This window comes from Camarhynchus parvulus, chromosome 9, assembly GCF_901933205.1.
Source record: "Camarhynchus parvulus chromosome 9, STF_HiC, whole genome shotgun sequence".
Classification (NCBI taxonomy): domain Eukaryota; kingdom Metazoa; phylum Chordata; class Aves; order Passeriformes; family Thraupidae; genus Camarhynchus; species Camarhynchus parvulus.
Genome location: NC_044579.1, coordinates 24,860,546 through 24,965,062, shown reverse-complemented (window position 1 = coordinate 24,965,062; position 104,517 = coordinate 24,860,546). Strand labels below are relative to the sequence as shown.

At 47.1% G+C, this 104,517-nt stretch overlaps 4 protein-coding genes across 7 annotated transcripts; 2 read left to right on the top strand and 2 right to left on the bottom strand.

Annotated features, from left to right (window-relative positions):
* Positions 1-8,010: 8,010 nt before the first annotated feature.
* LOC115906851 (transcription cofactor HES-6-like) lies at positions 8,011-9,787 on the bottom strand. The gene is made up of 4 exons (XM_030954370.1): positions 9,683-9,787; positions 9,512-9,598; positions 9,356-9,437; positions 8,011-9,272 (listed from the first exon to the last, which is right to left on the bottom strand). The coding sequence occupies exons 1-4, from the start codon at positions 9,746-9,748 to the stop codon at positions 8,845-8,847; spliced, it is 663 nt and encodes a 220-aa protein (XP_030810230.1). The 5' UTR covers positions 9,749-9,787; the 3' UTR covers positions 8,011-8,844.
* A 32,998-nt stretch (positions 9,788-42,785) lies between these two features.
* On the bottom strand, positions 42,786-45,485 carry LOC115906893 (transcription cofactor HES-6-like). 2 transcript variants are annotated; one of them, XM_030954429.1, is made up of 4 exons: positions 45,095-45,485; positions 44,557-44,652; positions 44,330-44,405; positions 42,786-43,983 (listed from the first exon to the last, which is right to left on the bottom strand). In XM_030954429.1, exons 1-4 carry the CDS (start codon positions 45,152-45,154, stop codon positions 43,568-43,570), a joined length of 648 nt encoding a protein of 215 aa, XP_030810289.1. In that variant the 5' UTR covers positions 45,155-45,485; the 3' UTR covers positions 42,786-43,567. The 2 variants fall into 2 exon arrangements, with proteins under 2 accessions (XP_030810289.1, XP_030810288.1); XM_030954428.1 differs by having other exon boundaries at positions 44,330-44,408; positions 45,095-45,483.
* Positions 45,486-59,893: 14,408 nt separating this feature from the next.
* On the top strand, positions 59,894-61,831 carry LOC115907053 (spidroin-1-like). Its single transcript, XM_030954680.1, has 2 exons — positions 59,894-60,844; positions 61,763-61,831. Exons 1-2 carry the CDS (start codon positions 59,894-59,896, stop codon positions 61,829-61,831), a joined length of 1,020 nt encoding a protein of 339 aa, XP_030810540.1.
* On the top strand, positions 60,081-104,211 carry CAB39 (calcium binding protein 39). 3 transcript variants are annotated; one of them, XM_030954177.1, is made up of 9 exons: positions 60,081-60,159; positions 82,233-82,389; positions 90,360-90,524; positions 94,297-94,415; positions 96,346-96,514; positions 97,632-97,691; positions 99,783-99,848; positions 100,686-100,829; positions 101,620-102,320. In XM_030954177.1, exons 2-9 carry the CDS (start codon positions 82,276-82,278, stop codon positions 101,806-101,808), a joined length of 1,026 nt encoding a protein of 341 aa, XP_030810037.1. In that variant the 5' UTR covers positions 60,081-60,159; positions 82,233-82,275; the 3' UTR covers positions 101,809-102,320. The 3 variants fall into 3 exon arrangements, with proteins under 3 accessions (XP_030810037.1, XP_030810038.1, XP_030810039.1); XM_030954178.1 differs by lacking the exon at positions 60,081-60,159 and adding an exon at positions 60,356-60,844; XM_030954179.1 differs by lacking the exon at positions 60,081-60,159 and having other exon boundaries at positions 82,261-82,389; positions 101,620-104,211.
* Positions 104,212-104,517: the final 306 nt, after the last annotated feature.

The following is a 104,517-nucleotide window of genomic DNA, read 5'->3' as shown; positions in this document are numbered from 1 at the left end:
TGGTTTGGTTTGGTTTGGTTTGGTTTGGTTTGGTGTGGTGTGGTTTGGTGTGGTGTGGTTTGGTTTGGTGTGGTTTGGTTTGGTGTGGTGTGGTTTGGTTTGGTGTGGTTTGGTTTGGTTTGGTGTGGTTTGGTTTGGTGTGGTTTGGTTTGGTTTGGTGTGGTTTGCTTTGGTGTGGTGTGGTTTGGTGTGGTGTGGTTTGGTTTGGTGTGGTTTGCTTTGGTGTGGTGTGGTTTGGTTTGGTGTGGTTTGGTTTGGTGTGGTTTGGTTTGCTTTGGTGTGGTTTGGTTTGGTGTGGTGTGGTTTGGTTTGGTGTGGTGTGGTTTGGTTTGGTGTGGTTTGGTGTGGTGTGGTTTGGTGTGGTGTGGTTTGGTTTGGTGTGGTTTGGTGTGGTTTGGTTTGGTTTGGTGTGGTGTGGTTTGGTTTGGTGTGGTTTGGTGTGGTGTGGTTTGGTGTGGTTTGGTGTGGTGTGGTGTGGTTTGGTTTGGTGTGGTGTGGTTTGGTTTGGTGTGGTGTGGTTTGGTTTGGTGTGGTTTGGTGTGGTGTGGTTTGGTTTGCTTTGGTGTGGTGTGGTTTGGTGTGGTGTGGTTTGGTGTGGTGTGGTTTGGTGTGGTGTGGTTTGGTTTGGTGTGGTTTGGTTTGGTGTGGTGTGGTTTGGTTTGGTGTGGTTTGGTGTGGTGTGGTTTGGTGTGGTGTGGTGTGGTTTGGTGTGGTGTGGTTTGGTTTGGTGTGGTTTGGTGTGGTGTGGTTTGGTGTGGTGTGGTGTGGTTTGGTGTGGTGTGGTTTGGTGTGGTGTGGTTTGGTTTGGTGTGGTTTGGTTTGGTGTGGTGTGGTTTGGTTTGGTGTGGTGTGGTTTGGTGTGGTGTGGTTTGGTTTGGTGTGGTGTGGTTTGGTGTGGTGTGGTTTGGTTTGGTGTGGTGTGGTTTGGTTTGGTGTGGTGTGGTTTGGTGTGGTGTGGTTTGGTTTGGTGTGGTGTGGTTTGGTGTGGTGTGGTTTGGTTTGGTGTGGTTTGGTTTGGTGTGGTGTGGTTTGGTTTGGTTTGGTTTGGTTTCTCACCCCCAGGAAATGAGGGAAGCTGAAGGCAGCACACTCAGTGGGGACTCCTCACAAACTGCTGCTCCCAGCCGTGCTGGGACAAACTGGGATCCAGAGCTCAGCCCCTCCTGCCTGGGCAGGCACTGCTGGGGGCTTGAGGCCAGGAGCTGGGGCTGACACAGGTGACACAGCTGGGTGTCACAGGTGTCACAGCTGTCACAGGTCTGTGTCACAGCTGTCTCAGGTGTCTCAGGTGTCACAGCTGTGCTCAGTGCCTGTGGGTGCTGCCCTGTGGCAGTGACAGAGGGCCTGCCCGACCAAGGAATCCCCTGTTTGTGTGCCCAGGGTGTAAAGGCGCCTGGCAGGGCTGCAGTGTGCTCAGGGAGGGAGGTGGTGCCTGGGAATGCCCGTGGTGCTGCCAGCACTGCAGGAATCCCTGTCCCAGGGCAGGCAGGAGGGATGCAGCCGTTCTGCTGGGAGGGGAAACACAACAAACAAAACACCCACGGCCAAACCAGAGAATGCTGGAATACATGGAACTGTTCTCTTTCCTGATCTGCCTGTTTTGCATGACATGGATTATGTTTTTTGCATGTTTCATTTCCCATGTGGCCCATGGAGAGCCTTCCCTGGAGTGCTCACTGTTGGGGGGGGATTAACAAATCTCTTTGGGTGACCAAAGGGGACAGGGAGAGTTTGTGCATCAAACATTCACCCATCAGCACTTGCTCTTCGTGTGAGACCACAGTGGTTCATCCAGCACCCGAGTCCCATAATATTTGGATCAAAAGAGACTTGAGAATGAAAAATTTGAGGAGGCTTTTTCAGCTGAACTGGCCAGTTGGGCAGTGACACTCCTGCCTTGAGAGACACAAGTGAGCAGTGCTCCCCAAATTAATTCTGGAGTCAAATTCACACTGCCTGAATGCAGAATGGAGGGAGGAGAGTCTGGCAGCAGACTCCATCCTGGGAAACTGAGAAAATTTTGATTGTTTTGAATGTACTTACTTCAATTTTATCTGTGATACAAATTGAAGTGCAAGAAAACATTGGCTTGGACCAACAGCAGTGGCTGGCAGCAGGAGCCCTGATTTTAGGGAAGATTTGACAGTTCTGAGAGGTCAGCAGATGCTCTGGCCTCACAGTTTTGTTCTTTGTGCAAACCCAGGGCACCACAGGGAATATTCTGGGAATATTCCTGTGTCTGCTCTGGGTGCCCTGACCCCCAGGGCAGCACTGACTCTGACCCTCATCCATGGAGAAAGTTTCCCAGACCCCAAGATAGACTGGAACCCACAAAAGTGTGCAATAGATTATAGAGAGCAGTGCAGGTGTGTCACTTGGTGAGAAATTGAGGGTTTGGGATTTTTAGTGTGTTGTGGATGGAAGCAAGATGGAGGGCACAGGGTGCTGTCCTGGGTTTCTTCTTCATGCTGCTTCTTCCTTCTTCTGCATGGGTTTGGGTGGCATTTTGTAATTGGGCAGGAAAGTCTGCACTGTGGGCTCTGTGGGATCAGTTATTGGGGTAAAAGGGAAAATAATTCAGTTTCGAGCTCTTAATTGGATAGTTTAGTCTTAGGAGACCTTGTACCAAGAGATTGTTGGCCATTTTGTGCCTTCTCATGAAAAGCTGCAGAACTCACAGCAGTGAGGCTGTTTAACTGATAAGAAATAATAAACACCTGAGTGCGAACATGAAACTGCTGTCTGGAGTGCCTTCAATGCAGAGCCAGAGAAACCCACAGCTGGGACCCCCACATCCCTCACAGCCTAAATAAGAGTTCTTTAGTGCCCTTCCCTTCTTCCTTTGGCCCTTGCCTCTCTGTGCTATGAAATGATTGATTGTAGCAATTGTAAATTGGTGTGTGACTGTATAAACCCACAAAAGACATGTGGAAGTTATTGGTAAATTCTGATTTTATCACATTTCCCCCCGAGAAACCCTGAGAATACTTCTCCCTTCTTTGTACAGCTGTCTTAGGTTAGAAGCAGGGGTATTCCATCCCCATCTGTCAGAGGTGGGGCAGAAAGATTGGAAGTCTGAAGTTTTATTGGTGTGTGCGTCAGGTGTGGGTGGTACAGAGCCCAGAACACAGCCAGGCTTCCACAGGGGCCACGAGAAGCTGAAACCCCCTCAGGAGCTCGTGGGTGGGCACAAAAAGGCTCTGGGGATGCCACAAATGTCCCTTCCCTCTCTCTGGACACAAGCACATGGTTTTAGGGTGCTTTAAGCTGTGCCTCTCTGGCGATGGTTCAAACCAGGCTGCTCTGCTTTGTGCTTCAGTGGTGCAGGAGAGCTCAGCTGAGGGTGACTGAGTCTGTGCAATTCCTGTCAATGCATGTTTGAAGATGTCTTGGCTCTGAGCTTTCTCAGATACAAAGAGAACTGCTCACCTTGCTTTCTACTAATATTTTAGCCAGAGACCAATGCAAAAACTCTAAACCCACAAATTGAGTAAGAAATCCAAGGCCAGAAGGGATCAGTTAATGTAATGACTTGTATGTTGTTGTTTTACTAAGTAGTTTTTGTTTGTAACCAAAGCAACTTGTATTTGCTTCTGGAAATAGATTCTGTCCCATTTGACATTAAAAGAAAGGAAATTCATTACTTCTTCTGGTGTCTAATTTCAATCCCTTTTCTTCTCATTTCAGACACCCTGGACCTACTATCTAGGTCTTGGCACTTAAGGTTCTACTTTATTGGATTAAAAGACTTTTGAAGCCATGACTTCCTCAGCTGGTAAGTGACCTATAGAACATCTGTGTAATGCAACATAGGCAGTATAACTAATCAAATCACCCTCACTCATCATCTTGTTTAACTAAATTAACTCAAGGCCTCATGCTCTGAGGTGTATTTTCACATCTGAACGTTTTATGAACCAGCTTGGGTTTTTTTTTTTAACCTCCTTAAAATGCAGTGCAATGAATTTCACTTGCTGAAAACTATAATGAAATGCTAATGTTGTGTAGGGAGCTAAAATCTGGAAGGAGAGAGACTGTTTTTCCCCTTTGCTTTTCCTCTAGCTTAGCTCATGCAGAAGCTTGAGGGGCCTAAAGTGGACAATTTAGAGACACTATCCATTTACATAACTGTGAATTTGCTAGAGGATGTAACTTGGAGCCAGGCATCTCACGGAAAAAAAAAATCTCTTAGGAGGCAGAGGAAGGGGAGGCTTCTGGTTAAGGCAGCTGGATTAGTGTGTGAATCCCTGCTTTTTCCATATGCTGCCCTCACGACCTTGGAACCATTGTGCTCCTCTGTGGAGCAAGATGATCCCTCCTGTCCCGGATGGGAAGATAAGTGTGTGTTCTATTTGCCATCTGTCAGAGCAGGGGCAGTTCTCTGCTGTCCATTGGGCAGTTTTTTCTTTATCTCTCCCCCAGCCAATCCTCCCTCCAGGAGATCTCTGCTGTCCATGGCCACTGAGTGTCCCTGCAGGGCTGATCCAATTCCAGCATCCCATGGGAGATGCTGCGCCCAGGGGAGGAGCCAAGCATTCCTACCTGGATCCAATCTGAGCCTGGAGCAGCACAGCAGCCTTTGCCCACTGCATTGCCAGAGGAGCAGCTTTCTGCTGCCCTGCATTGCCAGAGGGAGCCCAGGCCCATCTGCAGCAGCCCTGAGCTGCAGAGGAAAAATTCCCCCCTGTGCAGGATCCCTGCTCCAGCAGCAGCACAGCTGGCACTGCAGGAGGGCTGAGCCCCCATGGGATGGGGCTGTGCCACCCCTGACACACAGGGGGACAGGGCATGGTCTGACTCTGGCAGGGTTGGTTTGTATTGCTGCATTTTTATATTATTTTTATTTTTTCCCTGATAGAAAACTGTTGTTCCTGCTCCCATACCTTTGCCTGAGAGCCCCTTAATTCCAAAATTATAATAATTCAGAAGGAGGGGGTTTACACTTTCCATTTCAGGGGAGGATCCTGCCTTCCCTAGCAGACACCTGGCTGTTCAAACCCAGACCCCTCCCAGTCCCACCCATCCTGCCTCGTGTGTATCAGGGGAGCACAGACCGTGCCTGGGCACACTGGCAGGAGATGTGCTGCTTGGCCCAGCTGTTTTCATCTCCAGACAAAAGAGCAAGGGGCTTGTCCAAAAGTTTGGCTGTGCTTCAGCAGCTGGACACAGATCTGTACAACCTGTGTGTGTGCTGCTGCTGTGAGAATGTGCAGAGCTGTGCTTGGACATGGGAGCAAAAACTGGGGAACCCTGAAACGGGGCTCCAGCAGCTGGAGCTGCCAAGAGGGGATGGCCCTTGGGGATGTGGGGCTCTTACCTGTGCAGAGTTTTACCATAATGTGGCAAGGCCCTGGGTGCCAGGACTCACCAACACTCACTCTAGCACTTCTCATAGGAATAAATCCTCCTTTTTTGTGACATTTCAATACCATTCTGCTAACAGCAGCACCCTGGATGGTAAAAAATGTAAGCTGTGTAACAGACAGGAACCAAGTGCCTGCTTAGCAGAGATCTCTGTGTGATGTCTGTGCACCCCCTAGACCTGCTGCTGAGGCCTGGGCTGGTTTTATTCTTCTGTCCCTTTAACTGGAATAGAGACTGAAACATTTATTTGGAGAGGGAGACTGCAGAGAGCTGCAGGATGCTCGCTCTGGGAGATGAAAGAAGGTGCACATTGATTGGTGTGATTTAAAAGCTTGATCTTGCCTCCTGGCCAGAGGCTCTGATAAAAGACCTGGGACACGTTGCCAAGAGGTTGGGAAGAGGTTTGAACTCCAAGTCCTCCCAGCTGACCTGGTCTAACAAGGAGCATTTTTTCCCTGTAACAGGTGTGAGTGACTGACATACAAAGAGCGGGGAAAACAAGCCCTTCTTTCCATTATTCTCCACCTGAATATCAAACCAGAGGAGTCCTGTTAGTGTGCTGCCTCTCTCTCCTGTTACAAGGCAGGGCACTGTCAGATCAGATGGTCTGTTTGTATTACTTTGGAATGGAAAACAGTAAAGGCAGTTTTTATAAAGAAGGACTTGAAAAGGCTTCCCTGGTTTTTCATCAGAGCCGTTGGAAACCTTCCTTCCCCACACTGCCCATTCCCCAGTCCCACCCCCAAAATCCTCACCTCTTCCTGCCTTTGTCAGGCAAGTGTCAGATTTGGCACCTTTGCAGTAAGGTACAGAAATGCAAATGGACAAATCCAGCAACAGCTAATCAGAGCATGTAAACTTTCTGTGAACCTAATTTGTGGATTGAAAAAAAAAAAAAAGGCCATATTGGTACCACATTTCTAAGATGCTTTTGACATTATTGAAAAGCTCCCCATAGTACTGCTCTGACCTGGCTCTTCTCAGCCAGTACAGCATCGGTGAGTGCTCAGGCTGCAATCCCTCAGCTCCTCCCAGCCCCTCCAGCTTTGGAGAGCAGCTGTCCAGGTGCCTCCCAGCCCTGCTGTCTGTCCTTCCTGCAGCACAGACCACGGGCTGTGCCCGAGAAAGCTCCCCTGGCTGCGGGCAGGGCAACAACCCGAGCAGGAACGGGGGAGGCAGCAGGTCCCTGCTTTGGCTCCCGCTCTGTGAGGGCAGTACAGGGGAGCTGAGCATTTCTGCAGGGCTGCTGGGCACGGATCACTGCTTGCAGCTGCCCCAGCCCCTGCTGAACCAAAGCTGGCACCTGTACCTTGACTCTGGGCTGTGTTTCTGCCACCAAAGTGTCAGGATTTGCACTTGCTCTCACAGGGGCAGGACAGGGAGCCCTAACAGAGTCTTCAGCCCATGGAGGTGAAGCCCAGCCAAGCTGCCTCTGGTGCTCCTGCAGCGGTGGAGAGGGGTCAGCCCTGCATGTGCCTGTGTCACTGCTGAGCCACCGAGCTCAGGCAGGGGCTGAGTGCTGCTGTCACGTTCAGAGCTGTGGCCTCAGCTCCTCCTCAAGGGCCTTTTCCCCTGAGGAACAGGAGGGGCTGAGCAGGGTGACAGCAGGTGAGCGAGGGTCTGTGTGTGAGCTGCCCTTGGAGGGACAGGCAGCTCTGAGCTCAGAGGGGAGAGGGATGTACCAAACAAGATGTGAGACCCGAGGGAAACTGATGTAAATAAACCTGGGCTGGGGCTAGAGAGGGGCAGCCTCGGTCCCAGAGCTCACTGGGTGTGTGGGGTGTTCATTTTAGTGCAAGTGCCCCAGGCTCCACTTACACTTCAAACCCCAGGCTCCCTCCCTGAAGCAGAAAGGTCACTACAGAGGCTCCCACCTCCCCTGGCTCAGGAATTGAACACAACAGCAGGACCAAACATTCTGATGGACAACTTTGAACAAGAACACACAGCCCAGGTAAAGAAAATTACAAAGGACAGGCGTTGCTAGTGCTTCAGTTTCTGTTTTTATTATTCAATGTGGTTATTAACAAAGGCACGTGTCTAGTCCCTTGGTCATTGGGTTGCTTCCTTTCTTGCTTGTTCTATGTTTGGGCACTTCCATGTATTAAGACACTTTACAATCCTTTTTTTCCTCTTTACAATGACAGCTCTCTGCAAGGTATTGTATCACAGCAAAAATATCCTGGCATCTCCCCAAAGCAGGAACCAGGACAAGAATGCTGAGGGTCCCCCTCCACACCCCCAGAAACATTGAAGAACACTTTCCAAATCTGCTGCACACTCCATTCAGTGGAGTCTTTTTTTGCTTTCCACCAACAAAAAAAAAAAAAAAAAAAAAAAAAAAAAAAAGCAAGCCACCCTCCTGTGAAGTTATGCCCCAGGACAGGATTTGCCTAGCACTTCTGAAGTTGGGGCTGTGCATGTGTGAGCAACGCCTTCAGATGGCAGATCAAGTAGAGCAGGCTTGAGACTGGCATCCAGACCAACCAGCCCCAAACTCTGCGGCCCAGGACCAACCTCAGCCAGTCTGACCTTGCTCATTCAATAAACTTAAGTGTCAACTAGAATTAAACAAAAGAAATATCTGAATTCCAATAGTTAAGTTAACAATGCTTAGTACAAGAATTAAGTGCTTAATTACTAGCATTGTTTCCATGATACAGACATGCTGGTGTGAAGAGCCAGCAAGAGGGAGCTGTATTTTTAATGTTTTTAAACGGGTTAGAAACACCACACCACACAATATATTCCACGTTGTGAATTCAAGGGTTTTTTTATTAAAGATTAAAAATAAAAAACGTTTGACACCCTAATATACATAAAGTCACAATAAACTCAAACGTGCTAAAAGCAAAATGTGCATAAAGACACTCATTTTCTAAAAGGCACCCTGCCACCAACATCTTTTAAAATGTTTGCCTAATTCCACCAGCTTTCTGTCCCTTCCCTAAAGGTGAGACTTCAGACTGCTATCAGGTATAGACACCTTCCAGGGGTCTGTGCTATCACTAGAACGCTTGAAACCGTGCATGCAGACTTAGCTCCAGCTTCTCCTGCCATTAACTATCGTCATTTAAAACGCACAAGGACTTTTTCTTAAAAGGTAGCGGCGTTTGGGCCGCTTCTAAGGGCCAAGAAGAAAGAGACAAGGTGATAAAATAACTGCCGTGTCTCCACCAGAGAGCTTTGCTACTACAAACCACTTCCCTCCTCCCCCCCCGCGTCTTCTCGTAAAAACAACCCCCAAAGTTACAAAACGCCACACACGCACAGGGATGAAATGTTCACGCGTTCGCTTTAGGCTGTCAGGGGCTGACAGCGACGGAGAGCCCGAGCCCGCAGCCACAGCGCTGCCAGCCGCGCACACAGACAGACACACGGACACTCACAGACAGACGCACGGACACTCTCACTCAGCACACGCGTGTGCGGGGCACGCTGCCCTCCCACAGGCAGCCCTGCGCTGGCCCCTCTCCGCTGTTACCAGGGTCTCCACATGGCTTTGGGCGAGCCGGGCGAGGGCAGGCCCTGCGTCTGGGACGCGTCCAGTCCGTCCGAGGGGGTCTGGCCCGGCCCGGCCTCCGCCTCGTCCGACTCGGAGCAGGAGCCGGAGCCGGGCTCCTCGCTGGGGGCGGCCAGGGCCGGGCCCGGGCGGGCTGCGGCCGGCAGGGACAGCGCCTCGCCGGCGGGCCAGGGCCCGAGGGCCGGCTCCGCCACAGCGTCCGTGATCGAGTCCGGGCAGCCGCCCTCGCTGAGGGGCATGGACTCCAGCAGGTGGTTCAGCAGCTCGGCGGCCGTGGTGGCGTCGATGCCGGGGCAGCTGGAGACGAAGGTGTGTACCTCGTGCATGCACTGGATGTAGCCGGCGGCGAAGCGCTCGCTGGCCTCCAGGAGCCGCCGCCCGCCCCCTGCGCCGCGGGGAACAGAGATGGGCGCGGGTGAGGCGCGGGCCGGGCCGGGCGCCCCCGCCGCCCCCCGGGCCCGGACTCACCGCGGCCGCGGCGCTCCAGCACGGCCCGCACCCGCCGCACCGTCCGCTCCAGCACCTCCGCGTTCTCCAGCTTCGCCTGAAACTGAGCCGGGGCGCCGCGGCCGTCAGCGCGGCCCCAGGCTCCGCCGGCCCCGCCCCGCCGCGCCGCCGCCTCACCTCGCTGTCGGCCAGCAGCAGCCGCAGCTCCCGCAGGCTCTCGTTGATGCGCGCCCGGCGCTTCTTCTCCACCAGCGGCTTCCTCGTCTGCGGGGACAACAGCGCCGTCAGCCCCCCGCCCCTCTGGGCCCGGCCCGGCCCCGCCCCGCCCGCGCTGCCCCCACCACTCACCCTCCGGTCGCCGCGGGGCCCCGCGCAGCCCTCGCCGTGCGGCGGGCGCTCCGTGCCGGGCGCCATGGCCGCGCCGCTGCCCCGCTCCCTCCCGCTCCCGCCCCGCGCCGTCCCTTTTATACCCCGCGATTTGCATGTCAAAGAGCCCATTGGCCGCGCCGCGCGGGCAGCGCCGAGCGTTGGCCGAACGGGCCAATGGCGGCCGCGCGCTTTGTCTGCGCCGGGGCGGGGCGGGCGGAGCGGCCCCGGTGCTGGGCCCGGCCCCGGAGCGGGAGCGGGAGCGGCCCCGGCCGGGCGGGAGCGGAAGGGGAAGCGGGCCGGGCCGTGCCGTGCCGTGCCGTGCCGTGCCGTGCCGTGCGTGCCCCCCGCCAGCAGCGTGCGGCTCCACGAGGCGGCGAGGCCGTCACTCAGCCCCAATGACCCCAAACCCCAGCGCCCGTTGCGGGCTCTGCGCCTCGGAACACCCGCGTGTGTGGCTGGGGTGACGGTGGAACGGAGGGCACGGCGGGGCCGGCCAGCTGCCGGCGGGGCGGCAGCACCGACCTGGGCGTGCAAGAGTCCGTCTGAGCCGTGACCGGAGGCCGTGGGGCTCAGCAGGCACGGCTGGCACGGAGCCGGTGTTGCCGTGCCCCGTGCCAGCGGATGGAGCGGCTCTCGGGCCGGGTGCGGGTCCAGCCCGGCAGGACGCGCCCGCTGTGGCAGCGGCTGTGCGGGCACCGCGGCCGCTCGGCGGGGCAGCGCAGCCCCGGGCACGGGCAGCCGGGCCCGAGAGCTCGGTGCCTCCCTGGCTCAAGGAGCCGGGCAGCTTTGTGCGGGTAACTTGATGCTGATGACAGTTGGCAGCTGCAGTTTCCCCGGCAGAGCGAGGCAAATAAAAGCGTTCGGGCTCGTCCCCGAGGAAAGCGACAGGTGTTCGCTCCCGCTCCTTTGTTTCCCTGCTTTTATTCTCCTCGCTAATGCATGTCATATTTTTGCCGCCCGAGGAAACGGGAGACGCGCTCCCCGCTCGAACCGGCGCGGAGCCGCTCGCTCGCCCCGCTCGGTGCCCGGCAGAGCTCCCCTCCTGCTGAGGCTTCCTCACGGTTCGTCTCGCCACGGAAAGCCCTTTGGCCTCGGTGGTGCTGAGGTTTTCCTTACGGAAGGTCTGGCGGGATCGGTGCGGGCGGGTCCCGAGTGGCCCCGCGGGTAGCACCGAAACAAGCTCGGGAAAGGCCGGGCTGGCTCTCGCTGTTGGCAGTCCTGCTGTTCCTTAACGCCGCTTTTCTCCTTCAAAGTGCCGTGTAAAGCTCGGTGCCTGCGCTGTGCTAATCCATGTGCCACGAGAGAGCAGCTGGGGTGGAGAGGCTCGGCGCCGCCTGCCCCAGCCATCCTGGAATGCACACGGGGAAAGGCAGCCCTGGCTGGACACCTAAGCTCAGGCCACTCTTCGCTTTGTGTCGCACTGGACAGGAGTTTTTTCCTTTTATGTTAAAGCAGCAGTGCTTGGGTTTTGTCGGAGAGGCTGTTCAGGTGGTGACAAGTTTCCCTGCACCAGGCAGGAGCAGAGTGGGATGTGCTGGGGGCTGGGTGTCTAAATCTGTCCTTCTGCCTCTGAAGCACTGAGTTCTCTGTGTGACACAATGTGGAAAGCAGCTCATTCTTTTCGATGATACTGTTAATGCTGGCCAAGCAGAAATGTTGTGGACCAGGCCAGGTACAGAACATTTTTGTATTTAAGTAGAGACACCTGTGACCATTCTGTGCCTGGTTGATGCAGACTTAGCCTACCTAAGTGGCAGGAGAAAACCACGATTGTGTGCGTACAAACTGCAGTAAAATAATGGGTGTCACAATTTTGAAGAACCATCTTCATTATGAACCCAAACTAGGCACCTGAGGTCATCAGGGGAGTATGAAAACACACAAACGCACACACACATTTGGGAAATGTGCAGTAACACACAATGTATGTAATCGCTGGTAAAATATGAACCCCAAGCCTTTGTGAGCTTGTTTTCAGAGAAAGCTCAGCTTTTCCTAGAATGAGGGTGGGGGGAGGTGGGTGAGCCCGGTTGCTGGCAGGGGTGAAACCAAACCACACAAATATTCACGTGCTCACTGCTCAGACAGGGGGGTTAACACTGCTGTAAATGGTGTGCAGTCCCCAGACCTGCAGGTGCTTGTCCCAGCTGTGTTTCAGAGCCAACTGGGTTCCAGGTGCTGCTTTGCTCCTGCAGGGAAATGAGAAGTGAAGGAGCTCCTGAATTCACCCCAGCCGAGGTTCAGATGTGTCAGGAGCTGGGTGGTGCAGCTCTGCTGGCTGCTGAGCAGCAGTGATCTCTCACAAGCCTCAGTGTGAGTTTTTGAGCAATGAGGAGCTGGAGGCACAAGGTGAGCACTTCAGGATGCACGTGAGACTTGAGCAGCAAATCTTGGCTAAGAACAGCCAGAGAGAGCTGGCCGTGGCTACAGCATCCTGCTTCTGTCCTGACTGGGCAGGTGCTGTTGGCATTGCACACATTGCTGGCTCTTGTTCTGCAGCATGTCTTGTTGTATTTTCTTTGAAAAGCTGCAGGTCAAATGAGTTGACAAATGCTGGAGCTGTTTGTGCAGGGCATTAAAAATGTATGTGCCATAAATATCAGGGCATCACTAGAGCTGCCATTCTGGAGGAGCAAGTCACTGCAGGCTATCTCCCCTAGCCCACAGGGACAATGTGACATTTTTGTGCTACTTTAAACAAGTTCCATCGCATCAGGTGAAGCGAATCATGGTAACCTCATGCATTTTAATGGATATGTCAGCTGCAATCTAGTGAAAGAAAACATTCCTTAGGTACCTTGTCCAATACCTCGGTGCTTGTCCATGCGTGGTGGTTCCTGAAGATTTCACCAAACCCATCGACTCGTCTGTATTTTATCCAGGTTAAGCCCATCCTGCTCCCTGCTGAGGGGATGTGTACAGGCACTGCTTCCTGCTGCATGGAGGGTGGGAGTTTAAGCTTTGCTAGGCCAGGGAGCTCTGTCCTGCCAGAGACAGGCTCCTACACAAGCTGTGAATGGCAGTTTAGCCAAGGAGCAGCATCGTTTTAGCAGAGATGATGGCACCTGGGCCTTGCTGCATGTGTTCTCCTGTGTGTAGAGCAGCATAACACAGCCTATAAAACAGGCTTTCGTGCTTTCTAGATGATGCATGAACACTAATGCAGCTGTGGTGACAGTGGCAAAGGCGGCTGTGGGAGGCTGTCCTGCAGCCTCAGGATGTGCTCTGTGTTTTGGAGGCCCAGGTAAGTGGCAAATCCTCATTTCTGTCCTCACACGCTTGTGTTTGAGTTGGCAGGTGCATTTGGAAGGTCTCTGGCTCCTAGAAGAGCATTCACAGAGACATAATGAAGCTCAGACCATTTTTGAGTACTCTACAGGCAAGTGTGCTGCCATGCACGCCCTTGGGCTGGAGTCAGGAGGTGACCCAGGCTCTGCGTGGATAATGCAATCAGGGCACGGGATAAAGACATGATGAGCATGCACAAGGTCCATTGGAAATGCTTGAGTAGTTTCTTTCATAAATGGTATAACATCTGTTGTCACTGGAGGCACAAGTTCCTGTCAAAAAGACACGTCATCCTTATAAATATTAATGGTGCATATGAATGGTGGTGGGTGTGAACTGTGGATGTGAGGTTAATGGGCGAGCTGCTCCTCAGGCATCAGTTGGCTGCCATCAGACTTATTTCTGCACTAACAAATACAAACTGTTTAGCTGGCAGAGCGAGCAAAAAGCTTTCTTACCCCTCCTCCTCTCCCTGGGGTCCAGTCACAAATGAAATGTGTACTGTAATTAGTCTCTTGCCTTGTCACTGATGAAGATTAGTCCTGCTCACAGAGCCGAGGAGTGAGGCTGGAGCTGCAAGAGCTGAGGCTGTAGGTGATAAATGGAGGGAATGAGGAAGGCTGTTGGGAGAAGGCTGCAGCATTCCCCATCACTGGACCCTCAGTGCCATCGATTTCTCTGCTGTTAATAGCTGATGTTTAAGAGGAAAATAGGGTTGAGTATCAGCACTGAGCTGCTCTTGGACTCCAGTCTGTTTGTTACTGCAAATTGTGTTTGCTGCCTTGAGCACTGAGTTCCTGCTGCCCTTTTCAAAAACCATAAGGCTTCTCCTATCCTTATTTATTTATCAGCAGACTTGGCAGCAGTGCTAGTGTTCATCAGCTGGGGCACAGAGGAACAGTTCATGCCAGCCAAAACACTAATGAGTAGCATTCAAAAGGGTCTTATGTCCATTCACAGAAGAGTCCCAAGACTGTTTGTTCCTGCGGGAGCTGGGGGTCCCCTTTGCCTGGGAAGATGGGCCCAGCCTTCTGTCAAAGGTACTTTGAGTGTCTGCCATTTCAGAGGTGGTGATTTCCAAATGGAAAAACGGTGAGGGGCTGTGCTGGGCAAGCAGAGAGGAGAGCAGAGCCTCTCTCCAATGGTGAGGGATGGATGGGTGCTGTGCAGGGGGCACTGCCCCAGCAAAACCCTCTGTGCCACGTTTCTTACCTTGTGCCCCTGTTGGGCTCCTACACGGAGAAGCCTGAGCTCAGAAAGCTTCAGCTCCTGCCATCTAGCTGTGGTCTCTCGTGGCAGGATCCTGTGCCCTTGGGGTTACAGAGGGCACATTGGGATTGTGGAAGGTATTTCAGGGAGGTGAGAATAATCGTCTGAAGCAAGTACAGAAGGGTTTTTTCAGTTGGATAGAAAAAACCCCAGAGTCTGCCTGTGATGCTTCAGGGAGCAGAAACATTGTGTTTCCAGGGAAGCCTCTTATATTTGATTTATCTAATATTTTTGGTAATTGAAAGTTATCTTTATCATGGGGCTGTCTTCATCACAGGCTTTGTGCTATGTTTGTAACAGGGCTGCATGTGTCACAGTCCTCCTCTGCAAGATATTTATATTAGTTCCTAAATGCCTTACAGGCATCCTCATTAAAGTACATTTGCTTCAGAGAAGGCACTGAAGCCCTTAAACACAATCCTGAGGAGGACTGAAAGCTTTTAAGGCGTGTGCCCTTCAGAGAGATTTCCTCTGACGTGCAATGTGTGCCCAGGGTAACTCCCAGCTGTACCTCTGCCTGGGACTCTCCACATTTGTTGACAGGACACAGGTTTTATTTTGATCACATCAACATGTACATAATCAGGCTCTGAACTTCGCTCCTGTGTGCTTTGTGAAATGCTCTGGAAAATGCCCCCTTTCCCTGTCCCTCAGAGGTTTGCATTCTGTAGGTGGGGAAAAGTCCTGCTCCCTCGGGGAACTCTGTGAGATCCTTTTTAGCCATGACAGAATACATTTTATGGTCAATTTTGAGAAACACTGGTCTTTTCTAAGTCAAAATATTTTAGAAGCAGAGACCAACTGAGAGTCTTGGCACCCCATTTTGTGTTTGGCACAAATGCTGTGTTTGATGCAGCTGCAGGGGATGCCTCAGACTGAACAGATGTGTTTTCTATCCATCCACACCTGGGGCATGGCCCCAGCAACAGATATGTGTGGCTCTTGTCCTAACTGTGCCACACTCCAGCTCTAAGCTGGTGTTTCTTCAAGGAGGTGACGCTGTAACCCAGGGTCCTTAAAATGGTGTGGGAAAAGGAGCCTGAGGGCTTGGTCTGCTGTGTGCTGTGGAAGAGGGTGGTTTTTAACCACTCTGAGTTTAGAGTGGATTTTAGCCTTGCTGCCTGGCACAGCTCATCTGTTTGGCACAGTGCTCACTGGATTTGTGCTCGTGCTTGAGTCCCCTAAGGCTCTGAAGAGCTCCTTGCACCATTTTGGTGAGGAGCGTGGTTAAAGGGCGCTGGCAGGCCCTGAGAGGTGGTTGTGTGAGGGAGGCTGAGCAGGCAGCTTTGAGCCAGCAGGTGAGTGCTGCCATTCTCTCCTCTCCAGATGTGCTGGTCCCTTCTGGAGGAGCTTGGCACAGTTTAAGAGGAGCTTTATGTTTTTGGATGCTTGCACTGAGAAACTGCTCTGGAGCTTGAGCACAGGGGAGCACGAACTCCACAAGGTCTCAGGAACACGATGCAGGATTGCAGCTGCCAGAGGGGAACACAATTCTCCTGGACTGCCATTCTTCTGCCTGGATCCTCATTTTTCTTCATGTCTTTTTTTAGTGGGACTCAGCAGTTTGCAGAAAAATGCCAAATGTCCTCCTGCTGTTTTCCATGTGCTGGCTTTTGGTCACGTGGGGCTGCTCAGTGCTTCCCCTCACCTTTCTGCTGTCGTGGAGGGGTGATGGAAGGGACCTTCTGAGGTGCTGTGCCTCCAAAATCTGTGAGAAATGAGGGCTGCTGCCATGGTTCTGCCAGTGTCAGCAGGCACAGGCCATTGCAGCTGTCAGAACTCAGTACATCCCTCTGGGTGTCCAGAGATGCCCAGGACCCCGCCGGGGGGCTCAGAGACCCTGGCACGGCCCAGAACACCTGGGGATTTGATTTTGACCCCTGGAGCAAGTTGCCAGCTTTGGATGAGGACATGAAAGTCACACAGGTTTGAATGGTGTAATAACAAAATGATCACAGGTGAAAATGTAGATTTTAGGATTTTTGGTATGGGGGTTATGGGGACAAGATGGAGGAATCTGGGCGTGTCCAGCCTTTCTTCTTCTTGTTCTCCATTTTCTGCAGTGATGCTGGCACTTTGGGATTGGTTTAGAGTAGAAGTGCACTGTTTAACACAGGTGATAGGTATTGGGAATTAAGTGTAAATATGTTATATGTAGTTTGTAGTATAAAAGGACAACACCACCCTGAGGGCGGTCAGAGTGCCTGTGGCTGCCCTGCTGAGCGGATCTCCGCTGGGCAGAAAGAAAATTCTATAGATAAGAATTAATAAACAACCTCAAGACCGAAAAGTGAAGAGTCCAGACTCGTTCTTCAGTTGTGTGGGCTGAAGCAGAGACACCCTGCACATCTCGGGGCAGCAATTATCAACAGCAACACGAGATGCAGCCAGCTCACCTGGCTAGTCACAAATCACTGATGCAAAAAAGCTCAGGAAAGAACAGTGGAACCCTGGAAAGTCAGGAACATCATGTAGGCTCCTATTAATGCTTTGCAGGGTGACTTAAAAGAGAAAAAATGCTAGTTCATATTAAACCATGTTATTTTTTATAGAGAATTAAAAATGCTTTATTTTGGTTTGGTTTTTTTTTTTTCTAAAGTCTGGAGAAAGGGCAGCACTATCCCTGCAGCACACCTGGTTTAATGGGGCATGTTGGGAAGGGGTTCATTTACTCCATGAGTTCAGGATCCAGTTGAACTGCACTCTGAAATGGCTAGTTTAGGGGGTGAAGCCATTTTATTGGCTTCTGGGGATTACTCAATGTTCTACAAACTCCAGTAAAAATTTCTTAGCACAGCCATAGCTTCTGTGCCCTCGTAAGTAATAGAAAAGCAAACAGCAAGTTTGCACAAACAGGGGGTTCTGAGCACAGTGGTAGGACTAGATCCACTCAAGCCCGGTGCACTTTGCTGGGACAAATCAAAACCCCAAGGATCCACAGCCTAAAACTGTGATTGGAGGGCAGGTCTGAAAAACAAGGTACAAACTGAAAATGTGGGCAGCTCTGCTGGGCTATTCTTTGCTCCCTTCCCTGCAGCCCTTTCAGAGCAGTGCTGTGTGGTCTGCAGGGCTGTGTGAGAGCTGGGCTGGCTCATCCCCAGGGCTGCCTGCATCCCCCAGCAGGCTCAGCTGGGCAGCAGGAGCTCTGGGCTGTGACCAGCAGCCTCCTGAGTGTCACAAGGGCCACGTGCTAGAGGAGGGGCAGAAGGTGGCCCTTGCTCCAGGTGAGCTGTCAAAGGCCCCTGGCCTATGGGATACACAGTGCAAACTTTGTTAGGAATATTGTGTCAGGCCCTAAAGGGAAATCACTGAAACTTAAAGACTCCTCTGGCAGCTCCTGCCCTGCTGGCCATCCCCGCTGGCACCTCCAGCTCCTCCTATCCTACTGGCCATCTCTGGCACCTCCCTGGCCTTTGCTCTTCAAGGCTTTCTGGACAGACTTCAGGAGCAGGGCAGAAATCCCCCTGTTAGTGCCACAGCTCCGTGCTGGGTGTCTGGGACCAAGCCATGGCCTCCACAACCCTGGCCCCATGGGCAGGCCAGCACCAAACCCACAGCAACCTGCTGGGAGCACAGCTCCCTTCCTTCTCTAACCTGGAATTACAGACAAGCCCGGGAGAAACAGGGCTGGTCCTTGAAGAGCTCATCTGGAGGATCAGGAAGGACCCAGCAGATGGTTTCAGCACAAGCTCTGAGTGGCTTAGGCTGGGTGGAGGCAGCCCTGAGGCCTGGCCCCAGATGTCGGTGTAAACAGCTCCTCTGGGCACTCTTGGTATGGAAAGCAAGGGCAGCACTGCAAGTCCCCACCTGCCAGGGCTTGAGATTCAGCCAGACTGGGCAGGCAGGGCTGAGCTGCCTCCTGCAGCTCTCTGGGAGCACAGAATCACAGAATCACAGAATCACAGAATCACAGAACCACAGAACCACAGAACCACAGAATAATGAGGTTGGAAGAGACCTCTAAGATCATCCAGTCCAACCTGTGCCCCAACACCTCAACCAGACTACAGCACCAAGTGCCATGTCCAGTCTTTTTTTAAACACATCCAGAGATGGTGATTCTACCACCTCCCTGGGAAGAGCATTCCAGTGCTTTATTATTCTTTCAGTGAAAAATTTCTTCCTAATATCCAGCCTATCCTTCCCTGCCCTAGCTGGAGACTGTGTCCTGTGGTTCTGTCAGAGACCAACCCCACCTGTCTGCAGCCTCCCTCAGGAAGGTGTAGAGAGCAATAAGGTCACCTCTGAGCCTTCTCCAGGCTAAACAGCCCCAGCTCCTTCAAACGTTCCTCACAGGGCTTGTGTTTGTTCCCAGCCCCTCACCAGCCTTGTTGCCTCCTCTGGACATCCTCAAGCATCTCAACCTCCTTCCCAAAGAAACTCTCTGGGCTAAATTCTCTGATAAATGTAGTCCCAAGTGCAGGTAGAAGAAGCTGTAGTGGGTTTCTCTTGGCTCTGATGGGAGTTGTGCTTAGCAGGTCCTGCAGTGCTGGAGCATGTGGTTTCCTTCAGCACCTCCCCGCAGCTATGCTGACCCAGTCATCTTTCCTAGAATCCTTCCTGTTTTCTAGGATTTTCTCTTCTAGGTAAAGCTCCTACATTATGATGAGTCTCTGGTTTTTATGCATTCATTTATTTCTTATTGCTTTTTATAGAAGAGTTACAAAGAGAGACAGTTGAGCTCTGAGAAGGAGCCCAACTCCAACCATCCACACACAGTGTGAGACAGCTAAGTCTCTTGAAAGGGAGACCTAGGAAATCCATATTAGCAAGAAGCCATCTGGAAATTGTCAGAAGAGCTTGTGTGGCTGTGTATGAAGCACTCCTAACCCCTGGAGCTGATCTGGGGCTTCAGAGAGGGCCCATCCTTCCTGGATCTGGCCCAGGGTGGGCAGTCCCAGGCTTGTGGGCAGCTCTGCTTGCACCAGCACAGGGGCTGCCTTGCTTTTGGGGTCTCTTGGCAAGCCCTGCCTGGCAGCAAGCAGGAGACTTGCTTTCAGTTTTCCCTTTTAGGCCAGACAAAGCCACCTCTTGGGGTTGTGAAAGCAAGAAGGGAAGGGGAGCTCTGGGTTAGGGGTTAAGAGAGGGGAGCTCTGGTTTCGTGTCTTGGCTACAAAGCTGCTTTTATTCTGTTTGTGTTGGGTCCCAGGAAGAGGCTTTATGATGTTTGTGTTCAGGCCCGTGTGGGGAGGGCCCCTGAATGATTTACTCCTGTGCTGTGTCAATAATGGTGTTTGCACTGAATTCGTCTGAAGGAGGAAATGATCTTGAAAGCTTCCAAATCAGAGTTTCCTGCTCCTTCTCCAGAGACAGGCACCACCTGAAGCCCCCTGAGGCCAGGTGAGCCCCATGGGGGTGTGGGGTGAGTCTCTGGGGAGGGCAGGACAAACCCCATTCATTAATTGCAGCAGCAGTCTGAGCAGGGCTGGCACCTGGAGCCAGGAGTTTTACTCTAGCAGCTCACTCCTACTCGCTGCTGTAAGCCTTTGAAAGGTCTGATTTCACCCTGAACTGCTCAGCAGGTCACTGCAGCACCTGCTGGATGGAATTCATGCACGTCAGGCTGCCTGGCACCAGGCTCTTCCCAGCCCCAGAAGTGCTGGGTGCTGCGCTGGGCAGGACTCTGGATGTGTGCAATGAATCCTGCAGGAGCATCCAGTCCTGGGAGCCCTGGGATGGGGCTGGGGAGGCGAGGAGGGCTCCAGCAGGGAGCTGCCAGCATGGTCAGGACCTGGGGAAAGGGGCTGGTCCAGTCTGGTCAGGAGGAGCAGAGGGGAATTGCTGCTGGGAGTGCAGTCACAGAGCTGCTGGAGTCTGGCTCTTCCTGCCCACCAGTGACAGCTCCAGGGGTCCCACAGTGCAGGGCAGGCATTGGGAAACCTCTCTGCACTGGGGCAGGCTGCCCAGAGAGGTCAGGGAATCTCCCTCTGTCACAGACATCTTTTTCTGAAAAATCCTTTCCTTAGGATTCTTCCTGCTGAGAAGCTGAGAGGCCTCAGGAACAAAATGTAACCAATGGCCAATCACAGCCCAGCTGGCTCAGACTCTCTGTCCAAGCCACAAGCCTTTGTTATTCATTCCTTCTTATTCTATTCTTAGCTAACCTTCTGTTGAAATCCTTTCTTCTATTCTTTTAGTATAGTTTTAATGTAATATATATCATAAAATAATCAATCAAGCCTTCTGAAACATGGAGTCAGATCCTCATCTCTTCCCTCATCCTCAGACCCCTGTGAACACTGTCACATAACCAGATCCAGATGAGGCTGTCTGCTCCACTTTCCAGGGCAGGATGATCTCCACATGGAGATTATTGGTCCAGGAAGGGGAATAGATGTGGAAAGGAGTCACTTTTGCCCCCTGACCAGGAGGTGGGTGTGAGGGGAGAGAGCTATTCTAGCAGCCTAAGGTGGCTGGAATTTTGTTTGAACCCGCTCAGGATTTTGGAATAGAAGCAAGGCAAGGTTTTCTTGCAGCAGCAGGCCTGGTGCAGTGTGTGCACAAGGCCCTGAGGCAGCAACAACACTGTCCTTAGAATTATCTAACACAAGTGGCCAGTGAAAGAGAGGAGAGATGACATGAAACTATCTTTAATATATTTTGTGATGCACTGTGAGCCTCCAGGACAAAGTCTGCTCCTGCACTTGCCACCTAGGGAACTTCTCTGGGAGTGGTGAAGCCTGATTCCCTGTGCTTTGTGCTGTCTGGCTGGATCCTCTCTCCTTTGTGCCCATCCTTTGTGGCTCTGCATGGCAGCAACAGGAACACCCCCCTTGCAGGACCTCTCACTTCAGCCCAGATGCCCATGTTGACAGAATCTACATGAGCTCCATTTCCTCATAGTTTCTTTCCTTCCTTGTTCCTTTGTTAAATTTATCTGGAGAAGCTGAACATTACTGGAGGAGGATTGACTGAGGCTCCTGGCAGGATTTTTTCCTCAGGGGAGGGGAGGGGAAGAGAGTAAAAAAGGGAGTCCAGGGAACCCAGCAGTTGATCCATGTCCTGTTATCTGCATATCTTGAACTTAATCATCACAAATATGTCATCATTGCTGAAGTCATCACTAAGTTCAGCATTTTACTGTCAGCCCAATTGTAGGAACCATCTTCGTGTCTTGGTTAAGTCTTGAAACACAGTCTCTTCTATGGGCTCTCTGCCAAGTGATGTAATTTTAGTGCTGTTGGAGTCAGGTTTTTAAAGCACACCTCAAGCAGAGTAAATACACCGTGTTCCCAGGGCCTGCCTTGCTCCTGCACACGAGTGAGATCAGCTGAGCAAGCCAAGCACGAAGATGTTGTGCAGCTGAGCCTTTCTGCACTGAGCCACCTGGCTGTCCCCTGCCTCTGCCACAGGCAGCTCATGGCACTCCAACTTTTATTACAGGAAGACCTGCAAAATGTCCACATTTCTTTCCTAAAATCCAGGTTGCCACAAGAGCTTTGTCCTGCAGTGAGCTGCACTTCTCCAGCCTGAGTGTTTTCCGAGCATGGCCTTGTCTCAGGGGTGAAGAAGAAGGGCAGCTGCCCTGCAGGGCGCTGGGGGCAGCAAGGGGGCACCCCAGGAGAGCCCCCAGGCCTCTCTGCTCAGAGCTGCTGTGGGATGGGTTTGTCTGGGCAGGCTGGCGGCTCCCCGTGCCAGCAGGGGCTGTGGCTCAGCAGGGGCTCTGCTGGCAAATGCTCTTCAGTGCTAATTAGCCCTGCTTGGCCTCCAGCCCTTGCTTGTTTGTTTGCTTGTTTGTTTTCCTTGCACTGGCTCATCTTACTGCTAAGATACAGCGAACGTGTCATGAGCTGCCTGTTTCAGGCATCATCCATGTTGTTGCTGATATAACCATCCCACAAAGAAAAGAGATACAATTCTCACCTTCCCCACTGATGCCTGTCTGCTTTCCAAATCCTTCAGGAGCTGGGTTTGTAACCCAGCTCCCTCTGATTCCCCCTCTACCTCAGACAACCAGCCTGGTGTGTGGGGCTTGCAGAGGAGCTGAGGTGCCAAAGAAACCCCCTGGTGTGTATTCCATCCTTCCATCCCTGTGTGCTGGGTGCTGTGCTCAGCAGGGATGGGTGTGTGTTCCATCCCTGTGTGCTGGGTGCTGTGCTCAGCAGGGATGGTGTGTGTTCCATCCCTGTGTGCTGTGCGCAGCAGGGATGGGTGTGTGTTCCATCCCTGGGTGCTGTGCTCAGCAGGGATGGTGTGTGTTCCATCCCTGGGTGCTGTGCTCAGCAGGGATGGGTGTGTGTTCCATCCCTGGGTGCTGTGCTCAGCAGGGATGGTGTGTGTTCCATCCCTGGGTGCTGTGCTCAGTAGGGATGGTGTGTGTTCCATCCCTGGGTGCTGGTGCTCAGCAGGAGCAGGGTGTTATGCGTGTGGCTGTTCCATCCCTGTGTGCCATGCCGGGTGCTGTGCTCAGCAGGGATGGTGTGTGTTCCATCCCTGTGTGCTGTGCTCAGCAGGGATGGTGTGTGTTCCATCCCTGGGTGCTGTGTGCTGTGCTCAGCAGGGATGGGTGTGTGTTCCATCCCTGGGTGCTGGGATGTGCTGCTCTCCTGCCTGCTGGAGCTCAGGCACCTGAGGAGCAGTGATGGGCAGAGTGTGAGTGACCTGGGTGTGGTGTTTCCTGAGGCAGTGATGCTCCACAGCTGTGCTGGCAGCAGCACAGGGCAGGGAGGTGAGGCTCAGAGGAGTGGCAGTGCCAGCTGCTGGCTGCTCCTGTGTGCTGTCCCTGCTGTGGCACTGCAGCACAATGGCCTCTTTGTCTGGCAGGCCCAGGAAGAGCTGCACTGTCAGCCCACAAGCTCAGAAACAGCATCCGTTGTTGCAGGAGATGACAAGAGGAAAAGGAAAGCAGAGGTAACCTGCACCTTCCAGAGACAGGACAAGAGCCCAGAACTACTCCTGAGCCATGTGTTTGTATTGGCCATGTCCTGCATCGTGTGGGAGCTCCTGGAGGCCACACCAAGCAGGTGAACTTTCAGAAATGTGGTGTGAATTCATTGCTACCCTGATCATCCGAGTGACCTTCTGCTTGCAAGTGTGCCAATGGTACCTGTGAAACCACATCCTCTGCCAGGGCTTCTGTGCAGCTGGATTGCTTTGTTAGAGCAGAGGGAAGGGATGGATCCTCTTCTGTCTCACAGCAGCCTTCTCTTTCACTGGGTGACCTGTCAGCTGCTGGCTGTCCTCCTGTCACTCCTTCCCCTCTGGAGAGCCACTGCATTCTCAAGGCAGCCACACCTCTGTTCATATGATGCCCCTGATAAATTCCAGTCTGGCTGGAGCAGGAGCCGTGGTCCTTAGCCAGCCCTTTGGAAGGTGTTCCAGATCCCTCCCTGGCAGCTGGCTCAGGGATATGTTCTGCATTAGCAGCCCTGGATCTGCCTGCTGGTTCTGACACTGCTGTGTCCTTGTGGAGTGCCCTGAGCAGATGCTGCACCTGGCTGGGGCTGCTCCAGGTGCATTCAGATCATATCCTGGGGAAAGCTGCTCGCTCACACATTCCACTCCTTTCAGCAGCTTTCTGTGTGCCCTGGCTCCATGGGGGCCCTCCCATTTCAGTGCCCATTGTCACAGACATCTTTCATGAAAAATCCTTTCCTTAGCATTTTTCCTCCTGAGAAGCTGAGAGGCCTCAGGAACAAAATGTAACCAATGGTTATCTGCTGCTGTGGAATGCAACAGGTGCATCTGTGATTGGTCTCATGTGGTTGTTTCTAATTAATGGCCAATCACAGTCAGCTGGCTCGGACTCTCTGTCTGAGACACAAACCTTTGTTATCATTCTTTATTTTCTATTCTTAGCTAGCCTTCTGTTGAAATCCTTTCTTCTATTCTTTTAGTATAGTTTTAATATAATATATATAATAAAATAATAAATCAAGCCTTCTGAAACATGGAGTCAGATCCTCATCTCTTCCCTCACCCTCAGACCCCTGTGAACACGGTCACACCCACTGATCAGTTTGGGCTGAGCTGCTCCACGTGCTCTCACTCCTGGCTGCCTCCAGTGCCCTGCACTCCCTGCTGCTTCCCCCAGCCCTGCTCCAGCAGAGCAGGGACACACCTGCAGCTCCTTTGGGGTGTCAGTGCAGGGGGTGTTGGCCTGGGGGGATCAGAGAGACCCAGGCCATGCAGTCTGTCTCAGGAAGGGCAGGGTCTGAGTGTCCTCCCTGTGCTCCTTGCTTCAGATGTGAGCACCTGTCCCAGCTGCCATCTCCCCACAGTGCCAAATCTGAGCTGGTGACTGACTTCTTGTGCCAGGGCCTGCCTCTGCTGCTGAAAAACCTGCAGGGATGCCTGTCCCTGAGGTCACTGCCTGATAGAGACAGAGCAGCAGGCCCAAGTCGTGCAGCCAGGCTGTGTCACTGCTCACTGATCCCCTGTTTGCTGGGGGGTGTGGGGGAGTTTTAGGCTCCCCACCCTGTTTGGGTGCTGCTCTCTGCTACACCTTACACTTCACCTTAGGGCTAGGGTTCTGTGCCTTAGGGTTAGGGTTCAGTAGTGAATAGTAGCAAGTAAGTAGTAGTAGTAGTAAGTAAGGTGATCACTTCACTGATCACCTGCTTGTTGGAGACTTTTCATGTCAGAGAGTTTTTGGCTCTCCCTCCTATTTGGGTGCTGTTCTCTGCTATACCTTACACTTCACTTTAGGGCTAGGGTTCTGTGGCTTAGGGTTAGGGTTAGGTTTTAGGGTTAGAGTTAGAGTTAGGGTTAAGTAGTAAGTAGTAGTAAGTAGTAGTACTAGTAAGTAAAGTGATCACTGATCCTCTGCTTGTTGGGGAGTTTTTGTGCAGGGGAATTTTTGCCTCTCCCTCCTATTTGGGTGCTGTTCTCAGCCCCACTGTACACTGCAGTGGTGTAGCACTGCCAGGACTGACAGACCAATGCACAGCTCTGGGCTTTACACGTGTGTGACAGCTGTGGCCAAAGAAAACTGTATTTTCTGAATCCAGCACACAGGTTATTGGGCCTGAGTAGGCCTGTTAAGTACAGGACTTTTGTTCTTTAGTTTGCAAACCCTGTGATCTGAATGCTTGTGCAGACTGGAAGAGTCAGGTGAAGAAATGACACGGGTTCCCTAAAGCCACACAGCTGACAGCTGGCAGATGTAGGAACAGCCCAGCCCTGCTGCTGCCCTGCCCACCAAAGCACACTGCTCCTGTACTGTTCCTTCCTTCATCTTCCTCCATGTTCCTCCCCTCCCTTGTCCTTTCCTCCCTCCAGCCTCCGGGCCGAGGTGGGGCAGGGATGGGCATGGAGAGTCTGGGTTGCTGAGCTCCACCTGGCAGGCAAAGCTGCACAGCTCCCCCTCCTTGCAACCAACATTCAAGGAGTTCAACAGCCAAGCCAGCTGGTAACAGCAATAAACTTGGCTGGTTTTTACTAAATTTTACCATCTCCAGATCTGGGCTAAAAATCTACCTTCTCCCCAAAGGGGACAAATGCTGCCAGTTGTCCCACCTTGTGTCTGCACCGCCCAAACCCTGGGACTCAGCAGTGACCCCAGCATGGAGCTCCACAGGGTTCCTCGTTGTGGGCTGCACATTGCACCTGAGCTGCACCACCACTGAGGCACTCTGGCCTGCCTGCTGTTCCATTCCCCACCTGGAATTCACCACACAAGTCACAGCAGCACAATAAAAGCCAACAGATGAGCTGAGTGGGACCATTTGGTGCTTTGCGGTGCTCAGGTCAGGGCTCTGCTACCAACATTGGGGTTCCAACAGCAGGGAACCCCACATCATTATGGATGCCTGATGGTTTTACCCTCCATGGAACCCCTTTGTTGAATTTTTTTCTTTCAGTTCATCCCAGTTTTTCTTGGTGAAATATGTCTGCTGAAACTGCACTGAAGGTGCACACTGAAATCAGCAGATCATCTTGGCATTTTTGTGCAGGAGTTCTGGCTTTAAATCAGCTCTTGTCCCATGGAAACCCAGGCAGTGTTGGTCATGCCTCCCAGGGGATGTATTTTATCAGTTTTACCTGGCCTGAGTCTAGTTCACTGAATTGAGCAGGGCTTTGTGTGGATGAAGTGCTGTGTGCTGTAACTTGGCAGGATGCATCTGCTCAGAGCAAACCTGGGCCATTTCTGTCTATTGCTCATTTTCTTTAAATGCACCTGTGCTGCTGGCCCCTTGATCATCAGAAACCAGGAAAGGCTCTGGTGCTTGGCAGGATTGCCTCTCACACCTGATGCAGGGTGCAAAGGAGGATGAGCATTGCTCTGTGCTTGAATCACTGTGTGTCTCCTTTCTCCATTCAAACAAATGTATATCTAATCTTCTGTAGCAGTATATTAGGGTTCAGGAAAGGATCTTTCAAAATTTCTTCTTGTTGATCTTTGCCTCTTGCTTTTCTAATATTGATTTTTTTTTTGTTTTGGCATGAAGATTAAACTTATCAGTCTCTCCTTAGCATGTATTTTAACCAATATACATCAGGTGCAGTTCAAATACTGATGTGACCTGTATGACCAAGCTGTATGAACAATTACCCTTACCTGTGCTGTGTTGGGTGGGCTCCTACTCTCATCTACAGTGATTTTTATGCTCTGGTTTTGTAACAGGTATTTCGAGCAATGGAGCAAACAGGGGAAATTCCAGTCTCTGACCTGTCTGGAATAACATCTGCATGCAAGCCCCCCAGCACCCACAGCAGCTGCTGCTCTGTGCAGGCACCAGCCAGGGCTGTGTGTGCCCACACTGCCCCAGAGCAGCTCACCTGGGCTGGAATTTGACTTTGCTCAGCCTGTCGGAGGCCTCCACTGCTCTTGCAACCAGTATTTGTTTCCTAGAGCTCATTCAAGTGTGATTTCAGAGCTTCACTAGGCTTTTGCAATAACACACTCATTTGAAGGAAAGAAGGAAGAGGTGCAGCTTTCAGAGAAGAAAGCACCTGTGGGCATCAGTGTTTAGGAATCCGTTCCAAACCCCTGTGCTGTCCTTTCCAGAGCCCAGCAATGACACTGAGTGTGTGCCCTGGCTGCCAAGAGTTTGGGGTTACCCTCCATCAGTATATTTACCCCCCAGGAGGTCTGGGGGCACACAGCAGCTGTGGAATTGTGGTGCTGCACAAACACAGGGCAGGTGCTGCTGGCCCCTCTCTCTCCTGTTTCGGGTGTCATCGCAGGAGCTGCCCCGTTTCCACCAGCTGGGACAGTCCCTGTGTTCCTGTGGGTGTTGTGTTCCCATAAATAGGGATTGATGCAGTCCACTAGAACAACACTGACAGAGTCAGAACCCAACCTGACACCCTGTGGGGTGTTGGTGGCAGTCCCATTGAAAATGTGGCTGCAGTCCTCTGAAGTATCAGGGGTGGTTCTTTTGGAGCAAGGGGAATCTGTAGAGAAGGATGTATTGTTCCTCTGAAGATCCAGTGGAGGAAGAGGCAGCTGCTGTTCCTCTGGGGAATCCAGTGGAGAAGCCGTGCTGGTGTTCCAGAATCTCAGAGTATATCTGGGTAGCAATGCTTGGCCCCTCCCTCTGGGCGGAGCATCTCCCAATGGGATGTTACAGTTCTTATCAGCCATGCAGTGACATTCAATTGCTGTTATCAGCAATGTCCCCTCCCGAGGGAGGTGTGAATGTGGTCACTCACAGAGAGAGATAAGGCAAACTGCTCACTTGACAAGGCAATCTGCCATACAGATCGTAATGGAAAACATCTTGCATTGCAATCTTCAACAGCTTCCTGTATTCAGAACCTCAGCAGGTATCTCTGATTTCTGAGGCTGGGATGTGGAGTCACTCAGAGCAGGTTGTTCCCTAGTGGAGCACATCCTGTACAGGGCAGTCTCTGTCGATGGCAGCTCATTGCTGTACCTGGTTTTCTCACAGGTGTGATGTACATGTGTTATTTTTGGCCCCTCAAAGCAGGTTTGGTGGTCACACATGCCAAAGTTACATGTGACATGAGGTGTTTCCAAGAGCCTAACATGGAGTTTCTCCTCCCCTGGCCTGCCTGTGCTGTGTCTCCTCAGAGACGCTTCACCTCCCTCTGTGCAGCTCTCTGTTCCTCTCACATGGATTTGGTACCACCCAGAAAGGTGGTACCACAGGTACCAAGGTACCAAAGTGGGTTTCACCCACTGGCTGTGTTGTTGCAGGCAGTGGGGCAATCGTGGCTCTGGCAAAGGCATTGGTTGTGCAGACTTTGGAACCAGATCAGAATCCAAAATTCCCCTTGGCGGGGGAAGGGGTGGGGTGCCAAAAGCTTTGAAAACATCTTTTCTCCCAGTGAATAGCCACTGCTGCTGGCTGCACTGAGAAAAGCTGGCAATCCCTGGGCAGAGAAGGTGAGATGTGCTCATGTCTGGGGTCAGGTTTGCAATGGAGGAAGGCACGGTGGGAGCACCAGGTGTGGTGAAATTCCTGGAGAAAATGGTCTGCAGTAATCCAAACGGGAGCTCCCGCATGCTGCAGGCATCAAAGCAGCCCCGCTTGTGCAGGTGGGAGCCTGGGCTGCTCCCACATGCCTCTGGTTTTGTTACTCATGCCTTAATCTTTTCATTCCCTTGGGGAAACTCATAAAAGTAATTGTTAAATCTGTGGCAAGGCGCTGGGAGGAGAGGGAGGCGCGGGGAGATCCCTGGCCCAGCTGCTCTGTGGGCGCTGCAGCTGCCTCAGGCTGAGCTGGCCCTTCCCAGGGGCACCGTCCCAGGGTGATGCTGTGATGCTGTATCCCCATTTGTGTGTTCTGTTCATGCTGGATATCATGTTCTGTGCCTTCAGGACTGGCTCTGAAGAGTGAAAGTTTTGTTTTGGTTTTGCTCTCAGCCACTCCCCCACGGCTGGTGGGACACACACACAGGGCAGTACAGGGTGCTGCTTTTGCTTTTTGCTTTGCTCTTGCTCTTGCTCCTGCTTTTGCTTCTGCTCATTAGTTAGTTTGGCTAAGCAGCTGGAATTTTCCCTGGACTGTTTCTCCTTTCCCTTTTTTGGCCCTACTCGAGCCTGCTCCAGACTGGGGCCTGGGAACACCGAGAGTTTGCACCTTGTGGCTGCAGCAGCTGCCCCAGCACAGGAGGGACTGAGAACAGAGCGACCACCCCCAGAGAGACTTTGTGAATTTGTCACCTTTTTCAGAGCGGTGACAGAGTGGTGTCACCTGGTATTGCTCATTCTGTGTGCTGGGGGTGCTGTGCCTGTTAAATAAACAGGTTCTGTGTGCTGGGGGTGCTGTGCCTGTTAAATGAACAGGTTCTGTGTGCTGAGGGTGCTGTGCCTGTTAAATAAACAGGTTCTTTCCACTTCTCTCCAAGGAATCCTTCCCAACCCTGTTGGAGGCAGGGGCCGTGTGGGTTTGCTTTCTGGAGGGGCCCCCTTTGGAGGTTTTCTTCCAAATTTGCCCTAAACCAGGACAGGCACTCATGCAGGGACTCACCCATCCCCTTCCCCTTTGGGCTGATCAAAACCCTCCCTGGAGAGCATGGAACTATCAGAACTCAGAGCATCCCTCTGGGTGTGGAGAGTCACCAGGACCCCTGCAATGGGGCCCAGAGACCCTGGCACACAGCCCAGAACACCTGTGGGTTTGATTGTGACCTGTGGAGCAAATTACCAGCTTTGTATGAAGACCTGAAAGCCACGGAAGTTTAAATAGTGTAATAATAAAATTATCACTAGGTGAAGGGGTAGATTTTAGGTTTTTTAGAATGGGGGTTTTGGGGACAAGATGGAGGGACTTGGGCATGTCCAGTCCTTCTTCTTCTCTGCCTCTATCTTCTGCTGTGATGTTGGCACTTTTGGATTGGTTTAGAATAGAAGTTCACTGTCTAACAGAGGTGATAGGTATTGGAAAGTGATTGTAAACATGTTATATGTAGTTTGTAGTATAAAGAGATAACACCACCCCGGGGGCAGTCAGAGTGCCTCTGTCTGTCCTGCTGAGCGGACCTCCGCTGGACAGGAGAAAAATTTTATAGATAAGATATAATAAATAACTTTAAGAACGAAAACTGAAGAACTCCGGCTCGTTCTTTGGACGCGTGGGCCGAAACAGAGACTTTTCACACATCTCGGGGCTGCAATTAACAACAAAACTCCCGAGATGGAACCAGCACCAGCCCCCAGCACCTGCAGTGTCCTCACCTGTGTGCTGCGAGTGCAGGGAGCAGCAAAGGACACCGGGGATGGGACCTTCTGGAGAGCATCTCCTGCCCTGGGAGGCTGCGGCGTCCCCTGCAAAAGGGGATTAGGGCAAATATTTTGTTGTGTGCCCCAGACAAGAGCACTGAGCACTGGGTATTTGACACCCCGGCGGGATTGCTCTCTGCAGCTAAGCCCGGCGCTTAGCATCAGGAAATCCCTCACAGCCCTGCAGCCTTTGAAGGCAAGTGTGACCCTTTGATTGGCAGCCCTAAATCTGACTGGACTTAAAATAGAACCTCAACATCAGCTCTCTGAAATCCAGCTTTCCTCAAGCTTCATTTTTTTGGCCCTGCTTAATTCTGATTTCGACGTACAGGCATTATAATTAGGCAATTTGCAAATGGAAACAGTAAAAAGAAAGCAAAATAAGGCTGTGCTATGGAGTGACAGCCCTGTGCTCACCCTGTTAACTCCTTCCCTGGCCCATCAGAGATGGGATGCTGTGTAGGGTTGGGCTCCTACTCTCATCTACAGTGATTCTAATGCTCTGGTTTTGTAACAGGTATTTCGAGCAATGGAGCAAACAGGGGAAATTCCAGTCTCTGACCTGGCTGGCAGACAGCAAACGCTCCTGCCCAGGTGTGTCCCACAGCTCGGAGGGTCTCCAGGCCAGAGGCCACTTACATCAGTCTCAGAGCGACGGTGGGTGATGCTAAGAGCTCTCTTCTGCTCTTCTGCCTCCCTTTCCAGCTGCCTACAGCATTTCTGATTGCTTACCCCAGCCAAGGAACAGTGCAATCCACATATACTGCTCCCCAGATTTGGGAGTTTTTCACCAGTAATTAAACAGTCCTTCGTGCCTGCTTTGCAGAGCACCCCAAACGAGACACCTCACACTGCCAACAGCTGCACAGCACAGGACATGGCTGACAAAGATTTGTTTCTTTGTTTCATTTAATTATTCTGCTTCACTGCAAAATCCCTTCCAGTTATCCCAGTATAAAAGCCCTGGGTAAACAAAGCTGATTTTGCTCGTCTGATGTGGATTTTGCTGTGCTGGGGGTTTTGCCAGGATAGCTGCAGCAGCAGGACTGGCCCAGGGCAGGTGGCAGGAGCTGGATGTGCATCAATTGATTGGCAGCAATGCTCTGCATCTGCTGCTCAGTCAGTGCTCAGGAACATGATGGGTGAGGGTGCTGCTGCCCGAGCCACTATCCAGTGTGCTGTGAGCAGTGCAGGCTGATCCCTGCTCGCACCAGGAATGTGGGGGCTTCCAGCACAGCGTGCCAGGGAAGTGTGTGCCTGTGCTGTGGGCCTGTGCCCACATTCCCACACCCATCACACCTTGAGGCTGGGGGTTTTTTCCTCAGGGCAGCCCAAAGTGAGATATTTCAGCACTCACAGCCTGAGCTCTGTGTAAAGCCCAGGTCCCCAGGCAGGCAGGAGCCTCAGCTGGGGCTGTGCCCTGCAGGGCTGAAAGGGCTGCTTGCAGGAAAACCTTTTGCCTGACCATTTCTGCCACCCTGACTTGCATTCAGACACTTCAGAGTCATCTGCTGGGGAGCTGCCAGTGGCCCACTGCTGCTCTTCGGCTCTGGGTCATGCACAGACACGCAGGGGAAAGAATTCCTCCCCTGGCCTCCTTATCTCCCCAGGGGGAATGCAGAGCAGCCTCCATTCAGTGCACACACACCATGCTGTCTCTAGGAACAACCTTCTGAAATTACCTTTTTGGAGCTTGGGAGAGGGGGGATGCTAAAGAGGAGCTGATGGTTTTGAGGGAGCTGGAGGAAGAGGGGAGCTTGGAAATAATTAGCATTTCTATCCTTCTTTTTCCTGAAAATGGTGGTTCTCTTGCTCTCACAACTCTGAAATATCCCTTAAAAAAAGGAGGCCCTTTCTCCACAGCAAACAAGCTGTATGATCTTGCAAAGTATTTCATCCTGCTTGTGAGTGCAGGAAGCCTGAGATGAAGTTTCCTGTCTCTGCCCTGTGTCCAAAGGGCACACCAGAGCTGAGCTGTGACCCCCTCACAACACCTGGGAATCAGAACTCCCAAAGAACCCCACAGTAGGACTCTGTTGGCAGTGTGTGCAAGCCAGCTTGCTGCTTGCCTTCTACACTTCACTTCCCTGTCTGTGGTTGTTTGTCTCTGCTCTGCTGTTGCAGTTTCACCGCTGCTTTGGGCTGGTTCTTCTGCCCTCAGTGGTGTTGACTTTATTGTGGAAAAATGTGGGGAGGTGCTGGGAGAAGCAATTATTTTGTGTACTGGCTTTAGGCCCCTCATGTTTTGCTGCCTCCTTATCTTTCTGTTTCCCAAGAAATCTTACAGATATTTCTTTCTGTGTATGTTTAAATGCATGCACACCCATATATGTGTATATCTATTTATGTACATACACATTTCTGTATATATATTATGTATATAGGAGCCTGATACCCGCTCCTATCTAACTAATTAAGGTGTCCAGGGCATCTACACTGGAGCATGGATACTTGCATGAATATACCCAGCAAAAACTAACAGTAAGGGTAGGACTAAGTCTTTTGTCCTTGGGTGTGTGTGACAGCCATCTTGACATCCTCAGTGTCATGCTTTTTATAAGCTACAAGAACATAAAATTTGGTGGGTGATTAGTTGATGATTTGTCATCATTTGTTTGGTTTTTGGGGGGTTAGTTCTGGGGTTAATTCTATGTTTGGGGGCGGTTGTGGAGTGATGATGACAGTTGGTTATTGTTTTTGATACTAGGAAATACAGAGGAAGGTTAAATGAAAGTGTATGGATGACAAATGATTTGGATAATGTAGGGATATATGTTTTAATATTTTGACAAAAAAAAAAGTCAAGATAAAAAAAATGGATGCGTAAAATGGAATTTAAACACTAGTTCCTAGTAAATGATAAAATAATTAATATGTGTAATTAAGATGATATGTGTAATTAATAAGATAAAATAATACACATGCACACATGTGGTGTGTACGGTGTATATATGGTGGGCCAAAGAAACTGCTGTTGAATTCCTGCAGTGTCCCTGAAAATGAGCGTGTATTCCCTCCCCGTATTCACTGAGAGGGGCTTTTCACCCACATCTGGAGGAATTTTACCAGGTGGCAGCACGTGGCAGTGCTAAGCACAGTGAGCAGGCACCACACAGCACTGCAGGTGTCTGGAACTCAGGTCAGCCACGGATATTTCATGGCTCTGAGGCAGCCAAGCTCCACTCCTCAGCCTTTAACCTCCCTGTGAAGGGGTGACAAGGCTGAAAAGAGCATTGTTGAAGCCATGAAAGACCTCTGGGACGAGGACATCTTGCCTTTGAGGAGGGGGTGATTGCCCACTTTGCTGTGCTGTCCGTCCCAGCTGGGGAAGGAGCTTTGGCTGGGAATGGCAGAGGCGCTGGTGCTGGAGTGGAGCTGCTCTTGCTGTAAAACACAGAGCTGCTGTCCTGGCTGGTCATTTTCTCTGATGGCAGCCACTCAAACCAGCATTTCCCCTGGGAATGGAGAGTGTTGTCCCCTGGAGCTGGCAGCAGTGGGTCTGTCTGAGGGGCAGCTGTGACCGTGTTCATAGGGGTTCTGGGATGAGGGAAGAGACGAGGATCTGACTCCATGCTTCAGAAGGCTTGATTTCTTATTTTATGATATATATTATATTAAAACTATACTAAAAGAATAGAAGAAAAGAAGAAAATAGAAGGCTAGCTAAGAATAACAAAGAAAGAATGATAAAAAAGGTTTGTGGCTTGGGCTCTGTGTCTGAGCCAGCTGGGCTGTGATTGGCCATTAATTAGAAACAACCCCATGAGACCAATCCCAGATGCACCTGTTGCATTCCACAGCAGCAGATAACCATTGTTTGCATTTTGTTCCTGAGGCCTCTCAGCTTCTCAGGAGGAAAAATCCTAAGGAAAGGATTTTTCATGAAAAGATGTCTGCGACAGGGACCCGCTCCTGGTGTTGTGCTGATGGCACCGGAGCTGTCCCTGCTCTCTGGGGGTGCTCCCTGGCCACGGGCACAGCTCTGGAGGCGGCCACAGGACCCATCCAGCTGCTGGCAGGTGGGCACTACCCAATCTCAGGGCTGTTTGCCAGTGGCCCTGCATGGAGCTGTGCCCAGGGCAGGCAGATCCCTCCTGCCCAGACCTGCCCCGTGCAGGGAGCGCTGCCCGCCCGGGCTCGGGGCAGGAGAGCTGTCTGAGGCTGGGAGAGGCCCCTCTGATGTGCCTGCCAGCAGCTGCACACAGACACAGACAGCTGGATGAAAGGTGAAAGGTGTGTAAAATCCCCCCTGAGGGCTAGGATTGAAGCTGTGAAACCCAAAGCTGATGGAAACACTTGAGGCTCCATCTGGGGTAGCTGTATTTCCCTCCAGAAGCAGTGGGAGCTGAGAGATCATAGGCTCTAACTCTACTGGTGTTTCATTTTGGAGCAGCCATGTGGTTTTGAAGCAAATTTCCTAATTGTCCTCACTCTCTGCACACTCCATGGGCTGGCAGTGCAGTTTTTTGCACACAAACTGGGTTCGTTCTGGTGGAAACCAGATCACAAGTTCTGCCTGAGCTTGCCCCAGATGTTCTCCAGCTGTGGAAGAGGGTGTGGTGGATGGAAGCAGCAGCTGGTCCTCTGGGCAGCTGGGAAGGACCTGCATGTTCAGGGGCTTGCTCCAGGAGCTTCAGCCTAGCTGGAAGTGCCGTCCTCCAGCAGCACACATGGTGGTGTAGGAGCCTCAGAACCAGCAGCTTCAGCCGAGTGATCTCCTCTATCACACACAATTCTCTGCTCTTGTAGGCACTGCCCTTGAGCTTCTGTGACCTTGAGCCCTTGGTGAGTAGTGGCCACAAGTGGGTGTTGAAGTTTAGCTGCACAGGTCATCCTGTTTGTGTCCCACCCCTGCAGCTGCAGTGTGGCCTGTGCTGAAGCGTTTGCGGGCTTTGCTCTGCCAGGGTGAGGGTCAAGTGTCCCCCCTCTGTGCTGGGGTCAGCATGGGCCATCAGGAGAGCCCTGGCTGCTGTTTTACACAGTAGGTGTTTGACAGAATGGCCAGAATCGTTTTCTTCCTCCCTTTCTTCTTGCTGAGACCTCCATCAGAACAGATGCTGGATATTCCCTGGGGTGATCTGGAAAGTGATTGCAGCCATCCTGGGACACCTTGGGAAGGTCCCTGCTGCCTTCTGCAGCTGTAAAACCCCTCTGCTGGAGAGGATCAGGGTGTGCAGGCCCTGGGCTGGCAGCTGGAGGTGTTTTGCTGCAGGGGCAGAGCAGCAGCTGCCTCGCCTGTGCTGTGCCCTGGCTGTGCTGCACTGTCAGCACTCAGAGCATCCCTCTGGGTGTGGAGAGTCACCTGCCAGGGGGCTCAGAGACCCTGGCACACAGCCCAGAACACCTGTGGGTTTGATTATGACCTGTGGAGCAAATTACCAGTTTTGTATGAAGACCTGAAAGCCACAGAAGTTTAAATAGTGTAATAATAAAATTATCACTAGGTGAAGGGGTAGATTTTGGGGTTTTTAGAATAGGGGTTTTGGGGACAAGATGGAGGGACTTGGGAATGTCCAGCCTTTCTTCTTTGTCATCTCTACCTCCATCTTCTGCTGTGATGTTGGCACTTTGGGATTGGTTTAGAGTAGAAGTTCACTGTCTAACATAGGTGATAGGTATTAGAAAGTGATTGTAAACATGTTATATGTAATTTGTAGTATAAAGAGATAACACAGGCCCGGGGGCAGGCAGAGTGCCTCTGTCTGTCCTGCTGGATGGATCTCGGCTGGACAGGAGAAAAATTTTTATAGATAAGATACAATAAACAACTCTGAGACCGAGAACAGAAGAACTCCGACTCATTCTTTGAATGTGGGGGCCGAAACAGAGACTTCTCATATGTCTAGGGGCTGCAATAAAGTGCAAGCTCCCGAGAGTGCACTGGGCTGAGCACTGGGCCAGGGAGCAGCCCCAGGAGCTCTCCCAAGCTCACCACTCCAGGCTCTGTCCCCCAGCTGCCACTGGCCTGGGCAGGGCAGCAGAAGCTCCAGGTGAGGCTCAGAGCAGGGCCAGTTCCAGGGGAACAGCTGGAACACCAAGCAGCTCTTTCCAGGCTCAGTGCCAAACCCTCCTGCTCCTCCTTGTCAAGCTGGGCATCATCCCAAGCACACTCTCCCTGCAGGAATCACTGGTGCCTGGGGTGGCCTCCAGCAGGAAGGGGCAGAGCTGCTGCTCTGATAGGGACATCCCTCCCAGCCGGTTGATAAGGGCCAGGGTGGGAAAAAACCTCTCACAAAAGCAGCAGAGGGTCACTGCTCAAAGCAAAGCATCTCCCAGCCACACACAGACCTTCCCAAGCACAGCTCGGTGCTTCCATGAGCTCTGTGTGTCCCTTTTTTCATACTGTAAGTGAATAAAGTTCTTTCCTTTATTCCTAAGCTGGAGCTTTGCTCTATTCCTGGTCACATCTCACAGCAGCCACTGGGGAGAATGTGTTTTATATATGGGGGCACTGGCATTGTGACACCATGACACCATGGCTCCTTCGTGTTTGCTGTTGGGGATAAGCAGTGCCCGGTGTGGGGGCACAGCCCTCCTGTGGGGTGAGCTCAGGGCTGGGGCTGTGCACACAGAGAGCTGGGCTGGCAGCACCAGTGCCAGCACAGGGGCAGCATGGCAGGAGAGCAGCTGGGTGCCCCGTGCCTCCTGGGAATGTGCCTTGGAGAAGGCTGGAGCAGCGGGAAGGCTGGGCCAGGCGCTGCCTGCCCTGGGGGAAAGGCTCCAAAGGAAGGTTTGTTTGCACAGAGGGACAGGGAAGAGGCCAGTGCTGGAGCTGGGGAGGCGGTGGAGCAGTGATTCATGTGGCAGCTGGCTGGGGAGGTGCTTTTCAGGTCCTGCCTCATCTCTTTAATCTGAGCAATGCCTGGCATCTTGCTGGGGTTTTTCATCCAGAGATCTCTGAGAGGAACACAGTCCTCACCCCAAGCAGGAGCTGGGAAAATTCAGGTGCAGAGGTGAGAGCCAGGACTAAAACAAGAGCAGCTGCCCCTCTCTGCTGCTGAAACTGTCCTGCCCTGCAGAACCACGGGGCTGCTGAGCAAGCCCGAGGCTGTGGTGAGGGCAGCTGTGCTGCTGAGCTCAGGGCTCTCCCTGGTGCCTTGGCTCTGTGGTGGAAAGGGCTCTCTGCTCCTTCTGTGGTTTCTGATGGGCAAGGCAGGACAAAGCCCTGGGTCCTGCAGGGGTTTTTAACAGGAGTGTTTGTGAGGGCAGTGCCAAGCCATGGCAGATGCCAGGAGCCACTGGGCTCCTCTTGCCAGAGTGTTTTGAGAGCAGTGTGTGTGGTTTGGAGAACCTGTCTGTGCAGGTGCTGCTTTCCTTGTGTTCAGTGACCAGGCTGTTCTTCTATCACACCTATCAAAATAACATCTCAGCACTTCTGAGGAGTGCATGAGGTGATGTGATTGCTATCCCGGGTGGATTGCTTGTTCTCACAGCCTCTCCAGTGGGGAGAGCACATATTTTAAAGTGCTTGGCTTTGTACTTTAATGCCCACGTGGGCTAAGGAGGGCAGGGCAGGGCACAGAGAGGTTTGAGGTTGTGTGGCTGCTCCTGAGTGGTTTCTTCCCACAGTGCAGCAGGGCCCAGGAAAGTCCCAGCTCCTGCACAGGGACACTCTGCCCTTGTTTTGGGGCTGCTCTGTCCCAAGGAGCTCCCCTGCCTCACATTTGCTCTTCTCAATGCGTGGAAGAGAAGGAGCCCGAGCAGTGAAGGTGGTGCAGACATGGGCAGGTGCTTCTGGGGCTGCCAATCAGCCCCTTCCAGGTTATCCCAGCTGGAGTGAGAAATTGTCCTTCAGCACACTGCTGCTGCTGTGATGGAGGAGGAGGAGGCTGGGCAGGGGGAGAGGCAGAGAGGAGGGGGTTGGAAGAACTCCTGGTAAAGGAAGGGCCAACCTGGCAGTGCTTTCTCTCACCCCTGCAAGTCATTCCCTGCTGAGCAGCTTCCCAAGAGCCACCAAAGCTTCTGTGCTGCCATTTTCCCTTGCCTCCTTGGGAAGGGACCCTGGAGAGGAGGCATCATCCCTGTTCCTCCTCAGTGGCATTCTGCAGAGCAGGATGGACATTCCTTCAGCCTTGAAGAAGAGCCCTTTGAGCTGCTTCCTGAGGACCCAATCTCTTTGTGGCAGCAGACGTGGGATTGACTGAAGCAGTCCATTTGCTGGGCGGTGTTAGCTGTGGAAAACTTGATGGAAATGTTCTCATGCACTCTTCAATCCCAAATATGTGGTAGGATTTGTGCAATCTATGCTGCCTAATGCAGGAGCCAGAGGGGAGCCTCAGAGCAAAGTGTCCCCAGGCTCTGGTGGGGCTGTGGTGATGCCTCCAGCCACGTTCTCACCAGGATTTGACTTGGAGGTTAAATATCTCAGCAGTGCAGAACAGATCCAGGGCTGGCTTCAGCTCCTGCTGCATTATTCATGAGTATGGGGAAGCTCTGAAAAATGTGACAGACTTTGGGTTAGATCCTGAACACAGCATTGCTTCTCATGAGATGAAATGTGAGCACGTCCCTGTAAGACAGGGGTGCACAGGCTGGAAGCTGTGGGATAGTGGCATGAATAAAGGGAAGGTGAAGTCTGTGCTCTTTGTTTTCACTTTCCCCCCAAGGAATCACTTCTGCCAGCGACCTGCAAGCACTCCCAGCCGTGGCAGCATGGTTCAGAGCAGTTTGAAAACATTTGAGTTGCTTTTGCACGGGGTTTTGCAGGTTTTGTTGGGGGTGCAGAGGATCAGGAGCCCCTGCAGGCCCTCTGGAGAGGCCACACTGGCAGCACAGGCTCCTGTTTGCCCAAGTGAGTGCTCAGCAAAGAGATCAGTGAGGATACAGCTCACGCTCCCTTTTCCTGCCCTGTGCTCAGCCCGCTCAGGCAGTGATGTGCAGGGGCTCAGCACCACTCCCACATCTCTAAAGCATCGTGGCCTTGTCACTGAGGGTGGCTGTGGGACCTCAGGCTGGGAGGAGGAGCGAGGGAGAAGGCAGGGATGCTCAGAGGCCCCAGGGGTTGTGTGTGTCCCAGAGAAGACAGCATGGCAGGGCCCCAGTTTCTCTTACATACTGAGGAAGCTCTGCTCTTTCTTAGTGGGAAAGGGTTTGCTCCTGTTTCTGAGAAATACGTGAGAGTTTTCCTCTTGGTTTGCACGAGAGCAGGTCTGGGAGTGAAGTTTCCATAGAGGGAACTGTTGTGCATGTGGGTGTTCTGTCCAGCTGGGCTTATGTTGCTATAAAAATCAGTAATTGCTTTGTACTGAAGGCATGTGAGGGTCCTGAGGCTCATGTCCAGCCTTCCCCACATCCCTGTGTATACAGCAACTGATCTCTGCTGTTTGATTCTCCATTCACACACACATGCCTGGAACAGAATTAGGCAGGGGACAAAGCCCAGCCCTGCTGCTGTCCCAGCCCTGCCTGTGCTGGGGAGCTGTGCTGCACCCAAACAGGTCTGTCTGGCCATGCCTGAGCCCAAGAATCTGGTCTGGGAGCTGGTGCTGGCTGTTTTCAGCCTGCACATGAGGTGTCTGTGCCTTGGGAATGCAGTCCCTGTGACCGTGTTCACAGGGGTTCTTGCATGAGGGAAGAGACGAGGATCTGACTCCATGCTTCAGAAGGCTTGATTTGTTATTTTATGATATATACTACATTAAAACTATACTAAAAGAATAGAAGAAAAGGTTCCATCAGAAGGCTAGCTAAGAATAGAATAGGAAGGAATGATAACAAAGCCTTGTGGCTCGGATTCTCTGTCGGAGCCAGCTGACTGTGATTGGCCATTAATTAGAAACAACCACATGAGCCCAATCACAGATGCACCTGTTGCATTCCACAGCAGCAGATAACCATTGGTTACATTTTGTTCCTGAGGCCTCTCAGCTTCTCAGGAGGAAAAATCCTAAGGAAAGGATTTTTCATGAAAGATGTCTGTGACAGGGACCCAGCTGGGAATGGGAGCAGCCTGGGAGGTGCTGGGGATCCATCCCTGGGCTGTGCCCTGGCAGTGCAGGGTCACAGCCACTGCTGCCTGCTGCAGATGTGACAGCAGCATCTGCCTGGGCTCTGCTGCTGTGTGCAGAGCCTGTGTGAGTGAGGGGCAGCTTCCACCAGCAGCTGCCAAGGACAGAATTCACAGAATTCACAGAATGACCAGGTTGGAAGGGACCCTCAAGATCATCGAGTCCAGCCCAGCCCCAACAGCTCAACTAAACCCTGGCACCCAGTGCCACATCCAGGCTTTGTTAAACACACCCAGGGATGGGGACTCCACCACCTCCCTGGCCAGAACATTCCAGAACTTTATCACTCTTTCTGTGAAAATCTTTTCCCTGCTATCCACCCTGTATTTCCCTTGGCACAGCTTGAGGCTGTGTGCTCTGGTTGTGTCAGTGCTGCTGGAGACAGAGCCCAGCCCCAGCTGAGCACAGGCACCTTTCAGGAGCTGTGCAGAGTGATGGGGGCAGCCCTGAGTCTCCTTTTCTCCAGGCTGAGCACCCCCAGCTCCCTCAGGGGTTCCTCTCAGGGTTTGTGTTCCCAGCCCTTTGGTGCTCTCCACTCTGCACTGGCCAGCAGGAGCTGCTCCCTTCCTTCTCCTGGGGACAAGGTGGGAGCAGCTGGCAATGCATTTTGGGGTTGTCAGTGGAGAGGTGCTCGTAATGAAGAGCAAAGTATTATTGCTCTTGTACAGTCCTGGCTTTGGTGAAAGCAGATGGGTTTGAGGTAAATATGGAGTTCCTTTGTCCAGCATAATTAGAAGCTGAAATTTGTGTGTTTGAAGTGCTGTGAGTAATCCTCTGCTTTCTTTCTGAGGAAACATCTTTTTTTTGTTGTTACTGAACACTGGTGTCTTGCAATGGATTCCTGCAGTACTGGTTGGATAGAGGACAAGGAGATCATAAAGAGTCACCCTTGGTTTGACACAAAGGCAATGAAAAATGAGTGCCTTGTACTAAAAGTGTTGCTGGAGATTGTTGGCCAAGTATTGCAGTCTCACTTTCCTATTTTTAAAACTCTCTCACCAGCTGTGATGTGACCCTTCCCTCCACAGCCACGACAGAAAAAAAGAGCCCTTACTGATCAGAAACAGGAAATAATAAAACTCACTAACCACAAAGTATTTTCAAAGACACAAAATAAACAAGCAGAGATAGTGGGAAATAGATATTTCCTGCTGATCTCCTTTCAGCACAGTAACCATAGCTAATAATTATAGTCCCTGGGGATTTACAGCTTTTAGAGGAATGTATGTTTTTAAGATGATGCTGTCAAACTGCAGTAAAATATTTTCATCAGAGTCTGTCCCAGCATAGCAAGAAGGTGACCAGGAGATGCATTGGTGACACCTTCTAGAAGTACAGGAGCACTTCAGGCTGACCTGGGGCAGGGAGCTGCTCTCCTTGCTGGTCACACTGGTGTGCATGGAGGTTCCCCTGCTGGGTTCATGGCATGGGCTTTTCTCTGAACTCCCCCTGTATCTGTGACAGTAAGCTGGGAGGATCTTTAATGCCTTTTCTCTGCCAGGATTCTGCAGTTTTCTTTGCCTGGTTTGTTTCTCTACCCATGAGTACTCTGTGTGCTTTGCTGCCGTGCTTTGCTTGGGCTGGCCCCACCTCCTACTCTCCTCTGGACCTTTGCAGTGGGATCAGGATGAGGATGATGATGATGATTTGTATTTTTCACATTAGTGATCACTCCAAAGGGCCCCAGCAGGAAAGGGGGAATCTTCATTTTCAGGCAGAGGGTGGAAGCTGAGGTTGATGTTTGTGCAATTCTGGATCTGTGCAATTCTGTGGCTTTACCTGACGTCTCACCTGCCTTGCCTCCTTGCAGCCAGGTGTAGGCCAGTTGTTTCTCCTGCCACTGTTCCTCATGGCCTTCGGGAGGGCTGGATAAAAGGGAAAGCTTCCCAGGAAAAGATGCTAAACCCGGAGGTGCCAGCTTTTCACTCCTTCAGCACCTCATCCCATAGATCTCGCTGCATAATGAGCCCCTGAACTGCGGGGCCGTTCATTAGTATGCTCCGTGTTTGTTTAAGAGCTCCCTGCTCTTTTATTTCTGCTGTGAGCAGCTTCTAACTGCCTTTGAGATGAAAAACGGGCAGCAAATGTTGCCAGCAAGTGAGTAGATTTGTCCCAATCTCCTCTGTCCAGTTTGCGGGGAATTTCACCTTCTGCTCTCTAGATGATCTTTGTGACTCAGTTATCAGTAAAAGCTAAAGCATCGATCCAGCCTGATAAAGCCAGCTCCCTATTTCCTTCATATAAAGCGTCCCTGTGATGCAGGCAGGGCTGCCTGTGTGTGTGGTGAACGCTGCTTTCCTACACAGAGTCAGGGGCAGCCCCCAAACCAGCCCTTCCAACTGCATGCAGGAAAAACTGTTGGTGAAAGAAGCAAAGCCAAGCAGATGCTCAAACACTCTTTATTCAGAGCACACAGGACAAGGCCGGGAGAAATGTCAGTCGTTATCTTCAAAAGGTTTATTTAGAACTTTTAGTTATGGAAACAAAAAGAAAATCCCTAACTATAACTATATGTAACATATATATATATATATATATATATATATACACATATGTACTCACAAGCTGTAGAGCAATGTCAGGCTGGGAACAGCAAAGCCTGAGTGAGCAACCCACAGAGCATTTCTAAACAGCCTAAAAAGTCCAGACCAAGTCTCTCCCTTTTTCGCTTTTTTTTTTTTCTCCTAATAATTGCAGCATTTTTACAGGACTCAACACTGGAATCTCCTACACTGCACAGGGATGATATTAAAAATACAAAGCAGAAGAGGCCTGTTGCTTACCCTTTTATCCAACAAAGGGATCTCAATGGCTTATGTGAGATCTGAAGGTAAATTTGATTCCAGAGAGGTTTGTTGCTTATTGGCTTGTATTTTTATTAATAGAAAGTTAATTATTTTAGAATGTAAGACAAGAAAACTATATCATTATTATACACTAAAGAGCACGAGAGGATTCTAGACAATAATTTAGATGTATTAAATAAATAAGAAATAATAGCAGCCTTCTACAATGCAGGCTACACATAGGTTTACTTCGGTTTGAAGTACCCAGGTCTTTAGTACACCTACAGGAACAGATTTGCTCCACAAGTGTTTTAAAGAAACATATCTATAAGATACATACGTGAGAGCGTCTAAGGTTAGGACAAAAACGGAAAGCACACTTTACCACGGTCTCCACATATCTAACGACCCCATTCTGGGGCTGTTATGGGAAAAATTTGGCTGCAGAACCTGTCTGGGAGGAGGTGCAGCATCAAGCTGGTTGCAAAGCGGCAGCGAGGGCAGCTGGAGGGGATTTTTGGCAGCTTGCTTGTTCTCCGCAGGGCAGAGGCGCTCCTGTGCCGGGTTTGTGCCCCGGGCGCTGCCCTTGGGGCTCGGGGCACTTTTGTGTGTCGGGAGCGGCTGCTGAGCCGGGCTGCCCGAGCGGGGCAGGGATTTGAGCAGGTGGTTCAGCAGCCGCGCCCCCAGGCTCTTGTCCATCCACTCGCAGGTGAGCAGCAGGTTGTGCACCTCGTGCATGCACTGGATGTAGCCGGTGCTGTACCTCTGCTGCGCCTCCAGCCCCACCTTGGAGTCGGCTGTGCGGGACAGACACAAAGGGTGAGCGGGGCAGGGCCACCGGGCGGTGTCTGAAGCACCTCTGCGCTTTAGAGATGCTTTGTTTGCGGGGAAAAGGTGAGCGGGGGCTGAGCCCTGTGCCCTGCTCCGAGGCAAAACTGCACCAAAAAGCAGAAATCGGCTCTGGAAGGGAAAAACGCCTTCCGTGGATTCAGCAGTGCCCGGCTCCATCTCCCCATCTAGTGGAGGAAGCCAAAGCCCGGCAGCAGCCTGGGCCTGGCGGTCTGAAAGGGGCTTGTGCCAAGGGATCAGCCCCGCTGGCATCGGGTAAGGCACCAGGCACAGAGAAAGGGACCCGGCACTCACCCAGCATCTTGCTGCTCTGGATGTTCTGGAGGTGCTTCACTGTCATTTCCAGGATGTCTGCTTTTTCCAGTTTAGACTGCTGATAGGGAAAGAACGCAGCAGTTAGAGGCAAAGAAGGGTTTGCACCATGCCCAGTTTCTCTAAAGATGAAGCATTTCCCTTCTTCTCCCCACAACCCAATTTCCCACCAGCAGAAGGACAAAAAGCAGCACAAAATGAGCACTTACATCCAGGTGAAATGCACCCACAACAGTCTCCTTCAGCTGGTCTAAGCAGTTATTAATCCTTTCCCTTCGCTTCCGCTCAATGAGGGGTTTCCTTAACTGGCAAAGAAAAGGAGCAGGAAAGATCACAGTTGATATTTTCATTTCCTCTCCCTGCTGCGGTCCAGCAATGCCAGAGATCCCTTCCCTGTGTGAAGCCAGCGCAGGGTGACACTGCTCAGCAGGGACAAGGTGTGGATGGAGCGTGTGCCCATCCCTGAGGTGGCATCACCTCTCCCTTCTCCCACTTCCAATCGTTTCAAACACAGAAACTCACTTCACCCGATCCAAACAGAGAGGAGGCATAGGAAGGAAGCAGAAAAACACCCACATGAGTTAAAATCAGAGAAAACATCTTTCTAAGAGGAGAAAAAGCGTTTGTGACGGTAGAAGCTGTTATCAGTAAAAGCTAAAGCATCGATCTAAATCTAAAGCGCTTCCTGTGCCCTGGAAGCAGTGGCTGGCACCCCTCATTCACATGGCCAGCTCAGGGGACACTCACCTTCCTCTCCTCCTTGGTGCTGGCCACCTTGTGCGTGCCCGTGGTGGCCGTGGCCGTCATCCTGGGGCAGGCAGGTTCGTAGGACGGGATGGGATGGGATGGGTGGGATGGGATGGGATGGGATGGGATGGGATGGGATGGGATGGGAAGGAGGCGCTCGGGCAGTGGCTCGCTCCCCTTCCAGATGGGCTCTTTGCTGCTCCGCTGCTCCTCGGCTGTATTTATAACCCCGAATTAGCATCTGAAAGGCAACTTTCCTTGGCGGGACTTCTTTTCCCACACGAGGGGTCGAGCCCGGAGGTTTGTGGCCATCAATCAAAGCTGACAGGTCACTGCTTCTTTTCAATGACCACGCCGGCCCCCCCAAACGGCGACAGATGTCCGGCCTCCGACGCTGGGCTTTGGAGGGATCCTTTGTTCGAGGAGAAGGGGAGGAGAATGGGCGCGCTCGGAGCAGCTTGCACGGCTCCTCGTTCCCTTCGCACAGATTCCCAGGGAGGGACACAATGGCCGGGAAGCGGTTGAATTACACCTGGGAAAATGCCTTCCACTCATCTTTTTCTCCTCTATCTCCTTGAAGCCATGCTTGTTTTTACCTGCTAACCTGACCCCAGTCGTTTCACATCATTGTAACAGGCTCTTAATTTAAGAATAGAGTACTTCAGCGAGGAGTTGCTGCTCCCAGGGATTATCGTTACAAGGAAATGATGATCGATTCAAAACTGTTGACAGCAGACACCCGAAGGAAGGTTGTTTCCATCACAGAAATCCTCTAGGGAAAACATGGGAGCTTTATTTACCTCCTGGGAACCTGACTTATCTGTTGCACCTGGGTGGATGTAGGTAATATGTAACTCTTCTAGTTTTTGGCTGCTCTGCAGAATTTAATATTAAATGTACAGGGTATGGAAGATACTAACAAACCTAGGGCTGAGTTAGCCCTGTGGAAGCTTTACTTCTCTGGGTTTTCCCCCCATGCTGCGAGGCTTGGGTGGCTTTGTGAGGAAGGGGGTTTGTCTGTTTGCTGCTCTGGAATGCTGGGGCAGGGCATGAGGGGCCTTTTGAGGAGGCTTGGTGTGGGGTGAGAATGCACTTTTATACTTCCTCACTTCTGCCTGGCTTGGGGGAGAATATGAAGGCATTTTCATGACCTTGCATCTGCTTTCTGCAGCTGCTTTGCTGATGAGCAGGATTTGGCAGTGTCCTGTTGAGTCCCACAGGTGAAGCCCTTTGGATTGGTGTTGAATGTGTCACCTTATTGAAGTGGAAAGGAAGCAGCTGCAGCGGTTCAGAAGCACTGCAGGCCCTCCCAATGCACTGGGGGAATTTCCCAGCTCCTGGGAAAAAGACATATTTTATTTGAATAAATAAAAAGTAAGAGCAGCATTCTACAATGCAGGCTATACATAGGTTTACTTTGGCTGGAGGTACCCAGGTCTTCAGTACAGCCACAGGAACAGAACACTCCACAAGTGTTTTACAGAAACATCTCTGTAAGGCAGAGGGTGTGTGGCTGCAGAGCCCTGTGTCCCTGCAGCTCTGGGTGGGGACATTCCCCAGTGACAGCAGCGAGGACATCACGCTGCTCCTTGCTCAAGCGCCGTGTGGGTGTGAGTGTGTCGATGCAAACATACCTGCAGCACGTCTGCACGCCCGGCTGCCTGGGCTCATCACCAAAGCGTGTCCCCAGCCGTGGGACCTGGCAGGCAGAGGCTGTTTGGCAGTCACATGCAGAGCTGGGGTGCAGTTCCTTGGTTTTATAAGTGCCCTACTTTGGCAATGGCCTGGGATGAGCTGGGGTGGTGGTTGTCCTGGGAGAGGAGGGTTGGGAGGGGAAAGTTCACAACTTATCCTTTGTGCCAGGTAAAGGAGTGGGATTCTTATCTCTGGGGTGTTGTCCTCAGAGACAGCAAAAGGAGATCCCACCACCCCATGCAGGAGGCCCCACATCAGCCAGCCCAGGCTCCTCACCTGTGAAGACTCCTTTGGTTTTCCAAGCTTTTTCCAGCCCAAGGAAATGGATTGTTGCTGCTATTTGTAAAAGGTGTAGCTGAGGCCACATGATTGCAGCAGCTCGGCCTGGAGGAGGCAGGGCTGGGCTGGGGCAGGGGGCACAGAGCACACTCTGTGTTTTGTGCCCAGGCTGGCAGTGCCTGCCCATCTCCCTCCACCTTGTGCAGAGAGCAGCACCTTCCCAAAGCACCCAGGGCAGCAGGGAGAGGCTGAGATCAACTCAGCTCCTGGCCCAGCTGAGCACAGCAGGGGGGTCAGCAAATCCAGAACTAGCCAAAATCTCTCAAAAGCGTGTCCCGTGCCTGCTGGCACTGCTGCAGGGAGCGGTGTGTGCCCCATGGTGGTGGCCCGGAGGCTGGCCAGGACAGTGCCACCAGGACATCTCAGTGTCTGTGATGGCAGCACCTCCTTCCTCAGCCTCTCTCCCTCCCTTGGCCTCTGCTCGTGGCTGCTGCCTCGCCCTCCCTCCTGCCCCCTTTGTGCTGCGAGCTGCCCGAGCTCCGGGGCTGTTCCCGGGAGCCCAGGTGAGTTGGTGGCCAGGGGACACCGGGCTGGGGGGACAGGGGACACTGGGCTGGGAGGACAGGGGACACCAGGCTGGGGGGGATACGGCACACCGGGCTGGGGGGACAGGGCACACCGGGCTGGGGGGACAGGCCAGGGGCAGCGGGGTGGCCCCGGGTGCCAGCCCGTGCCCAGCCCAGCTGGGCCCCGCAGCCCCTCGCCTTGCCCACGGGCATCTGCTGCAGGCGAGCTCATTTCAAGGTTCATTTGTAAGACAGCGCCGCAGTGCAAAAGAAGAGCAGCTTTGGCTGTAAACAGTTATTTTACACCTCTCAGTCACGGCAAAAGCCTTTATTTCGGAGGCGGGGGTGCGGGCGGGAGAGCTGCCCCGGCTTTGGGCAAGGCTGACATCTGTGCCGGGGATTGCAGGGACCCAACAAACAGCCCCATGCTAATGAGCATTACAGGAGCTTTCTGCGAACTCCCGCTTTCCTTTGGCGTTGCCACTGCCAGGTTTCACTGAAAAGGGGATTCTCCTTTGTAAACAAAGCCTCCCTTTTTTTCCTGGGCTTTCCAAAAAAAAAAAGGAAAGAGAGAGGGGTGAGCGCTGCTTAGAATTTTCCCTTTTTTTTTGGCTATTTGTCTACACTTCACACTGCGGAGAAAGAAAACAACTTTTAACATCTGTTCCTGCAGTATTTAAGAGGGAAAGAAAGGCCGTTGAGAAGGGGGAAAGTGTGGCAGATGTTGGCAGGTTCCCTCGGGCGCAGATGTCTTGCTCCGCACAGGACTTTCCTCGGGGAGCGGCGGCCGGGGCTCCTCTGAGCCTCGGGACACGCGACTGCCGAGCGGGCGGGGGACGTGGGAAAGCGCCGCCGAACAAAGGCGCTTATTCAAACAAACCCCAGAGCCGTGAACAATCTAATCACCAGCAGAGAAATGGGCAGCAGCCCCCGGCCCCGCCAGCGAGGGCGCGGGGGCAGCCGGTGGCCACGGGACGGGGGAATTTGACCGGGCTGCAAGAGCAGTGTCCCTTCCTTGCCCCCTGTGCTCCCTCTGGGCGTCCAGCACGGAGATGCGGCCAGGGATCCATCCCTGCTGAGGCGCTCTGCAGCCCGGCTGTGCTACGGAGCAGCACAGGGGATGGAGGGCAGGCACCCCTGGGCTGGATGGAACCCTCGGGATGCAGGGCAGGCACCCCTGAGCTGGATGGAAACCTCGGGATGCAGGGCAGGCACCCCTGGGCTGGATGGAACCCTCGGGATGCAGGGCAGGCACCTCCGGGCTGGATGGAACCCTCGGGATGGAGGGCAGGCATCTCTGGGCTGGATGGAACCCTCGGGATGCAGGGCAGGCATCTCTGGGCTGGATGGAACCCTCGGGATGGAGGGCAGGCATCTCTGGGCTGGATGGAACCCTCGGGATGCAGGGCAGGCATCTCTGGGCTGGATGGAACCCTCGAGATGCAGGGCAGGCACCCCTGGGCTGGCCAGGGCTTTCCCACATTCAGGACAAGGCAGCACCAGAGAAGGGACTGTGGGACAGCAGGGACATCTTCGATTAGGCTTTTAAGAAACAGCTTCTACCAATAAAATAATAATAATAGTAATAGTAATAATGATAATAATAATAATAATAATAGTACAGGAGGGATGTCTTTGATTAGGTTTTTAAGAAACAGCTTCTACTACTACTACTACTACTACTAATAATAATAATAATAAAATAATACTAAAGTATTTAAAAAGTAATTAAAAAGTAATAAATAATAATAATAATAATCTTCTTCCAATCCTATTGATTATGTCTAGTTGAAATAGCCTTGTAAAACTGACTTTGACAGGGGAAAAAAAAGTTTATTTTAATGAAAGAAAAAATGTTGAGAGAACTTTTCATTCCCCTTCTTTCTGGCTGATAAAATAATTTCAAATAAGATTTTTCCATGAAAGCTGGTAATATTTCTGCTGAAGCACTTTGTAGGAAACAAGTGAGAAGAACAGAGAAAAAGAAGCTGAGCCAAGAGAATTCACATAAGAGAGTAATTAATTCCAGTTTGATGTTAAGGCTGAGGAGCTCTGTGATTGTTCCTCTAATTCCTGCAATTTTCAGCTTGCTTCATCTCCGCCCCAGTCCATTTTCTCTGGGTTCTGGGCAGGGCAGAGCTGCTCCTGCCAGCGAGGCTGCCATGTGCCAGGACAGCTCTTCCTCTTCCCTGTTCAGGGCCGGAGGGGACAGCCAGGTGAGTTGAGCTTCTTTGGAGGCCAAGCACGGGGGCAAGGAGCCCAAAGCCCTGCTGGGGGTGTCAGCTGTGTTCCTCCTGCCAGCAGAGCCCTTTCTGCATGGCAGCTGGGAAGCAGGAGGCATCTCAGCTGGATGAGGAGTTCCATGCTGCAGGAAGGATGCTGCACAGAGCCCTGTGTGCCCGCCCAGGCTGGTGCTCCCTGCCTCCTGAAGCTTGGGGTGATACTGTGGGCACCAGCTCAGAACAGGGCTCACAAGGAGCCTTGTGCAGTACTGAGGCAAGCCCAGCCTCGGCCCTGGCTGGTTAATGAATGGCCTCGTTAAGGGATGGGTTTGCTGTGGGAGAGTGGGAGGAGAGCCGGGCAGGTTCCTGAGCACTGCTCGGTCTGCACTGTGGGTCACAGAAGGACTATTTGATCCCTCTTTTCTCCAGGCTGGAGATGATCCAGGCTCGGTTTGTCTCCAGGCTGCTTGCAGCTGCTCTGGGGTGTGGAGCTGGGGTGCCTGGCCCCAGCAGTGCCAGGGAGGCTCTCAGAGGCAGGGAAAGGGCTCCTGCTCCAGGGTCCTCCCGTCCATCCCTCCCAGGTGTCTGTGGGTTTGCTGGGGCTGGTTTCTGACAGCAGCTCTGCTTTCACCATGTGGTGTGGGCTCTGGGCAGCAAGGAGCAAAGTGCAGGGCTGGCAGTGGGCAGGGTGAGGTGGGGACAGTGGCTGCTGCCAGCACAGGCTGTGGGTTGGCCCTGATGTGTGACCACGGGGTGCCCTCTGCACCCTGTGCCCCCTCCCTGGGCTCGGGCTCCAGGCCTGCCCTGCCATGAACAAACACTCCCTAGGGAGAGGCTGCTTTACAGGGGCTTTACTCCTGAATAAAGAGGGGTTTGTCAAGCTTTTTCAGAAGGTTGGTTCTGGCTCAAGGCTGAGGTTTTAAAAGGAGTAACGCTCTCCTTCAAAACGTTTAAATCTGGATGTTTCTCAGTAGCCACAACCCCCAGGCAGGCTGTGCTGAAGCCCTGCTTCACCAGGGCTGTTCTGTCGGGAGGAATGCGAGGAGCAGCAGGACGTGCCAGTGCGGTGACTGGGGTGCAGGCGGAGCCGGGGCAGGCGGGCTGGCTCCCGGCACTCGGCACCCAGCCGCAGATTACTCACTGCTGGGTGGCCCGGGGGCACCAGGGCCACCTCTCCTGACTGGCCTCAGTTCTGCATGTTGGACCTGCCATGGCCCATCTCAGCCCCGTGCAGCAGCAGCGTTTGCAGGAGGAACACGTCCTGCATCCCGTCCAGGACAGGATGGTGCTGGAAATGGGTCGGTCAGAAAAGCAAAGGATGATTTATCTGTTCTTGGGATGTGGGGAAGAGCATTGGGAGAGCACAGTCCCAGTGAGCAGATGTGGGGAAGAGCATGGGTCGGTCAGAAAAGCAAAGGATGATTTATCTGTTCTTGGGATGTGGGGAAGAGCATTGGGAGAGCACAGTCCCAGTGAGCAGATGTGGGGAAGAGCATTGGTTGGTCAGAAAAGCAAAGGATGATTTATCTGTTCTTGTGATGTGGGGAAGAGCATTTGCTGTGTTGAGAGCACAGTCCCAATGAGCAGACACCACCCACGATGGGAGGTGGGCCCAAGATCACCATCAGAGCTGGCAGAGGGAAGCCATGGCTGTGCTGGGAAGGCTGTTCCTGACACTCTCTGTGTTGGGATCCTTGGGGATGGAGTGACACTGTGTGTGCCAGGCCACAGTTTCTGGCAGAGGGCTGGGAGGTGATGGAGTTGGTGGCTAGGTGAGCCTTGTGTGGTGACTGGGGAAGAGGCACAGGGCACCTGGCAGATGAGGTTGGAGTCTGTGGTGGCCTATCAAAGCCTGTGAGTTCACTGTGGTGTGGGCAGGGGAGGAGTGCAGCTGGGAGCTCACCTGCTCCTCCTGCTACAGCTGAAGAGAGAGAGGTCATACATGGCATTGGACAGAGCCACATGAAGTATTTGCATCACAGAGAAAGCCCAGCTCCAAAAGTAGCACTGAACATCTGGAAATTCTGTTGACGTCTCTAAATCCATCTCCTTTACCAAGTGCACCAAACCCCTCTGGCCCCAGCTCAGCCTCCTGGGTAGCAGCTGGCTCTACCATCTTTGGGAGTGAACTCCTGGGACAGGAAATAATTACAAGGCTGGTACCAGCTGAGTAATTCTCAGCTTTTCTTTCACACACCCCCATGCAGCCTTGGTGTTAAGGATCAGCTGATGCTCTTGCCATTGCTCAAGCTGTCTCCTGCCCGGCAGGTTAGCAGCGCTCCAGGCCCCACAGGAAATCTTATCTGCTGCTTCTCAGCCAGAGTGCTTGAAACACAGCTCCTGGGCCAAAAGCACCTTATAGGAAGCAGAAAATCTGATAAGCTTCGTGGGTGGTGGCAGGCTGTAAGGGTTAGCCCCTTGCCTGTGCTGAATTTTACATGGCTTCCTTATGGAGAAGACAAAACAAGTGCAAACTCTGCTTTTCTTCTTCCCAGACCAGCCCATGTAGCAGCATCCACCTTCTCACAGTCCTGATTGCTCTTCATCTTGTCAGGGACATGGTTTTCCTACCCCAAGGTGACTGTGCCCCAAGAACTAGCAACCTTTTGGTTCCTCCACAGCAATGAGAAATGCTCATCTGTGTGATAAAGGAGTGTCTCCTAGATACACCTGAAGATGGGGGGAAAGGGAAGAAATTGAAGAGGAGAGTTGGTTTTAGAAAGCAGACAGAATTCATAACAAAAACAAAATAGTATAAAATGCTTTGCTTTAATTGGTAAAAAATTAGTTACAAAAATACAGATTAAAAAAAAATAATTAGAGAACATCACAAGGTTTTAAACGCCATCTAGGATGGACTTGGCTCACACAGACCAGAGACCAGGCTGCAGAGGTGGTACAAGGGAAAAGACCCAAGCTTCATGAGGAGAGCACAGGAGACTTTGAGGGACCATTCAAGGAGAACACTTGAACTTGCTTTATGCAGCATGCCTTGATTTATTTCATTCGGGAGAGCAGTGCTGGGTGTTCTCACACTCTGGGTGTGTTATTTCATTCAGGAGAGCAGTGCTGGGTGTTCTCACACTCAGTGTGTGTGAGATGTTACCAGATGTCACCTGATAACAAGCCTGATCTCTAATGGAATAAGCCAAGTGCTCAGTTTATTCAGTAAGCTTGACTTTGACAGCAGCATGGATGCCTGACTCCCCCCACGCTGGACCCCCAGGCTCAGCACCCTGCACACCCCACGCTGCAGCCTCTGCACTTCCCACACTGCCTGTTTCTTCTTAGCTTCTCAGGTCTTGAGGCTGCAGAGTGATGTGGGTTAAGATTCATCTTTGTGAGCAAAATATCTCTTCTGTGAGTAAATGTGGCTTTTGTGCCAGCCTGGCCACACGCCAACGCCTGCTTTTTATAGTCTGCATGTCTACGTGTGCTGTCACCACATCCTGAGCCCTGGCACAGGACACCTTGTCAGCAGGAATGGGGCTGTGCTCTGCAGGAGGGTGACCTGTGTGCTGTCCTGGCCCTGGCTCTGGGGCTGCCAGGGGGGCACTGCCCTTACAGCAGCATTCCCGACCCGCTGCCCGCTTCTGTTGCTGCAGGGCTGGGGTTGCAGCACCCCAGGAAGTGGGAAATGCTCACTTGGGTGTTTGGCACTTTGTGGTCCTGTCTTGGCACAGCCTGGCTGCTGCTGTGACAGTGGAAAATGGGAGGGTTGAGGAGGGGAAGGCATGAGCTGCAGGGTCTCTGCTCTGTGTGAGCCAAGTCCATCCTGCATAGTGTAGAAAGCCTCATGATGTTCTCTAAGATTTCTTTTTTAATCTCTATGTTTGTAACTATTTTTTTACCAATTAAAGCAAAAGGTTTTATACTATTTTGTTTTTGTTTATGAATACTGTCTGCTTTAAACCAACTTTCCTCTTCAATTTCTTCACTTTTTCCCCCGCTCTTCAGGTGTATCTAGGAGACACTCCTTTATTACAGGGATGAGCATTTCTCATTGCTGTGGAGGAACCAAAAGGTTGCTAGTTCTTGGGGCACAGTCACCTTGGGGTAGGAAAACCATGGCCCTGACAAGATGAAGAGCAACCAGGACTGTGAGAAGGTGGATGCTGCTACATGGGCTGGTCTGGGAAGAAGAAAAGCAGAGTTTGCACTTGTTTTGGCTTCTCCCTAACAAGGCCATGTAAAATAATAATAAAACCCCTGCTGCCACAATCCCTTTTTTCTTGCTTGTTGATTTTTAACATCAGGAGCTGTGCCCTGGGTTTGCTCTGTCAAAAAGCAAAAGAGGCCACGAGACACATGAATTCCCTAAGGGCTTTTCCAGAAGAATACCTGTGATCAGCTGGGTGTCTTTCAAAGATGATGTTTCACCCCCTCTTGTTGTGTTTCAAAGATGTTTCAGCCCCTCTCCCCATTCCAGGTGTGTCTGTACACACCCGTGCAGACAGTGATGCCCTCTCACACCTGCACACAGACAACTTTCAGATGATACAGTTTTGTAGCCCTTTTCCAAAGCAGTGCATGCCTTGGAAGGTTGAGACAACAGAGCTCTGGGGTTCTCTCCTCACTGGGAGCCAGGGGTCCCATCAGGAGCAGGAGGAGAGCTGCAGAAAAGCTTTAGAGAGTCTCAGGACAGGTCGTGTGTGTATTTGCTGGTGTTGTCAAGTGATGTTGCCAGGGCTCCTGTGCTAGCTGAGCCTGAATCCAGCCGAAGCCCTCACAGTTTTCTGCTGTAAGAGCTAATTAATTCATTTCTGCAAAGCCCTTTGAAGGGGTAAAGGGGTAAGCAAGTGCACAGCAGTGTTATCCAGAGGCTGTGAGCTTCAGAGTTTAACAGGCACTGCTTAAATAGGAACCAAGTTAGTCACCTTGTAATTTCTTTAAAATGTAAAAAAAGAGGGAAAGCATCTAAAAAGAATAACCCAACAATAATTTTCAGCAGTGTTCACAGCCTTTTGTCTTTCTGCTTGATTTGGGATTCTTAGTGTATTTGCTTCCAGTTCTATTGAATTAATGGCTGTACTTGACTAGACTTTTGTGCATGGTGTTTTGGTTTTTTGGTTTTAGCTCAGGAAATACATTTTACACTAGTGCTGTTTCTTGGGATGACTTACTTCCTTTCATGTTTACAATGCCAATGGAAACCTGGTTTTGGCTTTAGTAGTAGATCCTCCCTGGAATGGATGCTGTGCTTTACAGATAACTTTCAATTGTTCCACAGTAATAAAAAGTTTATTAAAATGACTTGCTCTCCGGGAAAGGGATTTGCAACAGATTTTTTTCTATGATTGTTCAGGTAATTGTTTTTTTTTCCTGACAATGTTTATATGCTAACCCTTAGCTATTGTGGTTTGCTATAATGTTTTTAAAATGTGTTCTAATTCTGAAATGGAACCTTGAATTAAAGATAAATCATGGAATGTCGATGAGGAAAAAACCTCCTAACTGATATGAAAGACAATTACATTTAATTGTGTTTTCTACCGTAAATAGGATTTTGGGGGGAGGTGTGAGTCTGCTCGCTATGTATTAATTGAATGAACTGAAAGGTAAAAAAATACCCACAGATGTTTCTTTGAGAAAAGCTTTAGGAGTCTGCAGTGATTGTCTCCAGGCAGTAACGGGTGAAATGCAGTTTCAGGGACTGTCACAGGCACTTGTGAAACCTGGTGATTAAATTCAGCCACTGCAGCTTGGTTCAAAGTCCATGGAAAGACTCAGGATTCTTCTTCTGCTGAACTTTAAACAGAAGAAATTCAGCATAACTGCAATTGTCCCTACTTCTAATATTTCCTCCCTGAAGCGCCTTGTCAGGAGCCAGGAGCACAGGCTGTCCTCTGGGAATCACACCGCTCCATGCCCAGTTAAACATCACCAGGCTGCTGGTTCTGTTCTCCCCTCCTCGTGTGCCCCTCCAGACAGCTGGCATGAGGCCCCAGAGTGTATTTTGAGATGATCTGTGTGGTAAATAGGTATGATTCGTGCTTATAAAATTGAAAGAGTAATAAATATGGATGCAGTAATCAATATTTGGAAATAATAAAACAGTTAAAAAGTTGAAATGCCAAAAAGAAAAGCGAGAGGAGGGGCTCTACACCCCTTTCCTGCAGATGTTCAGGATAGAAGGAAATAGCAAGAGATAATGGTTACCAAAGTTAACAAAAAGGAGAAAATCTGGTTGGGTCCCAGGAAAATGCTAATTATAAGAGATTTATTGCTTTGATGCTAAAATATAGTAGAATGTTAGTTTTGGCTTACATTATATTGGCTTGGTGCGCATGCGTAACCCAAAGGTGAACTAAAGGACAAAAGAGGAAGAGGAGAGGCCTTCATCAGGACGACCCCCAAAGACTTGTGCGACCACCAAACGAGTGATGGAGCATGCGCCGTAAAGGTGGTGATGAGGGCGGAGACGGAAGAGTGATGAATCGAAAATGGGAGGAGATGATATTGACACCTGGCTTATAAGGGGTGAATCGTCCCTTGGCAAGCTTGTACGTGAGGTGGCCGGGGTCCAAGAGCCCTGCACTCCGTACCCCGCGGTTATCTTTTGCTTATGCGCTATTATCTGAACCAAATTATCCCTTATTTTAATCAAATTATATTGTCAATATATATTCTCTAAATTATTCAATTAAAATGGCTGCTATCTTAAATATTGTTTGGTTTTTTTATGAAGGGATAATTGGGCAAACATAACATCTGTGTCAGAAGGCCATGGAGGTCCAGAGCCCCTCCATCCCATGGTGTGGGTGACACACCCACAGCACAGGAGTTACCTCAGGGCTCCCTGCCCTGCTCCCAGCACAGCTGGAGCTCTGGCTTCCTGCTGGACACCTGTGACACCTGTGTGACACAGCTCCAGCTGTGACCCTGCCAGTAAAACTTTGTGTAGTGACACCCCAAAGTGCATGGCCGGCTGCAAGGGCTGGGGGGACGCTGTGAGGGACATGGGGGGCACTTGGGGCCTGCGTGGGACATGAGGGGCACTTGGGGCCTGCAGGGGACGTGAGGGGCACTCAGGGCCTGTGTGGGATGTGAGGGGCACTCGGGGCCTGTGTGGGAGGTGAGTGGCACTCGGGGCTTGTGTGGGACATGAGGGGCACTTGGGGCCTGTGTGGGAGGTGAGTGGCACTCGGGGCTTGTGTGGGACATGAGGGGCACCCAGGGCCTGCAGGGGACATGAGGGGCATCGGGGCCTGTGAGGGACATGAGGGGCGCTCAGGGCCTGCTGCCAGCAGGACAGTGGGGACAGGAGAGGAACCCACGAGGGGAAAGGGCCTTTGTGTGCCATGGAAAAGAGAAGATAGAGCAGGAAATGGCTACAGGGCCTTGTGGAGAGCCAGGGGCAACCAGCCCCAGAGCTGCCATGGCACCCTAGGAAGGAATGGCTGCCCTGCATGAGGCAAGGGCTGAAGGGAGAAAAGAAGGCAGCAAAATGGAGCTGCTTGAAGAAGGGGTAACTTCACAGGCTGACATATTGTTTTTCCCCAGTTTTGCTATTTTTCAGTGCGGGATGGTGATGGGAGGAGTTAAAGCTGAGATGAAGGGTTCCCTGAGCCTCCCACCTGCAGCAGAAAGGCCCAGGATCCCATTCAGCTCTGTCCTTCCTAAGCAAAGCACCTGCATGCTTGCCTTTCTAAATAACTTTTCTTTTCCCCAGTGAAGTAACTTGGATTTTTTTAATGTTTACTCACTTCCTAATTTGCAAGGATTAATTAATTCACAATGCCTCTCTCAGTCATGGCTGTGAATTAGCAAATCATTAGTGTGCCAAGAGCCCTCTCACATGCTGTATTTAATCCCTGCTTCTAAGAGCTTAGGAAAATCATGTTCTCTCTGCTCAGGGATTTCTCTGCAGTGTGCAGGGATGGTGATTGCACTGAACCCATTTCTGGCCTGGTCTCCTTTCCAATGGTCATTTGTAGAGCAGTAGTGTCTATCCTCCAGGAGCTGATATTGAATTCCTTTAACAGTGCTTGCCTTGAACTCCTCCTCCTCTCTCCTCAGTACCCTGATTATTATGTTTAAACTCCAATGGTTTTCGCCTAAGTATGGGTTCACAATTTTTCACACCCTTTCCATGTTGGCTTTGAGATCAACTATTCCCAGCTCACAAGTGGGATATATGCCAAAATTTTGCTGACCACACGCTGTGAGTCGAGGTCCCATCACCTCACCCAGGCACCACAACCCCTCCTGCTTCAGGTCCAGCGGTGCTGCATCTCTTACATCTTCCTGCAACAGCAAGTAAATATTTGAGGTAGCTATAAATAATATTAGGAGGCAAATATAATAAATAGGAGGGATAAATGTAATAAAATTAGGAATAAATATAATAAATATTAATTAATAAATATAATAAACATTAGGAGGTAGATATAAATAAATGCTAGATATAATTAAATGCTAGATATAAATAAATGCTAGATATAAATAAATGCTATGCATGCACACACACTTGTTTATACCCCCATGTCCTGTCCCCTGGGGTGCTGAGCATGGCAGGATTGGCTGGGGCAGCCCCCCATGGCTCCAGCATGGTGCCAGGCTGGACCTGGAGCCCCTGGTACCTGTCCAGGGAAGTGTCCTGTGAACCAGCCTGTCCCACTGCCCAGTGCCAGCCCCTCTGCTCCCCTGCAGCTGGATGCTGGGGTGGCTGCAGGTGTGCTCAGATGCATTTTCCATGTCTGAGCTGTAGCCCAGAGCTGATGGAGACCCCCCAAGAGGCCAGAGGCAGCTGTGCCCACCAACATCTGAGGTTCAGCAGCCAGGGAACTGTGATGTGTGGAGCTCAGAGCAGCAACATCGAGGAGCCCAACCCAAACCTCCCCAGCAGTGGGACAGGGAAGTGCAGCAGGGGGATGTGCAGACAAGTAATCAAGAAGAAGCTCAAGATAGAAGCTGTTGGCTCACGAGAAGTTTATGAACATTTTGGGATGCAGGTCCCACGTGGCTGCATGCTGGTGCTGCATCAGACCTCCTGGGGCAAGGTTTCACCTCGTGGCTTGTAAGAAATTCATGACTTGTTCCATTAAAAATGTATTTTCTGCTTTAAATGTATTATATCGCACTAATGGACAATATCAACTTGATCTGTGCTGGGAGAGGTGTGGGCTTTCCTCCATCCAGGCTAATTTGCATTTGTCACAGTGCCAGTAATAGATGAGTATTACACACAGGGACAGGAAACTGTCTGGAATCCTTCCATGCTATGTTGGGGAGTGCAGGAAACCTGCAGGCTGTAAATCAGCAGCACCTGATGCAGCAGGACAATCAGAGCACATCCAAGGCACCATGCCGAGTTCCAACCCCACACTGAGGCCCTGAGGGTCACCGCATGGAAAAGAAGTTTTGTGACACTACAAATAGTGTAAAGGGTCTGCAAAAGGGCAGGGCAGAGGGCGGGAAAATGGTGAAAAAAATAGCAAATACAAATAACAAATGAATAAATACCAATAAATAAAATTTAAATAGTAATTACAAAGGCAGTTAACTACTAATAAAGAATAAAGGAATAGGTTGCACCTTGAGTTCTGCATGCTGGTTTGGGCCCCTCACTTTAAAAAGGACATTGAAGTGCTGGAGTGTGTCCAGAGAAGGGCACCAAGGTTTAGAGAGATTTAGAACACTTGTCTGGTGAGGAGTGGCTGAGGGAGCCGGGGCTGTTCAGTCTCCAGGAGCTCAGCAGGGACCTCCTTGCTCTGTACAACCCCTGTCAGGAGGCTGTAGTGAGACGGGGCTGGTCTCTTCTGCCGTGTCTGCAGGACCAGAGGAAATGGCTTTAAGCTGAGGCAGGAGAATCCGATTAAATATTAAAACATATTTTTCCCTGTTTAGGGGGTCAGGCATCAGAACAGGTTGCCAGGGAGGCGGTGGAGTCCCCACCCTGGAGGTGCTCAACAGGCACCTACACCTGGTGCTGGGTGATGTGGTTTAGTGGCTTAGGGGTACAGTGGCATGTACCATGGTTGGACCGGGTGATCTGAAAGGTCTCTTCCAGCCCTGCTGGCTCTGTGACTCCAATAATGACGAAAAGCACCGTGAACAATAAAACGAGGAATAACAAGACGCGCGGCGGGCTCGGCAGTGCCTGGGTCCTCCGCGGCGGCAGGGGGCGGTGTGGCGCTGCGGCGCGGGCGGAAGCGCGGGCGGGAGGGCCGGGCCGGTGCGACGCCGTGAGCGCGGGGCGGGGGGACGGGCCGGGCGAGCCGGGGCCGCGCCGCCTCTGCCGCAGCCGCAGCGCCGGAGCCGAGAGCCGCCAGCGGGCGGGCGGGGCCCGCCGGACGCACAGGTACTGGGGCGGCCGGGGCTGCGGGGGCGCGGGCCGGGGGGCATTGTCCGGCGCGGGGCCGGGCCGTGCCCTGCGGGCCGCGGGTAGCGCGGCCCGGCCGGTGCCCTCCGCGCTCCGGGCCCGTTTGTCCGCTGGGCGCTGGGAGGGACCGGCCGAGTCCCGCCGGCCTGGGCAGAGGGCAGCTCCGGGGATAGCAGCCGCTGCTCCGGGGGTGCCGCGCGGCACGGCCGGCCAGCCCGAGGGAAAGGGCACGGCCGGGGCTGCGCTTCCCGTGCGGCAGCGCCCCGGTCCCCGAGCCGCTCCAACGTCGCGCCGGGGAACGATCAACGTAAAGCCGCGCACGGCTCGGCCCGGAGCGAACCGCAGCGCCCGCGCCGCTCCCGAGGAGGGCGGACGTGCAGCGGCTGTCCCGTCCCAGCGCCGCCGGGCCGGGGGCGCTGCCCGCGACCACCGCTCTTTGTTCCGGCCCCGGGAACACGCACGGAGCGGCCGGAGGTGCGGGGCTGGCACTGCCTTGCGCGGCCTCTCGGGGTCCGGCTCCGAGGCCTCTTCCTACAATTGTTGTTGCTGTGGTGGCCCCGCTAGGCCTCCGCAGCCGTGGCTGTGCGGGAGGGCTGCTCGCAGCCTGTTCTCTCTGCGGACTGCCCCACAGACACCTAACGCGGCCTCATCTCTGCTCCGTGGGGTAAGAAAAGTTTTGCCATTGTTTTTTTCCCTGCAAATCCCTGGTATGCTGCCGGTACTGAAACTAGGATCTATCCGGTTTAGGTATTTAAAAATTTTTTTAAAATTTTTAATTTCTTGTGAGGGATCATGTAGGTGCCCAGGATTTATTTAAAACCTATATGCTGTCTTGTGGGAATGGTGTGATTTAATTTGCATGATGAGTCAAAGATTAAATTACATGACCTAGGCTCTTCAGTTTCAGTGAGGCAAATAATGCATGGAAGAACAGTTTCAGTGTAGATCAGAAATGAAATTTGATTAACATCAAAATGTTGTAAAGTTTTGTCTGCACGTGGGTTTTTTTTTAACACTTACCTGTCAGAAACTCTTAATTTAAGATCCTTAGCAGTGTAGTTTATCAGGAAATGTGCCTTCCTTTTTAACACCTAGAGCTCGTGCAGTCAGAGGAAATTTAACATCCTGAGCTTGCACCTTGGTATCGTAGCTTTTAAATAATAGATTTTTGCTATTTAAAACACTGTGTACCTTTAATTAATAGCTATTACCTAATGCCTGTTGATGTGGCACATGCCTTTAACTCCTGAAGGAAAAAAAAGGCCACAAAATATTTTATGAAGTAGGGTAAGCATGGTACCTATTCTGGGCTCAGGAGAGAGTAAATTTTTTGTTGTTTTCAGTTGTCCTGTAGAAATTGGCAGCTAAGGTGGCCTGTAAGTGGCATGATGATGTCCTGATAGGTTTCTGCCTGCTGTAAGAATATTGTATTTCACAGTTTTAGCTTCATGGTTTTCATGTGGTGTGAGAAACTATTGGGTTAGCCAGCTAGGATGCCTTTGGCTTAAATTTATTTGTATTTGATGTGGATCGCATTAGTAATGTAACATTCCTGTAGTTGGGGCTTTCCTTGGTCCGACAGAGGCGCCTTGGGACAGGAGAGTTTGTGCCTGGTGGTGTTGGGACCAAGCAGGACAGTGTTAAAATGTGAGTTTGTACATAGGGACTATGCTGCTGAGTTTTTCTGAAGGCTGACAGCATTGATTTTTTTTCTCTTTAAGTTTAATGACATTCTCTTCTTTATGTTGACACAAAGTTGTGAAATTTTGACGTGTTCTGTGTGCATTGAATGCACAGTTGTGTAAAACAGAATTTATATTTGTAAAAATATATATGTTTACAAATAAAAGCAGCGGTTGAATAATACTTTGTGACAGTATGTCTTTGAGAGATAATTACACTCTTTGGGTATTATCAAGCCCAGACAAATGTATATTCCCAGTGGGGTGTGATAATATTAAAACTGCACCTCTTGGAATTCCTTGATTGGCTTATTCAGGAGGGAATGGTATCTGTTTTGCATTCTGTCGTGTAGCTCTTATTAATTAATGGCTGGTAGTTAAATGAGACTTGACTGTTGCCCTGTATGTGCTGCACTTCCTGAGGTTTTTTATGGCATTTTGCTGAATATGAGAATTACTGGCCAATGTCTTCCTTTCTGAATCATTTCTTTGTTCAATTTTTGCAGATTTTTTTACATGCAGCCTGTTTTGGTTTTTTTTTTTTGTAAAATATTTCTGAAAGCTGATAATCTCTGTATGTGCTTTAGAGGCTTTAGACACTTGCTAAAATAATGATTTTTTTGGTGGAGTTTCAGAAAGCTGTGCTAGCTGGTGCTGCTTTGAAGCAGGGGGCAGGAAGAAGCCTGGTGGCCTTTTGAATTCCCTTCTGGCCCTGCTTTTCTGTACTTGTGACACTGTGTAATATGGTTTAATTACAAGAGCAGCTATTAAAGTATGATTATCTTAGTCTAATTGGAGGCATCTTGCAGTTACCTATCAAAAACAAGATTTGACTCATCTGCTCCTTCAAAATTAATAGTTCCATAACAGCCTGCAGCTATTTATGTAAATAATGTGCGAAGCAAAAATGTGAGTTGAATATTTTTCAAATGTGACCATTTCTGCATTGTACAGTTGAAATTTTGTATGTTTAATTCTCTCTCTGGCCATGTTTTCTCTCCATACCATGCTTCTGGCACCACGAGGTGCAGAGGTGTGAGCCAAAGGGAAGCTGAATGTCTGCAGTGAGAAGGTGAAACTTTATGCTGAAATCCCTCCCCACCCCCAAGTGCAAACACAAAGGTTAAATTAGAAGATGAGGCTGTCTTGAATTATTTTAAAGGACTTGAGCTGGGCTCTTAAATGCATGATCAGGCGTACCTAAGGCTTCCACTGGTGTCATGTGAGTTTGGGCTTTCTTTAGCCTGAGCGGAGTTATGTGCTTTCCCTATTGCACCTTGTGATAAAATAACACATTCATTTGCCCCTGTCTAAATACTCCTTATAAAGGCTTGAATTCAGGATTGACCCAAACTCGAAGCAGCCAAAATTCTGTGTGTTTACAGGAATAACTGTGGTTGTTCCTCAACAGCCTTCGTGGCCTCCTTTTTTCAGACAGTGTTAATTTAGGAAGTAAATGGCTTAGGTTTAAATAAACAACTGCAATTTGCTTTCTAACTCCCTTGGTCTGAGCATTCTAGCGATGCTTGATATAATCAAAAGACACTACAAAAAGTTCCTGACTGTTGACTTCAAATTTGCTAAAAGGAAGCAAATCTTAAGCCTGTCCACAAGGGCATAAAATTCGGGGGGATATTACTGAATGTTGTAGCTAATCTTTCTGTTTATTGAAATTCTACTACTTGTAGTTAAATTCCAAGTTCCTTTCTAAAGATCCATTTCCTCTGTAATCCTTCCCTCCCCTTCAAATACTCAGAGAATTCTTCACTGAAAAGTTAAATATAGCAAGACAGTTCAAAAACTGGCGAGTTATAATTAGTAGAGGACTGTAGTATTAGTGTAAGATGTTTTTCTAAGTTCACAAACATCTTTGGATTAAGATATCTGGGAGTTACTACGTAGATGTTTAATACATTGGATATTTTAAAACATTCAGGTATACTGCCAAGAGTGGGAAATGGCTGCATCAGTGAAAAATTACTCTGTGCTGCTTTTGATCCTTGCCCTGTTGTGTATTTTTTTAGTCAGTCTTTATTGATAACAAATTGTTTTTTCTTACTAAGAGAATGTAACAAATTGTTTTAACTGCAAACCCTGCAAGATTTGAAACATGAGACTTAAAAATAGCTGAGATAGAACTTGGCTATAAATTAAAGAGAATTAATTTGTCAGCTTTTCAGGGAGTTGAATGTATGTGACTGTGAGAACAGTACTTATGTTCAGTCACTCATGTGTGAAATCCTTATCTCCTTTGAAGTTTATCTGTGTTAAAACACAGAATGAAAAAAATGGAGAAGCATTTCCAGAAATGTGGAATGTGAATGTGTGATCTTTTTCTGGCTGCTCAAGCTGCCCAGACAAACAGCTTGACATCTGAAGAAACACCTTTCTGAGAAGTTTGCATTGTTTTATTTACTGATTTTGGAGTGAAGCATGGCAGGGCATAGATCTGGGAGGAAAGGCAGCTGCACAGAGTTGTGGAAGGTCCCTCAGACACCCCACCTGGCTCTTGCAGCCAGTGTTGCTTTGACTGTGCAACTTTCTCTGTCATTTTCTCTTCACTTTCCTGGCCAGGTGCACCTGGGAAGCTCCTCATGGATGGATTTATTTTTCCAAATATTCATTCAGAGCCACAGCAGCTTCTCAGCTCATCTGCTGAGGAGTTTGCTGTGAGAAAAAGTCTGTAGACACGGAGTTCTGAGTGACACCTGGTATGGAGTGGTGGATGTGTGTGCTGATCACACCCATTCACATCATCCTGCTGCACTGGAGCTCTGAGCTCTTCCCCTGCCTAAGCAGTTTCAGGAGGTTTTGCTACACTTGTAGAAATGAGGCAAAAGTTATTGGTAATTATATTTTATTTTTGACTGTTACATGTGAAGTTACTGCTCTGGCAGATTATCTCCTTTTAATAGATGTCAGAAGATTTAATTTTTTAAAATGTATTGCAATAATATATAAAATTAACCACTATATTAACAGCCACAAAACATTATGACTTTATTGAATATCATGTACAGACAAAGAATAAGCACAAGTAAAGTCTTTTCACAGAGGCACAAAATTTTAGCAAAGAAAATGTGGGGGGTTTATTGTAAAAGAGGCCTTAGGGATGCAGACATGCAGTGACTGTAACACAGGGATGCCTGAGAAGTCTCTCCCACATGGTTTATGAATGCCTGGCTCTTCTAACCTGTCACACCTGCTCTTCAAGTCCTAAGTTTCTTCTGACTGGAGTTTGGTAGTGATGGAGAAACTTCTCAGGAGAATTTAAAGAGATAACCTTGGAGGAGGTCACTTGAGGCATGGTTCTTGATAAAGACTTTGTGTATGCTTGGTACTGTATTAGACAAATGTTAAGAAAGCAAAGTCAGTCTCTCAAAAATCAGCAAATAGCCCAAACCTTGCTTTGCTTACACTGATTTGGTACAAAATCCTTACGTGGTTGTTTCCAGGTTTTTTCAGCTCGCTGCACATAACATCCTTTGGATGTGCTTGTTTAGTTGCAGTGTATTTGGTGAATACATCAGATACACTGCAACTGAGGACAGGAGGTTCCAGATCCTTGGGGGTTTTTCTGTGGGTCACAGATACTCATGACAGTACATTTCACAGCGTTCTTCAGCAGCATGGTGCTTTCCCCCCCTTTTTCCAGGGAATGATGCTTAAGCACAGAGAATTTCCTCCTCTCTTTGGGTGTGTGACGTTGATTGTGGATGTTGTCTGCTGGAGCCCTTGAGAAACACACACTTCCTAAACTTTTTTCCAGTGACACCTATTTGTGATGTGAAATACAGTTGCCTAAACATAGATATCTGGTTATATTTTAGGTACTCCAAAGCACCTGCCCTAGAGGTTTGTGATTTTCTGAAAGGGCACTCGGAGAGCAGCTGTGCTGTTTGGGAGCATTCACAGTGGTGTTGGTCCATCAGGCACCTGAACTGTGCTTGATATGGTTGTTAGCCTTGGAATCTCAGCCAGAAGAGGATGAACACTCAGGCAGTGACCATGTTATAGGCACCTGGGCTATGTGTTGCCTCAGGAGAAAGGAAGATTTGGGATCAAATTCTGCTGCCTGACTCTTGTCCAAGAGACCTGGTTTTGCTGCCCTCTGCCTTGTTGCCTGCTTTCCAGCTTTAAAAAAGGAAAAATTCCTATGGAAATTTTAATTTTATAATCTAGTATAGTTTTATCAGCGGAATGAGTGAAGGTTTCTCTTAAGAAAGTACAGCTGAGGAAAACTAAAATAATCAAGAGAATTGGAAAACCTTAAATCAAGTGTTGGCTGTTGGATTTCAGGGTTCAAATATGAACCTGAGAAGTTCAGCTTGTCTTAAAATATGACTGAAAACAAACACAAGCTCCAGTCACCAGGGTAAATAGTCTTTTTCCATGCATCACAGAGGTAATGATTGACAGCAAAGACAGCTTCTTGAGAGCAGAATATGTTGGCTAAACAAGTGCTGTTCTGGAGGTGATTATTTAGATTTGTAATCTCTAAGAAAAGCAGTAGATTGACTCATCAGAATTGACTAACATAGTTCCGTTTTATGTCTGTAATTGACATTGAGCAATATCCAGACTCTACTGGCTCTGTAATAGGGTGGAGCTGGAGTAAACAGTTTTTCTCTGAGGAACTGCGTCCATTCATGGAGCATTTTGGGCAGAGTCCTGGCATAGCTGGGCTGTCTGACTGGTGTTACCCTTAACTCCTGTTATGGTGATGGGTTTAACATCATTAGATCCAAAAGAGCCTCTTCAGTACAGGGTTATGGAATATTTTCCCAAAAAGTCACAAAAACTTCAGGGCATTTGTGCGTGCTGACAAACTTATGAATGTATTTAGGTTTTAAATTCTGCCAGTTCTCTTCATTCTTTTAACCTGGAAAAACCAAAGCAACTTCAAGTTCCCAGCTTCTTAATTTGTGATTGTAATTATTACTTCCTGCCTGTATATAGATTTTTTTTTCTATCAGAAAGAGAAATAAACTCTGTTTAGTGAGCTTTCCTTCTTGCTTGGGAACTTATGTGTGTGTGTGTAGATAGGTAAAAATTAAAAAAAAATGTTAATAGCCATTTGGAGCTGGATTTATAGTTCACAGCCAACAAAGATTGATTAGATTTCTGCTTTGAGGCTGAACATGCAAGGCTCTTTGCCTCCCTTAGGAATTGTACTGGGTAGGGTCTCAGAGTTGTTGGAGTCTGAATAGTTCTGCTCTCCCTTTAGCACTGGCAGTCCCTCCTTGTGTTGATGCAGGTTGAGGATTTAACACTATCAAATCTAGGAAGAAATGTCAAATCTGTGTTTCAGAAGTAGCTGTTCTTGATCTCTTTAGTGAGCAAGGAGAATGATTGTTGGCCAGAAATACAGAAGCTTTTCTCTTGAAATAGGCTGTTTTTAACTTTCAGAATTACTAGCAAGCATTGAGAAATGTTAGTAAGCACACCAGAAGTTTCTATACCTTGTCCTGTATTCATTATGGAACTCTGACTTTCAGTGCTGTGGATTGATGCCTCTGAGATTTATACCAAAACTCAGAAAATTTAGGGACTTGCTCAAAGTCTGAGCAAGTTATCTTTAGCTTGGTTATCTAAATTAGATAACCAAGCTAAACTAATTTCAAAATGACTATGAAGGGAAAATGAAAATCTCTATTTTAGGAGCTAAAAGGGATAGTTTGAAAATCCATAAGTTACAGTGTCTCTCACATTGTTTATTTAAATCTTCTTTGACTTAGTAGCAAAGAGTTATTTTAATAGATTTCAGTACATCTGAATTCTGTGAAATCTCTTTATTTACTTCTGTTTCTAATGCATGGTTGGTCAGATTCCAAAATTGTCACTGCATGCCTTTTATTTTTGTAATTTCTGGGGAATGTAAAGGTTGCATTACAGTTTATGGGCTGCATCACAAGCAGTGAGGGCAGCAGGGCGAGGGAGGGAATTTTGATTTCTTGACCATTTCATCATTTGATTTAAGAGCTCTTGTTTGATTGAATCCTCTTAGTGATATAGAAAGTGATGATATTGTACTGTTGTACTCCTATTTAAGTAATTTTTGTAATCCCAAATTAAATAAAATTATGTTAAGCTGGTGCACCAATTAATAATTTCAAGGGTTGTGGGGTTTTTTGTTTTTCCACATAGCCCTAAGGGTACTGACAGGATACTGACATAGCTGAAATAAGTAAAATTGCACAGTGTTAGGAGTATAGGTATCAGCTAAAATGCAAATAGTTCCACCCAAGCTTGGTGTCAGCCCCATTCTGTCCTGCAGAATGGTTTTTTTTCAGTAATTTCAGGTACAATGTGTGATCATTCCTTGGGTATACTTGTAGAGTTGTAGTGGTGAAGTTTCTCTTGGTAGCATTGCACAGTAATTGCATTAGAGGAAAATTGGGAGTTCTTGTTTTAGTATTGTGAAACAATTTAGTAGTTCCCTTTTCCAGTCCAGCTCTTCTAAGCATATAAATTAAAGGAACCATCCCTCAGAGGTGCTTCCCACCATGTTAGCTGGTCTAATTTTAGTCACATTTTGTAGCAAACCTTGTTTTTCAGTGCTGTCTGCAGCCAGGTGGCTCTCAGCCAGTTTTTCACCTGTGGTCCTGTCCGTGTGTCAGGGGAGAGCTGACTCCTGTATGGACAGACCAACAGTGTCTGTCTGTCACACCTGTGAGCCCTCAGGGCTCCTCTGCCTTGGACAGTCCTGTCTGCAGCAGCTCTTGTGAGTTGCTTTGAAGTCCAACCAGTTGGGAAGTCTTTCTTTTGGAAGGGTGTCTTTCCTTTCTGCCCTGTGATTCCCTCCAGGCTCCTTTTTCTTTAAATGCAAACATGCTTTTAGGAACTTCTGGTCAACAGCAAACAGGACGTGTAAGGTACTAACTTGTGAATTTTGGCTGCAATAAATTTAGATGTTAAACTTTTTATGAAGACTTTTAACCTGTTTGCTCCAAGGTTGGCATTTTCTTGTATTTGTTACTCTGATGGAAGCAGAGATTTGCTTAGCGTGATGTGGTCCACCTGGAAAGAGAGCTCAAGTGTCCCCAAAAAGAGAGAGACAGATGAAAAGTAGTATGTATCAGCACAGACCTCTGACACATTGTTTATCTTCTGTTTTCATTGATATATAATAACTTTGAGTAGCTGACACTCTCAGGTGGTGTCAGGAGGGAAAAGGATTTTGACCTGGGTTTTTCAGGAATGGCTGACTTTCCACAGTGTGTCTGCTGAAGTATCCTGCTGTAACACAGATCTTTGGACTGGTGTCTTGTGAGTCGTCAGAAGGACTCTTAATTAGGTTGCCATGGCAAGAACTTGAGCACATTTTGGGAGCAATCTAGATAATTCCCCCTTTTTGATTCCTGTGCTGCAGAGCGTTTCATAACATGGAGTTCATGGGTTAGCTGAAACTCTTCTCCCTCTGCCTCAAATTCTATAAAAGTAGAATACAATGGCATGGTGTTAAATGTTGTGACTCTCACCTCATCTCTGCTGAAGGTTTGTGACTTGGATAACTCTCTTAATCCTGGGGTGCATCACCTCTGCCATTAAACATACCTTTCTATGCTCTGTGTTGCCCCAGAGGAGCACACCTATCTTGGACTTGAGAAGTGGTGTGGTTCATGTGTCAGGAATTGAATTCCATTAGTGACTTTGGAGATTTAGACCAAACATTTAAGAGAGGTCATTTAGGGGAACCGTGCAAAGTACATTTTCCTACAGCCTCTTAAGGTATATTGTGATGTTGAAATTATTTATGTGAAATTTCTGTATTGTAATAGCTGGTTCTTTTCTTGGGAGAACAAAGTGAATTCTACTTTAAGGTCTAGTTTTTTTGCTTGCTTGTTCATTATCTTGGCACAAAATCTGGTCACTTATTCAGGAATGGTTTGTTGTTTAGTTTTAAATGGAGATAATTTTTTGATAGAATCATTGAATTGTTTGGATTGGGAAAGGACCTTAAAGACTGTCCAGCTCCAGCCCCTGCATGAGCAGGGACAGCTTCCACCAGACCAGGTTGCTCAGAGCCCCATCCATCCCAGTCTTGGACGCTTCCAGGGATGGGGCATCCACAGCTTCTCTGTGCAGCCTGTGCCAGGGCCTCTCCACCCTCACAGAGAAGAATTAATTCCTAATATCTAATCCAACCCTGACTGGTCTCAGTTTGAAGCCAGTCCTCCTTGTCAGAAGCCCTTCTGCCGCTCCCCAGAGCCTTCTCTTCTCCAGGCTGAGCAGCCCCAGCTCTCTCCTCCTGTGTCCATTGCAGAGGTGCTCCAGCCCTCTGGTCACCATTTCATCTCCTCTGACTCACTGCAGCACATCCATGTTCCTCATGTGCTGGGGGCCCAGGGCTGGGACTGGGATCCCAGAGCTGGGTGCAGCCCTGCAGCTGGGTGCAGCCCTGCAGCTGGGGTCTCAGCAGGGTGGAGCAGAGGGCAGAATCCCCTCTCTTGCCCTACTGGCCATGCTGCTCGTGATGCAGCCCAGGACATGGGTGGCTTTCTGGGCTGCAGTGCGCATTGTCATGTCACTGCCATGTCACCTTGAGCTTCTCACCAGTCACCACCCCAGAGTCCTTTGGGCAGGGGTGCTCTCAGTCCATTCTGTGCCCAGACTGTGTTTGTGCTCAGGATTGCCTGTCCCACAGGCAGGCCCTGCAGTTGCTGAGCTCATTGAGCTTCACAAGGACTGCATGAGCCCACGTGTCACCCTGTGCACACGCTGTGGATGGTGTCCCTTCCCTGCAGCCCTGACTGAGGGTGTGCTCAGCTCCACACATCTGAACAGTGCCAGTCCAGCTGTGACCCCTGGGGAACACCACTCCTTGTGGGGCATATCAAAGTGTTGTCTCTTTCCTGAACCCTGGATATCAGGCTGGATTTTAGCCAGCTGCTTCTCATGAGTTCATTTCTCACTCTGATGTCTTGGTAGCAATGAAACAGATGTGTGCCTGGATATCACAGATGTGTTGTGGCCTGTAATGCATTGATTTTTTTTTTTCTTTTGTCTTTCAAGTGATGATCATGAAATTAATTCTTGAGTAATTAGGGGAAAAATATCTCCCGGTTATCCTCTAATTTTGCTGCTCTTTGTGATGTGTTCCCCTTTGCCACGTTGTCCTTGGTACAGCATACCTGAGAGGAAGCAGGGGAGTTCTGTCTGAGGATGAGCTCTGTGAGAGTTCTGTACTGAAAGGCACCTCCACACAGCTAACTTGGGAAAATTGGACACTTGATTGATGGTGTACTGATTCTGGCTGGCAGTGTGAAGGAAGGAGCACTCTTTACAAAAGTACTTAACCAGTAAAGCCCTGGCACAGATGCAGTTATCATGGTCAGAGGTTGTGGTTTTTACTAATCTAAGCTGTATCTGCACTGGTAGGATTTGCTAGCAGAGCTGTGTCAGTAAACCCTTTGTACTGTCATCAAAACTGTCTTTTAAGTGCCAGGGACCATGGCAAAAAGAAAAACCAGTGTGGTAGAAAGCAGATTTGTCAGATGGATAATGACATGTGGATCAGCACAGATACTGCCTGTGCTTCAGCTCCCAGTACTAGGTAAGAGATAATTGAAGGGAAAAAGCCCTGGACAACACTTTTCCTTTACTGAATGAAGATGTAATGAACTAGAGGGAAAAGATTGCCAGTAATGGTGGTGTCATGATTCTCAGTTGTTTATTGATTGCCCTCTCCTGCTTTCTCTGTGTCAGTACATAACTCCCATAGGTTATTTGTCAGGAACTCCCTTTTGTAGAGGAGATATGGATCGTTGGATCTTGCACCAAATTGTCTTGGTTTTGTGTAGAGAGAATCAGCTCGGATTCATGAGAATTGATCTCCCAGTGATTTACATTTTAATCTTTGTGTCGCTACTGAGACCTCCCAGTTGAGGTGACAGTGGCAGAACTGAGGAGTCAGCTGTGGTCTCAGCCACCCCTGTGGACTGTGAGCAGCTCTCTGCAGTGCGGCTTGCTGTGCTTGGGTTTCAGTGTCAGCCCTCCCTCTGCCCAGCTGAAGCACAGAAGTGAGCCCAGGTAGATGAGCTCTGTTTGATTGCCTGTCATCCCAGCTGGTTTGTTCCTTGTGGAGCTGAGGTGAGCTCCACAGTTGTGTAACATAGAGAGGCTTTCATTGTGAGCTCCCAAAGGGATTCTTTTGGAAGGGAAACATTTTCACACAGAGTGTGTTGAAGCAGAGATGGATGGAGTTCATTCCATGCTGCCTGTGGCAGGGGCCTGTAGTAGTCATTGTGGGAAGAGGGATTCTCCTTGGTGTGTCTTCCCAGTTCCTAAGTCAGTGTTTTTAGGATGTTCCTGAGCTATGTCACGGTCGCTGCTTTACTGCTCATAATGTTAGTGCTGTTGTTCTTTAAGTGATCTTATTTTGTAGGTTATGTTTGTTAAAAATGTGTTCATCTTAAGGTACTTTAGATGAAGAGCTACGTTGTGTTAAATTTTAAAAAACTTGGATTGAGCAGTAGAAGTTACTAGCAGGCCACAGAATATGGTCTCCAAAGAAAGTAAAGAAACCATGGGAAAAATATTGTTGAATTTCTTTAAAGTTAGTTTTAAAAGTGATACACTTCTTACTGAAATTGTATTTGGGTAAATACTTTATTAATTATGATATTTTTTCCCCTAGCTTTGTTATTTCTACAATTCCCTGGAACGTGGTTGTGCTTAGGTAGGGTTGGTCTCTTCCTCTAGGCAGCAACAGACAGAACCAGTGGACACAGTCTGAAGCTGTGTCAGGGAAAATACAGGTTGGATATTAGGAAAAAGGTTTTCATGGAAAGAGTGATAAAGTTGTGGAATGGTCTGCCTGGGAGGTGGTGGAGTCACCATCCCTGGGTGTGTTTAAAAACAGACTGGATGTGGCACTGGGTGCCAGGGTTTAGTTGAGGTCTTGGGACTGGTTTGGATTTGATGATCTTGAAGGTCTCCTCCAACCCAGTGAATTTGTGCTAGTAGACAATGGCTTTACTGAGTGTAGGGTTTATTTGAGACAATATCCTCTAAAGAAAATTGTGTCTTAGAGGATTGTGGCTGGAGCATCCCCAGACCTGTTCATGCAGTTTCATTGTTCTCAGTTTCTGTTCAGAAGGCACCAAAAGTGCATGTGCACCTCCCTTGTGCTGGTACTGGGGATTCTCACCCTCCTTCCTTATGTCACCAACTCGTGTTTAAAGTGATGTTTTCCCCCAGGCTGTTGCATCAGTGCTGGTGCTGTGTGTGGTGCTGGTTTCCCGTCCTTCACCTGGGGGATTTCTCACGCTCAGTTGAGTTCTTGGAACGTGTGAACTCCAGGCGGTATTTCACGATGTGAAATAAATCAGAAATGAAACTGCAGTGTCCTTCTACCTCCACTTTTGCCACTGCTTCAGTCTCAAAATTGACCCTTAGATGTATATCAGAAAATCTGGTACAAAGAGAACCTCTGGAAAGGAATGGGAATAATAAATGCAAAGCACTAGAAATAGTTACAAAGGAGATTCTTGCTTTGCATTTTTGCTTCCCAGGGTGGGTAGAACGGCACGTACAGAATTGCAGCATTTTTTGTCATGTAACAAATATTCTGGGGTTTGTGATGATGCAGTATGGGCAACTGAACCAACAGGGGATTGACTGGATGCCAGGTTAGGAGAAAATTGTTTCAGCTTCTGCCTGGGCAGAAGTGGGCATATTGTCTGGCAGCTTTCCTTGAAGCTCCAGGTAAGTTCTTTGGTTTTTTGTGCCCAGTGTGCTGGAGACAGTAGTTGTTTTTTGTGATGAAGTGTAGGATTATTATTGTTTTTATTAATTGTTAAATATACTTCCCAAGGAATGGGTGAGGCATTCGCATGCCTGTCCTTATACCATATTGCAATATAGCAGTAAGGATTGTGAGGGAATGGATGGGTGGGGTAACTCTAAACAGCACACCAGGGAAAGAAGCTGAGTCATAAGATTTCCTTCTGCATGGAGACAGGCTGGGATCTCACATTCTGAGCTTTAGTATTAACAGGCTTTTCTGCTTATGCAGAAGCCCCTTACAAGCAGCAGTGCTATTTAAAATCCATTTCTACTTAATGTTTCTGTAGCTGTGTGTTAAACTGCAATTTCTTTAACAATTTCCAAGTCACAGAGTGTAATGTGGTTTTAGGGGCTGCAGTGAGCTGGTGGAGCCCAGTGGCAGTGGCTGCCCTGTTCTTTTTCCTGCTTGGTGCAGGTGTCTGCTGGAGAAGGAGGCTCTTGGAGAGGCAGAAGGATCAGTAAATTGATCGAATGGCAAGAGAGAAGCCTGCTTAATGAAAGGAATCAGATGGCATTTGGTGCTATGAACTGCCTGGGTTTTAATTGTTTGGAAATATTCAGAAAGTAAGAAGCTATGTCGCATTATTAATTTCATGTTTATGTAGAAATTTATTTTCCAGTTTTGCCATTTTTATTTTTTGAATCCATAGAATTAATTATTTTATTGTTCGCTTTACTGTTCTTCTGTGTTACAGGAGGAAATTTTTTCTTCATGATTTTAATTTTTCCCTGAATTAAGTTGTCATTTTTAAAGAGGGGATTTTTTTTTTCCATTTTAATCTTTAAGTGGGTCACACTACAAATAGTTCTGTGATGCAGAGTTGTGAAACTGCTTTTGAATCACATTAAAGCTTTTGTATGCTGCAGACTTGATAGAATAAGTTAATAGTGAATTTTAAGAAAGATGCTAATGTTCTGTGCTGGGTGGGGCATGGCAAGTATGAGATTAACATGCCTGCCCTTCAAGAAAACTTGTATGTATGAATTATGTTCCTCACAAAATTATCAATATTACAACAGATCCAAACAGGTCATTGGTGTAATTCTTTTATCCACATTTTAAAGTTACATTGAAAGAAATACTGAAAAGGTGTGTGGAAGTATTTAGAGGATAGCAAAAATGCCTTAGACCTGGACTATACTGTTAAATTTTGCCAGTAATTACCATTTACAAGCAGAGCCATGCTCTGCCATGGCTACGCTGAGCAGTTCATTGTGGTGTGGATCCTGCTCTTTATCAGTCTCATTTCCTTTGGGATAGGAAAGTTTTGCAGGTGAGCTTGTATTAATAAACACTGCTAGACACATGTTTTGGATGAGAGGCTGTTGAGTTTCAATTCATTTAACATATCCAGAAGAAAAGAACTGCTTTGCTACAATACTGAAGCTCTGGAAAAACTTTTAATCTAGTGGGAAACCATATATCCAGAATGAGGATACTGAAAGATGTAGTAGAACCGAGCACATGAAAAATGTGCAAGGATGTTTTAATGAGGAATGTGAGTACTCAAATAACCCACTGAAGGAAGTGATGGCTGCTGCCCTCAGTCGCTGCACTCGTGCGCTCAGAAGTGCTAAGGCCTTTCAGGAATTGTGCTCTAGGCAGGAATTGGCAGTGATGAGCTGGCAGCAATATTCCAGCTGCTTCCCAGTGGCACCTGGCTGCTGTCCTGCACGTGTCTGGGACAAAGCACAGGCAGGAACTTCAGCTGCCTAAATACTGATAGCTGTGACATTTCATAATCTTGTACAAGAGGGTGAATTGCTAATAAGGTGTCGCTTCTGGCTTTGAAGTACTCAGGTTTTTTTTTCCCAAGGAGCATGGTAGCTTGCATAAATAATGGTTCTTGGATCAAAGGCATGGCTGTCAGTCTTCCTTTGGGATGCTGGGCATGTCTGAGTGAGACAGTGCTTTTAAAAATGCATAATTTCTCGATCTGTTCCTGGTTTTATCATTCCAACCAGACTTCACAGTGGTGAATTCTAGCTGAGCTAACAGCCCCTTGTAGCAATTACACCTCAAGAAAACTGATTTATGTTATTGTTTTCAATACTGGCTTAATGATCCCTGTTAATCAAGAAGCACGCAGCAAAAGAATGAGTTGTGAGGGACATCAGGTCTATCAAGACAAACATGAGCTTGCTGCATTATATTTTTTTAATAACAGCATGCTCCTTTTTAGCAAGATGCAACATGCTGTGTCAGTAATAGGCTGATAAATTGTCAATTAAAAATCCACTTGCAGTGCAACCCCAACTGTTTATTGTGAGACTTGATATTTTGCCTTTGTAGACTGATTAGTTTATTTAAATGTGTTTGCTTAAGCCATTCTCCTGTGTGTAACTAGTACTGTGGAAGGTAATTGACACACGATATGATTTCAGGATAGGAGCTGGCAGCTTCCCTCTACCTGGAGCAGGAGGAGGAGAAGCTGCTGTGCCCTTCCCTCCTGACTGCCTCAGCCCTCTCCTCCCTTCTCGGGCTGGTTGTGGCTCACAGCTCAGGTGCCTTGTGCTGCTTTCTCTTAAAAACCTTTCAGAATTTTTATTTATTGTCTCTCGTTTCTGCTGGCTTTGTCTTCTGCCATTTTGGTCAGTTCAGTCAGCACTCTGGGCACTGGGACAAATATCAGGCTTCTCAAAATAACTGAGGGAAAGTGACCTTGCCCCTCCAGCCCTGCTGCTGGTTTGGCTCCAGCCTCACATGAAGTGCTCCTCTGGAGAGATCAGGAGCAGAGGGAGCTGATTGACAGCTACTTGCTGCTCAAAGGGATGTTTTTCCTCCATTCCCTACACTACTCATTGTTTATTTTCCTTTTACATGTTGGTTTTCTGGTAGCTTGGAGAGTGGCTCAGCTCCTGGATGGGTCAGTTGGCCGTAAACAGGGGATGAGGTGCTAGGAGCTGGGGGAGAGTGAGACCTCCCCATCAGCTCTGGGCTTGGCTCATCTGCCCTGGGCAACCTTACTGGTAATTATTTGGCCTTACTGAAATTTTGTTGGTTTTGTTTGATCTGCAGCATGTGCACATTAAATGGATGTTCTGTGGGCTCTCTCACTAGGCTTGGATTTTTTTAACATGTGCAGTTGCAGCCAGGAAATAGCTGAAGAGTTTTTTCCTCCTCTTTTCCTCATCAGGAGCTTGCAAAAGCAATCACCTTAAACTCTTGGTGTGTATAAACAAGGCAGAAGGATGCAGCTCAGGAGTTAATATAGTGCAATTAAATGGTGAAGGCCACAATAGAATAAGGATTGAGTTTATTGCACCTGTTTGTTTCACAGAATTGGAAATGTAGGGCTTTTGTACGTTAGTTAAGGAGCATTTTGCTTGGGGATAGGTGGTGGTTTGCTCTCTGGAGCTGGAATATATGTAGATACTTAAATAATGCTTTATTTATGGATTATACTTCTGTGCAGAGAAAAAAAAAGTTTAAGCTTTGTGTTGTGGTAAATTCATGGTATGTCTAAAGTAAGAAGGCTTGAGTTTGTGTCCTTGATTATGGTGCTGGTATGGCTTTCCATTCAATTTAATCCCTTTCCCTGATTCCTTTTAAAGGTCTGTGCTGGTGAGACTGGGGTGCCACAAATTCATTTGTGTGTGGAGTAACTGCGCATGTTAGTGCAGTCAGGAGTGTAATTGTACCATTTCTTATACCTGTATTGTTCTGAAAATAGTAATGCAGGCATCTCACAGTAACAAAAACATACTTCCTACAGAAAAAAACACTTCTTCTAGTAAGTAATCAGGGTTTAAATGGTGGCACACACTTCTGTTATAGAGGGATTATATTTTCTGACCCTTCAAACAAAAAAAGCTCAGCTACATGACAGACCATAGTCCAGGCTAGTGTATTTATTCTTTAAATTAATTAAAGAAAAGGAATTTGTTTATCATGCTTCTATGTTTGTTCCTGTGGCTTTTTTTTTTTTTACTCAGCAGACACTTTAAAATCTTATATATGGAATGCATTAGATTTAAATCAGACATTATTGATTGTGTGGTCAACCCAGTGAATCAAAAATTACAAAGCCTTATAGATAAAGCAAACTGCATGGATGCCTGGTGCATTGACAGAGCTGGAAGTTATATACTATCTGCAACAGTGGGGCCACTATCTCTGGGTATCACAAAAGCCCCAATGTCCCAGAGGGCCTGAGTGTGTCAGTGGAACTTCAATCTCTGCATGTTTGGCCCTGTGCCATGTTGTTGTTTGATGGTCCATTGGCATTGATAAATCAGCATCACATTTCTGTTTGTGGCTGTGACCCCAATGCTCTGAGGACCTTAAATTTTGTTACCTTTAACCTACTTGAATACTGGTGAAATAAAGGACATGCCTGAGAAACCTGAGGTTTGTGTAATATTGTCCATGTCTCTTTTAACAAATGGATGAAAGTGAGGTTTCTGGGAGGGGAAGATAAAGCAAAGCAGCCCAGCAGAGCGCAGAGCTGTCCGTGGACTTGTGGCAGTTTAACCCTTCAGGAATCCTGTCATCCTTTGTTTAGCCACAATCAATGTTTTATCCTGAATTTGCAAGGCAACCAGGTGCTAGTATTGTGAATCAGTTATCATTTGACATGATGTAAGGCCTATTCTTATTTACAGAAAGTGTCATTTGATGTTGTTCCCGTTTTGTGTTGTGTTGCAGATGTGGTGGTGGCAGCTCTTTCCGATCCCACACAGATGTGGGCATTGTCTATTGTGCTCAGGGTGCTGCTGGGGGTAGTTTTGCTGGGCTGAAAAAGGAACAGCCTGTCTGTGTTCTCCTGCATGAAGTACAGCTTTGAGACAAAGCGCTGCTCCTGCTTGCTTGCTTTTTTTTTCTCTTTTTTTTCTCTTTTTTTCTTTTTCTCTTTTTTCTCTTTTTATTTTTTTTTTTTTTCTTTTTTCTTTTTTCTTTTTTTCCTTTTTTCCTTTTTTTCTTTTTTTCTTTTTCTTTTTTTCCTTTTTTCCTTTCTTTTTCTTTTTTTCCTTTTTTCCCTTTTTCCCTTTTTTCCTTTTTTCCTTTTTTTCCTTTTTTTTTCTTTTTTTCCTTCTTTTTTCCTTCTTTTCCCCTCTTTTCCCCTCTTTTCCCTCTTTTCCCCTCTTTTCCCCTCTTTTCCCCTCTTTTCCCCTCTTTTCCCCTCTTTTCCCCTCTTTTCCCCTCTTTTCCCCTCTTTTCCCCTCTTTTCCCCTCTTTTCCCCTCTTTTCCCCTCTTTTCCCCTCTTTTCCCTCTTTTCCCCTCTTTTTCCCCTCTTTTCCCCTCTTTTCCCCTCTTTTCCCCTCTTTTCCCCTCTTTTCCCCTCTTTTCCCCTCTTTTCCCCTCTTTTTCCCCCCTCTTTTCCCCTCTTTTCCCTCTTTTCCCCTCTTTTCCCCTCTTTTCCCCTCTTTTCCCTCTTTTCCCCTCTTTTCCCCTCTTTTCCCCTCTTTTCCCCTCTTTTTCCCTCTTTTCCCCTCTTTTCCCCTCTTTTCCCCTCTTTTCCCCTCTTTTCCCCTCTTTTTCCCTCTTTTCCCTCTTTTCCCCTCTTTTCCCCTCTTTTCCCCTCTTTTCCCCTCTTTTCCCCTCTTTTCCCCTCTTTTCCCCTTTTTTTTCCTTTTTTTTCCTTTTTTTTTTTTTTTTAGCAGGGTGTGGCCCAGGTTTTTCAGTAACAGAATTTTGCTTCGGGGTTTGTGGGATCTTCAGTCTTGAGGCCCCAGATGATGTTCCCAGCAGTGCCATTGCATTCCTTCCAGTAATAAAACTGAAATGGCATAAACAGTGTATTTACTCCATTTTATGTAATAAAAGAAATACCTTGAAGCAAAATGTCATCTTCAGTAATCAAGGATGTAGATTTTCCTTCTTAGTAGTGCTGACAGTCATTCCTGATTTTTCTAAATTGCTTATGAGAGGTTTGTACAGGAACTTACCTGGATTGGGAGAAAATGTTTAATATGAATGTATGCTGGTGAGCTGTTATTAATTGATTATTTTCTACTAGATATGCCAGTATATAGAGTGAAGCTTGTTATGACTTGAGTATGCATGTATGTATATCTGATTTACACAGAACCTGGAAGGTTTTAGGAATAAAAGCTACAGACTATTGTTAATTTAAAGAAAAAAATGGGCACTGTCTAGAGGCAAATCAAGTTTTGCAAACCTAGACCTTTAGCACACATGAGGACAGTTATTTATCAATATCCTGTATTTCCATAGGTTTTGTGTTATCCATGTAGTCTTTTAGACTTGGGGAGTAGCATAGTTCTGATCCAGAAATTGAGTGTGCAGGGCTGTTTCCTTTGGTTTGATTTACTTTATTTGTATATTGCTGTCATACCAGATTTTGTGGTTCCATATGTTTTTATTCTCTCAGTTGTTTTGATTCCTAGTGGATTTGCTTCTGTTTTAATGCCTAATCCAAGGAATTAAGACTGGCAATTGCTCTTTGTACTGGGATATATTTTATATATTTGTACATGTGTTGTCTGATTGTTGGTTCCACTTTTGATCATGGGTTTTTGGATGAGCCAGTCCTTCTCTGTTACATGGGTGTAACCATCACCCAGAATGAAGAGGCAGAGTAGTTGGTAAATACTGTTACTGTCAGTGCTGATATACAAACACAAAAGAATCCAGATTTGTTTTCAGGGCTCATCTTTATTTGGCAGAGTAGTAATCAAAGGGAGAGATAAAGAGAACACTTAAAATGTTGCTGTGATGCTTGAGGTGTGTCATCTATTTTCACACTTTCTAGGAAAAAAAATCCTGTGTGAAAATACCGCAATTTTCCTTAAATATTGTTTTAAATACCATTGTATTTTCATAGTATTAAATAACAGTCAGTAGTGGTGCTTTTCCTAGCTGTAGGTTTCTGTTCTGCTAGATGTGATCAAATCTGAGGCATAAAATTCTCTTGTCAAAAGAAAGACCTGTGGGCACTTTTTGATCTTTTTTTATCTCTTACTTTTGTAATTTCAGTGTTACACACCCTTCTTTATGCAGATTGTGAATGAGAGGTTACTATAATGATATATACTAGAAAATAAATGCAACAGAAATTCCTTGTGATCTGTTAAAGAATGGAAATGGCTGGTGGAAGGTCTTGTTTCAGCCTTCCTGCTGATACTTCTATCTGGAAGCAATCTAATTAAAAACTACCTACCTCATGCTTTAAGTCATTTGTAGGCATGGAACTGTGAATGTATGATCTCTGTAACTGCTTACCTGAAATCTCTGTTTATGGAAATTTATTTGGCTGAAGATCCAAGTTCTTCTGTTTTTACCCTCTAAAGTTTTGCCCATGGGCCAGCCAAGCTTATGTGTTTAAAAAATAAAAATAACCCAAAAATAGCATTGCTTTGGGAGTTTTCATCCCTGATCAGAACTGTTGAGTAAGATCAGGAGTAAGGTTTTGGAGTTCCTGGTGGGTGAGCTGGTGTTTTAATCAAGGAGCAAAGTGCATTGTGTCAGATAAGATCCTTTATCATGTACTGGTTAGAGTTGGTGTGTTACTCACCACACAGACACTGCAGGGAGATAGAAATTCAACTTTTCAGGGTAATCCCCCTTCTTTGGAATGACAGTGCAGGCTCTGCTCTGCCAGCTTCAGCTGTGTTTTGTGTCTAGCAGAAATAGCACTGTCAGCATTTTTACTGGAGGATTTCCTGTTCTCTTCTGGCTAGATTAGAGTTGTAGAAGTATACTTCATGTAATTCACTTGTAAGAAGGTTTTATTATTGTTTAAATGTGGGTGTATGTGTTTAGTGACAAAAGCTTCAGTACACTCATTTATTCCAGTAGTACTTTTGTATTTTGTATACAGAAGAGAGTATGTATATGTGTGTGTGTGAAAGTAAATATGTGTAAATATACAGAAGAATAAATGTATTTGGATTCAAGAGCCAGATATTGTTAGAGAAGGAAACTTTCTCCTGTAAGACATGTTTTATCTTTTTGAGAAAGATACATGAGGTGTTGGTTTTAATGTTTTCAAGTGCTGTATGTATCCCTGCTAGGTGTCAAATTTTATTTCCCATAAAATGTGTGAGGGTGAGAGTGTATTTCAGTATGGTTACAGATCTGAGAATGGAACAGGCTGCTGTCTGTAGCCTTGCCTGCTCGTGTTTGTGGGTCCTGCACTAAGGTGCACACCTTGGGGTCTGCTTTGCATTTGCAAATTGATTATGGAGTGAATCTGGGTAAAAGCATGTACCTGGGCAGTCACTGCAGGGCCCTGGGACACCAGGAGCTGTGTGTCACACACCTCGTGGGAGCAAGCAGGCATTTGGCTTAACAGCACTAATTGGAATAATTGATCCTTCTAAGTCTTGCCCATATGGGGCATGTGTGCAGTATGTGGCTTTGGATATAATTAATGTACTCTTTAATTTGCTCCTGAAGGATAAGATGATTATCTTAATGTGAGTTCTTTGATGTGTATCTTGTGTTTCAAAAGAAATAGAAATACAAGAATTTAAGTTTGTCATGGCAAGCTCTAGTTCACCTGTCAAGGATCATTTGTTCCATGTATGAATACCTTTGCTGCTCTCTCTTTGTGCGTGTTCTGCAGAGCTCAGGTTTCTATTTTTGATGGGCTTTCTTTCTCCTCCTTTTCCAGGTGAAGCAGGAGCCACAGAAGGAAGACCTTGTGGTTTGCAATCATGCCATTCCCCTTTGGCAAGTCCCACAAGTCTCCTGCAGACATAGTGAAAAACCTGAAGGAGAGCATGGCAGTTCTAGAAAAACAAGACATCTCTGACAAAAAGGCAGAAAAGGTACAGTTGTGATGTTCCAGTTGCTAAACTGTATTTGAAAGTGGGGGAAAGGGGGAATTTACAGCTGTTGAAACTGAAACAATTAGGAATTATTTTGGTGGTTTATACTCTGATAAAGGGTAATTTATGTACCTTTGAACAGGTGTGTGTCCTGTTGGCTGGTTGGCTTACGCCACTGGCAGCTGATAATGACATTTAAAACGATTTGGCACTGTAGGACATTGCATTCTTTTAATAAACAGCTCACAGCTGTACAGTGGTCTGGTCTTGTGACCACCACAGTGCCTTCCCTACTGCACAAGTAGTTCTGTCTCTGCTTGTCCATGCAAATCTTTACAGAGCAAAGTGTCTCTTACTGAAGCTGAAGAACTTTGTGTCCTCATGGATAGAGAATGTATTTTGGCTTTCCTGCCTCCTCTTCAGCCCACAGTAAAGTGTGAGAAGTTCTGTGCTAGTGCAATTTCCTTTACATGGGTGTCTTGTACTCCAGGCTGTGTACCTGTCCCCAGTCATTTCCTTCTCAACTGGCACTCTGGTTTTTACAGCTTTACAGGAACTGACCTCAGAATTCAGCCTGTGTGCAGCTTCATCCCACCTGGTGAATTGTGTGCCTGAGGTTGAGATGAGCACCCTCCTTGGAGCCTCTCCCAGCATTATTTAACTATTATGTGCCATTCTTGGCATCCACTGAGTCCCATATAGGAGTTAGTCACAATCTTTTCATGTTGACCTGTATTTTTAAGCAGAGTGTGGCCAGCTCTTCTACATTCAGTTTCACCTAGATTTGGCACTATTACTTCTAAGGGTCTTAATTAAATTGCCATCTTAGTTCTGCTATTCTTTAATAATTAGCATCTTCTACCCCTTTGCCAACATGTGGTATGTTCCAGGTGTCTTGCAGTGTACTACAGTAGTTTGCTCTGATGCTTTTTATCTCCTATTGCAGAGAAAAATGTTACATTTTGTTCTGCAGGCTTGTGTGAAGGCTGGAAGGTTTTCATTTGCTGCTGCTGTTCCATCTCTACAAGAGCCTTCTGTCAGGAGAGGAGGGATGGGTGCATTCTGAAGAGTCTTTGATGAGACTTGGCACTGCCTCCTTTATCTTGGCCTCATTATTAGTTCCTGGAGATGTGGCCTGGTCTTAAAATCTGTGTTCTTTAGTGTCCTCTTTTTGCTGGGACCCCTAATGGGGAGCAGACCAGCTCATCCCATGGAGTGTGGCTGTGTCCTGCAGCACATGCCTGTGTTCCTGATGCTGCAGCTGGAGCTTGCTGTTACCTTTTCTTCTTGCTGGCCTTTGGTCCCACACCTCCGTCCTTTGGAAAGACCTCATTTCTGTGAGGCTGCTGCTCTGACAAGAAGCAGTGTGCTAAGCCTGTGGAGTGGTTTTTCCTGTGTCAGACAGAAGGTAACACGTTGTGCCTGCAGGAGAACAAAGGCAGCCCACATTCTCTAGGTTAAGTGTGAGGAGAGTTAAATCCTGACATCCAGGGCCATGAGCCTGGGTATGGTGCTGCTGTTCCCCATCATCCTTGCTGTTCACAGAGGAGCTGGTGAATCCCAGCACCCACACCACCAGTGTCCACATCCACATGCAGAGATTCATCAGGAAGTGTTTGTTTCCTTGGCAAGTCAAGACTTCAGGAAGGTGACTCTGGTGGCTCCTTAGCTCAGGATGTTTGCTGGTTTGATGGAGAAAGTTCTGCAGTGTCTTATGGACCAGTCATCAGATGTTTGAGGGCACAGCTCTGTGAGCAGGCACCCTGAATTTGTGCCCTCTTCCTGTCCACTCTGTGGAAATGACTGGAGTGAATTTGGAGTTAAAGGACAGTGGCCTTTATTAGAAAAGAACAAACATTTCTTCATGCCCATATCTCAGTATTTAGGCATCTTATTCGTTATCCCTTTTATTATGATGATCCTTTCTGCCATGTAAGTTTTTGGCCTCCTTTGGAGAAGAATTCTGTGCTGGTGGCAGGGTGGGTTCTGTGCCTAGTAGTGGAACAGAAATAGAAATACACTCTACATGAAGCACAACAATTGCTGCCTGATACTAAAAGGGGAGAAGGATTCAAAAGTTGTTCTTGTTTTTATGACTTCACTGTTTTTAGTGATGGGACTTGTATAAAACAGTGTGAATCAGTAATTTTGTCATTGTTACTGTTTGATCCAGGGATATGCTTTTGCAGCCTGTCACATATCAATGGTGCCATCTCAGTGCTGGGTCAGCATGCTAAATACCCAGTATTGGTTATAAAAATACCCATTTGGGTTAAGGGACTACCTACTTTTCTCACACGCTTTCATCTCTTATAATACTGAGTTTACTATTACCTGGAGAATGCTCTTTGACAATTTTGTTGCACATTTGGAAATACAGATTTGTAAGAAAATTAGACAAATTATTTTCCCTGGAGGTTGTAAGTGTAATTATGCTTGAGCAGAATTCCTAGGTTTTTTTCAGTGCTTAGACTGAAATTTAAAACTGTTAATGTTTTTTGAGCAGAAACAAAAAATCGAAGGAGGTAATAAAGATGTTTAAACTCTTGGACAGTGTGTGTTTCTGTCCATTCTTGATAATCAAGATAGAAGATATTCTTCAAAGTAAAAGATATAAAACAATAGTAATGTCTTATTCAATTATGAAACATTTTGCCCTGTAACACTGGAAAATTTGTTTTATAATCAAAAATCTGAAATTCAAGTGTATCCTAGTTACATGTTAATCCACCTTTTGAGTTTAGTGAAGACTGGAGAAAAATTAACCAGGTAGTTCTCCAGGCCATTTGAAATGCATTTTAATCATGTGGTGCTCATTTAGGAGCTGGGAGCTGGACTGTGGCTCACTTGTCCCACCTTCCTCTGTGCCACAGCTCTGGTGCTTGCTGCTGCACTGCTCTGCTTAGCACAGAGGTCCTGGCTGTCTTTCTGTCAGTATTTGGGAAGGGAAATGAGATGTCTAGTGCTTTAGAACTGAAAAGTGTTCATCATTTATGCTGTTTGTTCTCCATTGCCTGTGCTCTCTCAGAAAGGGGGCCTAAAGGGAAGGGAAAGGAAACCTCCTTTCCCATAAGCAGGACCTACCCTTGATCTACTCCATTAGTGAGTCTTTATTCACATCTCTTCCTCCTCTTTGGCTGATGCCAGCATTTTTCTCATACTCCACTTCCCTTGGTGTGTGGCACACATTTACTGTGCTGCAGGTAAATATTTACTCATGCAATCAAGTTGTTCTTCACCACCCTGTGACCTTGGCTTGCCCTGTCACACAGCTCCCTTTGTTGGAGCCCTGCTGTGATCCCAGGCATGCTGGCCCTTGCAGGCGTGGGTGACCTCTCTCCTGGATGTCACAGCTGTGTGGTGGCAGCACCATGAGCTGCTTGGCTCAGCTGTGCCAGGCTGATGCTGTGCCATGCTGCCGGAGGTCAGGTTTCATTCAGGGAGTTAATGCTGTCATTCACAAAGCAGTAAAATCCTGGATTTGTTACGCACGTGTGTACAATTAATCTGTGCTTGAAAGAAGGCTAAAGTTAAGTCATGTGCCTGGTCTCCAGTGTGGGGCTGGGACTCCAGGGGGTAAAGATGAGCCTTCTTTAGGAAGTGGCAGGTGAGAAAACAGGCGTCTCTTCTAATTGGACTCTTCTATGCTGTCTCCATGCTAAATGTTCACTGGAAAATCCTACAATAATTTTTGGCCTTTGGATGTGCTACTGCACTGCTGTAGTTACTGACACATTTATGGAATTGTATGTTTTTGTAAGCATTTTGAAATCCAGCCAATTTAAGTAGTTATTGAAATAACGCTTTTTAGTTGTGATAGATACTGCTTTAGACTACTGAAATTATTCAGCCAGTACAGGTTCAAAGCTATATCTGATTTATCTTTTTGATGCATGTTTTCATTAATAGCGCAGTAACATGTAAATTCATGCGTAGAGAACCTCCAGGAGGTTCCATGGGACTGGAGACTGCCAGCCTCTCTGGAAATATTTCAGGACTGGCCATGTGTTCTTTATCTTTTTCTACTGTTCACAAACCCCAAATAATCCAGCTGTACAACTCTAGATAGAGTATTTAGGGTTTGCACTGCTTACCATTTCAGGAAATACTAAATTTTACAGTATTTCACTGATCTTTCCAGAGACTGCAATAAACCATAGCTATGAAGATGTGCAGCTATTCTGGTGTAACAGTCACATGTGTGACTTCATGGTGTCTGCTTTTATTTTGGAATAGTATCTTCCTGTCCTTCATAAACATAGAGAAGTAAATACTATCTTTATTTTCCTTGCTTTGCATTTCACTTTTACAGTGTGGCTTGTCCTCAGATGATATTGATTTTCTGGCACCATTGAATTTCAAATACGACTTGCCATGAAATTTTTCTCTAAAATTCAGGTTGCTCCTAATCAGTGTTGAGAGCATATAAATGCAGATGCTAATACTTAAAAAATAAAAATTTTAACATATAAAATATATACTGTTTTATATATACTTATATAAAATATATACTTATACTCTCTATAAAATATATAGAAAGTATAGGTATTCTGTATATATAAAGTAGACCCTGGTCATATATTGTACTGGGTATATTTTATATATTTGTACATATGTTGTCTGATTGTTAGTTCCACTTTTGATCATGGGTTTTTGGATGAACCTCATTGTGTATTTTGATCTTTGTGTCTAGAGTTTTTTTCCTCTCTTAAAAGTGAGCAGTGCATTAGGCAATTTAGATGTCAGTATCTTGGAAAATCTTGCAAGTAATGCTAGCCAAGCTTCTCTTCTTTTTCTTGATTTTGTTTGTTTGTAGTGGTTTTTTACTTGGCTCTTCACACCAATATTTAACGTAGCATTATATTTTTCAGTGTAACAATCTAAATTCCATTCTGCATCTGAAATGGCAAAAATAGGTCTGCACATCTTTGGAATATGTCTGAGAGTTCATGGAATATACAAGAGTAAGGAGGTTCTAGAAGTTTGTCAGGGTTTATTTCTATTCCTTTTGATGTTGAATTTTGGAGTAGAGGAACTATAAGGATGTTACATTTGATGGAAGTGTAGTGCATTGATGGACATTGGTAACTGATATAATATTTCCAGAAGACCTCAGTTTCCAGAAGATTCCCAGAAATGGAGCTGGAGTGATGCAAGGCAGGTGCTTTGATGCCTGGTGGTCAGCCACTGGCACAGGTTGCCTGGAGAGGTGGTGGAGTGTCCATCCATGGAGCTGTTGGGAGCATGGCTGGCCACAGCCTGGTCAGCTTGGCAGGACTGAGGTGGCCCTGCCTTGAGCATCCTGATGGCCTCCTGAGGTACCATCTGAGGACAAGCCACACTGTAAAAGTGAAATGCAAAGCAAGGAAAATAAAGATAGTATTTACTTCTCTATGTTTATGAAGGATGGGAAGATACTATTCCAAAATAAAAGCAGACACCATGAAGTCACACATGTGACTGTTACACCAGAATAGCTGCACATCTTCATAGCTATGGTTTATTGCAGTCTCTGGAAAGATCAGTGAAATACTCTAAAATTTAGTGTTTCCTGAAATGGTTAGCAGTGCAAACCCCAAATACTCTATCTAGAGTTGTACAGCTGGACTATTTGGGGTTTGTGAACAGTAGAAAAAGTTAAAGAACACATGGCCAGTCCTGAAATATTTCCAGAGAGCTTGGCAGTCTCCAGGCCCATGGAACCTCAGTGCCTGGGGGTTCTCTACCCATGGATAATGCAGTTACAGAAACTGCACTATTAATGAAAACATCCATCAGAAAGATAAACCAGATGTAGCTCTGAACCTGTACTGGCTGAATAATTTCAGCAGTCTAAAGCAGCACCTTCCAGCCTGAGCTGTGCTGCTTCTGAGGGATGTGGTTTGGTGGCAGCCTTGAGCTTAAGGGTCTTTCCCAACCTCAGTGACTCAGTGGTTTGTGTCTCTAACTGCTGCTTCCCACTGAGGCTCTGTGCCATGCCAAGCTCCAGTGAAGCACATGCAGGTGGTCTTGGCAGCTGTGAAGAGCCCTGGAGTCCTCCTGTCTCTTACTGAAGTTCCCAAACTGGATGTTCATGTTGGGCTGGAAGGCTTTTTGGTGTTATAAACCCTCAGTGTTTGGAGACACTGCATTATTTTCTGCCTGGTTTGCTAGCATTTCCATTGCTGGTGTCTGTCTTGGGCTGGTGGTGAGGGAGAGCCTTCAAGTGCAGTTATTGAAGTTTGGGGTTGGGAGGCTTGTCCTCTTCCTGGGGTTTTGGTTGGACAAATTCTCCACTGGCCTTCTTGATGCAATCATTTCAGCTGAAATAGGAGTTCCTTCAGCTGCCTTTCTTCCTCTTTCGTTTGCTTTCTGCATTAGTGTGCAGGGACAGACTTTGCTTCCTCTTCCCTTGGTAGCCATCCATCAAAGATATCTCTTCATGTCTTCATGTCTGACAGATGTTCCTGTTCTTCTACAAAGGAGCTGTTTCCTCTGAATTTCAGAGAACAATTGTGTGGTGTAATCGTGCTCCAGCATGGGGAGCTGGTGTTCCCATTTCACCTCTTCAGGAGCTGGTGTGAATCAAAGTGGTCTCACTGAGCACCTGCTTCTTGCTGTCTTACCAAGAGTGCACAGAAAATCCCTTGGGATTTTGATTGAGGAGGAGACAACTGGGACTAGGAACTAAAGTAACAGGAAGAGGGAGGCAGCAGGGAGTGGAAAGTTGTGGAGGAGCTAAAAATGATACAGAGCCTCCTTAAAGGTCATGGAATCCTTGCTTGCATACCTAGCAAAGCTGGAATGGCTTCAGCTCGAATAGTGCATGGGTCATGCTGATTGAAGCCTCTCTGGATAAAAAGCACAAATGAGAAATCTTTTTACACACTCTTTATAAGACTGGCAATGTCCTGGAAGTGGTAATTTTTTCACTTTACTAATTTTCTGTAAGCTATCAATCATGAATACTTTACATTAAAGTGTATGCATACTTTGTTGGCAGGTTCATCTAATTACTAAAAATTAGTGCACTTACAAACCATCCAAACTTTTTAGGCATGTGAAGAACCATTATAATTAAACCAGCTATTTATGATGATAATTTTCAGCATTTTGCCCCCAAGCTCAGTAAACATATATATTGAAAGGAATAGTTCTTTTTTTTTGGTCCAATACAACTGTGTTTTAAGATTCAGAAGTAGGTGTTTAGAAATATTCTTGTTGATTTATATTTTTTTTTAGTTTTACTTGTTTTACTGTGTTTATGCTGCTCCAGCTCATCCTGGCAACTTAGGAATTCCTCACAAGTGACAGGTCAGACCTGTCTGGCTTCTGTAAAGTGGGCTTCAAGCAGGGAAGGGTTTTAGATCTTTAAATGTGTCCTTTTGAGTGTATCTCTTTCTGGGTCTGTTGGCCAGGTTGTTCTTGTGTGCTGAGATAACCTGAAAGTTAAAGTTGGTTCTCCTTGAGGTTTTGTTTATTGGGAAGACTTCACCCAAAGTAACTGGAATGGGAGCCTAGTATTTGGCAAAACCTGATGTGTGCAAAATCTACAGGAGGAATCTGTTTGGTGTCTCTGAGCAGTTCCCTAGGCACAGGCATGAGGCTCCATGCCATGTTTTCCAGTCTGATCCTACACAACTGTTTTACAGAATGGAAATTTTGTCAGGTTCTTTTCATCCTGTTGCTGTTCTTTAGGGGATTTTTGATTGGGAAGTTAAAAGGCAGTAAAAAGGAAGAGATTTTTACCTTTGGTAACTAAATTGTGTATGTCTTGCCTCTGCTCTGTATTGTTTGGGTTTTTTTTTAAATACCAGTCTCATAACAGTCTTATTTGCAGAAAGAATATCTATTGTTTTTTTACCAGATTGTCATTTCCTGATTATTCCTCCCCCCATTGGACTTTTGCAGATGTTAAGAATAAAGGAGTGTGCAGTCAGAAATACAAATGGCATTGTTCTCTAACTGTATTGTTTTCCCATTTTCTTTAGGCAACGGAGGAGGTCTCAAAAAACCTTGTTGCCATGAAAGAAATCTTGTATGGCACAAATGAAAAGGAACCCCAAACAGAAGCTGTGGCACAGCTTGCTCAGGAGCTGTACAACAGTGGTCTTCTTAGTACCCTAGTAGCTGACTTGCAGCTCATTGATTTTGAGGTAAGAGAGGAGGTTTGACATTTCTTACATTCTGTATGTTAAAATAAACACATCTGAATTCTTACCACTTTAATGGTTAAGATGTTTCAGTCTTCAGCTTTTATTTTGGTGTTATGACACATCCATTAGAAAGAGACTGAGCAACTATGGAATATGAAATCTGTGAATTTAGTCCAACACAGATTTGAAGCAGCTAAACCTCTAATCTGGTGGTACAGTTCTATTATAATTATGGAATAATTCTGAATTGTTGTGTACACAGAAGGGTTGATCTCTTAGTAGTAACCCTGTAGTGAACACAAACCATAATGCTGCAGGATGTATCTCTATGTTCATCTTGCTACATCAAATTAGTAGGAAAAGTAATAGAATAATTGTAGCATTTATAAGAAGTTTAAATACATAATTTAAAGCTGTTAGTTTTGTTAATAGTCCATTATTTCTTTCTCTTTTTAGTAACAAGTGATGCAACTTTTTTTGTTTCCTTGCCTTTTTTTCTATTTATTAAAAAAAAACAAACCCAAGTTTTTATTGATCAATTGAAAATAGCAATACTTACTTATATTTAAAGGTATCTCTCCATAAGCCTCTGTGGCTTTTGTCACCACATCACATGGAATAATTTAGCACCATGGAGAAAAATCCTATTTAGGTATGAGATGTTGCAGTACAATTGGATTTTTCTCTTTTCCCTGAGGTCTCACAAGAGGCGTGTGGTTGTCTAGGAAAGGAGCCAAACCCATGCATCTCACTCCACAGCCTCAACCATAAAGATCATCCCACTTAAGATTGCTTAAAAATGGGATTGTTCATAAACAAGTTGCTCACAATACAAACAGAACAGTTTAAAGTCCTATTGTAATTTGACATTCCAAAAACAATGGCTTTCTTCCCTGTTCTTTCTTCTCTCCCCTCCACCCCACCCATAACTCCCTGTGATTTGTGTTTAATTGTAATGCAGTGGTATTTTTTCCCTACCCACACGAGTGTTTATACCATACATAAAACATTCAGGTTGTTAAATAAGCAAGGAAACCTGGGAAAGCTGAGAGGGAATGCTGAACTGGGATGGTCTTTAATTGCTGAAGAAAGGAAATCACGAAACGTCATCTGGATTCTGCTGACCTCTAGATTGGTATCAGCCTGGTGTTTACTCAGCCCAGTTATTAGCAAAGGAAACCTTCATTATCTCCTGGTAATGAAGAATGAGAACCATTTGTACAGGCTTGCTCTCATTAAGGAGAGCTGTGCTTTTCATCAAGGGGACGTGGAAGGATTGGGAGTTGTTTCCTGCCTGCTCTGCTGCTCTGTTTCAGGAGGATGTGGTGCTTCTCCTTGGAGGGAGAAGGAGTCATTCATGCTTTCTAGGCTGGACCACATTTGCTTTTTATGGCTGGCAGCTGGCAGACTGTCCAGCTATTGTTGGTACCTTGAATTAATGTCAACACACCTGTGCTCCAGATGTGCTCCAGATGTGCTCCAGCTTCCCAGCTGTTACAAAGCCAGCCAGATGTTGCCTTTGATATCCCAAATGTCTGTGTGGGTTTACTGCATTTGAAGCAATTTTTCCATTACTGATGGAAATACATATTCGATTTTCTGGTGGTTTTTAAACTTGATGAGTGGGTCTGGAATTTTTTCTTTCTGGTTTCCCACCACAGCTGCACATTATTCAGTGACAAACTAAACTCTTTTTCCCTTTCAGTCTCACTTCTGAAGGTTTCCTTGTAGAACAGGAATAGACAGCTTATTAATAGACAGGGACTGTTCATTGTGACTCTTTAACTGTCTCAAATGTACTATGGTGACAACAACCCATAGAAAAGCAAGAAGTAAAAGCTAGAAAAATAACAAATTGGATGTTTTAATGAAGAGAACTGTAACTGTCCAGCTCTTGCCTTGTGCCCAGGCCTGTTTAAAGTTTAAAGTGTTGCCCTTTGCTGGAAGTTTGCTTTCCAGTAAAGCAGTCAACACAACCATCTCCTTACCAATCCTAATACCAGTTATCTCCTTGCTGGTTTGCACTGAGAGAGATGGTATCCCTGGTGAAACTGGGTTTCTTGTCCTGTTGTTTTGGGATTTTTTCAATGAAGAGTTAAAAAAACCCACCCAAAACAAAACTGCCTTTTGCCTAGGGGAGCTGAATCCTTCTGCTGGGCAGACAATACAAGCACAGTGTCCCTCTCACCTCTGGCTGTCGTGACTGTTGGCCTTGTTGGGCCATGAGGTCACTTGGCAAGGCACAAGAAAGTGACAGAACCTGGCTGTGGGGTTGCAGTGTGCCACGGGCAGCTCAGGGATGGGTGAGAAGGAAATGCTGTTCTTGCTGGGGACTGCGGGCACACGCTGCGAGCAGCGCTGCGCTGCTCAATGGGAGTTGATGATTATATTATGTGGAGTTTGAGTAAAGCAATTCCTGCAAACACTGCTCTACTCATGTCAGAACAAAGAGTTCTGGTGTTCCTTTGGGCTGCCTTTCAATGGAATTGTAATTGAGAAAACAAGGGTTTACAAACAATCTCTTATATCCTGAAAACAACACTCCAGCAAAACTGTCCGTGGTAATTCACAAACATGCCATTTGTAAAGCTCCAGTCCTCCTACGTTTTCATAAACATTTCATTTTTTCTCATGCTGTCTTTTTCACACTGATTAAAAAAACTGAAAGAATTTTAAATAATTGACGATGTTTTAAAAATTCTTGCTAGTTAAATAAGCCCTGCATTTTACTCAAAAGCTTCCTGGTGTTACTCAGGAGATTGCCAGCGCAGCTAGAGCTTCTCAAGAAACATTAAATACATCTAGGTTTGGTGTAGAGCATTCAGGGAACCTGTAGGTGGAGTTGCTTAACAGGCCTTTATTTGCAGGTCCAAGCTTAGTACAAGCTGGCCTGGTGTTTTTCTGGAATAGATCTGATAACATAATCCTGGAGGTGTCTTTGTGCAGTCCAGAATGGACAGTTAATTGCAGAAACCTGGCTTTTAAATGGTGCATTTGAATGACAGTGGAAGCTGTTTATGTTTATATCACCTTTTTGTTAGATGTCTACCAGTTTGTCATCTTCAGCTGTGGTCCTACAGAAGAAATAAACAGGACATGTGTATTTATTCAACAAAGAACATTTCCGGTTCCTTTTACACTGTCTGGTGCTATGCTTGTGAATTTTTGTGTGTATAATTTGTGCTGAATTCCAGCATCCTGGCCTTATTTATACTGCTGTTGTGCACTGAAAAATGTGAGACTTGCATTTTAGGTCAGTGGATGATTTCTATGTATATTATTCATTCGTTTATTTATTCCACTTTCATAAGTTGCAGTTCTAAGTTGGATGTTAACACTGCAGTTGGAAATGCTCTGCACACTCTTAATGATGGCATTGTGTGTCCTTAGACAAGAGGAGAGGATAATGGAATGTTGAAGAAATACACTTCCAGGCAAGAGCACAGTTAAAAACTGTTATGCTGTTAGCAAAATCAAATATCAAATAAGCCCAAGAGATTGATGCTCCATAGAAATAGCTGCTGAAACATCAGCTGGCTTTACTTCTGAATGTAAATTCCCCCTGATCTGCCTGCAACGTGGTGTCATGTTTTGAGTGCTTTGGCATATTTGAAATGGGCATAAAGAAAGAGAATCTGGTCAAGATCAGAGTATGGAGGCTGCCTGAACTGCAGAAGCCCCAGTACAGCTGCACGAGGTGATGATAATGTTTCATTGTTCACTTGCCTGTGGACTTCCATATTTTGTGTTTAACTGCTGATGTTTTTGACAGGGCAAGAAAGATGTTGCGCAAATTTTCAACAACATTCTCAGAAGACAAATTGGTACAAGAACTCCCACAGTTGAATACATCTGCACTCAACAGAATATCTTATTCATGCTATTAAAAGGGTATGTGCACTGTGAAGCATAAATATGCTTTTACATGAAGTAAGGGCTTTGTAAATGCACAGAGAAGCAGTGAGTTCTGACATGTTTGCTCTTCCTTTGCAATATGCTTCATTTTATTTTCTTTTTCCTTGGTTTTGGAGTCTGTAATTCCCCTAAGTAAAGGAAAATTTAAGAAGGAGAACCCCAGCCATCTACTTTTGCATGAAAAAGAACTGAAAATTGAGAACTGTTAGTACTCTGAAATACTCTTACTGGGCTAGTAAGGTATTTTCCCTTCAGTATACTATTTGAGCCTTTTTAAACTATTCTCTTGTGAACTTACTCATCAACAGTTGAAGGCTGTTCTTTTTCCTTTTAACCACAATAATTTCCAGTTTGCTGGCCTCTCTTAGACTTCTTATTCATAGTGATTTATATTGCTGTATTGACACAAACACACCACCACAAACCTGACCAGAAAAGAATGATTTGTGGTATATTGTGTCAGACAATTGCTTCTTCCTCTCTTCTTGTAATATCTGCACTGCTGGATATTGGAGGGTCCTGCCATACTGAATACATGTAGAGCTGCAGCTCCCAAATATGAAAGCAGAAAATAATTGCTTGCATTTCTAGTAACATTAATTAAGAAAGTTCTGAAAATTGCAATTCCACTGTGTTATTTTGGGACAGATGAACTCATCAAACATTAATAAACAATTAAAAAAATACAGCTATTTATAAATCTGGCTGCAGCTTCTGGGTAAGCTTGCTGTAGATGAGGAGTACTTATTCCACTTACTGGGATAACTCAAGGGTGTATGAAAGGGCCACTCATCTCAGTGGGATATGCCTGTTGCTAGCATTACTTGCCTGTAATGTCATTTAAATGTCAGAGGGACAAAAGAAAATATTAGTTGTGGCATAATGCAAAAGAAATTATTGATTCAGTGCGTCTTCAAAATAATTTACAAAAGAAGGCAAAGATACTTGAGGTGCAGAGAGAGAAAACTGCTTTTTCAGCATGTTCTCAATGGTAAGTGGTTGAATGGGGGCTGCAACACATTGGTGCTCACTTTTAGTCTGTGTTGTCACACTTCAGAGAGCTTTATCCTCACAGGGGTTATTGAAACTCATATTGATGAGTCAGGATGTTTGAAATGGGCATTTAGCAGCTTACATGTTATATCTGATATCCAACTGAGACAAATTTATGTGAATTTAAACTGTGGCATGAATTGCAAAAAGTTCAGTAGATTTCAAATCTCCATGACAGGTTGAATGGAGAGTATTGCAGGATTTAATGAAAATTATTTCAGGCTTTTTTGGTAGGGTAATCTAGTTAATGCTTAGTATGCACAATGATACTTTTCTCCTGAAATTGTGGAGAATTTCAATTGGCTCCCACTGGGTTAGGAGGGATCATTCTGGAGGTGTGAGGCAGGAAGGATGTGAGAGGCTGTGACTGCTCCACAAGCTGGAACCCCATGATATGCACAGCAGCCAATGATGCTGAAAAATGGTTTAATGGAAGCGGAGATCTGAATTTATGTCCAGTATTGTTAACCCCTCTTGCTCATATGGAAGGTTTTATGTAAATTGCTGTCACGTTTAAGCGAGCAGCTTTCAAGGCAAATCACTTACTGCTTTTCCAGATGTCTGCAATCCCACCAGTATGGAACAAGAGAGCAAAGAAAGTAATTGTATTTAGTCCTGTTTCTCCATTTGTGAAAATCCTTTTAATTGGCTGTAATTGTAACTGGTAGCTATTTCGTCAGTATTTAGTAGAAATATTTAAAAATGGAGTTTAATGCAGCAATAAGTCCCTCTAATTTTGATGGGTTTGTTTACTTGATAGTACTGAAGGCTGTAATTAACAACGTGGTGCTGCAGTGCTAACTTGTGCAAGTTTATAAACTCATAAAGAATCTCTGCTGGGTTTTGTGAATAGGTACGAATCTCCAGAAATTGCTCTCAATTGTGGGATAATGCTCCGAGAATGCATCAGGCATGAGCCACTAGCTAAAATCATCTTGTGGTCAGAGCAGTTCTACGACTTCTTCCGATACGTGGAGATGTCCACGTTCGACATCGCGTCCGACGCCTTCGCCACCTTCAAGGTAATTCCTCAGACCTGGGAACTGCTGCTTCTCTGCTCCTCTGCCCTGTGCACCCTCTGCTCTGGGTGCTGTTCTTGGAAAACAGGCCTTGGCAGAGGGGAGGAACATGGGTGTGACGTGGATGCGTGAGCTGGACACTGTTCTTCCTCATTACTCAGAATGCAATATAGTACATTTGCTCCCCAAAATCTTGTTCCTGAGAGTAAGCTGTATCATGCATTACCTGAATGCAGGTGTGGAAATACATACAGTACATTTGCTCCCCAAAATCCTGTTCCTGAGAGTAAGCTGTATCGTGCATTACCTGAATGCAGGTGTGGAAATACATACAGTACATTTGCTCCCCAGAATCCTGTTCCTGAGAGTAAGCTGTATCATGCATTACCTGAATGCAGGTGTGCTCTTTAAATCTGTGTCTTCAACTTCTCCTGAGGATATCTGATGCTGTTGCTTTGTCTGGGGAAATTTTCTGTGGTCCAATTTTTGTGTCCCTAAAGCAATCAGTTATGGGGACAATAAGCATAATATTAATCAGTATTAAATGGTGGGTCTTAACCTCTGTTGTGTGTAGTTGTGTGCAGAGTAAATACATACAGTGCATTTGCTCCCCAAAATCCTGTTCTGGAAAATAGACTGTATCATGCATTACCTGAATGCAGGTGTGCTCCCATGCCAGGGGCTTTAAATCTGTGTCTTCAGCTCCTCCTGAGGATATCTGATACTGTTGTTTTGTCTGGGGAATTTTCTGTGGCCCAATTTTTGTGTCCCTAAAACAATCAGTTATGGGGACAGCAAGCATACTATTAATTAAGATTAAATGGTAGGTCTTAACCTCAGTTGTGTGTAGTTGTGTGCAGAGTGTAGCCTTGATCCATAAATAGCAATCTGCAGTGATAATGTCACAGGCTATTTCTCTGTGAATTAAAGTAACTCATCACAGATCTTTCCTAAGTGATGCCAAGATCCTGAGCAGTGCCCAGGTAATTGCATTCATGTCCTAAAAAAGTGTGTTTAATGAAAGAGCAGGATTTTGGATTGAATGTCTTACGTGTGTGAGAATGTCTTTGTACTGTTTAAATATTTTTAGTGACAGTGCTGGATTTGTGCTTTCTTACAGGATTTGCTTACAAGACACAAGTTGTTAAGTGCAGAATTTTTGGAACAACATTACGATAGGGTGAGCAGACACCTTTTCATATTTAGAGCTCTCTGGTGCTGTGTATCTTATTGGAAGAAATTGGTTTTTTCCCTTGTTTAGTTCTGGTTTTGGGGATTTCCACCCAATACTAGATCAGCTGTACTTGGGGTTCAGTTTCCCTCCCCCAAAGCCAAAACAAGTAATGTTAGAGAGTTTCATTTATCCTGACATTTTCAGCTACATGACTTCCATCCTTTTGCCTTTCAACACATTATTCGGAACCAGTTCCACAAAGATATTTAAGTGTTTAAATCTTACTCTGATTAAAACTCCCAGACTTCACAGGCAATTAAAAAAAAAAAATGAACAAAACCAAGACCAACAAACTTGGGATCACATTGATTTTTAAAGGTTTATCTCCAGGCCTGTTCACTAATTCACAAATATCTCCTCTGAGTGACTCAGCTTTAAACAGGAGACAAAAATTATTATTCCCTTTTTGACTACTGGCTTTAGCCCTGAAATATCTACTGAATAATGCTTCAGGCACTGTTTGGGAGCCAGTTAAGAGGCTTTGAGAAATTAGATGTGCAGAGTTGATACTTAGCTCACCTCTTCATCTACTTTGAAGCAAAATTCCTCTTTCTGTGTAAGAGATTTTGATCAATGCATTTCTAAAAAAAGTCACAGTAAAACTGTATTTAACAATGTAACAGCAATGAAATTTAGACTACTCATGGATAGTAAAAGTTGACAATATTAAAAAAACCTAAAGAGTATGCAAAGTAAATGTTTATTTCAGTCCTCCCTGACTCGGTGGTGTCCTCACGTTTTGACACACTGGATTGCAACTCCAGTTGGTCCCTTGGGCGTTTGTAAAAACCCTGCACAAATTGAAAAATCAGTTTGCTCTAGTGAGTGCAAAGACATCTGAGTCTTACACTGAATGTGGTCCTGTGGGAGCCAGCCTGGCTTCTCCTCCAGAGGGAGCCCGTGCTGTGCTTGCCAAGGAGTCCCTAGGAATTGGGAGCTTATGGAATTCCCAGGGAACCCCGACCAGAGGAGAGAGAATAATGGTGCATCTGACTCCACTGATAGCAGGAGGCTAATTAATTACTTTATCATACTGTATTATTCTATATTCTATTACACTATGTTACATTACATCTAAACTGAATCTGCCAAGTGTGGTGGTGTTTGAGGGTCCACAGGACAAGGGAAGAGATGAGAATCTTGCCTCCATGTTTCAGAAGGCTGATTTATTATTTTATGATATTATATTAAAAGAAAATGCTATACTAAAACTATACTCAAGAAAAAGAAGAAAGGAGGCATCAGATGGCTAGAAAAGAATGAATAATAAAAACTCGTGACTGCTCAGAGCCTTGACACAGCTGGACCATGACTGATCATCAAGTAAAAACAATCCACGAGACCAATCAAAGATGCACCTGCCACATTCCACAGCAGCAGATAACCATTGTTTACATTTTGTTTGTGAGGCCTGTCAGGTTCTCAGGAGAAAAAATCCTGGCAAAGTTATTTTTCAGAAAATATGTCAGTGACAGCCAAGCACTCAACCCTGCACACAACCTGCACAGAATCTCGTGATTGTCACCCAATAGTCCTGACACACACACACACACACCTGGCCCTGACAGGCCAAGGAAACAACTTGCTTTTCTCTGTGAGGAGAAATGTGGGCTACAGGAGCTGTGCCCTCAAACCTGCCCTGGTCCAGCTGCTGCCACAGGCACCCACTGCAGATCTCACAGCTCCATCCAGCCTGGCCTGGGGCACCGCAGGGATGGGGCAGCCACAGCTGCTCTGGGCTGCCTGTTTCTATTAGAAATAATGAGGAAACTCCTTCCACTGCCCTGGGATCTAAACATTCAAGTCTCTTGAAAAAGCAAATACATATTTTTTAAAGCATATTCCATGTTTAACTTTGTATATGCTTTAAAAGCCTAAGTAGTGACAGTGTAGTGACTTCCAGGAACCCACTGAGATTTCAGATTCTGTTTGGTTTTGTTAGGGATTTGCATCTTCTCCACTTTGTTGCAATAATTTCGAAGAAGATGCCTGTGACACTTGAAAAAGCCCTAACCCTTCTCTTTATTCTGTGTTTAGTTCTTCAGTGAATATGAGAAGTTACTTCATTCAGAAAATTACGTGACAAAGAGACAGTCACTTAAGGTAAGGCAATTTTATTTTCTTCTGAAATGCAAAGAGATTCCCTTTATTTTGAAGGTGAGTTAACTTTATTTGAAATGGCTTCTGTAACAGCCTTGAACAGTATTTATTTTAACTGTTCAGACATTTTAATTCTTGGGATCAGATAATTTTTTTAGTCCAGTTGTTACATATCTTAGTATCCAGCACAGACCAAAATAATTTCTCTCCCTGTGAAAAAATAGCTCCTCAAATTTCTTTATTTTTGTTGATTTTTTTCCTTCAACAAGTCTGGTTACATTTAAATAATTTAACAAAGATTCACATGATGTGCCTAAAGCAATACTGATCTTACATTCAAGTAGGTAAGAAATAGTGAACATAAATATAATGCAGAGCTTGCAGCAAAGGTGATCCTTGTGGGCAAAATCCTTTTAAACCCTTTAGGTAGCAAAAGAACAGTCAATATTTCATTTGATAGACTAACCTGTTTTATTGGGTTTTTGGGTTTTTTTAAAAGGCATTCTTTCTATGCTGAATAGCTTCTGTATAAGTGGAAAAAATAATGAAGTCATGGGGGAAAAAAATGAAAGACTTCTCTTTCCAATTCATAACAAGGGGGAGCAGTGTGATTTTTCACTTTCTGAGGCAAAGGAGAAACTGTGCAGTTGAAATTAGGGGAAAATGTGCACCTGCACATGGAAATGTAGGGCACTTAGTTGTGTTGCTACTTTATCTCCTGATCACTGGTGCTGCATTCACAGAGCCCCACACCATTTCAGGGGCTCTGAAAGCATTTTTATATACAAATTAATTCTTCTGTTAGTAATTTTTTCATTTTTCATTCTTTTCTGCCTTCAGCTTCTTGGTGAATTGTTACTGGACAGGCACAACTTCACAATTATGACAAAGTACATCAGTAAACCTGAAAATCTCAAACTAATGATGAACCTTCTACGAGACAAGAGTCGTAACATTCAGTTTGAGGCCTTCCATGTGTTCAAGGTATGTTACAAAAGCCCACCAGGAAACAGAAGGAATCTGACCAGAAGCTGTTTAATTGAGTGAGCTGCTTAGCTGAGCCTAAATGGAGCTGACCTCAATGTCTGCTAAGTGATTAAATGAAGGGAGCACTGATGTTTGCTTGATTATGATCCATCTTTACAAATTGGTATCTTGGATATCTTTTGAAAACCAATTAGAAACCACTTACGGACTTCCATGTGGTTGTCAGAGTAACACCTGTCAGAAACTTTTGGAATTAAATGCATTAAGATGCGTGATTCCATGCAAAATCATGGAGTTCAAAAGTGGTTTTGTCACGCTGCATGATGTCTGAAAGAGAGCAGTATTTCAGTCAGGTCACCTGCATTGTAATTTGAACATCATGCCAGGTGGCTTCTGACTTTGCAGCAGACAGGCAGCTAAGAGTTATAACTGGAGGTCTGAAACTTTGCAGTGAAGTGTGAGATTCCCATCAGATGCTGCAGATGATAGGAAATCATGCATTTGCCATAGAATTTAACCATTAAGTGTCTGCAGTAGTTTCTGCAGAGGCTGTTGAGGCTGGTCACCTCCCACAGACTAGATTTACTTTGGTACTAATGTTCAGCTTATCCCCTGATAAAAAAAAAAAAGTAATTTTATTAAAAACCTTGAAGTATTTTGGTGGGATACTGAAATAACTAAAACATAGTTTTAATTTCTCATCATCAGTATTTTGGTAGATAATTTCTTTTTTAACTTAACCTTTTGTTTCTTGCTGTTGTGCTCAATGCCTTTTATTTTCTTGCAGGTGTTTGTAGCCAATCCTAACAAGACACAGCCTATATTAGACATCCTTCTAAAGAACCAGACCAAACTTATTGAGTTCCTCAGCAAGTTTCAGAATGACAGGACCGAGGACGAACAATTTAATGATGAGAAGACCTATTTAGTTAAACAGATCAGGGATTTGAAGAGACCAGCACAGCAAGAAGCTTAAAACTCCAATAAACCTTTAAAATATTAAACCCAAATTCAGCATTTGCTGTTAGATATTCAGCATCAGGCACTCTTATCGATTCATGAGGAACATTACTGCTAATCTGCTGTTCAGTGAACGGTTTTTGTTTTTCTCTTTTCATTTTTAGTCCAAGTTGAGAAACATAGCTGCTGCTTTCTTGCACAATGTGGACTTTCTTGATATTTGTGTCATTTCAGAATTCAAAGACACTGCTTGTTTTAGGAGTCCTGAAAAGAAAGATTCTAGGTTCGTGAAAGCAAACATATAGATACTAGTTTGGTCTAGGAGAGAAGGTATTCATGTAGTTAAGTGACAGGTTGCATGCTTGCAAATCTGAATAAATCTGTATGTTTGCACTTACCTTGTTTGAGATAATGAGCACAACGTGACCTGTGCATACCTGGCACCATAGTATAAGATTATATGCCTTGATTAAAAAAAAAAAATGTGCAGTGCTTTATTTGTAATCAAAGGGGAAATGTATCTAAGATGTGAGCTTATTGGGATAAACAGTTGTCTTGCAAATAAACTGATATTGAAACTTAGCAACTTTTAAAAGAGTGAAATCTCAAGGTTCATAAGGAAAATGTATATATGCCTTTCACTGCTTTATAGAATTTTTTTTTGGACATGATTTGATTTTTCTGAGACTTGACTTGTAAACTTGGAAATATGTTCTAAGGGGTTTTGTTAATTTTACTTTAAAGGTATTTCAGACAGTAGACCTAGCAGTGACATTTTGCATTTCATTTCAACAATGCTTGCTGGTTTCTTTTGTATATAACTCCTAGGCTGCTCATTTCTTTAAAATATGATTTAATTTGTACAGCAGAGGAATGTTATTGTATTAGTCTGTAACTATTACCTAATATTGAGTTTTGCAAAATGAATGCTCATATGTAATTGAATACTTCAGATCACATGGAAATGCTGATTTAACAATCTTAAGTACTGCAGCCTTTTAAAGGAAACAAACATCCAAACCCAAACAAATTCTTTGTATTCACGTATCTAGTGGGGTGCCATCAATTAGGGTAGGCTGAACCAGAGAACTGGAACCCTTTCTGCTATGTTCTTACCAGATAATATTGGCCTTATTTAATTACACTAGCATTGTGCTCACCAGCTCTGCAAATGGCAAGGATTATGCTAAATTAATATTGATTCCTCTGACTTCTGGGGAGCCTGCAGTGTGTCATTTCTGACAGTAAATAACTCAGTACAACAGTTGTGTGAGTGATTTCATTCCCTCCAACCTCAAGAAGCAATTCCATAGGTGTCCTAGGATAACAAAATGATCTCATTTCTATTGATTTCGTTCTTTATTGCTGCAAACTATCAGTATTTATAAAAACAGAAAACCCAACTGATTTTGCACCATGTTTTTGTTACTGTGACCATACAAAAGGAATCTACTAAATACAGCTAAATGATGTTATTAAAATTGTATCTATCCATCATATAGTAACGCTGAGATCACAGCCAAGCAAAAACTCATGGATTGGGGTCTGGAAGTTCCAATTCTGCATGACTGAATGATTGTGAATGCTACAGAAAATGTTTCTTGCTTCCTGTCCTCTTCCCATTTGAAATATTTCACAATCAGTGACGTTTGAGCTGATTTGAAAGCCTTCACAAGGAAAGTCCCAGAGCTCCAGAAAATGGAGTGTTTTCACTCGGTTGGTTAAAACCGCTCTTAACATTAAAATTGGTCTTTTAAAGGTTCTTAACGTGTCCTTTGCAAACAGAATCATTTTGCTTACAGGAAAGAAAATAGCTGACTCTTCCCAGAGATGCCAGGCAGAGCTGGCAGAGGTGGTGTTGTAGCTCAGTACTAACTGTCTGTTATATTTTGGTTTATCATAGCTGAGTGGAGGAAACATTATTTGCCAAGTTACTCACCATAACATGTAAGGCTTCCTCTTTAGAAAGATGTAGATGTGCTAAAGATTTCTATGTGTAAAGAAGTGAAAACATGTGGACTGGGATAGAGGTTTCTCTATATTAGGCCTTGGAATCAATGGCTATGGTGACTTTTTTAATATGTGGAAACATTTGAATGTTGGCTTTCGAAAAGAAGTTGTATTTAAATTAAAGCTCCTTCAATGTGCTGTTCATATTAAAAAACTTGTTCTGGAAGTGGTTTCTTATCTGCTTGAAGGCTTAAGGGTATTACTAAAACATATTTAATGCAAGCTTTTTTTTTGTTTGTTTTTGTTTTGGTTTCTTTTTTTTTTCTTTTTTTTTTTTTATAATAAGAGATGTATACAATTGTAATTCTATTTCCGTGGTAGCATTTCATTTCTCCTGAGGAAAATGTTTCGTACCCAAAAAATCTGGCTGGCCCCATAATTTAAATTAAAATAAAATTTTGAAGAAAAATGTGTGTTCTTTACTGGATTACTGAAGAGGATCAGTTTCTTGTGGATGTGTATCAGGTCTCCCTTATTGCCTTAGAGTTGCTCAGCTTTCTTCCTTTCAAATACAAAATCATTTTTAGTCATGAGAAACTCTGGCTCACACAAACATTTTTTAAGAATTAAGACAAAGTGCTGTATTAAAGATGATACCAATTTTAATTCATTGTTGGTAGCCTCCCTTGCCTTGTTGTATGATTATTGCTGATTCTATTTCTTTTTGGCAAGGGCAAAGAGGAGATGCTGTTTCCTGTGTCCTGGCTGGAGACAG

Coding starts and splice junctions, on each gene's coding strand:
- LOC115906851 (XM_030954370.1), bottom strand. CDS start 9,748: ATGGCGCCCGGCACGGAGCGCCCGCCGCACGGCGAGGGCTGCGCGGGG. Junction 9,599..9,682: donor GGCCCCGCGGCGACCGGAGG/GTGAGTGGTGGG, acceptor TTGTCCCCGCAG/ACGAGGAAGCCGCTGGTGGA. Junction 9,273..9,355: donor GCTGGAGCGCCGCGGCCGCG/GTGAGTCCGGGC, acceptor CCCGCGGCGCAG/GGGGCGGGCGGCGGCTCCTG.
- LOC115906893 (XM_030954428.1), bottom strand. CDS start 45,154: ATGACGGCCACGGCCACCACGGGCACGCACAAGGTGGCCAGCACCAAG. Junction 44,409..44,556: donor TGGGTGCATTTCACCTGGAT/GTAAGTGCTCAT, acceptor TTTCCCTATCAG/CAGTCTAAACTGGAAAAAGC. Junction 43,984..44,329: donor CCAGAGCAGCAAGATGCTGG/GTGAGTGCCGGG, acceptor TGTCCCGCACAG/CCGACTCCAAGGTGGGGCTG.
- LOC115907053 (XM_030954680.1), top strand. CDS start 59,894: ATGACGAAAAGCACCGTGAACAATAAAACGAGGAATAACAAGACGCGC. Junction 60,845..61,762: donor CCTCATCTCTGCTCCGTGGG/GTAAGAAAAGTT, acceptor TTGGTCCGACAG/AGGCGCCTTGGGACAGGAGA.
- CAB39 (XM_030954179.1), top strand. CDS start 82,276: ATGCCATTCCCCTTTGGCAAGTCCCACAAGTCTCCTGCAGACATAGTG. Junction 90,525..94,296: donor TGCAGCTCATTGATTTTGAG/GTAAGAGAGGAG, acceptor TGTTTTTGACAG/GGCAAGAAAGATGTTGCGCA. Junction 97,692..99,782: donor TGGAACAACATTACGATAGG/GTGAGCAGACAC, acceptor TTCTGTGTTTAG/TTCTTCAGTGAATATGAGAA.